This window comes from Jaculus jaculus, chromosome 7 (assembly GCF_020740685.1).
Source record: "Jaculus jaculus isolate mJacJac1 chromosome 7, mJacJac1.mat.Y.cur, whole genome shotgun sequence".
Lineage (NCBI taxonomy): Eukaryota > Metazoa > Chordata > Mammalia > Rodentia > Dipodidae > Jaculus > Jaculus jaculus.
In genome coordinates, this window is record NC_059108.1 from 106,469,258 (window position 1) to 106,613,436 (window position 144,179).

At 43.5% G+C, this 144,179-nt stretch overlaps 2 protein-coding genes across 3 annotated transcripts; one reads left to right on the forward strand and one right to left on the reverse strand.

Moving 5' to 3' along the window:
• Positions 1–4,216: 4,216 nt before the first annotated feature.
• Positions 4,217–15,624, forward strand: Rtraf (RNA transcription, translation and transport factor). The gene is made up of 8 exons (XM_004649182.3): positions 4,217–4,382; positions 5,316–5,440; positions 7,640–7,739; positions 10,596–10,682; positions 11,975–12,063; positions 12,903–12,971; positions 15,136–15,184; positions 15,296–15,624. The coding sequence occupies exons 1-8, from the start codon at positions 4,322–4,324 to the stop codon at positions 15,448–15,450; spliced, it is 735 nt and encodes a 244-aa protein (XP_004649239.1). The 5' UTR covers positions 4,217–4,321; the 3' UTR covers positions 15,451–15,624.
• Positions 15,625–15,718: 94 nt separating this feature from the next.
• Positions 15,719–98,217, reverse strand: Nid2 (nidogen 2). Of its 2 annotated transcripts, XM_045153862.1 has the most exons (21): positions 97,966–98,217; positions 97,041–97,349; positions 84,261–84,493; positions 76,655–77,382; positions 65,435–65,584; positions 64,420–64,665; positions 61,187–61,387; positions 59,621–59,851; positions 45,985–46,128; positions 41,687–41,815; positions 40,605–40,748; positions 32,896–33,015; positions 31,712–31,945; positions 28,001–28,222; positions 27,303–27,472; positions 24,490–24,619; positions 23,643–23,814; positions 20,051–20,208; positions 18,478–18,601; positions 16,597–16,709; positions 15,719–16,435 (listed from the first exon to the last, which is right to left on the reverse strand). In XM_045153862.1, the coding sequence occupies exons 1-21, from the start codon at positions 98,206–98,208 to the stop codon at positions 16,425–16,427; spliced, it is 4,212 nt and encodes a 1,403-aa protein (XP_045009797.1). In that variant the 5' UTR covers positions 98,209–98,217; the 3' UTR covers positions 15,719–16,424. The 2 variants fall into 2 exon arrangements, with proteins under 2 accessions (XP_045009797.1, XP_045009798.1); XM_045153863.1 differs by lacking the exon at positions 15,719–16,435 and having other exon boundaries at positions 16,589–16,709.
• Between the last annotated feature and the right edge of the window lie 45,962 nt (positions 98,218–144,179).

Genomic DNA, 144,179 nt, shown 5'->3' on the forward strand with positions numbered 1-144,179 from the left:
GTCCTTAGCAATGGGATTGTTCACAATTGTTAGATGCTACATTCAGGTTAGGCCAAAGGCTCCTTCAAATTCAGAAGAGAAAATAAAGACAGGGCTGGAGAAATGGCTTAGTGGTTAAGCACTTGCCTGTGAAGCATAAGGACCCTGGTTTGAGGCTCCATTCCCCAGGACCCATGTTAGCCAGATGCACAAGGGGGCGCACGTGTCTGGAGTCCGTTTGCAGTGGCTGGAGGCCCTGGTGCGCCCATTCTCCCTCTCTCTCTCTGTCTGTCTCTTTCTCTGTAACTCTCAAAGAGATAAACAAAAAACATGTCTTAAAATAAAGACAAATGGTACTTTTTGTTTTAGGTTAGCATACAAGTAATGGGCTCTTTTTCATACATGTATGCCATGATACTTTGTTCTCATTTGTTACCCTCCCCATGTCCTCTGTTCTGGCTAGTATTTTTTTTATTTGTGCATGCATATGTGTGATTTATGAGCGTGTGTGTGTGTTCATGTGTGGGAAGTAGGCACCACAGACCATGGTGTGCATGTGGAGTTCAGAGGGCAACCTCAAGGTGTTGGTCCTCTCCTTCCACCTTGTTTGAGATAGGGTCACTTGTTCTCTGCCACTGTGAGCACTGTACTATCTGGCCCCTGCCTTACATTGCTATAACACACGGGGTTACAGAAGCTTACACTACTGAGCTTGTGCTACTTTGCTCCTTTCTCACTGGCTTTCTGTAGTTTGGGAAATCTGAACGTCCATGCTCAGGCTTTTAACTGCTGAGCGTCTCCCTAGTCCTAGCTAATATTTTTACTATAAAACCTTGAATATATTTATAATTTGCTATACTTCCTTCCCCAAATTTACTTTATCCTATGCTCAAGTGTACTGGTTCCCTTTATTTTTTTTTAATTTATTTGAGAGAAATAAAAAAATTGAGAGGGAGAGAAGAAGGGAGAGAGGGAGGGAGAGAGGGAGGAAGAGAGAGAGACAGACAGACAGACAATGGGCACACCAGGGTCTCTAGCCACTGCAAATGAACTCCAGATGCATGTGCCACCTTGTGCATCTGGCTTGCACGGGTCCTGGGAGAATTGAACCTGAGTCCTTTGGTTTTGCAGGCAAGCACCTTAACCATTAAGCCATCTCTGCAGCTCTAGTGGTTCCCTTTAGCAAACTGTGTCTAAACCTTCCCCCAGCCCCTTCACCTTTGTAGCGAACAGAAAAATAATCTCAAATAGCTGATAGCTTGAATACTTGAAACCTAAATACTAGACAAAAAATAAACAACAGCTTTTTGTAACTAAAGGCTCAATTTCAGAAAACCAATGTTAAGAACTGTGTCTCCTTAAGAAATGTATTATCTTCAACTGCATGTAAATACTCTATTACTATTTTCTCTCTGCTAATAAGCTCATTTTTCTTCTTAATTTTTTGGCTATTTTTTCCTTAATTATTCACCTGATGTGAACCCTAGCATGTGATTATAGCTATATCTTTAGTCAAATTTTATTGGGAACAAAATGTTCTTTAACTGGTTTTCTTGATTCACTCTGTAAGCAACTTATTATACTAAGTGAGGTAACCTAGGCCCAGAAAGCCAAATATCACATGTTCTCTGTCATATGTGGATCCTAGCTACAAATGACTGGACTTCTGTGTGAGTAGAAAGAAAACTCTGTAGCATAGGCCAGTAAGCTAGAAATGGGATATAAAGGTAATAGAAAGGGAGGGAGGGGGGACTTAATAGGATGGTATTGTATATATGTAAGTAGAAGAACAGATTAACAGGGGTGAAAAGGCCTAAGTGAGGCTAGGGGAAGAGATTGAGTAAAGGAATGGTGGAGGGAGGGCTAATCAAAATCTAAAAGGATATAAATAAATCATATGGAAACCTACTTTTTTGGATAATGAAACACACAGGAGCCATAGACTGTTACTAGAAAATTTTCAGTGCCAGGGATGGGATACCTTCCAGTGAGTTGTTGGACAGGGAGGTCCCTGATGCCCCCAAAACATTACAGGCCATTGCTGGAGCCCTTGGTTTCCCACGGGGAATAGATGGCAAGACCCTATTGCTGAAAACTTCACATACTTGGCTGCAAGGTCACTGAGAAATCCTGCTGGAACTGAGCTGAAAACCTCCTCCATGTATATCAGCTGACAGAAAGCTGGAAAAAACCATTCTGCATGCAGTTCAATGGGAGAGAGAGAAATCACCAGTGAAGATACCCAACAGTGGACACTGCAAGACTTATATTTGGCCAGCCAGGCCAAATGAGTCGATGGGTACAATGGTAGCATGTCTGTTATGGGGGAAACCAACCACCCTCTAATTTTATTGGAGGCCCATTCCATGGAAGGGAATACATGCCTGATACTGAAAACCTACAACAGGGGTAGTCATGAGCCCTAGGGGTGTAAAGTCTGTTGCTGTCTATTGAAATGTATATTCTATGCTCACCAAACTATCCAGTAAGCACTTCTCTTAGTGTTCATATCCATATATTACTGCTACTCTCACTTTTGGTTACAGAACCTTCACTTTTCGGATGGCAGTGACCTGGATATCCATGACCTCACAGCACCTGACACTACCTACACAGGACCATCATAATAGGAGGAAAAGATGATGATATCAAAATAAAAGAGAGACTGATTGAGAGGGGGAGGGGATATGATGGAGAGTGGAGTTTCAAGGAAATTATCATGAGATATTGTTTACAATTATGGAAATTGTCAATAAAAAAAAGAGAAAATATAGATAGTTTCTTAGTGCCCCTTTATAACTGTATTCTGCTCTTGTGGTACACCTTGTACTTCTTATTATTCATTTATCACTTTAAAACTCTAGATTATAAGCATTTATTGGCATGTTTCTTATCATACTTAAGCTTCCTGAAATTAGAGACTACAGTGTCCTCATTTGTATGCCCCACAGATACTAACACTATTTAATTACACTCTGCTGGAATAAAATCAAACATATACAGTTGGCTTACCCCCAACAGCCTCAATAGTGCCCCTCAGCTTTCCATGAAAGGCCTTTCTTGATCAGCCCTGCCTTTGTCTTCAGACTCACCAGCTGTCACTCTCAGCCTCTGGGCCATATTGTTCATTTCTTGCCTTTGTACATCCTTTTCCCCCTTCCTCACCGCCCCCCCTCCAAAAAAACGAGGTAGCATTATGACTGCACAGTTAACTCCTCACCATCTTCAATCCACAGTTTATAGGTTCTCCTTTTTTTCATTTGCTTTTTTTGTTGTTGTTGTTGTTTTTTAGCCTGTCTTGCCCACCATTGTTCTCCACTGTCTGATAAATGCTTGTGGCTGGATAAGAAAGCATCTTAAATAAATAAAACTTGGTTATCTCTAGTAGACAATGCCAAGAAGAATTGCAGACAGGCATTAATGTGAGAGAATGGATTAGAGAAGACAAGACTGGCCGTAAGAAACCAATTAGGTAATTAGAGTCAGCAAATTTGAGCCAGGGCGTGGTGGTGCACACCTTTAATCCCAGCAGAGGTATGAGAATCGCTGAGTTTGAGGACGTCAGACTTTGAGTTTGAGGACTACAGAATGAATTCCAGGTATGCCTGGCCCATAGTGAGACCCTGCTTGGAAAAAAAAAAAAACAGAAAAAAGTGATTTGAGGGAGTGTCTGTGGGGGTCAAAAGGAGGTATATAGGCAAGAATGGGCTATTAGAGGCAACGCTGAGGGTTTGGGGAAGGAAATGCTGATTCCCAGTTTCTGACTTCACTAAGTGGTTGGTGACAACCCGGAACCATCAAACAGTAATTACAGTTGTACGTCCTCTGTGGATCACTCCCAACTCTCTTCACTGCAGGGACCTTGCTTTTCAGTGTTTGTATTTAGCAGTGTTAAGAGAGGCCCTATTGTGTGGGAGGAGCAATTAATAAACTAGTAAACTCAAAATATAAAATAGTAATTCTGTGATCCAATGAGAGGGACGCCCGACTGCAGAAAGCCTACGGACACTAGTTTCTTTTGCATGCAGTTTCAAGAAGGCTAGGAGGACAAGGGGAAACCGGCTTCCCACCTGCTTTCTGCCTATTGTACAAGTAGGAAGCTGACAATAAAGTTTATTTGAGCGTCGACGTGCAGCGACGTGGCCCCGCCTCCTCACCCGGGGCCGTGATTGGCGGGCCTTTGCCGGCAGCCGGCTCCGATTGGCGCCCGCGGCTGTCACTCCGGAGCGTCGGGAGCCAGCCCTCCCTCTCGCCGCGTCGCCGGTGCCCGTGCCGCCCGCTCCACCTCGCTTCTCCTCTCCCCACGGAGGCCCTGGGGGCCCCCGAGCGAGAAGCGGGGACCATGTTCCGACGCAAGCTGACTGCTCTCGACTACCACAACCCCACCGGCTTCAACTGCAAAGGTGAGGCGGCGGGCCGGGGCCGACCGACCTCGTGCTCCCTCCCTCCCTTCTCAGCGTCCGCACGCCGCCGTCCCCACCGGGACCCCGGGCGGCCTCTGCTCCGGGGGAGTCCCGGGCCCGTCGGCGGCCGCGCCCCACGGTCGCTCGGGCCGCCGCACGCCACTTTCTGCACTTGGCACAACTCCACGTAACCCCGGCCCTGCCCACGCTCCCCCCCGTCCTGCCATGTCCCCGGTATAAACTGGGCGACAGCTTGAGCGCTGCCCGGCTAGGGGCGGGTGACAGAGCTCAGGACGCGGGTTGCCTTCGGGACAGCGCCTCGGGAAATCCACCCGTGACCGTGGGCGGTACGTGCGTGCAGGAACGCGCTAACGAAGTTGTGTGAGGCGAGCAAAAAAAAATAATAATAATAAATAAATAAATAAAAAGCCCATAATAGCAGGCGAGCAGGGAGGTTGCTTTGTAAATAAAAAGGTACTTGGGATGTTCTAGCATTGCTTGCTTTTTTCTTTTCTTCGTTTTTAAGCAATGACACTGCTGCTCAGCATTGTCCAGCTGCTGCCCTTTTGTAGTTCTTGGCTACTGGTGGACTAGGAAGTTTGAAAGGGATCCCTAAGTACAAACATTAGCAGATAACACTCACAGTCCTGTGAAGAGTTCTGTAACTCTTTTTTGCAGCTGAAGGATCTGAGGAAGAGAAAGTGTAGGTGATTATCTCATGTTTACACAACCCATAAGTGCACCCACAATTTGAACTCAGATTGCAATTTGAATAGAATACCATTGATCAGTAGCTCCAGAGGCTGTACCTCTAACTGCTGCTTCTGTTGGCTCCATTCACTTGATGTGTGTGTTGGGGGGGGTGGTTAAAAATCACCATGAGATCACTAGTGCTTCTGTGTTACATATGATTTTTTGTTGTTGTTCTTGCAGATGAAACAGAATTTAGAAACTTTATTGTTTGGCTGGAAGACCAGAAAATCAGACACTACAAGATTGAAGACAGAGGTAATTTAAGAAACATCCATAGCAGTGACTGGCCCAAGTTTTTTGAAAAGGTAAGGAAGGAAGGAGTGAAGGAAAAGCACAGAGAATGTTTCTACAAACTGCATGAAGATGAGTTTTATATCTCTTTGTTATTGTTGATCTACTGCTGGTCAGTATTGTGAAGCTGACTTCAGGGAGGTACCTTTTCTCCTGTTTTTAAAGCCAGTTATATTCTTCCTACCAAAATTTTTAGTATTTAGGTAGAAATCATTTTGGTTTTTATTTCAGAAACATTGTGGTGTTCTTTAAAGAGTGGCATATGTTCTGTAAGTGAATAAAAGTTTATGTTCAGTTAGTGGTGAAAATCAGAATTGTCGCATTAGATAGAATAATGCAGCAGCATGCTGTTATATTAAAATACACTGTTAACATGTTTGAAAACTTAAGGCTATGTCATGTGTATGTTTATATTTAATCTACCAAGATGTCTTTGCTTATGATAGATGTAGTTCTAAAAAGGTATGTGTGTGTGTATTTTTGTGGCTAGACATAAGTCCCATTGGTTTAAATTTTTAGTAATTTGTATGGAACAGTTGTTTCCAAATTAGATTGAAATAATATTTTACAGTGTATTACTAAATTACACAGATTATTGGGGATTACTTTGATAAGTAAAGCAAAGTGATTGGGAATCTAACTTTCTTAGAATCAGTGATTTATGAATTCAAGGATTCTGTAAATTAGGCACTAGTGTTATGACCCTGGACAAGTTCCTTAAATGATCCCTTATTTTTTTTCTTTGGGGAAGCATCTCACTCTCGCCCAGGCTGACTTGAAGCTCACAGCAATCTTTCTGCTTTGTTTGTTTGTAATCAATAACCAGGAGCTATTTCATAGAGGTGGCTTTGTTGCTAATGAATGATATGCGTGTCTGCTTACAGAAGTGCTTGGCCCGTAATAGTGCTTCTTTGCTTCTTATTCCCTCTGCCTCTATTTCTGTTGTTTGTTTTGTTTTGTTTTTACACTTACAATATTACTACGACTTTGTACTTCTGTTCATTTTAAGTTCTGGTGGTCCATTCACTTGTAGAATATATACAGCACATGTATAAAGGGTATCTGAGAAATATAAAAACATTGTTTATATAAAACATCCAGAAGTGATACTAAAATAAAGATAAATGTAATTTAACTGGTTGGTCTCTTTGGCATGTCACTAGAAAATGAGTTGCTTACTAAGAATCAATTTGCAAATTATTCCTGAAATTTCCAAAAGGGCATGTTTGTTTCTGGAACTTGATTTTGTCTTCTAAGACATTTCATTTTAAGGATGTCACTCATTTGGACATCGATCTATCTATTTATCATCTTCAAGGGCTTAAAATACTTGCTTATAGCCTACTTTCATTTTACATGGGGTATTCATTATGATTTTGCATAATATGAAAACTAAAGCTAAGATAACTGATTTATTTGTATATACTACTTTTTAAAAAATTTTTTTGGTTTTTGAGGTAGGGCCTCACTCTAGTCCAGGGTGACCTGGAATTTACTACGTAGTCTCAGGGTGGCCTTGAACTAATGGTGATCCTCCTATCTTTGCCTTCTGAGTGCTAGGATTAAAGGTGTGCGCCACCATACCCGGCTAATATATCCTTCTTTTTTAAAATTGTTCTTTTAATTGTCATAGGGTTTTATTTAATTGTCCTTGACTCAAAGTTAAGATTCTAGTCCCAAATCTAAGTTGTACACCCCGTAGCAAATGCCATAGATCTCATTTGTCCTATCTGGGATCTGCAAAGATGAAATTTAAAAGGGGGGGGGGGTATTTGACTTTTTTGCTGAAAATGTTACATTTAAATGGTTTCTTTTGAATTATATAATTACATCAGAAGGTTAATAACAGCTGGGTATGAAGGCATAAACTTCATTCCAGCATTTGGGACACAGGGGTGGGAGAATTGCTGTGTGTTTGAGGCCAGCCTGGAACTATAGAGTAAGTTTCAGGTCAGCCTGGGCTACAGTGAGATCCTGCCTTTAACTACCCCCCCCCCAAAAAAAAGTTTAATAACAGGCAGATAATCCCAGCACTGGGGAGGTGGAGGCAAGAGGATCAGTAGTTCAAGGCCAGGCTGGGCTACATGAGACCCTATCTTAAAAAATAAAAAAATTAAAAAAATTATAAAGCCTCCTTGAAATCTTACCATTCTTTTGGTTCTGTGGTTTTATGAGAGTATAATGCAAGTATATTTTTTTTGTCCTCCTCACAGTATCTCAAAGATGTTAACTGTCCTTTCAAGATTCAGGATCGACAAGAAGCAATTGACTGGCTTCTTGGTTTAGCTGTTAGACTTGAATATGGAGATAATGGTATGTTTTGTGGAAAATGCTTTTTGTTGTTGTTACTATTTGTTTTTAAAGAAAGTAGAAAACAGGGATTGTGAAAGTTGGGGGAACTTTGTCACAGAAGCTGAAAGTGTTTATATTTGACTTTCATTAACATTTATATTTTTCTTTTAGAATTTATAAATTATGTTTTCTGAAAAAGGCTAATTGAATGCCTTCTTAACAAAAATAATATTACTTTGATTAATTTGCCATCTCCCACAACTTTGTAATTTGAGAATTGATGGGGATTTGGAGGATTGATGACAACAGTTCATAGGAGGCAAACATATGCCCAGTAACAATGTGTACTAATACACTGTAGGCCAAAACATGTATTATGTTTAATCCTATCACACATTCATCTATTGTTGGGAGCTTTTGACTATTATTACCAGCCATAAAAACAATTTTTCACTAAGCTTGTTTTTTTTCTCATTAGACCACCTTGGTATATAAAAATATATATATACCATTATGGGTCTGGAACATGACTTCCATCCTTTGCATTTGATGCGTTTTTGCTTTTATGGTCCTGTCATTTCTTTTTTAACCATTTGCTTCTAAAACCCTTTTGATATCTTCAGTTTCTCTTTTCCTCCCATCGCCACCATGTCTGCTCTGTCATCTGTTACCTACCATGCTATTGTCCCCTTTCAGCTTCTTGTCACGATAATTTCAGTGCCTCCAACCACTGAGCAATCTTCCCAGCCCTTACTGTAGTCTATCTTAAACTAGTGTCCTGTTATTATTGCCCTCTCTTCTCAGCGGCTAACTTTCTGAATTATTTAAAATGCTGCTGCTGCTTTCCAAAAAACAGCTCCCATTATGTCTTTTTAAAATGTATTGGTTTCCCTTTTCTACACAAGGAATTCCATTCCTTAGCCTGATGTTTTAGTCTGTATCTCCAAATCTAACTTCTACCCAACCTTTTAAGGTCCAGCTTGAAGGTCGCCAAACAGTACTTTTAATTTTAAACTTTCTCAAGTCATTTGGCATTTTCCTTTTTGCTTCTTTCTTACTGCCTCAGTAAATTGTAAGCTTTGTTTCCTGCAATATCTGCTTCCTATTGCTGCTAGAGCAGATAACCACAGACTCCATGACTGACAAGACCGCTGACTGTCTTCAGTGTCAGCCCCCGGGAATGAGGGAGGTGGTCTCAGCTGCTTCCTCTCCGTCCTCTAGAGGCTGCTGAGCTTGGACTCTGGCCCTTCCTTTACCCGCCACAGCAGAGCATCTTCCAGTCTGCCTCTCCTTCAGTTGTCTCATCTTTGTTTCATTTGTGTGACCCTCCTGCCTTCTTCCTGTCAGAACATGGGGTTATAATGGGCCCAACTGGGTAATTCAAGAGCATGTTCCCATCTCAGGATTCTCAATTTGAACCCAACTGCAAGTCCCTTTTGCTGTAAAGCAAGGCAAACAGCTTCTGGATATTGGGGTGTAGACATGGCTGTTGGGTGGACATGTTCTGTCTGCCACAGTGTGGGACATAATTTCTTGTACATAACAGGTCCTTATCAACCTCAGTAATTACTTGCCAAATACAGTTGCTCTCTCTTTTTAAAAATTTATTTATTTATTTTCGTTTTCTCAAGGTAGGGTTTCATTCTAGCCCAGGCTGACCTGGAATTCACTATTGTAGTCTTAGGTTGGCCTTGAACTCACAGCGACCCTCCTACTTCTGCCTCCCAATTTCTGATTGTTACTTATACTGATTTGGAGATATCAATCAGTTGATTTGTGCTGCTGTCCAGGCTTACATTGCAAAAATTTTAAGGAATACTCAAATTTGAGATGCTTCGTCTGTGTTTTTTTTTGTTTTTTTTTTAAACCTGTATTTGTATTCCTTGAGAAAACATGGAACTATAAACACTGTGATCTTGGCTGTGTTAATGCTTGGGAACTTTAAAGTTTTAATTTGTTTAAATCTTTCCTGTTCTAGAATGGTAGGAATTGTATGGGAGCTAATTTTTATAATAAAGTATTCACCTTACCAAAAGTGATTTTTCAGCTGTTCCCATATAAGTTTGTAGTCATATATCTGTTCATTTTTATTTCCCTTGCTTTTTCCATTTGTTCCATTCTTATAATTTCTCAACTTTTAGTGGCTGTGGCATTTACTACACACCCAGCAGCTGATTAAGTACATGTTTATTTCTCAGTAATAGCATGGTCATATGAAAATAGTTTGCCTGTCAACTATAGTGATTTTTATATTGAAAAAATAAGAAGATAAATAATATCAAAGCATTTAAAATATAAACTAAAGCAAAATTTGCTGAATCTTAAAATTCAGAATTGTAAGAATATTTGTGAAAATTGATGAAAGCAGTAATGCCGGTCATTATCAGCAGGAGGCGCTGATGTTCCTTTGAGAGTTTTACATTGTTCTTGCTGCCCTAACTTTTTAATTGCTTTAAATTTGTGGGAACAAATGTGAATTTTTATTTTATATGCCTTTTAATTATTTAAAGGCTTTTTAGTGGCTTGTAAATAACTAAAATAGCCAGGCGTGGTGGCGCACGTCTTTAATCCCAGTACTCAGTAGGCAGAGGTAGGAGGATCACCATGAGTTTGAGGCCACCCTGAGATTGTATAGTGAATTCCAGGTCAGCCTGGGCCAGAGTGAGACCCTACCTCGAAAAACCAAAACAACAACAAAAAAAAATAAGTTTATTCTACTTTTTATGATTTTAGATTTATATGAAGGCTATCAAAATACAAAAAGTTTTCATGTACTATTAGTTTTATAGTAAGTTTGATTTTGTTAATTTCATTAAATAACCAATCAGTGTTTTGCCAATTTAGTTTTACAAATTATATTTTTACCTGTTTTTATAGCTGAAAAATACAAGGACTTAGTACCTGATAATACAAAAAATACTGACAATGCAGCTAAAAATGCAGAGCCATTGATCAACTTGGATGGTGAGTCTCTAAATGAAGAGTTGTCTCAGTTTTCTGAATCTTTTTTTACTTTCTAAAATAAAGTCCAGTGTTAACTTGGTTTTGATAAATTAATGCTGTGTGTGGAAAACACTGGTGTTGGTGCTTTTTATTGTCAGTTATAGTGTGCTTTCTCCCTTCCCCCTTGCAATTAATACTGGAATGTTAAAATGCTGTTTATTTTTATTTTGTGGGTATATGTAAAAGCATGTGGGTGATATATGGTATATATGCACATGTGCACAAATGCATGTATGTGCATGCGGAGGCTAGAATATCGGGAGTCCTCTTATTGCTCATCTGTGTGTTTCTTCCGTTGAGGTGGGTGGGGGATGTCTCCACCATAACCCAGAGCTGCTGTCCCTCAGCAAGCCCCAGGGATTCTTCGTCTCCATCCTGATGCCCCCATAGCTGGCGTTACAGATGTGCCTGGCCATGCCTAGCTTTCGCATGGTTATGGGAAGTCAAACTTGGCAGTGTCCAGCTACACGAGAGGTCCTCATACTTAACGCAGCAAACACTCTTAGCCACTGAGCCATCTCCTCAGTCCTGTTTTTTTCTGTTTTAATTTACTCCAAGTAATTTGGGTTCTGATTTGTATTTTGCATTCCTGGATGCATAATGTAATTTTTTTTTTCTTTTTAAAATCTAGTGATGGTAAAATTTTCATTAAGTTCTACATCTTAAAGCGTGAAGATTCTAATTACCTAGATGTCACTATTTCTTCACTGGCTGAGTCATTGACTGGTTTGTGAGCTGTATGTATGAGTGAATAGGCTGCTTGGACACTTCAGAACCACTGTAGAGGAAAAGTTAGGAAAATTGTCCATGGAAGCCATGTGTATTAAATTTCATAGCTTTGGGAAGAAATGCTCCTTAAAGTACCCTAGCTGGGTGTTGTGGTGCTTGTCTTTAATCCCAGCACTCGGGAGGCAGAAATAGGATCACCGTGAGTTCGAGGCCACCCTGAGATTGCATAGTGAATTCAAGGTCAGCCTAGATGAGAGTGAAACCCTTCCTTGAAAAACAACAACAATAAAAAGCACCGTAAAAATGGGCCTTGTAGTTCTAGGACAAACTTGATTTAAATTAGGCATTTATAAGTCACTCAATCTGCCTGATAAAATGTATTAATTGGGAAACCATTTGTCTTACCTGTTTTCCTAATTGTTGACTGCTTTGTTTCTTCTCTTGTAAATTTATATGGTCACAAATATGTACTTGTGTTTGCAGAGGTACAAGATTTACACTTCTTCATTTTTACTCTTTTATAGTAAATAATCCTGATTTTAAGGCTGGTGTAATGGCTTTGGCTAACCTCCTTCAGATCCAGCGCCACGATGATTATCTGGTGATGCTTAAGGTAATCTTCATATGCTTGATTGTCACCAGAAAGATATACTTTCCTAAATATTACCTCATTTTATGAAAATTTATGGTTGAATGGATAATATAGTAAAGGAACGTAGGACCTGAAGCAGACAGCATGATTACGTATGTTTTAGATTATCTAATAACTAATATCAGAGTACTGTGTGCCTGCCACTATGCCAAGCCTTTGCAAAGATCATTTCACTCAACTTTCCAGTAGTCATAGAGGGAGATGCTAGCATATTACCCACCTGTTTAATTATTCATGGTCTTTGTGTTTGGATAGTAGGAAATGTCAAATTATTCATGATGAATTTAGCCAAAAAGCAAAAATAAATAAATAAATAAAAACCTCCGTGGGAAACAAAATGCTTCAATCTTCTGAGGCCCTCCCCTGCTTTCTAGATGGACCTCATAGTACATGCCCCCACATCAGGCAGTACAGCTGGCTAGCTGAAGGAGCCCTCTTAAATGAGAGGTGTTTAAAAACAAAAAAAAACCTCCAAAAAATTTATTACACGTTTTGGAGGTACATACACTAGCTATAAGCAAAAGCCCTAGCAATTCTTAGTCCTGGAAGATACATGTTTACCCTCTTTGGGTTAGGAGTCATTGCTACAGTATCTTAGATTTATCAGGTATCAAAACAAGTACTAAAACAAACACAAACCCCAAGAAACAAGATATCAAAACAAGCTGATAATTCAGTGAGAACACTTGCTTGCATGCATCAAGCCCAGTGTTCTCACCCCAGCACGGGAGTGATAGCATACAGGCTCAGTTTACTAGCTGCCTGGCAAAATAATAGCACTGTTTTTTTTTTTTTTTTAGGCAATTCGCATTTTGGTTCAAGAGCGTCTGACACAGGATGCAGTTGCTAAAGCAAATCAAACAAAAGAGGTATGTGTGCGCTTACCAGGTTCCAGGCTAGTTCCTAATGAACATTTCCTTTTGGTATTGCCTTGTCTTTAAATTTTGAATCTTAAGATTATTTTCTCAGCCTTAAGAAAGGATAGCCAACTTCAGTATGATTGCATTTGGTTTTTAAGCAGATTGAATGTATCCAGTCACTAGGGTTCACCTATCAGTGAACATGAACTTTGTCATGCTTTGTATCTTAAGAGACTATCAGTCATTAAGTCTGCAAACCACAGAACATGCCCAGGTGAATTGTATTTAAAGGTTTATATTGTGAATTATAGTGGGTTATTTTAATGCCTGGAAGAACATGGTAGAAAAGAAAGGGCATACCCTCTGCTACTAGTTTCCTATTTTGATCTAAATCTCATCCTTATTCTTTTGATTCTTCAGAATAATTTATCTCATTTTGGTCAGTACACCATGGCCTGCCCCTTAAAGAAGACTACTGGGATGTTTTTAACGATATCACCAATTCAAACACCCTGAAAGCCTCATTGGCCACGTGACCATGCATGCCCTCTCGGGAGTGGCAGCTGCAGTATCTGTAATGGCCCCTTGCTCTTGCACAGGTGTTGCAATAAATGCCCTGAGTACAACCACCACTGTGGACTCTGGTCCATCTTTTCTCCTTACCCCAAGCCCCCCACTGTCTGTTTATTTTTTGACCCCTTTAGCTGAATCAGGCAGTGCTACAGGGTTGCTAACACCAGAAAGTGCAGGCCCGTCTGAATGACACTCAGTTTTCTACTAAAGGTTCTTCCTGGCCTAACTGTATATGAATGGACTGCTGGAACCATCAGCTTATTTTACCCATACTATAAAACAGGCAGTACATTGTTCCAGCATAGTAAAATCCTTCATTCAGCAAAACTATGTCTGTGGTTTGGAAGGCAGTACAAATACAAGCACAGCCACATTTCTGCTCTGGTGTGCAAAATAGTATCTAGCTCCAATTTAGCTTTATTTGCAGCATTCCAAATTGTAACTTTAGTATCATCTTAAAAAGACACCATCCAGTCTAGGAAAATGGCTGGTCTGGATTTGATTCTCCAGTACCCATGTAAAGCCAGTACACAAAGTGGCACATGGCAGTTCATTTGCAATGGCAAGAGGTCTTCCTGGCACACCCATACTTTTGCTTCCTGCTCACAAATTTAAAAGACACCATCCTGTTTAAATGTTCTTAGAATTTAGTGTACTTTGTAGTCATTCATGAGTAGTATTTGAAGGATGTGGACCTTTTCAGGGGTAGCTGCTATTTGACGGTTTGTTAGAGACAAAAAGAAAACTCTAGCCTCTGGTACCAGACAGATAGGAGCCACTCAGTACAAGTGTACTCTTTATTTTGCTGTCTGAATTATCAGACCCTTCTGTTTCTCTTACTTAACTTACTTATTGGCTAACTATATGCAGACAGAGCCTACCTTAATTTCACTAAGACTAGGCAGGACTGGCTGGAGAAATGGCTCAGCAATTAAGGTGCTTGCCTGCAAAGTCTAACAACCCATGTTTGATTCCTCAGCACCCATGTAAAAGCCAAATGCAAAAGTCAAATGCACGATGTGGCGTATGCATCTAGAGTTTGTTTGCAGTAGCTAGAGGCCCTGGCGTGCCCATTTTCAGTCTCTTTCCGTGTGTGTGTGGGGGGGGTGTCTGTCTCTCTGTTTGCAAGAAACATTAGATGTAGGTGCTGCTGTGCCAAATTAACTTCCAGATAAACAACTAAAAGCTAAAATACATGTAACCTGGTAAACATGCTGATTGAAAAAAATACAATTATATATATTTATATGTTTGTATACTTCGTAAGGACAAATATGTTCAGAAGTACTTAAGGAAATATTCAAAGTAGTCCTATCTCATTTTCACTGTACAGCCCTCCTTAGCTGTCAACCCTCCTTCCATAAGCAGTTGCAATAAAGAATGATTTGCAGGCCTGGTTTACAAGATTGGACGGGCTTTGGAGTTTCTAGCATTTACAGGCTATTCTTTCCTAATGTATTGTAATAGGGAAAATATACTCACTGCAATGTACATTTAAACAAAGAATTCTTGGGTCCCTGACTATCTGCTTTTCACAACTTCAGATAAGAAAAACTTACTGACTAGATATAGTCTCATTTTTGCATTTCTTTTTTTAAAGGGCTTACCTGTTGCTTTAGACAAACATATTCTTGGTTTTGACACAGGAGGTAAGCTATTTTGTTTTAATTTATGCTCTTTTGAGACAGTTGGGATATTGTTGGGAGATGAGTGCTGTAAGTACAAGCATCAAGTACTAATGAGTGTTCTTCTATAAACAGATGCAGTTCTTAATGAAGCTGCTCAGATTCTGCGATTGCTGCATATAGAAGAGCTCAGAGAGCTGCAGACAAAAATTAATGAAGCCATAGTAGCTGTTCAGGCAATTATTGCTGATCCAAAGACAGATCACAGACTGGGCAAAGTTGGAAGATGAACATGTCAGAATTTCAACTTCTTACCTACTAAGCACTGTTAGGAACCATGTACACTGCTGGCATGTGTTTGGAAATCAAATGTCACATTTTCAGGGGAGGAATCCCAGAAAATTGACTATGTTCTAGAGATTTACCACCATTGCTTTTTTCTTTAATAAAGTTTGGAAAGTTCAGGGATGCTGTTTTGTATTTAAATTATGTATTATCTACGTGGTTAAGCCATATACAACCCCCAGCTTTGTTCTAAAGACAATACAGATCCTTAGGTCACAAGAAAACGTAAAAATAGTTTATTGAAGTTATGTATAAAATTTGAGAACTACATCTTTGGTGTTTGTAACTGTAATGCTGTCGGCAGGCACGTCTATAGAGGCACATGGGGGATTGGAAAGTATAGAGTGAATCATTCTAGCACCTTCTCATATAAATAGAAATGCACTGATGTAGAGGTAAAAACACATCTTAGAACTTCTGTTGGGAAGCATATAAATAAGTTGGATCTTTTCCATCAGTTCTGCATAGTCTCCAACTACATCAATGTCAAGGTCCTTAGGATTATAGTTTATATTGAATCACATGTCCTTTTAGTTTCTTGGCCAGGAAGAATCCATGGCAAAAATCAGATTTAGTCCAAAAAAAAAAAAAAATCAGATTTAGTTTCTTAAACTGATGAGTTCTTAGCTGAATGAACTTGGCCTATTAAGTAAGTGAATGTTTACAGAAAGTTGCTTCAATAAGCAACAATTAAAATTCCATTACTTTTTACCTGTGAGAACTTTTGATTTAAAAAATACAGTAGTAAAGATTGAGGTATAGACTTTTCACAAAATAGTCTTGTTGCACTAAAAATGCTCATCTTGTGTGTCCAGATCTTCGAATGGCCAGTTCCTTATTCACTTTCTTTGCCTTTGCAGTAAATGTTCTTAGGTCAAGATCTGATTGTAAACGTCAAGCCCTCCTGTACATTTCATTTTCATTTTCTTCCTGGAAGGAAAGAGGACAATGGTGAATATTCTGTAACTGAGTTGGAACAGCAGGTCTTTCAGCCAGGTAGACTCAAGGTAGTAAGGAGGGCAGTACTGGCACAGTTAGTACAGACAGTCCTCTACCTGCTAATCCACAGGAGCCTGGGCACGTTCACTTACCTGTTGGGCAGTAGGGGTAGACTGCAGTGATCCCATATAGGTGAGATCGCTGCTCTGGGAGATACTCGTCAATAAACTGGCCACTGTCTTTATTAACTGATATAACACCATCCCTGGTAACAAAGAGAGAAGTCATGTGTAGGCAGTCTACAGATTATAAAAGTTTCAGTAGAGAAAAGCCTAGCTGCCTTCAAGGATACATCTATTTTTTAATGTGGAGGGCAGAGAATAACCTTGAGTATCATATAGAGGGTCTCTCACTGGCTTGGAGCGCTTGCCAATTAGGCTACTCTGGCTGGCCACTAAGCCCCAGGGATCCATCTGTCTCTTCCCCGGTGCTGGGATTTACCACCAACGATGACATTTCTGTAGGAGCCAGTTCCTATTTTTAACTTCAGTCTTCATGCTTTCAAGGCAAGCATGCATATTAACAACTGAGCTATCTCCCCAGCTCCTAGAATGAATTGTTTAAAATATTCCTACCAAATGAGTTGACTCAAAAGTTTTGTCTAGCATCAGTGGTTCATCAGGTGTCCCCTATGTCAGTATCACCTGGAAACTTGTAGGAAATTCAAATTTGGGCTCCTCTTCCCCCCACCAGTCCTACTGAGTCAAAAGCTCTGGAATGGCACCCAGCAGTGCAAGTGTTTGGGTGATTCTGATACCACGTAGGCATCTGAGAGTCAACCCTGAGTGCATTTAAGATCACAAGAGGATCCATTTAAGCACTGGAGGCCAGGCGACATGGAGACCAATTAAAATTTTAAGAAGGAACTAGATGTGGTGGTGTACACCTTTAATTCCAACACTTGGGAGGCAGGATCGCTGTGAATTCAAGGCCACCCTGAGACTACATAGTGAATTCCAGGTCAGCCTGAACTAGAGTGAAACTCTGCCTCAAAAAACCATATATATAGGTGAAGGTAGGGTAAAGGACTTACATGTCCTTTTGTTCTGCTTAAAGAGTTCCCCAGATCCTTATCCTCATTTGAGAGCTACATAATATTTTAGTATCTCCAAGGTAGGTTAGTCAACAAGGCTATTAAAAAAAAAAAACAAAAAAAACCTATATTGGGGGCTGAAGAGATGGCTTAGCAGTTAAGGCATTTGCCTGTGAAGCCTAAGGACCAAGATCCATGTAAGCCAGATGCTCAAGGGGGTGCACACATCTAGAGTTAATTTACAGTGGCTAGAAGTGTTCTCTTAAAAAAAAAAAAAAAACTAAAAACAAGAGCTGGAGAGATGGCTTAGCGGTTAAGCACTTGCCTGTGAAGCCTAAGGACCCTGGTTCGAGGCTCGATTCCCTAGGACCCACGTTAGCCAGAGGCACAAGGGGGTGCACGCATCTGGAGTTCATTTGCAGTGGCTGAAGATCCTGGCGTGCTCATTCTCTCTCCCTCTCCCTCTCTGTTGCTCTCAAATAAATAAGTAAAAATAACAATAAAAAGCCCTAGACTAAATTTACCTTATAGTACCACTTTTGTGTACTCTTCAAAAAATAAATAAATGTGGCTTTTGTCAGATAATTTATTACCATATAGCTTTCCAATTTTTAAGCAACCTATTAAAAATACTTGGAAGTTATGGGTAAAGGGATAATTTCAAAAATAGCCCCAAAGGAATGGTATACACTAATACAACAGAAATGAACAGAGGACTTGATAGGTCAGCTAAGACTGTTGGCATTAAGCCTTAGGGATTGTCCTGTCTCTCTGGTGCTGGGATTCCAGGCAAGTACCATTGGCACTTGCCCATGGGTACTGGGAATGTAACTCAGGTCCTCATGCAACAGAACCCATGCAGTGCACTTAGGACTTCAGTAAAGCACAGTGCTTGTCAGAACCCTCTTCCTTTTAGACAAGGTCAGCATGCAGGGCTCACCTCCGCCAGTCTGTGTGGTAGAAATGATCTGCGTAACTGACGATGCTGAAGGGGTAGTTGAGGTGATTTTGGATGACACGCCGTCCAGTTCCATCAGGTAGTGTACACTCCAGTTTTTTTGTTCCTTTTAAAACATCCAAGGGGAAGGGGGAAATGAGATTCCTTCATGCAACTGCTTTTCTAAAGATGACAGTGACAAGATTCCTTCTCAAAGGAAGCTGGCAGAGTAGAGACTACAACATCCATTCCCATCACAGGCAGATTCATTACAACTGTGGAGTGCCCTCTTCTTTCACCAGTTCCCAGCTGGCTCAGTGGCATTCTAGTTATTTTTTTTCCTTCTTATTTAAATTAACAACTTCCATGATTACAAATGCATTCTAGTTTTTTAATGAGAGGATCAAACATGCATCCCCTTATGGAAGAAAGGACTGAATTTGTTCAAATCTGGAGCATTAGGAGCATTTTTATTATTTCAAGCCTTACTTATAACTGGTAAAATACAACATCTGTACAGCTACATTTTATTTGTAAAGCAGTGAATAACAAAGCAATCTTAACCAAAATCTCTTAAATATTTTAAATGATTTTATTTTCTGGGTATAAGAAGAAAAAGCAATGAAATGGTAATGTTTTCTAGTGTAAAGAGAGCAGAATTACAAAATTTTTTAAAAGCCAAAAATTTTAAGAAGTTTCAAGTTCCACATTTCTTAAGGAAAAGTTTAAAATTTGATATACTTAAAAATATAATATTTTGGGCAATCTGGTTGGAAAAACCACCCATCTTCATTGTAGTCCATTTATTAGATAAATTCAAGAACAATCATATTCTTGAGTGGAACTAGACTCATAGTGGATTTTAGTGATTGCAATAATGAAAAGCACATAATAGAAATAAGTGAACCTGGGCATTCACCCAAATTATTCCTGAAGGACACCATCTTGACACATTGTTTTCAAAGAACATCCTCAGCAGGACCTACTACTAAAGCAACACGTTTTTATAGAGATGAAGATACTGGCTCAATGGATGGAATAACCTCCATCTGAGTGTCAGTTCAACAGTGGCTAGTATTTCTTTAAACTTAAGAAAAAACAAACTACCAAGTGCTCATGTTTAGATCAAAGAGCCATACATATATATTGTCCAGTTCAGCCTCCTCTACAAAGAATCATGACAAAGTGGTCTTTAAAAATTTATAAATGAGACCTAAAAGACAGATGTGATTGGGTTCTTTATTTTTTGTTTATTTTGAGGTAGGTTCTCACTCTAGCCCAGGACGACCTGGAACTTACTCTATAGTTTCTTTCTTTTTTAAAATATTTATTTATGTATTTGAGAGAGAGAGAAAGGAGCCGAGAGTGGGCCTCCTTTGCAAACAAACTCCAGATACATGCACCCCTTGTGCACCTGGCTTATGTGGGTCCTAGAGAATGGAACCAGGATCCTTTGGATTTACAGGCAAACAACCACTAAGGTTTCTCTCCAGCCCCTGATTGGGTTTTTAGTAATATCTGTCACTGTGCTCACGGCACTAACAAGAGTGATCATTCCACATTTCATCAGTATTACCTGCATCGGCCCAGCAAAGGAGTTTGGAGAAGGGGTCAAAGGTTAACCCATTGGGTAATCCAATATCCTTATTGACCAGAATTCGTCTGTTTTCTCCATCTAAAGAAGATGTTTCAATTTTAGGAGCTTCTCTATTCCAGTCTGTCCAGTATAAGTTGCTGTGAATAAATGTATAAAGATTATAAAACAAGAGCTATGCAGGGGTTGGAGAAACAATGTTGCAGTACAAGCCCTTGGATTCGATCTCCAGCAACACACACACCAAAAAAGTAGCCGTGGGCTGGAGAGATGGCTCAGTGGTTAAGGCAATTGCCTGCAATGCCTAAGGACTCAGGTTCAATTCCCCAGTACCCATGTAAACCAGATGTACAAGGTAGCACATGTGTCTGGACTTCCTTTGCAGGGGATAGAGGCCCTGTCATGTCCATTCTCTATCTGATTCTCTCTCTCAAAAAACATATATATATATATATTTTAAAAAAAAAAAAAACCAGCCATGGCCAGCCACCCTTGATTTCCATCTCCTTATACTCGCAGCCTTAATGCTTAATCCCCTATGGCGTGGGCTAGACTTAGTGTCTTGCTTCTAGTGAACAAAGTATGTCAGTCATAGGGTACTGCTTCCATAATAGCTTTCAAAAAACCAGCTCCTGACATGAGTGCTCTTTGTTGCTCCTCCATGAAGCAAACTAGATTCTATGATTAAAACTACCCTTTAAAGAGAGCCATGTGTCCAGAAGCCAGCAAGGACACAAGGGCTGTCAAGAGTGCACATTGAGTGCAAAGAAAGGGACACTTCCTCAGCTAAGCCCTGAAATCACTGCAGTTGGCTTAGTACCTGGGGTGCAGCTTCTTCAGAGACTGCCACGCAAACTCATTTAAGCCTTACCCAGATTTATGACTCACAGACACTGTGATGTAATAAATGTCTGGTGCCTTAACCTCCCATGGTTTGGGGCCATATGTTATACAACAATATGTAAGTAATATACAGCCATGTTCTACTTTTGCCTGTGTTACAGGGATTTCTGACAACTCCAACTATATGGGTGAAGTTATTACTGTCAAAATTTTTATCAAAAATCCTTGCTTTAGGGCTGGATAGATGGCTTAGCAGTTAAGTGCTTGCCTGTGAAGCCTAAGGACCCCGGTTCGAGGCCCGATTCCCCAGGACCCACGTAAGCCAGATGTACAAGGTGATGCATGCACCTGGAGTTTGTTTGCAGTAGCTGGAGGCCCTTGTGAACCCATTCTCTCTGTCTCTGCCTCTTTCTCTCTCTGTCTGTCGCTCTCAAGTAAATAAATAAAAATAATAAAATCCTTGCTTAAAAAAAAAATATATATATATGTATCTCCTTGTTGAAATCTTGAATTGGCTCTTGGGCCTATAATAAAGAGATGCAATTGTTAGGGCTTAGCAATAAAAATGATGCAATTTGTAGACTTGGGCCAGGGATTTGCAGTAAATCATCAGGAAAATTCTGTGTGGCACTTGCTTAGGGGGAACCTCAGCTTCCTACACCAGGCCCACAGAGAGGGAGAGGGAGAAAAAGAGAGAGAGAGAGAGCACCTCAGACATTTTAGTAGCTTTGTTAAGTATGCAAAATATTCACTGAACAGATAATAGCTACAAAACGATCACATTAATTGGAAATACGGTATACATAAGGATGTGTGGCTATTTCTAAAGTCCAGCTTTGTTGGGTTGGTGAACTACCAAGTACCCCAACAAGGAGAGATCTTGAGTTTCCACTCTGTGCTGAGGCAGAGGCAGCCACAGGGCAGAGCATGCAGGTATGCATGCCTTGTCATTTATTACCTGTCCCTTTTGCCAGAATGACTCCAGATAATGCACAGAGTAAGTCTTGAACAACCTCACATAGACACATTTACCACAAATGATGCATAGAGTGTCTAATGAAACAAATATGTGAGTCAAGTGTATAGAAAGTCAGCAGCAAAAAAAAAGAAAAAAAGAAAAGAAAAAGAAAAAGAAAGTCAGCAATATCCCCCAAAATTCAACAACTGAGTCTTCAAGAGGCTGTGGAAGATTCAGCCTTATATTTGAAGTCCATGAGCAGGGCTAGAGAGCTGGCTCAACAGCTGAAGGCCCTTGTTTGCGAAGCCTGATGGCCTGGGTTTGAGTACCCAGTACCCAAGTAAAGCCAGATGCACTAAAGTGGCACATGCAGCTGGAATTTGTTTGCAGTGACAGAAGGCCCTAGCATACCCATTCATTCTTATTCCCGTCTCCCAAAAGAAAAGTCCATTATAAGTATTTTCTGCCTTGAGAAGAAATAAGGGTCCACTGTCATCTAAACTAATGGTTGTGGTCTAGATTTCATCTTGAAAGTATGTCCCTCGGCCGTAGGTCAGATGACCATGGCATCCTTGCATACCAGCAGGCAGCTTCTCCCACTATGGGTCAAGCACCAACGACTTATTGGGCCTATGGAAGGAGTCCTAAGAGGGTTAATTCCTGCGGCTGGAGCACTTACAAACAGATACACCTTTTCCCATGTGGAACCCAAAGCTCATAGCTACCTTGGAAGTTTTCCACTTAGTATTTCTGAGTCAAAGCCACTTTACTGAGAAGTAAAGCTAAGTTTTCTTTACAGACTTGAGCTTCTCTTCAATTTTACTTGCAGAAGCCACACTTCAATACAGTAAGTTACGCAAGAAAGATCCTCTGATCCCAGTGATGGAGTCCTGTATGTCCCAGCTCACAGCCTTAGCAATTGGCTCAATTCCCCAGGACCCATGTTAGCCAGATGCACAAGGGGGCGCACGCATCTGGAGTTAGTTTGCAGTGGCTGGAGGCCCAGGCATGACCATTCTCTCTTTCTCTGTCTCTTTCTCTCTGTGCCACTCTCAAATAAATAAATAAATAAAATTTAAAAAATGAAAGTGCTGGAGAGAAGGCTTAGTTGTAGAGGCACTTGCCTGCAAAGCCAAACAACCCAGGTTTGGTTCCCTAGAGCCCATGGAAGCCAGATGCACAAGGTGGCACATGTGTCTGGAGTGAGTTTGTAGTGGCTGGAGGCCCTGGCATACCCTTTCTTCCTCCCTCCCTTTCTTCCTTCTTTTCTCCCTCTTTCTCTCAAATAAATGAATAAAGACAAAGTATTTAAAAAAATAAATAAATAAAATAAATACAAACAGACCAGAGGAGTTGAATGCCCAGTGAGAATCTTGGCTACTCTCAGCATCCATGATGGAGAGAAATCCTGTTGTGCTTAACACTGGTTTCTGAAGATCTCACATAAGGCATCTACTCCATCCTGTGCACAGGTCATCTTCTGAGGCCCCCCAGGGTCCCCAGAGCATCCAATTCACTACTTACCTCATCACAGCCTCGCTCTTACTTGCTTGCCATCTCATTTCCTGCTGAACAGAATGTAAGCTCCTTGAAAGAACAGACCTTGTTTTTGCCTGCAAGAATGCTTGGCACCTAACAGGTCCTCAACTATTTGGCAAATGAGTTCATTTCAGTTTTAACACTCTTGTCTAGGCCCCCCCTCCATCATATATAAAATCTAGGGGTTCCAAATCAAGTTTACAGGTAACGGGAGGACTAGGAAAGGCAGCTGACCCTCGGATTGGATCCACAGTGATGGCACGGGGATTCACCAGATCTGTGTGGAAGAGGACCTTGCGCTCGGAGCCATCCAGGTTGGCCCTCTCTATCTTATCCAGGCCGCTGTCCGTCCAGTACATGGTTCTACGGAAGTGGTCGATGGCAAGTCCTTCCGGGCTTATCAGAGCTGGAAGTAAAGGCAGGGCTGGAGTGGAGACATCTCCCAAGTTTGAAGAGTTTACAATAGCAAATACATGAGCATCTTCAAGTTTCTCGACCCAGGCAGGCTACCAGAAGAGCCCATCTTTTATCTGGCTCCTATACGAACAGACCCTGCTACCCTGATGGTACCTGTCACCCATGGTGCTGTGTGCGGGCAGCCAGCATAAACTACCGCCACTTGCTCAGTTCTTACTGGGCCTTTTTTTTTGAGAGTGGCTCATCTCATCCTAAGAGTCATCTTTTGATTCCTTACACGTGAATGCGATTGTTTACAGAAGGGCCATGGAGGGGCAGGCCTTGAGGCTTAGTGGTCCAGTCTCCCCGATGGGAATTCAAAGCTCACTCTCTCTACATCTTCCCTGCTGCTGCTGTGACAAGATGTGATGCCCACTGTCTGCTCATGCCATGCTTTGCCCATCACGATGAAACTTCCTCTCAAAATTCTAAGCCAGAAATAAACCTTTTCCTTTCAGGTCAAGTGTTCTGTCCCAGCAACAAGAAAATTAGTGCTACCCATGTGCAGCTTGAGGAGTCGTGCAAAGAACTTAATCTCCCCTATTAGGGGAAGAACAGCAGGAACCAGGCAAATGACAGTAAAATACAATGAGATGCAGAGTGTCTGCTGGGTGCATCTGCTGACCTGAGGTGATGATGGTCTCGGGCTCGGCGCCTGCCTCCAAACTGGCACGGCTGATGGTTCGGCCAGCAACATCCGTCCAGTACACCATCCTCTCCTGGCAGTCGTAATCAATTCCCACAACTATGGAGCCCTTCAAGGACCAATCATACCATCAGATGAATCAGCGTGCTCTGGATCTCCCCCCTTCCTATCCTAATGCTTTCGCAGAGTTGCTCATCACAGCACTGGGACCATGCAGGCAATGGGGTGCAGTAGTTAGACCTCCCTCCTCCCGTATTGACTGCCCATCTGTGCCCACTTTTCCTCAAGCAGAATATGCCCCATGAGGATGCTTTAAAACTTAACGCCATAAATGCTTATCAAGTGTCCTAAATCAGTAATACAGTGAGGCCCCTCAAGTGCTATTATCATTGGCAGGGAAAACAGCAATTTCATGAGTACAAGCAGACCCTTCAGTGATTAGGTCAGTCTCAGCTAAGTAAGTCTGAATATTTAATGGGGCCAAGCCTGAATGCTTTCAAATGCTGCTAATGCTTTTTGAAAGAGCTTCTCTAAGTTTCCCAACATAGGCCAACAAAATTCCTCCCTCCTAGGCGAATAGCCTCCCCGACCTAAGGTGCACTGCTCATGCCTCTTAATACAAAGCAGGTCTTCTATAAATGAAAGCTGTCATTTGATGGATAAGAAACTGTGGTCACCCAACCTTTGGCAAGTGAGGTCTCTCTCCCACCCCTTCCTTAATGCTAAATGACAGTCTTTTTTTCCCCAAAATGCCAGATCTGTAATATTTTTTTTGCCTCAACTCCACACAGGACTTGCTTCATTCCATTCCCAACCCAGCACATGTGCAAGGCCAACAGCTAGAGGCCAGCTGGCTGGCTGTCCTGAGGTCACACCAGTTCTTGCTTTGCCTAACAAAGCCTCTTGGGGCTTGGGGTGACTTGTGCCTGAGGCAGTAGTCAGTTAAAGAAACTGTCCCAGGAAGAATCTGGCTCCTGCAGAAGAGCTGGCCATTTATATGGAGGACCTCAGGCCAACAAATATTTTAGTTGAAAATCAAAATAAAAAGCCATCTTTCTGAATTAGTGATTAAGGCACTTGCCTGTAAAGCCAAAGGACCCAGGTTCAATTCCCCAGGACCCACATTAGCCAGATGCACAAGGCGGCACACCTATCTGGATTTTGTATGCAGCAGCTGGATGCCCTGGAGCACCCATTCTCCCTCCCTCCCTCCCCCCCCCCTCCCCCTGCCTCTTTCCCTCTCTCTCAAATAAATAAATAAAAATAAAAATTTAAAAAGCCATCTTTCTAAGTTCACATTCATAGGGGCTTCAATGAATCCAGGGAATCATGAGATTCATAAGCCAAGTTTCTGAGCAAAACAGTCCCAGTTTAAGTATATTTCCCTAAAGTATGCATATAGTTTATGTTCCATTTCTCCTTCAGTTCCAACACAACCATCACCACCATGCCTGTTAGAGACATGTTCCGAAGCACAACATAGCCATCTGATGTGGCTAGAATAAAAGATGGTTGTCATGAGGAAGCACTTAGGAATAGTGTGCGAGAGTTTGCTGGAAACAACAACAAAAAGCCTTGAAGCTTAAAAAGGAGGAAAGAAGCCACATCTTTTTTTCTGAACACTGGCTCCTTTTAAACTTTTTTGGGGGAACCAAATATAGTTCATTAACAGAAGTAAATATAAGCATGAACGCTTCTCTATTCTTTCTCATGGATGAGCAGGTATCCTGAGTGTGAAGTCTAGAAATATCAGATGAGTTCCCCTCATAAGTGCCAATGACTATGGGGAATTCCTTCTCTTCTCCCCAGTTAATCCTTTCTTCCACTCAGGAAGCAGTGAACACACCCTCAGGGAATCTCCATCTACGCCTCCCCAAAAGCACTCACTAGCCCATGCCTTCATTTTGGAGGAGTCAGCAGGCAGAAAAACTGTCACTCAAAGTGACATAGGCAACATGGAGAGGCACAGTCGGAGCAGTCCTCAGCTGATTTCCACTTGGGGTTCTCTAGTGACCACAGAAACCACACTGTGGCTGCAATTTCCTGTCCTTTTGACTTCAGGATATCTGTGTCCTAGACAGAACAACCCCAGGAACTTGAATTAAGAAAGAACCTCTCAGCCAGGCATAGTGGTGGATGCCTTTAATCCCGCACACAGGATGATCTCTGTGTGTTCGAGGCCAGCCTGAGACTACATAGTAATTCCAGGTTAGCCTGAGCTAGAGCAAGACCCTACCTTGGGGGGGGGTAAAAAAAAAAGAGGGATAGGGAAGAGATGGCTTAGCAAAGCACTGGCCTGCAAGGCCAAGGACAGATTTGATTCCCAGGACCCTCATGAGCCAGATGCACAAGGTGGTACATGTATCTGGAGTTCATTCACAGGGGCTGGAGGCTCTGGTGTGCCCATTCTCTCTATCTGCCTCTTTCTCTCTCTCAAATAAATAAAACAAAAATAAAAATGCAAAGAAAGAACCTCTCAATTTTCCATAGCACCACCTGTAGATTGCCTCCATATCGTGACAACTCTGAAATTCTCTTGCCACATATATGAAACACCATGAAACCACAGGAGGGACTGGGGTAGGTGAGGCATGACTGCCAGCAACAGAGGAAAAGAGATGGCATCCCGGAGGATTGCCAAAGAGCAGCCTCTTGGCTTGTGGCATGATACACAGAGGGTCTAGGGAAAGCCACCAAGCACCACCCCTGTCTATGGACATGTCATCTCCATACTGACACACTCCCACCCCTTGCACACAGTCCCATGACCTGAAGAAGTCAGTCTACTTTACATGCAATGACAGCAGGGTCTTGGCAGCATCCTTCTGAAGCCTGGTGCCATTGAGGGGCAAGTGACCAATCTGCTGGCCCTGGGCATACAGCAGGAAGGTGCCCACAGATGGAGGGGTCACATCAGGCCGGGGAGTGGGCCGAACTGTGGGGGGAGCAACTGTGGGGATACCTGTCCATGGGAAAGAACAGAGGGAGTGGGGAGAGAAAAGAGGAAGCAAAGGCCAGAGAGAGGAAGAGAAAAGTTACTTTCACATACATGAGAACCTTCAAAACTATCAACAGATGAGTTCCAGATGTTCCTCAAAAGAAATTCTGATTTTTAAGGTTTGTTTTTTCAAAGATCAATTATGTAAATCCCCGCCAATTACTAGGGAGGAAGACAACAAAAATGCTTCCTGAGAGCAAAGCAGGGGGTGGTGAGAGGCTCCTTGTTTTTAAAGGGATGAAATCTCTTTGGAGCCCCAGGGTGCTGCAGTGTTGCAGTGAGCTCCAGCCATTCTAACAACAGAAACTGCTTGTGACAAAGTCGACATGCAATGCAAATTGGGACCTTGAGGGGACCAGATTTCACATCAACTCAGCATACTGACTTTGCTCAATGGACCTGGTGAGCCCTTAGCTTCCCCCTTCCCCACCCTGCCTACAGTGGGCAGCAACCCTCGATGCCACTGAGGCACGTGGATCTTCCAGTGCTTACAGGCAGGGATGGTGCCTGGCTGCGAGCGTGTACCCTGCAGCTCTCGGCCGTCTTTGTCCACACACCAGCAGAAGTCGCTCTTCCCGTGACACTGCAGGGGGATGAAGTGGCCCAGGTCATCACACTGGGGCACATACTGGTCATCCCTGGGTGCGCCACCATAGTGCTCCAGCAGGCTCTCCCTCCAGCGTTCGCACACCGTCCGAGGCCTCTGAGTGGGTTCTAAGCAGATGGGGAAACAAACCCTTGGATTGCCAGCCCAAGGCAGTACAGCTCCAGAGCCCCATACCGAACCTCCTGGCCTTCCACCTCCTCTTCCTCCTGCCCAGTAGTGAGGCCTCAGCCCAGCCCCTGGACACTGAGCCAGGGAAGCAAATGTGTTCTCAGCAAGTTCTCTGTGGGAATGTGGAGAAAAGATCACCCTGATGTACCCGTCTACCCAGGCCAAGTGGAACTTTCATCAAAGCCTGGCCACATCAGGAAAGAACCGGATGAGGCAACAGCCCCAGCAGAACTCAGCCTGGGCAAGGGACGGTCTTACTCAAGCCAGTGGAGACCCATGTGAACATCTGGCCTGTGCCCAGGGCACTTCTGCAGACAGAGCACTTGTGCGCTTTCACCTGGTACTCAGTGGCCCGTGCGACTTTTAAAACCAGCTATTATTTCCCACTTGCTTCAAGCTCTAGGATGTGTTGCTAAGATGGCCATCTTGGGCCTGGCCAGTGTATGTCATAGAAAGTGGAACTGAAAGTCAGGCAATGCCACGTGGCCCTCAGTATCACTAAAAAGTTCCACTAAGTAAAACATGGTATAATTACTGTGAACATAGCAGAAATGGTAGTAAGCAACTTAAAACTGACTCTCGGGCAACCCAATTTCTAGAACTCAACTAGCTTTGTTATTAAGATGAACTCAAAGCTGAACACTTCTTGCAGAATCTAGCTTTCTGACACAATGCTGTCTCCTTTGTTTCTAGCATACCCCCCACATGGTTGACACTATGATTAAAGTCCTGCTAGCTTCTGATGTAGAACAGTTCCCTCCCAGGCTATTATTGCCCCAGGGTTATAGAGGCTGTGCTCCAAACACATGGTTCCGCAGTGGTTACCGAAATCACCTTTCCACTGGGGCTGAATGACCATCCTTCTTAACTTCTGCAATGCAAAGTCTGCAGAATCATGCAGCCAAGTATGTCCTTGCCTAATAGAAATCCCAGGGTACAATAGCAAAAGCTGTGCTCCTGCTTCCCAAAACCTGCTCCTCTCCTCATCGTTTTAGTACCAGAAAACAGAGCCTACAATTTTTTCATTGCTCAGATACGAAGATCTTAACACCTCTTTCTCTCCTCATACTACATTGTCAGAAAAATTCTTCTCAGTTCTACCTTCAAAAACATTCACAGAGGACTGGGGAAATGGCTTAGTGGTTACGGCATTGGCCTGCGAAGTCTAAGGACCTGGGTTTGATTCCCCGGGACCCACGTAAGCCAGATGCACAAGGGGCACATGTATCTGGAGTTCGTATATAGTGGCTAGAGGCCCTGATGTGCCCATTCTCTCTTTCTGTCTCATGAATTAAAAAAAAAAAATTCACAGTATCTTCACTTCTCGCCACTTCCACCCCTGTGCCATCCTGGCTAAAGGCCATCAGCTCACTTTGGGATCGCAGCCCAACCTTCAGGCTGGCTTCATTGTTCCCAATGATGTCCTTCCTTTTCCCAAGCCAGGGTACATTCAGCCAGCAGCTGAAATGGTGCATGCCAGGCCATTCCCCCACTCAAACCTCTCCAGAGACATCAAAGAACAAAGCTGGGGACATCACACCATGGCTGCAGCGAGATTCTTCCTCGGCACAGGGGAAGCAAGTGACCCTCAGTGCATGAGAGCTCAGATCCCCAGGGAGTAAAACTCTCTGACTTGCTCACCCAAAAGTGGCTCTGGGGTGAGAAGGGCATGCAACTTCTTCAAATACTCACTATCCCTTTTACAGGTGGGTGTGGCAGGAAGCGGCCCACACACCTGCTCCACAGACCCAACTCCAAGGAGCCGCTCTTTGTTCAAGGGGCCACACAATACCGCGTGGTGCTATGTGAATATGTGGCAGTCAGCTTCAGGGAAATGGGCCTCCAACTGCTCACAAGTGGGCGGCCTGGTCATTTCCTACTATGTGGAACAACTTCATCCAACCGTGGACTTACTTCTCCCCTGCTTCTTATTGGCAGGGGTCTAAACATTCTGAAGTTTTGGGCACAGAGTGTGCTCAGGGGTACCCCCCTCCAGCTGACCCCATTATGCAGACGAGATGGTGACCAAGGCCAAACAGCACCAGGGGAGACATCTGGGCCGTGAGAAAGTTTGCACAAAATAATGTGTCCTTATTTTAGTCATTAACATCTCAGCCTGAATCATTGTCCCTAACACATGCTTGTCTTTATAAATTAAATAGAATTCTGAGCCGTCTTTCTAAGGCACAACCCAAGCCATCTGACTTTCAAATCCCAGCAGGAGCACAACCTAGACTTTAGAGAGAAGCTACAAAGGAAACAGGATTTCCTTGCACCTTTTTTTTGGATTGCAGAATCTTTTCCTAAAAAATAGACATGGAAAAAGGTTGGGTGTCACTGTGGATCAAAGCAAGTTTTACGTGGATGAATATTAGAACCATGAAAATCCTGGCCATATCAGTTAAAACTAGCTCTATTTCTTATACACATTAAAAGCTAAACTAGGGACTGGAGCAATGGCTCAGCAGTTAAAGGCGCTTGCTAGCAAAGCCTGACGGCCTGGGTTCAATTTCCCAGTAGCCATGTAAAGCCAGATACACAAAGTAGCATCCATATCTGGAGTTTGTTGCAGTGGCTGGAGGCCCTGGTTTGCCCATTTCCTCTCTCATTCTCTCCTTCTTTCCTTGCAAATAAAGAAATAAAAAATATTCTTTTTTAAAAAAGCTAGACTAGTACTTTTGGAATTCTCAATAAAAATACATCTTCGAATGTCAAGCTCCTGGTGGTAGGCATCATTCTGGCTACAGTAGTATCAAATTGTGCCCACCTCTAACCCAGCAAGAAGCATGGTGTAGGCATCAGCTGTGCGCACTTGCCACCCACGCTCCAACCCTGGTAAGGTGACAACAGACATGTTTGCTGCGAGCACTTCAGATCCTATGGACAGATTCCTGTACCTCTTTCTTATAAAGGTGGCTGTCACAAGAAAGATTCCTCATTGCCACCTGGTTAGGCTACAGAGGGTGTGGTCATTTGATTGAATTTGTTGGATCCACTTGCAAGTTCATACTTACTTTTTCTTACTGACATGAACACATCCCTCAGACTGAGAAGGTTACATAGGAAAGCTTTTAGACAAAACGCTAGTCTGGCAAGGTCCCCTAGCTCTCAGATGTCTCACCATGGGCCCTAGCCTGACCTAGGCATTCAGCTTCAAGTCTGTCATTCAACAAGATCTAAGCAGTTGGAACATAATGTGTAAAAGATCTCTATGTCACAAGTCCACATGTCCTTATGGCATAAACATGCACACAAATGTGTATGTATCATCCAAGGATTATTTGGAGGAAACAGACTATGAATGGATGGTGGCCGGCCAGCCCCAGTCTGCAGAGTCTAGACCAAGTTCTAAGCTACCCCATCACCAATGCTTCTGCTTCTTGACCCAGACCTCAAGTGGTGGAAGGTTCCTTTCTTGGGTGGCTGACCTGGTGGTGGTCCGCAGTGAGGTGGAGTGGAGCCAGGCGGAGTCTGGGTGCCAGGGACTTCTTGGCCATTAGGATCCACACACCAGCAGAAGCCGGTGTTGCCATGGCACTGCAGTGGCAGGAAGTTACCCTGGTCATCGCACTGGGGGACGTGGACCCGTGAGCCAGGGTAGGCATGCTGTGCCTGGGCATAGCGCTGCTGGCGTTCACAGGGCTTCAGTTCTGAGACAGAGTCTTCCAGAAGCAGGCAGAGGGAGACACAAAAGAGAAATAAGAGGCACTTCAACTCCTCTCCTCGGAGAGGTCACCATCATAGTGTCCTGGGCAGAGCATTTCTTCTATAATTGAAAGATACTGTGATAATGGGAAAGAGCAAGGCACTGAGATCTTAGAATTCTGGATTATTTTAGTTCTGCGCTATCTACCTAAATTGTCCAGTCTCTTCAGTTCATCCCAGAAATCCCTAGATAAATGTAAGTGCAAGGTGGTCCCTTCCTCAGCCCTCAGTGGCTTTTATTATTATCTGAGTCAAGTCAAGACCAACCCCTGGCATCAATCGGCCTGACATCCCAAGAGACTGAAGAGAACTCCGTCCATCCTGGAGACTGAGTTTAAGTTAGAGAAGTCCCAGGCCAATGGCAGTGACACTGCTCAGTGCTGGCTAAAATCCCTGGAAGCAGTTGCCACGGGTATTCACTACTGGCTCACTAGTGTGTGTGGCTCTTGCTTCATAAGCTTCTCCTCAGCTGGGCATGGTGGTGCACGCCTTTAATCCCAGCACTTGGGAGGCAGAGGTAGGAGGATCATTGTGAGTTTGAAGCAACCCTGAGACTACAATAGTGAATTCCAGGCCAGCCTGAGCTAGAGTAAGAACCTATTTTGAAAAACAAAAATAAAAAATTTAAAAGTTTAAAAACAAATATAAGCTTCTCCTCAGTGTTTCAACCAATCTCATCAAAACAGATCACTAGGGTGATTAACCAGAGCTGCTCCTTGTTAAGATGACTGATGGATCATACTCCAGGCCTCCGAGAAGTTCAAGTACCAACTAGCAGTAGGAGGCAGCAGGATGCAACGGAAGGGAAATCCAGAGCCTAAAAGCAGGCTCAGCCAAGGATGGCTGAGAGAGACAGTAGTAGGGAGGAGCTGGGAGGCCCTATGGCAAACTGCCCCTCCAAACTTACCAGGCGTGCACTGAAACCCGTCCCCATGATACCCAGCTTGGCAACGGCAGGAGAACGACCCAGGGGTGTTGTAACAAGTAGCTGCCGGGTGACACCTGTTTTCTGCACATTCATCAACATCTGCAGGGGTGAGGAATGGGGGGTGGGGGGGGAAACAAAGGAACAGCATGATTTCACAGCACACACCCTGTGTGGCTCCCTAGTGTTAGTACCCGTGGACCAACAAGATCGACTTCAGATCTTTGGATTAGAGCACAGAAATGCTAATAATATCTAAAAGGGAACTTAAATGTGAGTGAACAAAGGAGACTAAGAACTTGGTATAGAAATCAAAGGTGGGCAACTCTCAGAATCCCCTGACCTGTGCATCTTCATCCTCGGTGAATTCTAGGAAGTTATTACCTTTGAACTAACTGTTACGCTGTCCATCATTAACTTCCTTTCAGAACTACTAGAATCATGATAAATATAGGCAATGTTAGTTTTTTTCCTTTGGGTGTTTGGTACCAACTCCCTGAAACGTGCAGAAATGCCCACAGTGCTTTAAGGGAACCGAGAAACATCTTCCATCTTGGATAGTCAGTTTGCTGTCTAAAATCTCCAGTTATCCAGAACTTTACTTGGCTTTCCAGTCTTAGAAGTGGGTAAAGAAAAATATTATCAGTGTCCTTGAAACCACACACACAAAGAAAGCCTGGGTGTGTCAGGCGTATCAGGATAAACCATTCAGGTCTCTATGTGGTAGCCTGAGGATGTTCACAATGATACTTCTCAAAAATGTCAAAATTCTGACACCTTGAGCAAAAGATAATTTACCTTTTTTGTTTTTGTTGTTGTCGTTGACTGTTTTTTCGAGGTAGGGTCTCGCTCTAGTCCAGGCTGACCTAGAATTCACTATGGAGTCTCAAGCTGGCCTTGAACTCACAGCGATCCTCCTACCTCTGCCTCCCAAGTGCTGGGAATAAAGACGTGCGCCACCACAATTCTTTTCATTTTGCTTACTGAAATTGGTTGACAACATCAACTCAACCCACCTCATCTGCCCTCCAAAACAAGAAACTGTTGAGGATAGATTGTGGAAGCTAACACCCAGCGGATGAGGCAAGCTCTCAAAGAGGACAAGAAGTCTTACAGAGAAAGGGAAAATAAACAACAGGTACACACATCTGATGTGGGCTTGACTGAACATAAAACAAAGTGTTAGTCATACCCATAGGAACAACTTGAATTGTTTTTAATGTATGAATAGTGAAAAAACAAGTGCAATGGGATAATCATTGTAAAACCTAGAAGAATGAAAAAAAAATTGTATGCCTTGGTATAGCCCATGGCAGGGACACACCAGCTTGCAAAGCTGCTTATAAGCCAGGATTGGAGGTGAGCTGGGAACAGGGTGGCTCTGTACCCTACCTCCCCTGACAAAGATGGTTAGTCCCCGCCATCTTTCTTGGAACCACATTCTCCCGGAGCATTTCCTGTACCTGAGATGCTATCTGGCAGTCATGCTGTGCATGGCACACAGACATTCTATTCACTGCACAGCAATCTTATATAGCAAGTAGTTAGTGAGCAGCCTGCTTATCCTCTGCCTTTGGAGATCTGGTCCTTTGAGTCCAAACAACCCTGAATGCTCAATACAACCAAGTCTAATTCCACCCAGAGAAGTATACCTTTGGACTTACTGGTAGGTAACCTTCGTTTCCCCTCCTCAGTCAAGAAAGTAGTTGTAGGGCTGGAGAAATGGCTTAGTGGTTAAGGTATTTGCCTATGAAGCCTAAGGACCCAGGTTCAATTCCCCAGTACCCATGTAAGCCAGATGTACATGGTGGCACATGAGTCTGGAGTTTGTTTACAGTGGCTAGAGGCCCTGGCATGCCCATTCTCTCTATCTGCCCCCCCTCAAAAATAATAATAATTTTTAAAGTAGTTGTAAATGTGTTCACCTGATTAGATATAAACAAGGTTTTTAGTTAACAAGTTGGTTACTCAAGAACCATACTGTCATCTTTATCCTTGTGGCTCATTCTATCTCTTTGAAGGACCGTGCATCGTTTTTTTAGGTCTTGAAGTGGCTTTTAAACTGGCTGTAGAACTAAAGCTTTTAGAATTAACATCCAGCCAAGTGCAGGAAACCAAATCTATTGACAGAACATATGCTAAAACGCACTTCCAACAGCAACAGGAACCCCAAGCAATGACAGGAAGCAGGAATTCCTGAGACTAGGGCCTATTTCTGAACCCCAGGGAGCAGTTCCTCACTGCTATTTTTGAAATAAGAAAAGAGGGGATTCCCCAAAGTGAACAAGCCTCTGATACCATTAAAGCCCCAGCTCAGAAATTCTGACCAAATCTGAAACAGCCACGCTCTCCGTTGCTGCTGCATGCATACCGCGATCCCTGTGAGCAATGCTCAGTGGGGTTGGAGAAAACCCCTGAAGAGGCTTATAGTGGCCCACCTGAGACACCCCTGACCCCAAAACCTGGGGAAGGGGAAGGGCCCCACAACTGCAGTCTCTGATGACCTCTGTGATAGAAAAATGAGAGGCCATCCAGTGGCCCCAGAGCCTGAGCCAGATATGGCCTTTCGTTAGGAACACAAACACCAAGGGTCAGAGCTTCTTTTCAGGTGGCAATGACCTTGGGATGACTCAGAAGGCACCATAGTGCTGAGAAGTGACAGAGGGGTGCTCAGCACTGCAATATCTCTAGCACACCTTCTAAGGCCTTCAGGGTCCACTGCGGAAGAGGTGGCAGAAAGAATGTAAGAGCCAAAGGAAGGGTAGGACTCCTTACAACATGCTCTTCCAAGACACAAAATGGCCTGGATATCCATGACCTCACAGCACCTGACACTACCTACACAAGACCATCAAAATAGGAGGAAAAGATGATGATATCAAAATGAAAAAGATAGACTGATTGAGAGGGGGAGGGGATATGATGGAGAGTGGAGTTTCAAAGGGGAAAGTGGGAAGAGGGAGGAAATTACCATGGGATATTGTTTACAACCATGGAAGTTGTCAAAAAAAATCTGTCATAAAACAAAAAAGAACATTTCTCCATCTCACAGGATGTCAGACAGAAAATAGGGAAGGGTTTTCCACCCCTTGGCAGAGCAGGAGCTTTTCATATTATAATATCACTCTGGTGGAGATGCCACCTAAGTCCCTGGCAGGGATGTGTGGGGGCTGATGGAAGACTGAGGGCAGGACAGGAGCTCTAATGAGTGGCAGAGCCTCTTGCACACAGGCAAGGCAAGACTGCTCAGTACACTACAACCCGCTCCTCCACCATCTATTAAGCTGCTAGAGACTATCTGGGGCTCAGGAGATGGCTCAGTAGACAAAGCGTTTGTTGCACAAATGTCAGTACCTGAGTTCAGATCCCCAAGGTCCCCCAGAAGCCAGACAGTGTACTGTGAGGAACATCGATAATCCCAGTATACCTACAGCAAGAAGGGAAGCAGAGACAAGAGAATCGCCAGAAAACTCACAGGCCAGCAGCCTGGTGAGCATAGTGGTGATCCAGGAGTCCCGCCTCAAACAAGGTGGAAGTTGAGGACCGCCACCTGGCCTCCACGTACGAACTGTGGCATGTGCATGAACAAATAAAAGGCAGGGAGAGGGAAAAGGAAACTGTTTAGAAATGTGTTTAGAGCAGTTTGGAGCTCATGCACTAGTGTTTCAACATCCTTTTCTGTTCTGATTCTGGGCATAAGCAGCTGGAACCCCTTGGAAACAAACCCCATCACCAAATGATCCAACTATTCCAGCCTAATGTAATTGTCTGGCACCAATTAATCTCGGTCCCACTCAGGCTTTGCTCCACAGGCCCTTACTGGCTCTCTGCTTCTCACCTGTGCAGTCACATACACGTGCTCTGCTGGCAGTGCCTGTGTGGCATGTGGCATCCCCCCCCCTCGACCTGTAAGTGTAATAAATATCCTCCCAAGCCTTGTTCCCACCTCCTCCTACATCCACATCCATTACCCCTCACATACATCTAAATGCAAAAAAAAAATCATGAGAAGAATACCCATACCTCCACTCATCCCCCTCCTGAGTGATGATGTTAACCGGCCCTCTGTGCCCTGGCTCCCTCAATTCACACTTGCTCTCCCACAAGACAATCTGCTCTTCCACTTGCAAAGTCCACAGGAGATGGAGGGAAGGTGGAAAAGACTTAACTCTATTTGGATAAAAGTCTCCTGCAAGTGACTCAGAACAGACAGAATCCAGATCCAAGTGCAGCCTCTCCAGGGAGCCTGGTTCTTAACAAACCATGACAGAGAAAACCCCACACATCCTCTTATGGTAATTCTGGCAGAGTAAAAATGTGCACACTTCAAAAATGCCCACTTCCCACAACACAGATCCTCCATCAAGGATCCTTTGCTCAAAGACACGCACACTACCTTTAGATCTGAGCATACACACACGTATTACATGCTTATAGGTGAATTCTGTGCATTACTTTCACAATTAGCCTAGCCTACTTCATGTAGGGTCTTTAGGAAAGAGACTGTTCTCTATTCCAAAGAGAAGCTTGGAGGCCACCACACCCTACTGACTGTGGTTGTGATAGGGAGACTCTAAGATGGCCACCAATGACCCCTAACTCATGATATGCATAGTCTAGCCCATCCCCTTAGGAAGTTGCTTGTAACCGATACAGTAAAGCAACATTGTGGGAATGGCATCTTTGAGATGATGCCCTCCATCTGGCTTGCAGACTCATCTTACTGGCTCTTTCATAAAGCAAGCTATCGTGGTAGAGGCCCATGTGGCAGGCAACTAAAGGGCACAACAACTAGCAAGGAGCTGAGGCTCTCAGTCCAACAACTCCAATGTGTGTGCGTAACCAGAAAACGTTCCTTCCCTGGTGGGCCTTTCAGGTGACCTCTTGTCCTGGGCCTCACTAGGGGTCCAAGACAGAGGAACCAAGCCACACCTCAGATCCCTGATCCACAGAATACAGATGCAATTTGTTTTAACCCTACATAGCGGGGCCATTTGTTGTGCAGCAATTTGACAATACACTTGGGGGCTGGAGAGATGGCTTAAGGATTAAGGCACTGGCCTGCGAAGCCTAAGGACTCATGTTCGACCCTCCAGGTCCCACGTAAGCCAGATACACAAAGTGATGCAAGCATGCAAGTTTGCACATGCACACAGGGAACTCACTCAGCTCAAGTTCAAGTGCAGTGGCTGGAGGCCCTGGCAAGCCAATTCTCTCTCACAGTCTTTCTTGCTCTAGTTCTCTCTCTCTCACGTTAAAAAAAAAAAAAAAAAGCCAGTCCGTTGCACTTACCTAAAAAACAAAATGAAAATACACTTGGAGCTGGGTAAGGTGGTGTACACCTTTAATCCCAGCACTTGGGAAGCAGAGGCAGGAGGAGTGCCTTGAGTTCAAGGCCACCCTGAGACTACATTGTGAATTTCAGGTCATCCTGGACTAGAGTGAGACCCTACCTAAAGAAAAAAAAGGGGGGCTGGAGAGATGGCTTAGCGATTACGTGCTTGCCTGTGAAGCCTAAGGACCTCGGTTCGAGGCTCAATTCCCCAGGACCCACATAAGCCAGATACACAAGCAGGTGCATGTGTCTGGAGTTTATTTGCAGTGGCTGGAGGCCCTGGCATGCCCATTCTCTCTCTCTATCTGCCTCTTTGTCTGTTGCTCTCAAATAAATAAATAAAAATAAAACAAAGAAAAAAATACACCTGGCTTGGCAGGTGAGTTCTAGTGTGAATCCTGAAAGTAGAGGACCAGAGATAAAATAAGGACTATCACCAATGTCAGAAATAATTGACAGAGAAATAATAACCACAAGTGGAAATACTCTAAGACTTTAAACATGCACATGCAGCCAACTTCAGTCTTCGTACAATCCCAGAAATTATGTAAGTCTTGCAGAACAAGTGCAACCAAAAGGAGAGAAAATTATTCTAGAAGAGATTAAAGCAAGAAATATTCATCCTGAATTGCCATTCTGATGAGTAATATTCATTTCACACAGACTGGAATTAATTTTAGTTACTTGGCTTAAGAGCTAAGGAATTAACTACCTTAAAAGTACCCTCTCGGGCTGGAGAGATGGCTTAGAGGTTAAGCATTTGTCTCTGAAGCCTAAGGACCCCGGCTCAAGGCTCGATTCCCCAGTACCCATGTTAGCCAGATGCACAAGGGGGTGCATGCGTCTGGAGTTCGTTTGCATTGGCTGGAAGCCCTGGTGCGCCCATTCTCTCTTTTACTCTTTCTTTTTTTCTTTTTCTTTTCTTTTTTTTTTAATTTAATTTATTAGTTTTCTTTTCAGTAAATACAGGCAGTTTGGTACCATTATTTAGGCTCATCTGTGATCTACCCCCTCCCATTAGACCCTCCTTATTATTGAAAATGGGTCGTGCATTGTGGAGTTAGCCCCCAGTTATTAGTATGATAAATGTCTCTGAAAATCATGACCCAACATCTTTTACTCTTTCTATCTCCCTCTTTCTCTGTCTGTTACTCTCAAATAAATAAATAAAAATGAACAAGAAAAAAAATTTTTTTTAAAGTACCCTCTCTGCTGACCTGAGCAGCCTTACATTTAAATATAAAACTCAAGCTGGGCGTGTGTGATGTGCCTTCTCAGGAAGCAAAGGTGCCTGAGCTAGAGCAAGAGTCTACCTTGAAAAACCAAAAATATAAAAATAAAAAAATAAAACTCTGCAGACAGCATTTTTGCTCTTGTTGCATTCTTCTTTCTTACACCTGACCAAGGTCAAATTAAATGGAGTAAATTCTACAAAGGTTAAAAAGCATCACTCCCACTGATGGACCTGGGCACCTCTTATCCTCCTTACAGATGCGGGGGGGTGGGGTGGAGGAATACTGCCAATATAAACAGATGCTAATGCATAACTTATCTCCCAATATCTTCTCCAAGAAGTCTCTCCTCCATACTTCACACAGTGTTTTATAAAACCAGTATACTAGAATGCAAGGCGAACCATTCAAGCCTTGTCAGAAGCGTGAGGTTATTTCAAGATCAAGACCACATTTAACAGTATAAATGCTCATGAAACTAGATAGTTCGTTAATATAAATAAAGGTCATTCGGCAAAGCTACATGAACTTCTATGGGGTTTCTAAATCTACCCAGTGATACTTGTCAGTGACACACACAGTTATGGTAAAGTGAGACATCAATGATGAAAGGTAGGAAGCATTTGGAAATTGGGAAAGGGCCTATCTTGGGGTGACCAAGCTAAAGAGCAAGTGTTTTTCCATTCTTCGAATTGCTTTTGGCATCTGCCACCACATGCCTGGGCTCTGAGCTGATATGTGATAAAGCAGCCTAGCAACTCCTGGGAGCTTCATAGCCAATCTAACTGCATGGGCGCCCCACCCGCAGATGGCTGATGAACGATGAGGGGAAGAGAAACTTAGAAAGAATTGTATTGCGAGTCCATCCTACACTAACTCAGAGAATCAAAATGTCACAAGCTGGCACCAACACTCCAGGGACATCTCCAAGGATAACCGTAAGTGCTCACCAGTCCTGTGCCAGAGGATCAACTCTGGCCTTTCTTTCTGACCCTAAGGATGCCGTCTCTTTTTTGGCAATCCCAGGGCCATTTAAGTTGAAGGAGGGGGGCGGTCATGACTATGTGGAAATGCGCATCCAAAGGAATAATTCAGGGCCCCAAGGCTTACCCAAAGGTACCCACCGGAACACTGATGCCCAGTGCCAATGTAGCCTGGCAGACAGGCACAGCTGAAGGAGCTGCCTCCATGATGAATGCACCGGGCCGCCTCTACAGGAGCACAGGTGTGACTGCCATCCTCACAGGGGTTGGAAGCTGGAGCAATCACTGAAAAGAGAAGGAAGATGCTCAGGAACTCAAACCTGAAGCGGGCGAGTCTTTCCCCTCACAGCACTGCTCACAGACCTACAACATCTCTGGCTCATAAAAAAAAAAAAAAAAACAAGGTCTTAGGCTCTGTCCCACAACCAGAATCTCAATTTTAGCAAGATTCCACCCAGAGGGCTCACATGCATATTACAGTTGAGAAGAACTTGTGTGGCTTTGTACTTAAATATTAGGCATGGGGCTGGAGAGATGACTTAGTGGTTAAGACACTTGCCTGCAAAGCCTAATGACCCAAATTCAATTCCCCAGTACCCACGTAAAGCCAGATGCACAAGGTGGTGCATGTGGCTAGAGTTCATTTGCAGTGGCTAGAGGCCCTGATGCGCCCATTCTCTCTCTCTCTCTCTCTCAAATAAATAAAATATTAAAAAACATCTACTCTCACTGCTACTTTGTCCTCCTACTGGAAAGTGGGTATTTCTTCTACCATTGGCTAGATCCAACAATGGGGCGAGTTTGGAATTCTAGTTCTTTTGGATCCATTCTTTGGTCTGAAGTAGGTTTTAGAACCCTACAGAGGGTGTATTTACTGTGGTTGGGGCTCTCTGGCTCTTTACACGAGATGGGCACCTTACAACCTGAGTGTTCTCTCAGCTGAGGCGGCCAGGAATCCACCTGAGAAAATACTCCAGCATGCAACACAAAAGGTTTCTAAGTGAGGGAAAACCATGATCAGCACACCAACAGCACTGAACTGAACTGTTCCCGTGGATTCCTTCAATGCCTATCTTGTTTTCAAAAACAAACAAACAAAAAAAACCACAGAGCAGAGCTTTTGCACAGCAGTAGAGACATCAGTGGATGACAACACAGGATCCAGCCCCATTTTGGCTGGAGGAGGGTTTTTGTTTTGTTTTTGTTTTTTTTTTGACACTCACAGATGCAAGTGTGCTGGTCATCTGCAAACTCGTAGCCGCTGCGGCAATCACACCTGTAGCTTCCCAGCAAGTTGATACACATGGAGTTGGGGCCACAGCGATGGAAGCCAGTGGAGCATTCGTCTACATCTAAGAGGAAACACAACACAGAGTGGAAGGTCTGACAACTGTCTCCCCACTGTGAGGCTTCAATGAGACTGTGAATGGACTGAAACAGGAGAAGAACTTGGGACTTGGGACTTCTAAGCATCAGGTATGAACGCAAGTTGCAGATACTCTCAAGTTGCAGATTAAATACTTTCCAAGGGAAGTCATAGGAATACTATTTTTGAATAACAATTTTAGAAATTCTTCAAATGTTAGGGGGAAAAATCGAGGAACTGGAGAGATGGGTCAGCTATTAAAAGTGCCTGCTCGCAAAGCCTGACGGACCATGTTCAATTCCCCAGTACCCATGTAAACCTGGATGCACAAAGTGGCAGATGGATCTCTCTGGAGTTTGTCTGCGGTGGCAGGAGGCCCTTACATGCCTATTCTTATTCTCTCTGTCTCTCTCTCCAAATGAGTAAATAAAACATTAAAAAGTAAACTTAGAAAAAAAGAACATACTGAAACAATTTTGTTTTACCCCAGCAGAGATGAGAACCTTTATAGCATCAGATTCAGGTATGCAAAGGGAAGTCCTGATTGGTGTGTAGATTTGAAGAGTGAACCCCAGGGCCAGCCCACGTGGATGATTTTTTTTGGTATTGTATATATGTAAGTAGAAGAATAGATTAGTGGGGGTAAAAAGACCTAAGTGAGGTCAGGGAAAGAAACTGAATAAAGATGGCGGGAGGGCAAATCAAAATCTAAGAGGATATAAATAAACCATATAGAAACCTACTTTTTTGGACAATGGAACACTCAGGTGTCATAGATTGTTACTAGAAAATTTTCAGTGCCAGGGATGGGATACCTTCCAGTGAGTTGTTGGCCAGGGAGGTCCCTGATGCCCCCAAAACATTACAGGCCATTGCCGAGGCCTTTGGTTTCCTACCAGGAATAGATGGTAAGACCCTAGTGCTGAAGACTCCACATACTTGGGCTGCAAGGCCACTGAGAAATCCTGCTGGAACTGAGCTGAAAACCTCCTCCATGTAGACTAATTGACAGAAAGCTGGAAGAAGCCATTCTGCAGGCAGTTCAATGGGAGAGAGAGAAATCACCAGTGAAGATACTCAACAGTGGACACTGCAAGACTTACATTTGGCCAGCCAGGCCAAATGAGCCAATGGGTGCAATAGTGGCACATCTTCTACTAGCAAGCTGTTAGAGCTGATCAAAACCTACAGCAATGTAGCAGGATACAAAATAAATACACAGAAATCAGTAGCCTTCATATATGCTAACAACAAACACACAGAGGATGAAATCAGAGAATCACTCCCATTCACAATTGCATCAAAAAAAAATAAAATACCTTGGAATAAACCTAACCAGGGAAGTAAAGAATCTATACAATGAGAACTTTAAAACACTCAAGCGAGAAATTGCAGAAGACACTAGAAAGTGGAGAAACATCCCTTGTTCCTGGATTGGAAGAATCAGTATCGTGAAAATGGCAATCTTACCTAAAGCAATCTACACATTTAATGCAATCCCTATCAAAATTCCAAAGGCTTTCTTCATGGAAATAGAAAAAACAATCCAAAAATTCATTTGGAATCACAAAAAACCTCGAATATCTAAAATAGTACTGAGCAACAAAAAAGAGGCTGGTGGTATCACCATACCTGATTTTAACCTATACTACAGAGCCATAGTAACAAAAACAGCATGGTACTGGCACAAAAACAGACATGTAGATCAGTGGAACAGAATAGAGGACCCAGATGTAAGCCCAAGTAGCTATAGCCACCTGATATTTGATAAAAATGCCAAAAATACTCATTGGAGAAGAGACAGCCTCTTCAGCAAATGGTGTTTTGAAAACTGGATAAATATCTGCAGAAGGATGAAAATAGATTCTTCTCTCTCGCCATGCACAAGAATTAAGTCCAAATGGATTAAAGACCTTAACATCAGACCGGAAACTTTGAAACTGCTAGAGGAAAAAGTAGGGGAAACCCTTCAACATATTGGTCTTGGCAAAGACTTTCTGAATACAACCCCAATTGCTCAGGCAATAAAACCACAGATTAACCACTGGGACCTAATGAAATTACAAAGATTTTGCACCGCAAAGGACACAGTGAAAAAAGCAAAGAGGCAACCTACAGAATGGGAAAAAATCTTCGCCAGCTATATATCTGATAGAGGATTAATATCTAGGATATACAAAGAACTCAAAAAGTTAAATAATAAGGAATCAAACAAGCCAATCAAAAAATGGGCTATGGAGCTAAATAGAGAGTTCTCAAAGGAAGAAATACGAATGGCATATAAGCATCTAAAAAAATGTTCTACGTCACTAGTCATCAGGGAAATGCAGATTAAAACTACATTGAGATTCCATCTCACTCCTGTCAGATTGGCCACCATCATGAAAACAAATGATCATAAATGTTGGCGGGGATGTGGAAAAAAAGGAACCCTTCTGCACTGCTGGTGGGAATGCAATCTGGTCCAGCCATTGTGGAAAACAGTGTGGAGGTTCCTAAAACAGCTAGAGATTGATCTACCATATGACCCAGCTATAGCACTCCTAGGCATATATCCAAAGGACTCATCTCATTTCCTTAGAAGTACATGCTCAACCATGTTTATTGCTGCTCAATTTATATAATAGCTGGGAAATGGAACCAGCCTAGATGTCCCTCAACAGATGAGTGGATAATGAAGATGTGGTACATTTATACAATGGAGTTCTACTCAGCGGTAAAGAAAAATGAAGTTATGAAATTTGCAGAAAAATGGATGGACCTGGAAAGTATTATACTAAGTCAGGCAACCCAGGCCCAGAAAGCCAAGCGCCACATGTTCTCTCTCATATGTGGATCCTAGCTACAGATGACTGGGCTTCTGTGTGAGAATGAAAATACTTAGTAGCAGAGGCCAGTAAGTTGAAAAGGAGACATAAAGGGTGGAGAAAGGAAGGGAGGAGGATACTTAATAGGTTGATACTGTATATATGTAATTACAATGATTGTAATGGGGAGGTAATATGATGGAGAATGGAATTTCAAATGGGAAAGTGTGGGGGTGGGGAGGGAGGGAATTACCATAGGATATATTTTATAATCATGGAAAATGTTAATAAAAATGAAAAAAAAAATAGTGGCACATCTGTTATGGGGGAAACCCACCGCCCTCTAATTTGACTAGAGGCTTGCTCCATGGGAGGAAATACATCCTTGATACTAAAATCCTACAACAGGGGTACTCATGAGCCCTAGGAGTGTAACGTCTGCTGCTGCCTGGCTAAGTGTATATACTGTGCTCACCAAACTGCCCAGTATGCACTTCTCTTAATGTTTATACCCATTATATTAATGCTATACTCACTTTGTCTAGAGAACCTTCTCTTTTCAGATGGCAGTGACCTTGGGGTGCCTCAGAAGGCACCATGGTGCTGAGAAGAAGTGACAGAAGAGTGCTCAACACTGAAATATCTCAATCACACCTTCCATGGCTCAGGGTCCATTGTGAAAGAGGTTGTGGAAAGAATGTAATAGCCAAAGGAAAGGTAGGACTCCTTACAAAGTGCTCCTCCAGACATAAAATGGCCTGGATATCCATGACCTCACAGTGCCTGACACTACCTACACAAGGCCATCATAGTAGGAGGAAAAGATGATGACAACAAAATAAAAGAGAGACTGATTGAGATGGGGAGGGGATATGATGGAGAATGGAATTTCAAAGGGGAAAGTGGGAGGAGGGAGGGCATTACCATGGGATATTGTTTACAATCATGGAAGTTGTCAATAAAAAAAAAAATGAAGGAGAAAAACAATTTTAAATACAAAGCTATTTCTACTGTTACTTTTTTTGGAATACAATAGTTGAAAGAAACAAAAATGCTTGAAATTTAAGGAAAACCAGAAATGTTGTTTAGTGAATTTATGAGCTACTTAAAATAGACTCAAACCAAAAATATACAGGAATTGCAACAGATGGTATCTTTTTATAGCTCCAATCCCAAGGTCCACCTCTAAACTATCTTTTCAAGCCTAAACAGACTATATCTTGGTGCATCCAGATTCATGGCAGCTAAAGTGACTGGTGGAGAGCCCAAAGGCCACAGATGTGATACTAGAGAGAGCTAAGTATTAAAACAAGGGCCACAGAGAAGAAACAGAGAGCATATCTCTTACCCACACAACTCCGTCCGTCTCCCTGGTACCCGGGGGCACACTCACAGGTGTAGTCCACACCTGTCCCTGGATGGCACCGGGCTGTTGTGTCACACATGTGGCTCCCATCATAGCAAGGGTTCACCGGGGCAGGCTCTGAGTCAGCTGCATGGGTGGGAAGGAAAGAAAGACACAATGGGACAGCTGCTCTGTGACACACACAGAGACCTTGCTGCATTATTGTCACAAGGCTCAATTACCTGCGTCTAGACATGAGCCTTATGTTCAATTCCCAGCACCACCACAATGAAAACATTTTAAAAAAATCATTAGGGAGCCGGGTGTGGTGGCACATGCCTTTAATCCCAGCACTCGGGAGGCAGAGGTAGGAGGATCGCTGTGAGTTCAAGGCCACCCTGAGATTACAGTTAATTCCAGGTCAGCCTGGACCAGAGTGAGACCCTACCTCGAAAAACAAAAAAAAAAAAAAAAAAAAATCACTAGGGCTGGAGAGATTGCTCAGTGATTAAGGCGCTTGCCTTCAGAGCCTAAGGACCTGAGTTTGATTCCCCAGTGCACACACGGAGCCAGATGCACAAAGTGGCACATGCATCTGGAGTCCGTCTGCAGTGGCTGGAGGCCCTGTGGCATCCATTCTCTTCCTCTCTCCCTCTCCCCCTTCCTCCTTGCAAACAAATACACAAAATAAAATAAAGCATTGTAAGTGTTTCTGACCCAGTATCTCCTGAGGTTCTCAGGGTAATTTTAGGTGCTTGGCTGCTGTTCCCGTCATGCAGAATTGCAGGTAAGAGCAGTGAGTGAGAGACAAGGAAGAAACTACTTGCATCTACAAAGTCAGGAAGTGGTTCAGCAAGAACTCAGCCTTCACATTTCTGGCTTGGAATTTGGCAATCTCTCACTAAAATTCAGTTTTTAGGAGTTAAGTTCAATTTTTAAAATCGCTAGTTTGGGGGGCTAGAGAAATGGCTTAGTGGTTAAGGCACTTGCCTGGAAGGCCAGAGAACCTTGATTCCCCAGGACCCACATAAGCCAGATGTACAAGGTGGTACATGCAGCATCTGGAGTTTATTTGCAGTGGTTGGAGGCCCTGGTGCTCCCATTCTCTCTCTCTCTCTCTCTTTCTATCTCTTTCTTTCTCTTTGCCTCTTTCACTCTCTCAAATAAATAAATAAAAATTAAAAACTATAAAAAATTGCTTTTAAAAAAAAAGATTACTGGGCTGGAGAGATGGCTTAGCGGTTAAGCGCTTGCCTGTGAAGCCTAAGGACCCCGGTTCGAGGCTCGGTTCCCCAGGCCCCACGTTAGCCAGATGCACAAGGGGGCGCACGTGTCTGGAATTCGTTTGCAGAGGCTGGAAGCCCTGGCACGCCCATTCTCTCTCTCTCTCCCTCTGTTTTTCTCTCTGTGTCTGTCGCTCTCAAATAAATAAATAAAATTAAAAAAAAAAAACTAAAAAAAAAAAAAAGATTACTAAGACCAAACAAATAGAAATAGCTTTCCCAGTACTGACTTTTCAAGATTAACCTTGCAGTGGGATCCACTCACACACTAATTAGAGATAAATGTGAGACTCTGAAATTTTCCCCAAAGAACTTTACTTCTAGATATAATGTAACAGTTAATGCTCACCAAGCATTTCCTGACATGCATCTTCTAAGCAATCTACACACCATCCCGTTACATCTTCTCAATCACGGGAATACCAGACATACCCAATCTTTTGACATCTCAGTATGTCTCTGCAACTGTGTTGGTCTGCATTCATAGCTATCTGAGGACACACGAGCCTGCAGGCTGCAGGTTAGACATGCTTCAGACAGACTTATATCATATCATATTCACTTTTAGTACAGCACAGAGAAAGCCAAATAACTTGTCCAAGGTTCCACAGTCACAAGTAGATAGATCAAGGATAAGATCCAAAATGTAGCCTCATTCCAGGGACCATGCTGTCCACCAGGAGAATTTTATAAAGTTACCACAGGTAGAGACAGCAGGTGTGAAGAAAGTGCAAATGCCCAGATAGTGAATCCATTAACTTTGAGTACTTGATTACTTCTGATTTTTCAGGTGTAAAAACACAAATAAAATTGTTATATCTTTTTAAAAAAAAATTCTTATTTATTTGCAAGCAGAGATAGACAGAGAGAGAGAGAAGAAAGAGAGAGAGAGAGGGGAGAGAGAGAGAATTTTATGTATCTGCCTTTATGTGGCTACTGGGGAATCAAACCAGGACCACTAGGCTTTGCAGGTAAGTACCTTAACTGCTGAGCCATCTCTCCAGCCCTACGACTGTTATATCTTAACCACCCATAAAGGAGAAGGGAGGATAGTCTGGACATAGGTACCCTGCAGAAAGTGAAAAAAGTGGGCTGGAGAGATGGCTTAGCAGTTAAGCACATGCCTGTGAAGCCTAAGGACCCCGGTTCAAGGCTCGAGTCCCCAGGACCCACGTTAGCCAGATGCACAAGGGGGCGCATGCATCTGGAGCTCGTTTGCAATGGCTGGAGGCCCTGGCGCGCCCATTCTCTCTGCTTGTCTCTCTCTCTCTCTACCTGCCTCTTCCTCTCTCTGTCACTCTCAAATAAATAAAATTTAAAAAAAAAAATTTTAAAAAAAAGAAAGTGAAAAAAGCTTAACCTCCAAACTATAGACTGGCCCAGGCCCAGAATTGGGTTGCCCCCCCACCCACAGTGAGCCATTGGCCAGGGAGACCAATGAGGTCCCCAGAACAATGTAGGTCCATTGCCAGAACACTTGATTACCAGCCAGAGCTTAAGGTAAGACCCTGCTGCTGAAGACACCACTGACTGTGGTCACGGGCATCGGAACACCATGCTGGAACCAAGAGGGAAAGTAGCTCCCTCCTGGCTGGCCCCATAGTGCTAGAGAGCCCTGTGGGAGCCAGTGGAAGACAGCAGCCACCAACAGCTCGAATACGCAGGGGAACCTGCAGACGACAACGTCAACCAGCTGGTCAAGAAGCACATACTTACGTAATAGTGGCACACAGCCTCTGCGGATAACTACTTGCTCTGTAATTGTACATGAGGCCTGCTCAGCGGGAGAGAACTCATATCTGGTACTGGCAAACAAAGCAGAATCCCACGGTCAGGAAACTCGCAGACTTCAGAGAAAAGCCTCACTGCTTTCTGGAGAATTGTGAGCTTGTACACCAAAGTTCAAATAACTCTGCATATCCCCTTTAACCCAAAATGCTCTCACTCTTGGTTGGAGGATCTGTTTTATTTTACACAAGGCAGAGAAAACAGAGGAGAACCAAGATCCACCAATAAGACAAAAAGATAGCCGACTGCCCACCATGAGATATGCTACCTCTACCCACATACGCAAGGGCCCAAGAGAAACTGCAGAGGAAGCAGCAACATGAATACTGCTCTCACCATTAGCCTGACAACCAGCTCCAAGGTGATGGTGACAGACTTGGTAATCAATCAAATCCCATCAAAGCAAAAATCCAGAGGCTACAGAGATCTCAACACTGAATGAGACTGCCCACAGGCCTGCCATGGCTAGGGGAGCTCTGCGGAAGAGGGGGTGGAAAGACTGTAAGAGCCAAAGAGCGGGTAGGAATATCCTGAGATGGTCTCCCTACAACCACACAGGGACTGACTGAGGCCGTCATGGCCCCACAATGAATGCCATAAACCCACTGAGGAGGGCCTCCAGGGAAAAAGAGCAGGGGTGAGGGGATTTAAAAAGCATAACTTGTTATATATAAAGATAACCTGTAAGCCGGGCATAGTGGTGCATGCCTTTAATCCCAGCACTCCGGAGGCAGAGGTAGGAGGATCGCTGTGAGTTCAAGACCAGCCTGAGACTACACAGTGAATTCCAGGTCAGCCTGGACTAGAGTGAGACCCTACCTCGAAAAACCAAAAAGTAAAAAAAAGGTAACCTGTTATAATATATAAATTAATTTTTAAGAAGGAATAAATGGCAAAATAAAAAAAAAAAATCCTAAGATAGGTTCATCTAGGGCGACATTCTTCAATACAAATTGTGGATCCAAAAGCTCAATTTACTGAAAATGTTTTTTTTTCTACTTGTGTTAAATATGGCAGGGAATTAGCAGAAGTGGAAAAATAGGAATAGAATTGGGGAGCTAATTATCTAGTCTTTTCAATCTTAAGTTTCTCTTAATAAAAAAGAATAAAATGGAGGGCTGCAGAGGTGGCTCAGTGGTTAAGAATGCTTGCTTGCAAAGCTTGACAGCCTGGGCTTGATTCCCTAGTACCCACATAAAGCCCAACACAAAAAGGGCTGCAACAGCTAGAGAGATGGCTTAGCGGTTAAGCGCTTGCCTGTGAAGCCTAAGGACCCTGGTTCGAGGCTTGATTCCCCAGGACCCACGTGAGCCAGATGCACAACGGGGCAGACATGACTGGAGTTCGTTTGCAGTGGCTGGAGGCCCTGGTGCACCCATTCTCTCTCTCTCTGTCACTCTCAAATAAATTTTAAAAAATGAACAAAAATAATTTTTTTTAAAAAAGGCTGCAAGTGTCTGAAGTGTGTTTGCAGTAGCAAGGAGCCTTGGTGTGCCCATCCTCTAATTCATTCATTCTCATATTCATTTTCTTACTCTTTCTCTCCCTTTCTCTGTCTCTCTCTTTGCAGATAAATAAAAATATTTTTAAAAAAGAAAAAGAAAAAAAAAACCTGCTACATCTATCAGAATTGGTTTGTAGACACGAATACAGCATATTTGCAGGGAGATGGTCCCACTGGGGTTGCTACCAAAGGAATCTATACAGGCTACTATAACTTGGGCCTGTCTCATATACCTGTCCCAAGCCCTGTCCTGGTAGTCAGGTTAGTATACTCCAAAGTCCCACCAGCTCTCAACAGCTCTCACTATCCCAGAAGCCACAGCCATACTGTTAACACACCTTGATGGGACCACCTGCTCAACTTCCCAGCACCACCTCCTCCTGAATTCCCTGCCATCTCTGTCTGATCCATGCATATCTCCACACCAGCCCTATGTGGGTGAGACTTGACCCTAGTCTACACCCCAAGTGCTTACTGCTGTAGCCTATGCCAGCTCCTGAGTACCTGCTTGTCTTTGCTGCCCAAATGATAACTCCCCCAGGTGTTCTCTAATGGCCTGCTGTGAACTGAGATGCCTTGGCTGAGTCACCCCCACTTTCTGGTAAGGTCCTCATCCACTTTATAAGAAATGCCAGCATTTCTGCAGAGCATTCAGTATCTACCTGCACATTACTGCGTGAAGATAAGGGACATTTAGGTTGTGTCCTCTGTTTGCCTCAGCAACGTTGGCTGAGCTGACAGTATCTTTGTCCAAACAAAAGCCCAACAAATGTGCTTGCCCATTTCCGACTTGATGAAGTTAGGTCAGCAGAAGCCTGGCTCCCCAAGCCACGCACACATGCTTGGAAGGGCCTCCCGCTGGAGCTCGTGGCAGAAAGAAAGGCCGATGGTTGGGTGGTGTCACAAGAACAGACCGAGTTCCGGAGTCGGCCCCTAAGTGGCCGTGTCACTACGAAAAGGGTCCCACCCTCACCGAAGCCTCCCTGTGAGACAAGAACATGATTCTCCCGGGGGTTATTTTCTCCATGTCAGGAGAAGGTTCTGTCCAAAATGCCTGGAATACCTTGCCAAAAGAAAAAGTAATCTTTAAAACGTTTTAATTGACAAATACCAAGACTTAAGACTTTTTATTCACTACTTTCCGGCATGAAAACTGCATCACAGTGCATTCCAGAAAAGATTAGTGAGTTCACAAGGACATCAAGTGTTACTGCCTTGTTAGGCATTAAAAGCAAAAGAAAATTCAAGGCAGCTCAAGGTGACTTACAATATTGCATAGTGGGACTTAAATTGGCATGAGCATGTCCGTAATTACAGTAATTACATGATACTGATGTAAAAGGTGACTCAGTGGCAGGAGCAGTTATATAATTCAGAGTCCAGTGCAAAATGAAAACACAGAGCTCCTTGTTTAGAAGGTATTTTAAAATTTTAGAGATAAGATTGGGCTTCTGTGTGAGAAGGAAAATACTTAGTAGCAGAGGCCAGTAAGTTAAAAAGGAGACATACAGGGAAGAGAAAGGAAGGGAGGAGGGTACTTAATAGGTTTATATTGTATATATGTAAGTACAGTGATTGAGTTGGGGAGGTAATTATGATGGAGAATGGAATTTCAAAGGGGAAAGTGTTGAGGGGGGAGAGAGGGAATTACCATGGGTTTTTTTTTATAATCATGGAAAATGTTTATAAAAATTTTTTAAAAAATTTAGAGATAAAAATTAACAATTTCAGTGATACTGAAGCATTAAGCCAGGCAGGGAGCCCCTCTGCTTGCAGCTTCCGGTAACATTTTAACATATATTCCTGGGTTGCAGAGACGGCTCAGCGGCCAAAAGCACTTCCTTGCAAAGTCGGCTAGCCCAGGTTCAATTCCCCAGTACCCACATAAAACCCGATGCAAAAGGTGATGCCTGCATCTGGTGGCAACAGGACCTGGTGTGCCCCTACACACACGAACGCAAGCCTGCACACAAGTAGATATTCAAAACAAAACGAAAGAAGACATTCCCGAAACCACACCACGATTCTTTATACCCTGCTAGCTTTCCTCCTAGGGCCGCAGGAAAGGCAGGGCGCCACCTCCGCCATGCTGTGTTTCAGCATCTCAGAAATGGACTGACAGGCCCGGGGACTCGCTCACTCACTGAAACAGAGGCGAAGCAATCAAGCTGGGCAGACCGCTCAGCCCCGTCTGCCCAAAGTCTCTCCAGCTCCCCGAGGGTCCCTGGAGAACAGGGACAGGCAGCAGCCCTGGTTCTGTGACCGTGCAAATGACAGCCAACTCAGACTGGAAGCTCAACTGCAGGGGACGGACTGTGCCTGAGGGGACGGCAAGGGCTACAGCTCTGCCTGCTCACTGGGAAGGCAGGCGTCTCTGTGTCCGCAGCCCAGCAGGCCACCAGCCACCCCCAGTGCTGGGCTAGGCTGCTTCACGTGCGCCCCGCCAGGTGACAGCTGCGGGGGGCGGGGGGCGGGGGGTGCTATCACATGCTGCTGTGCACCGACGCGGGGAAGAGTGGTTGTTTCTGGCGCCTTTCTCTTTTGCTGCTTTTACTTTTCCACTTTTTTTTTTTTTTTTTTTTTTTTTGCTGATTCCGTTAAAATGCATGGTACTACAGTGGATGAAGTACGGGTTAAACACAAAGGGTTAAAACCCACATGGCCTCTTTGCAAGCTGGGCGTATAGCAAGAGGCTGTTGTGAAGCTGGAAAAACCATGTGTGGAGCATCAGGGCTGTGTGCAGGGTGTGGGCCAGGGTTCAAGTCCCAGCGCCCCCCTTAGCACCTGCCACTCCGTATTGCTCAACCTCTACATCTCCCTGAGTTTCATCATCTAGAATGGGATATGAGCAACATTCCCCCATTAAGTAAAGGTTGCGACGGGAATTCCCTGAGCTAATTCAGGGAAGGGTCTTAGAGCAGTGTTTGGCACCAGCATGCTGTTTATTAATTACGATTATTTGTTGGGTGGAAGGAAAGATCATAAAACTACTGATAAATTAGCAATGTGATCTTGCCAGTTTGATAGCTTGTACTAACCTTTTGTTATTCACACTGGGAATATGTCCAGGAAAAAACAGACCCCGAGATAAATCTTTTCCTTACATGATTCCAGAAGGACTCTATGGGAGTCTGGGGCCCCTCCTGGCTGTTCTCACAGATCCAAAGACTGCACTAGCTAACCGGCAAAACGACTCCAGGGGTGGAGTGTATTAAGCGTAGAGGGAGCTCACAAAGGCTACAGTTAATTCTATCCTTGAGAAATTTGCAGTAGGACTCTTCCCTTCAGATTTATACATTCCTCAAAAAAAAAAAAAAAAAATCAACTAACATTTTCGTGCACTGATTCACTTATTGCCATGCTTGGATACTCAAGTCCGAGGCCCTAATCCAATTTCTTATATCTAAAGCAACCAAACTAACAAAGTCCGGCTTCTCGTCTCAATTTACTTATGCCCCCGGGGGAAGGCTTCTTACCTTCCTCTCTTGTTGGCACAGCACTGGTGTGCCAACCATGGTGAGTCCACGGGGGACTTACAAGCCAGCTTGGCTTACTAGCAGGGCACAGATTCATTCAGACTCCTCCTAGGCCCTGATTCTGAGCTCACAGAAACTGAGTGACATTCTCTTTCGCCTTTCATGCCTCTTGCTCTATGGGAAAAGGTGATCTATTTTTTCTACATTTTTATTTTAATATTTTATTTATTTGAGAGAAAGAAGGAGACAGAGAGAAAAAGAGAGAGAGGATGGGCACACCAGGGCCCCTAGCCATTGCAAACAAACTCCAGACACATATGCCACCTTGGGCATCTGGCTTACATAGGTACTGGGAAAGAGAACCTGGGTCCTTATGCTTTGCAGGCAAGTGCCTTAATGGCTAAGCCATCTCTCCCACCTGACCTTTTAGTTTTAAGACTACAAATGCTACCTTGATTTCTTTTCTATAGACGGCTCATGACAAAGGACTCTTTAAGTCCTTCCATAGAGATGGGTGCTCATCCACAGTCTGTTCACAGTGGCTAAGGAATGGAACCTGCCTAAATGTCCATCAACACATGAACAGGATAAAGAAAATGCAGTGCCTAAGCACAATATAAATTTTTATTCAATGATAAAGAAAAATGTAATCATAACATCCGCAGGAAAATCAAGGAAACTGGAAATTATGTTAAGTGAAATATGACAAATACTGCATGTTTCCTCTTATATGCAGAGTCTACATTTTCTTTTTTTATTTTTTTTTTGTTGTTTATTTTTATTTATTTATTTATTTATTTATTTGAGAGCAACAGACAGAGAGAGAAAGAGACAGAGAGAGAGAGAAGTGGGTGCGCCAGGGCCTCAAGCAACTGGAAACGAACTCCAGACGCATGTGCCCCCTTGTGCATCTGGCTAATGTGGGTCCTGGAGAATTGAGCCTTGAATCAGGGTTCTTGGGCTTCACAGGCAAGCACTTAACCACTAAGCCATCTCTCCAGCCCCAGAGTCTACATTTTCATTGTTTCATGTATAGGGATGTGGGTACAAGTGATAAAACTAGAAAAGAGGCCATGAGAGGAGAAAAAGGTTGGGAGGGAGGAAGGAAGCAAGCAAGCAAGGGAGGGAAAGAAAACCCAGGGTGTTAAAACACATGTGATGCAAAAGGGGAATTGGGGCTCCTTGGGAAAGAAAGAGACAAGAGGGGAACCGAACAGGAGAGTGGAGTAGATGAGGCGAATTGACAAAGCATGTGTGAAGATGTCTGAAGGAAACCCACTAATTTAAAAAACAAATACAAGGGCTGGAGAGATGGCTTAGCAGTTTAAAGCACTTGCCCGCAAACCCTACAGGCCCACCATGTTCAACTCTCCACATCCCACATAAACCAGACGCACAATGCGATGCACGCACAAGGTCGCACATGCGCTCAAGGTGGCACACGTGTCTAGAGTTCAACAGCCTGTTGGGCTTGCCTCAAAATTTTTTTTAAAACCATTCGAAAATTATAATAATATACTTAAATTAAAAAAAAAAAAACATTAGGAAAGCTGGGCATGGTGGTGCAAGCCTTTAATCCCAGCACTTGTGAGGCAGAGGTAGGAGGATTCACCATGAGTTTGAGGCCACCCTGAGACGACATAGAGAATTCCTAGTCAGCCTGGGCTAGAGCAAGACCCTGCCTTACAAAACAAAACATGAGGGCTCACTCTGAATAATACAAATCCACAGGTTTTGATGATAGCACAGCAGCCTGTGTCCCCCATCACAGCCTGATCCACAACAGTTTCACAGCTTGAAAAGGTGCCTATTTCCCACTTACCTGTCCTCCTGACAATCATTCCTCTCCTTCCTGTCTCCACCGTTCTACCTGTTCCAGTGTGCTCACAGTCAGAATCCTACAGTAGGTAGCTGGTTACCCAGCAGTATGCATCTAAGGTTCTGTGATAACTGACAAGCACATTTCTATCTGCACAGGAGTGGTTCATGCTCCTTGAAATGCAAGAACCACTGAGTTGTCTCTACAATGGTTTCCTTCAATCAAAGTAATTCCTGTGTAATTCACCCACTTAAAGCGCACTAATGATATACCATATATTCAGAGCTGTACAGCCATCATTACAATCAATTACTAGAGCATTTCAACACTTTGAAAAGTTTGTGCCCTTGGGCTACTAACTTCCTATTCCTCAGTGTGGCCTGTCCCGTCCATGGACAATCACTAATTTACTTTCTGTCTCTGAACATTTGCCTGTTCTGGACGTGCTGGCCTCTTTCACTTAACATGGGGTTTCAAAGTTCATCTGTCTTGAGCATGTGTGTTCATTCCTTTTGCGGCTGAATAATATTTCATCGTGTAAGTGCTCATTAGCTTAGGTTACTTCCACCTTTGTTTGCTGTTATGACTAATGCTGCTGTGATAAAATGCCTGGCAGAAAGAACTTGAGAGGACAGATGTATTCTGGCTCATTTTCAACCCATAATCACTGGCTCTGTTGATGCTAGGCTGCAGGACGCAGAACACTGTGACAGGATGGAGGACAGGAAGCAGAAAGTAAGAATGAGAGAAAATGAGGGGTTTGGGACAAGATAGAACCCCCAAGGACGTGACCTTAGTGGTCTAGTTTCTCCAATTAAGACTCACTCCCAAAAGGTTCCATAACCTCCCAAAACAGCACCAACCATGAACCTGTGGAGGGTGTTTCATGCTCAAAAGTGTGACGCTGCTGTGAGCATCTGTGCACGTTAGTGTGAAGACATAAGCTTTCATTTCTGCTATGAGCAGAATCACTTCTCACGTGGGAATTTTAACTTTTTTAGAAGCCACTGTATTATCTTTCATAACAGCTGCACCATTTTACACTCAGGCCAGCAGGGACTGAGGGTTCCAATTTCACCACGTCCTCACCAACACTTTTTTTTTTAAATCCAACCATGTGAAGTAATATTGCATGTGGTTTTGATTTGTATTTCCCTTTGGCTAATGATGTTCAACATTTTTTTGAATGTGCTCATTAGATATTTGTGCATCTTTATTAAGAGACATGTTTTCCCAGATCCCTTGCCCATCTTTTAAATTAGATTTGTCTTATTATTGAATTGTGCCAGTACTTCATGTATTCTAGAACAAGCCTCTTATTAAATGTAATTTAAATATTTCTCCCTGTTTTGTGGGGTATAGTTTTATGTTATATTTTCCTATGATGAACAGGGTTGGTTTTATAAAATTTTTATGGTACCCATTATTTTTTGTATTACTTTGTATCAGAGAGAGCAAGGGAGCAAGAAAAAGAGAGAATTGGCACACCAGGGCCTCCAGTCATTGCAATTGAACTCCAGATGCATGCATCATCTTGTACATTTGTGTCACTGGCTTACGTGGGATCTGGAGAGTAGAACATGGGTCTTTAGGCTTTGTAGACAAACACCTTAACCACTAAGCCATCTCTCCAGTTCGATTTACTTATTTATTTATTTAAGAAAGAGAGAGAAAGAGACATACAGTGAGAGAATATGGGCATTGTACTTTCAGTGTCTGATCTAAGAAATCTTTGCCAAATTCAAGTTCATAACAATTTACACCCCTGTGTTTCTTCTAAAAGTTTTAGCTCTTTCATTAGGTCTGACTCACTCTGTATTTTTGTGCATGCTGGGAGTAGGGCTCCAGCTTCATTCTCTGGCAACAGCCAGCTGACCTGGCACCACCTGTTAAAATGACTTATTTCCCCATGTTTTGACAACTTTGTCTAAAAAAAGCAACTGATCAGGCTGGAGGGATGGCTTAGTGGTTAAGGTGTTTACCCAGGACCCATGTTAGCCAGATGCACAAGGAGGCACGCGTGTCTGAAGTTCATTTGCAGTGGCTAGAGGCCCTGACATGCCCATTCTCTCCTCCCTCTCTCTCTCTCTCTCTCTCTCTCTCTCTCTCTCTCTCTCTCTCTCTCTCTGTCAAATAAATAAATAAATAATTTTTTTTAAGCAACTGATCATAAACGTGAGCAGTATTCTGGATTCTCACTTCCGTTCCACTGATTGGTATGTCTATTCATATATCAGGATCACACTGTCATCATTACTCTATTTTGGAACTGAGAAGTATGAGGACTTCAACTTCATGTTTCTTTCTAAGATTATCTTGGAATCAGCTTGTCAATTTCTGCAAAAAAGCCAGCTGAGGTTCTGACAGGGATTCAGTTGAATGAAAGACAGATTTGGTAATTACTGCCATATTAACAATACTTTATCTTTCAATGGATGAAGCTGGAACAAATTCCTATTTTTTAGGCCTTTTTTCAAATATTACATTTCAGTGGAATTGGGTGTGAAGGTATTGTGAAGTTTATGATTAAATATGAAAGTTTCCAATTAAGGAAAAAAAAATTCCTAAGTATTTTATTTTATTTATTTATTTTTATTTATTTGAGAGCGACAGACACAGAGAGAAAGACAGATAGAGGAAGAGAGAGAGAATGGGCGTGCCAGGGCTTCCAGCCTCTGCAAACGAACTCCAGACGCATGCGCCCCCTTGTGCATCTGGCTAACGTGGGACCTGGGGAACCGAGCCTCGAACCGGGGTCCTTAGGCTTCACAGGCAAGCGCTTAACCGCTAAGCCATCTTTCCAGCCCAGTATTTTATTTTTTGAACTGAATTTTCCTCATTTCATTTTCAATTTATTTGTTATATTTTACATACTGATCTTATGTATAGTAACACTGCTGATTTATGAGTTCAAACAGTGATTAAGTAAATTCCTTAGATTTTTCTATATTAAAGATCGTGGGGCTGGAGAGATGATTTAGTGGTTAAGCGCTTGCCTGTGAAGCCTAAGGACCCAGGTTCGAGGCTCGATTCCCCAGGACCCACGTTAGCCAGATGCACAAGGGGGCACATGCATCAGGAGTTTGTTTGCAGTGGCTGGAGGCCCTGGCATGCCTATTCTCTCTCTCTCTCTCTATCTGCCTCTTTCTTTCTCTGTCGTTTTCAAATAAATAATTAAAAATAAACCCAAAAAAATTTAAATGTCACTTCCCTGGGGACATCTTCACTGCCACCTCCAGACTAGCCTCATCTGTTATGATGCTTGTCACCCTCCCTCCACACCTGGGCCCGCCTTGTTCACAGGTCTGCTTGACTAATACCTACAACTGGGTGACGCCACCAACCGGCCTCTTGCATTGTGCTCTATGTCCTAACCTTTGCAAGGGACAAGATGGTGCTCCAGAAGTTTCGTTTCTGCCTGTCTACACCTCAAGGACAGGAACCTTGTCTGATGCGTCCTCCTATCCAGCACTTACTACAGAGGCCTGACACTAACCAACTCTTACTAACCCCTGAAGTGCTCTGAGATTTCTCAAAAAGGACATAATTTTTGCCTAACAACAAAAATAACACACCTGGCCAGGCGTGGTGGTGCACGCCTTTAATCCCAGCATTCGGGAAGCAGAGGCAGGAGGATCGCCGAGAGTTCGAGGCCACCCTGAGATTACACAGTGAATTCCAGGTCAGCCTGAGCCAGAGTGAGACCCTACCTCGAAAAACCAAAAAAAAAAAAAAAAAAGAAAGAAAGAAAGAAAGAAAAAACACCTACCTTCAACAGGGCCAATCTGATTGGTCACGGCGAACCTAAGCACGCCTTCATCTTCACTGTACAAAGCGAAAACCCGGTCCACGGTCAGCTGCTGGGTGGTGGCAAGGGCGTGTGGCCGGGGGGCATGCCCGCACGCCTGGTAGGTGATGTTCTGGTGGACACTGTAAGACCACGACTGGTTGACTGCCCCAGAAGTGAGCGAGTACTCTCTGGAACTTGTGGAGGTCACAGCTGCAACAGACATTTTACAGGCAAACTGGTAAATTTTTTAAAAAGAAGATTGAAAACAGAGATGTTCCCATGTGGTGGGCTCTTCTGTACAGCTTTTTCATCTACAACTGCGGCTGTCATTAAATGCCAGGAACTAAATGCTACCCTGTTCCAACATGCTGGGTGCTACAGATAACCCCCTTGTTTATGCCTCACAACAGCCCAATGAGGTGGGCACTACATCTGTGTGAGAAGAGACCTATAGAACTTACATCAGTAGCCTACCATTCAGGCTGAACTCAAGGTGGTCTGACTGTACACCTCAAGATCCTAACCATATGCCACAGAGGTGACTGTCCCCAACACTCTGCACTCCAGTAAGTCACAAGGCTTCAGGAAAGGACAAGTGTTGCTCCTCCTGGGCTGGGACGAGTTATCTGGCCCTGGGCTGTTCTGGACATAGTCCAGATCTCTGTGGCACACTCTTTCCTCTGCATCTCTGGTGTAGCTTCCAACTCTCACATAGCAGAAGCTGAAGGGAGGCGAGGCAGAGCTCAAGCCACGCAGAATGACAACTGTGATCATGACAGTGTCCTCCACACAGCTAGCCTGGCACAGAACCTGTTGCACCTTACACAAATTTATCAAACATGTGAGGCTGTCAGAAAAGATACTTTTGTTCTCATGCTAAAGGTAAGAAAAAGCCTTTGAGATATTAAGGGATCTTTCCCACTGGACTTTCTTTCTTTACTTATTCTGGTTTTTCGAGGTAGGATCTCACTGTAGCCCAGGCTGACCTGGAATGCACTCTGTAGTCTCAGGCTGGCCTTGGAACTCACAGTGATTCTCCTACCTCTGCCTCCTGAGTGCTGGGATTAAAGGCATATGCCACCACACCCAGCTCTTCCCACTGGACTTTAAATCGCAAGTCTGGGATGTGAACTCTGTCTCCAAACCCTGAGTCAGTTTTACGATCCTGTGCAGGTCTTTCTGTGACTTGTAAATCAGACTGAACTCATCAGCTGAAACATGGTCACAGGACAAACATCAACTCTAATAATCAATAGACTCCATCCCCACAGGGAAGCATGGCTAATAACTTCATATAAATATGCCATCCCTACCACTCCCAAAATAACATTACTACTTGAAAGTAATGTGTAAGGATATTGAAGTTCTTGTATAACACCCAGTATTCTGCCTACCCTATACTACATATATTTCCTACAAACAAAATGACATTAAACTCATTTTATATGCCACACAGTTCTAGGACATTCCACATAACTACTCATTTAATCCCCATCACTGTGAGACAAGAACTGTGCAATTTTTTAGATGTAGGACCACACATACCTGAGTCTGAGTAATGATAAAGCTCTTTGTAGGGAGCGATGTGGGCTGTGAAATTTGCTGGAATGTGGGGCACCTGGCCTTCGATGTCAGTTTTAATGCTCAGATAGTTCTCCGGGTCAAGTCCCTCAGCAGTTTGAGTGATCCGAACCCTCTCCCCTCCTGGGTGGAACGTAACTTCCATGTCATGGATAAAGTTTGCACCTGCAGAGATCAACAAAATGTAGCACGGGGGGGGGGGGGGCTGTGGAGAGATGGCTTAGCGTTTAAGTGCATGCCTGTGAAGCCTAGGGACCCCGGTTTGCGGCTTGATTCCCCAGGACCCACGTTAGCCAGATGCACAAGGGGGCACACGCATCTGGAGTTCGTTTTCAGCGGCTGGAGGCCCTGGAGCGCCCATTCTCTCTCTATCTATCTGCCTCTTTCTCTCTCTGTCTGTCACTCTCAAATAAATAAAATAAACAAAAAAATTTTTTTTTAATGTAGCACAGGGATAAAAACAGACCTCGCTTCAATCACTACCAGTGCTGCCTGGGGCTCCGTGGAAGCACTTGTCTAGTATGCCAGAGACTGTGGAGTCAGATAAAGTACCAGAAAATACCTCCTCTTCCTTCCTCTTCTCCTCCTCCCAATTTCTACAGCTTTCAGAGATGGTGTCTAAGGAGATAATCTTATATCTGGATAGTCCTCTCAGTGTGGATTCTTTCTTTACTTTTACATTACTTTTACATTCCCCAAATTTTCAATGCAAGAGTCTCATTTCATGCAGCCTCCCCCTGCACTGTTTTTCTTCATAGGGCTCGTTAGAAAAGCAGAGTCAGGCCTGGAGATATAGCTCGGCAGTTAAAGCACTTGCCTACAAAGCCTAATGACCCAGTTTCAATTCTCCCGTACCCACATAAAGCCAGATGCACAAAGAGGTGCATGTATCTGGAGTTCATTTGCAGCAGCTGGGGGCCCTGGCATGCCCATTTTTTCTCTCTCTTTCTCCTTCTCTCTCTCTCTCTTCTGTTGGCAAATAAGTAAATAATTTTTTTCAAAAGAAAAGCAGAGTCACAACCCCATTCCTGGCACTGTGCTTTCCTGCGAGCCATCGAGGTGATTCATGTGCAAGTTCAATTTTGAAAAGCAGAGAACTTATGTTCACACAGGGAACTAACCCATAGCTGAACCTGGGTTGCTGCAGGACATAGAGCACCTTCCACATTTCCAGGGGTGACTGATCTTTTCACCTGAGAATCACCCATGCTAGCAATGACACTTCACAAATGCTTAGTATATGTAGCGTGTCAGAAATATGTTTAGGGCCATTTCAAGAATTGCTGGAAATTCTATTCTATCCCTAATCCCGGCCAAAACCCATGGAACACATTTTGTGAAATTCAAGTTAGCAATCTGTAAATTCCAACATCCTAACATAAATACAATCCAAAGATAAACTAACTTGATGCTTAACATGCTAAGGAATCATGGTGGGGAAATATTAAATCTGTTTTCTATAATTAAATCATATGTTTTTTGTTTGTTTGTTTTTTGAGGTAGGGTTTCACTATAGCTCAGGCTGACCTGGAATTCACTGTGTAGACTCAAGCTGGCCTCGAACTGTTGGTGATCCTGCTACCTCTGACTCCCCAGTGTTGGGATTAAAGGTGTGTGCCACCACACCAGGCTTAAATCCTGTTTTTTCTAAGAGAAGAAAGCTTTGTATATAAACAAAACTCACTGCAATTCATAACATACTAGTCTTGAATCTGAGCTATGTTGGTGTCGTGTTGTGCTGACGGCATGTCCAATATAAAGTGCTCTAGCCGGGCGTGGTGGCGCACGCCTTTAATCCCAGCACTTGGGAGGCAGAGGTAGGAGGATCACTGTGAGTTCGAGGCCACCCTGAGACTCCTTAGTGAATTCCAGGTCAGCCTGGGCTAGAGTGAAACCCTACCTCAAAAAACCAAAAAAATAAAAATGAAAAAAATAAAGTGCTCATGTTGTGCGTTCAGGACCAAGTCACGTGATACAAAATGCTTACACACTGCCAGGAACACTTCGGATTCATTACACTTGACTTGTATTTTTTTATATATTTATTATTTATTTATTTACTTATTTTTGGTTTTTTGAGGTAGGGTTTCACGCTAGTCCAGGCTGACCTGGAATTCACTATGTCGTCTCAGGGTGAACTCGAACTCACGGCGAACCTCCTACCTCTACCTCTCCAGTGCTGGGATTAAAGGCGTGCGCCACTACACCTGGCTTATGCTTGACTTTTAATTATTCTGGGGCCATTATGTTTTCCGAAATTTACTGCTGTAGCCAAAGTTTGAGTGACCCACATCTTCAGTTAAACAACCCTCTACAGAATGAAGACCCACCGTTTAAGAAGCTGTGACCTTACTATACATCAGAGATGTGCAGGTACAAGGGGAAAGGGGCCCCATTTGTATGAAGTAAAATTACCCGTGGGTACCCCATGAGTAACATTTTGCATCCCTACTTGTCGAATCTGTACACAGTAACTCAAAGGCTGATATATATGCTACAAAAAACTGAAGGATACAGATGTTCCAGATGGAGTCATCCTGCTTTTCAGAACAGTTGGGCAAACATTTACAAGCAATTACTATTTTTCAAAACAAAGCCAAAAAAAAAAAAAAAATCAGTTGGGTAAGACCAAACCATTCCCAACTAACTCTGGGCTGAAAACTACACATCTGGGCCCAAAAGAAGGCAATGCTACCAGTGCTGCCATATCCTCCTTCCCTGTATAAAAACTCCAAGTAGTTGAGCCGGACGTGGTGGCGCACGCCTTTAATCCCAGCACTCACGGAGGCAGAGGTAGGAGGATCACCATGGGTTAGAGGCCACCCTGAGGCTGCATAGCGAATTCCAGGTCAGCCTGAGGAAGAGTGAGACCCTACCTCAAAACAAAAACAAAAACAAACAGACAAAACTCCAGGTAGCCAGGTGTGCTGGTGGTTGCACACCTTTAATTCCAGCACTTGGCAGGCAGAGGTAGAACAAATGCTGTGAGTTTGAGGCCAGCCTGAGTTTACATAGTGAATTCCAAGTCAGCCAGGGCTAGAGCGAAACCCTACTTTGAAAAACAAAACAAAAATCCCTCCAAGCACTCCTGCCCCCAACCAAAAATAAATTAAATAACTAAGAAACGCAGGAACCATCCGAAGGAGCAACACAGTAAAGCAGTTCTATGGACCCCTCGGGGGCTACAGTCCACTCACCGGTGAGGCTGAAGCCGTTCTCGGAGCCTGGCTTTTCCAAAGCAAAGAGCCAGCCAAACAGGCCTCCGATTGGCATGAGGGGGAGAAGGGCCTGGGCTGCCGGCTGCGGGACGTGGCTGATGGCTGTGTAGGCTCTGCCATCATTGCCCACGATGTAAGCATGCAGGTCCACATTGGTGAAGTCAACAGGTATGTGACCCACCCGGAGGTGGCCACTCACTTTCCCATTGACTCGGTGAGGTGCTCCTGGGAGACAGAAAAATCACATCACCCTTGCCCATTGTCCAGACTGGAAATGGGTACACACACAATCTCACTAACAACTCCCAAAGCTTGCTCCTTCACAAGTCATTTCACATATTATTACTTTTGGTGGGTTTTTTTGTTTTGTTTTGTTTTGGTTTTTGGTTTTAAACAAGATCTCTCTATACCCAGTCTCCATGTACCCTGGGCATTACTATGTAGTCCAGGCTGGCCCTGAATGTTTCATCCTTCTGCCTCAGCCTCACTCCTGAGTGATGGATGAGGTTACAGGCAGGTGCCACTACATCTGCCTTGGCAAGTCACTTTAATGATTCTCTAGCCAACCAATCATTCATCTCTGAAGCAACCCTGTTGGTGACCTCATCTTCCATCCCCGCTCTTTCCCTGTCCCTTTGGCTCTAAGGAGATAGGAACAAGGAGAATTTCTTTTTTTTTTTTTTTGAATATATATATTTTTTATTGATCACTTCTATCCTTACAGACAAGAAACCATGGTATTTTCCTCCCCCCCTCTCCCTTCGCCCACTTTCCCCTTCATAATTGCTCAACAAGGAGAATTTCTAATAATTCTCAAGTTGGGAAACCACCCCAAATCTGCTTACTTCTCATTTATTGAGCACTTGCAATTTGCTAGTGCTTGGATTCAAGTAGCAGAGAGGTAAGGCCCACCAGGCAGAGCTTGCAGCAGCAGCAGGGCCCGGGCAAGCAGCGGGGACACACACAGAGCAGCCCCAGCCCATCAATCAATCACCTTCTGGCAGGCAGTGCTGCCCATTTCCGTAAAACCGAGACTGACAGTGACAGCAAAAGCCGGAGGCGTAGTCTGTGCAGAAGGCGTGCCGGGAGCACTGGCCGTGGTGGTGTGCACAGGTCTCCTTGTTGGCGGCATTGTATGTGAAGACTGCAGAGTCAAACAAACGTGCATTAGAAAGACTACGGGACTCCAGCATCGCTGCTGCCAAGTCTCGCTGTGGTCAGCACTTGCTCCATGAAATCAGTCTGGATTGTAATAAACAAATAGGTTTTGATGCTTAAGAGAATGGAATAACATTCAACCCAGGGGAATTAGCTTGCTTTATCTTCTGGCAAGAAGCACGGCTGACTGCTGCCAACTGGATCTTACTGAAGCTCTGGGGAGTTATGACGCGGCTGCTCCGTGGCCTGGGTGCATGCAGTACAGGAAAGGCAAGCCCGTATGTACACGTTAGTCAGGGTGAACGTCACGGGATCACCATTTTTGTGGCTCAAACACGGCCACATGCCAGTCATCTCAGGCAGCCCAAACATAAGTGTAATGAATGACCTGAGAGGAAGGCAAACAGGAGGGGCTATAATTGGGGTCTGTGTCTAATGATTCTCTTCTTTTACATAACTGTGAACTTAAGAAGGTAAACAAAGGGCTGGAGGGATGGCTTAGCGGTTAAGGCATTTGCCTGCAAAGCCAAAGGACCCAGGTTTGATTCCCCAGGACCCACGTTAGCCAGTTGCACACAAGGGCACACACATCTGGAGTTCATTTGTAGTGGCTGGAGGCCCTGACACACTCCTTCTCTCTCTCCCTCCCTCCCTCTCTCTCTCTCTCCCTTTCTCTGTCAAACAAATAAATAAATATTTTAAAAATATATTTTAAAAAGAAGGTAAGTAAAAACAGTTCTATAGCTAATTTCACTAGCCTGCATTCCCAGGATTTAATTTTTCAGAGACAGAGAAGCCTTAAGCAATGTACACGTGGGGCTGGAGAGAGACTGGAGCATGAGGATTGCAATGTAGCTCCCACCACCCCAGCTGTGGTGGCCCACGTGTCATTCCAACATCCCAGGGGATGGATCCCCAGAGCAGGCTGGCTAGCTGGACTAGCTGGATCACTCTGAGAAACCCTGTGCAAGAAGGTAGACAGTGATTCAGGAAGATGACCCTACATCAAGTTCTAACCTCCACTCTCACATATACAAACACATATGCACAAACACTACACACCTGCAAAAAAGAAAAAAAAAGAAATGCACATATACCTGTCTTAAGGTGTGGGGCATGGGGGGGAGGAGACAGAAGCAAGGACTCAAGCTATAAGATGCCCCACATTCTCACAGGCTTGGCCATGATAGCCAAGCACGAACGTGACTGCACGAGAGAACCTGTGCTGCGGTGACAGGCTTTCTTGAAAGCCATGATGGACCAGAGCCTGCTTGATGCTCCAGGCACTGTTGCTCTTATCCTCAAACACACACACACACACACACACACACATTCTCTCTCTCTCTTTTGCTCACTTGCTCTTGCTCTCTCCCCCCATTTACAAAAGAGAGCAATTTTTGTGCAAAAGGTGCTATAAAATAAATGGCCAAAGTCATGGAATATGGCTGAGGGGGACCACAGATGGGCAGGACAGTGCACCAATCCCAAGCGTGGCCACCAGGGGGCAGAGTGGCTGTGCATGCCTCTGCCTCCCAGCCCCCCACGAGCTGGACTGGCCAGGACACTACAGGAGAACCTGATAAAGCAGGAATGGCATGGAATTCTAGTGAGACACTGGTGCTGGCATGGAAGCCCAGCTCCTAAGGACAAAGGACACCCTAACTGTTAGAAAAAAACAAGTTATGGTGGTGTTCCAGGTCTAGGTTTGTACATGAGGAAACAAGACAGGAAGGAAGAAATCAAAAGATCAATATTTATGGAGTATTCCAGGCAAGAACAAAAAACAAATGAATGTTAAAAGATCTAACTCCATATATGTAACAATACACCCAGCATCAAGACTTGCAAATAAAAGTATAACGAAGTTAATATTTAAATAGAGCTTGACAAGTGCCAGACACTCTGCTACCAGCTTCATTTGCCTTGGGGGTAACAGGCACTGCTTTAATCCCTTTTACCAATAGATAGACCAAGGCAAAGAGGATTAAAGTGACTCACCAGAAGCCACATAGGTAGCAAGCAGTAAAGGTGGGCCTAAGCCCAGGAAGTCTGGTTCCTGAAACCTTACTACCCCCTAGTGGGATCCAACTAAGGCTAAGAATGGGGTCAGGTAATCAGGGTTAAATCTGCACAGGCTCCCCACAAGTAAGAAGAGATAGACTTTATAATTCAAGTTAATGGTATTAGAGCAAAGATTTTCGGGGAGGGGGGTATTTACTACAGCCTGCTGAAAATAAAGCCTAGGGAAGTTGTGAGCGTAGAAGGAGCATTCATTTTTGGGCTGGACATGAGTGATGTTTACATATCTTTGGGAAAGTAGCAAGTTGAGGGGTTGGCAGATCAGAGAACCTTGATTCCAGTGGAAAATCTAATGAGGAACATTAAGATGACTCGGTATAACGCCTTGATGACTTAGCTGAGAAATTCCAGTTCCATAAAAATAGAAAATTAGGCAGAATTCAAGGTTGTTTAAAAAAAAAAAAAAAAAACAGGAAAGTGACAGGCATAACTTATCCTGGTCTTTTGTTTATTTTTAAATAGGAAAGTGACAAAGGTCATTATAGGAAAAGAAACAAATAGATCATTATCTTATAAAAGTTTCTTTGGAGAAAACCAGATGTCAAGATTTCATCGTTTTAGGAACTGGGGACTTCCCCCCCCCCCCAGGATTTCTTTTTTTCCTTCTTTTTGGTGCTGGAAATGGAACCTATGGTCTTGGGTGGTAAGCATACACTTTGCCACCAAGTTACCCTCTTTAGCTCTACAAAAAAACAACTTAAGTAAAAAGAGATGAGATCACACTGGCAACTTGGGCTCATGAGTCCACACAAGGAGAGGCTGCAGAAGGTTCCAAGATCTGAGGCACAAGCTCTGGCATTAGTGGGCTCTGAAGCCACGAGCACCCCTGCTTCTACTCCTCATCTGAGAAGTCCTCCGGGCACAGCCAGAAATCAATTTTCCTCACTGTGCTTCTGGCTGCCAAGTACTCTGATGCACATTGAGAGAGATGCTTTCAGTAAAAATAAATCCAGGACTAGAGAGACGGCTTAGCTAAGGTTGCTTGTGAAGCCTAAGGACGCAGGTTCGATTCCCCAGTACCCACATAAGCCAGATGCACAAGAGGGTGCATGCACTGGATGCTATGGCATGCCCGTTCTTTCTCTGTCTCTCTCAAAATGGAATAACAAAAATAAATTTAAAAATAAAACCAAGTTCTATACGCTCTTCTGCCTGCAAGATTAATTGTGCTATATTTCATATTCCCTCTATTTCTGTTATTCTGTGCAGACTTGTTGACCCAGTTCCTCCTCTTAAGATTGGACTGAAATAGAGAAGAGACTGCACAGCAGGAGAGCTAGGTTGACTTAACAAAAAAAAAAAAAAAAAACAGGTAAAGAGAGGCATACCAACCAAGCCAGCAACTTACCTATGCAACTGTGTAGAGCTACAAATCAATGGCAAATCAGACTATTTTCTGCATGATGATGACAATGATTATGAAAGGCTCCTTTACAAAGGCTCCTAGAAGAATTTAACTATGATAGGCTAACTAGTTATTGGTAAACTAACCTGAGAGTCTTTTCAGTTTTTTGTTTGTTTGTTTGTTTTCATTTTTCGAGGTAGTGTCTCACTCTAGCCCGGCAGACTTGCAGTTCACTCTGTAGTCTCAGGGTGTCCTTGAACTCACGGCAATCCTCCTACTTCTGCCTCCCAAGTGCTGGATTAATGGCGTGCGCCATCATGCCTAACTTTTAAACTTTTTTTTTCCTCTTAAACTTTTTTTTTTCGTTTGGCTTTTCGAGGTAGGGTCTTACTGAAAACCATTTTTATGGAGAGACAGCCGTACTATAGAAAGATTCACACCCTTTATAATGGCTGCACCCAAAGTTTTGCACAACTACCACTTAAAATGGAAGCCTGTCAAGTGAAAGGTAAACACCTCTCACAATTGTCTTTCATTCATTCAAGAACTGTACAAATGTTTATTTACTAAGCACTACTAGCTTAGAAATCAGGGCCGGGCTGGAGAGATGGCTTAGCGGTTAAGCGCTTGCCTGTGAAGCCTAAGGACCCCGGTTCAATTCGAGGCTCGGTTCCCCAGGTCCCACGTTAGCCAGATGCACAAGGGGGCGCACGCGTCTGGAGTTCGTTTGCAGAGGCTGGAAGCCCTGGCGCGCCCATTCTCTCTCTCTCCCTCTATCTGTCTTTCTCTCTGTGTCTGTTGCTCTCAAATAAATAAATAAATAAAAATTATAAAAAAAAAAAAAAAAAAAGAAATCAGGGCCAAAGCTGGAACCTAGGGACAAACAATGTCATTCTGAAGCCCACACTCTGCTAGGAGAGTCACTAAGCAAGCATGGCAGATGTGTTAAGAACTGTGTGATAAGAAAGCAAGACGGGCTAGAAGGTGGGGGTGGGGCAGGAGCACACCGTTCCTTCACGTGGCCCAGGCCTGGGAGAAGAGGACCTCTGAGCTGAGGTCTAAAAGGAGCGAGCTCAGGACAAGAGGCGGCAATGGACGGGAAGGAAGGGCACAGGGGACAAGCGGTCTGAGATTCTGTCCTTCTCAGAAAGGATTTGGGCTTCGACCTGGATGAGGTGGGAAGTCACTAGAGCATTCTGAACCGAGTGACAAGTTCAAGTACATCCAGAAGTGCTACCGGAGGAGGAGGCTTAAAGGCTGGATCCTCAGGGTTGGCTGATGGATTGGACGTGGTGTTGAGAACGGGGATTCCAGGAAGACATTCCAGTCTCGGTGGAAGGATAGATCGAGACAGGTTTGCAGGTGATCAGAAATTCTTGACAGCTGGTATGGGAGTCAGAGAAACTCGCCTGAGCCTTGACAGAAACGCTCACCCTCAACATGGCACTGTCTATACACCCTCCACAGGGAGAGCAGCGTTCCTCTCCAGTGAAGCTCGGATCACTGCACTTGGAATGCCTGAGATGCCTCATGCAAAGCGAAGTCTGAGGCTCACTTTTACTTACCACTTCCTTTCCAACTCTACGTGAATGGTGAAGGCCACGAACCTGGGCTTGAACCCTCAAGCCACAGCCAGTCAAATGCTACACAGCAGAGCTTACTGGCATGTTGGGCATGGCAGTCGGACAGAGGCTGCAGAGCTCAATTTGTCAAGTTGTCTGCTGAAGTTGGGTAGGTGGTGCTACAGGAACTATAATATAGCAGGTTCTTTTTAAATCTCACTTTTTTCCCATTTAGTAATTTACTTAAAAATTTTTTTATATGCCCTAATAGAAAGAAAAATGGTCTGGGATATAAAGGAAAAAAAAAATCCAGGTACTGCCAAAGTTCTTGAGATTTATCTTAATTGGGAGTTTTAACAAATAATGGCAACTTCTCCTCTGTACTTGTCAGACTCATTCTTGACTCTCCACTTTTCCAGAAATACATAAAAGCACTTGTCTTCAGCCCTTGGCTGTCCCGCCCTTTTCCCAGAGGGCAGCCACAGGAGGCGAACGGGCTCCAGAGTGTGGACCAAGCTCGCTGTCACCTGAGGACACAGGGCGTCCAGCACCCACTGCCCCACACCAGCTTGAGAGATTTTTGCTTTTAACGACTTTTACAGCTAGCTACCTCAAGAACAAGAACCAACATTTTCACTGTAAGACATATTTTTTTTTTCCTAAGTCTCCTGACCTCCCGGAATGATGGACAAGATTAAAAAAAAAAAAAAAAAAACCCAATATTCCACTTTATAGTGATAAGCAGTGGTGTGCTTTCCCCGCCAGGCTCCATGGTTATTTCTGACACATGTGTGTGGTGAGTAGTGATGTTGGTGACAATCTGGCCAGTACCCTGGGGACAGCAGTTTATGCTGCTATTTTGACACTCACAGTCCCTCCCACCTCTTGGAGAAGGAACAAAGTCTCACCCAGGAACCTCCACACACAAGTGTTTTCACAGGCATCGGAGCCTCTGTTACGGACTGAGCAAGGGGCAGATTCCTGTGAGCGTGAGGCTGGTGTTCCTGCAGCCCTGGACTGGGTGAAGAGCCCGCTGGAGCTCCGCCCGGTGGCGGTGGGTGTCATCCAGCGAACAGCATGCTGCTACAGCCCGAGGGCTGGAGAGAGTCCTGGCACAGGAATCCTGCCTAGACACTAGGCTCTCCCAGGATGACGGACTCTCAAGTAGAAAGAACAGGATCTCTGAGGGGGCATGAACACAGAAGTTTCTGGAAACCAGGTGCCATCCTCCTTTCTAATACACTGTGTAGACTTAAATTAAGCATCTTAGAAGAGCATCATAGCAGGTTTATGGCTTAGTGGTTAAGCGCTTGCCTGTGAAGCCTAAGGACCCCGGTTCGAGGCTTCATTCCCCAAGACCCACATTAGCCAGATGCACAAGGGGGCGCACACGTCTGTGCCCATTCTCTCTATATGCCTCTTTCTTTCTCTGTCACTCTCAAATAAATAAATAAAAATAATAAACAAAAAAAATTTTTAAAGAACACACCAAAGATCTCTATTAGTCAACCTTGTTCCTGCTACTCACAACACAGGCAGTCCCTGGTCCCTGCCAAATAAACCCTCTGACAACTCCCTCTCATCCTTCCCTCCAGATTCCCCTCTTTCTACACTCCGTTTCCTCTTCTGTATCTCAGCATTGAACACACCTCTGTCCAGAATGCTCTCACATTTGCCTCCTATCTTCCCTCAGACTCAGATCCAAAGGTCTGACTCCAGTGCCCTCCTTTACTGGGGCTTCCTCAATGACCACCGCAGACATAGACCAATGCCCCTGGCTAAGGTATTTGACAGCTCCCTGTGGCCTAACTCTGAGCCGTGCCTACCTCTTTCTAGGCAAGTCACTATGTAATTCCAGCCTTCAGTTTCTACCTCTGCAAGACAGGAAGGTTAACAGCATCTACCTCAGAGGCAATCCTCAGTACTAACTGAGATAATGTCACTTACAGGGAAGTTCCTGCTTAGAGGGCCGTAGACAATACACATCTGGGTTAACTTCCCCTGGTGTCTGGCTCAGAGAACAGTACAGAGCAGCTGCTTGGGTATAAGTTCTTGGCTTGACAACAAACTACTTGGAGCTCCCTGGAAAAACAACTTCACTTCAGTGACAGGATGCTTTCACACCCACTGCAATGCTGGCTCTGTGATCAATGGTTAAAGCCAGAACCTAAGTGTGCCTGGTGCAGACATAATCTCAAAGGAATCTAGATATCTGAATTGTAAGTCTGTAAAGCAGGGCATAGTGGCTCATGCCTTTAATTGCGGCACTCAGAAGGCTGAGGTAGGAGGACTGCAATGAGTTTAAGGCTAGTCTAGGCTACAAAGTGAGCTCCAGATCAGCTTGAACCAGAGGGAGACCCTGTTTCAAAAACATGAGTCTGAACAGGGTGTGGTGGCACACGCCTTTAATCCCAGTACTCGGGAGGCAGAGGTAGGAGGATTGTCATGAGTTTGAGGCCAGCCTGAGACTATACAGTGAATTCCAGGCTAGCCTGGGCTAGAGTGAGACCCTACAATATTTTTCTGGGATTTAACAAAATCTTAATTTCTTTGTTTAGCAACTGAATCCTATAAGCTTAAGAGGGAAGTAACAATTTACTGAGTATGGTGTTTTGCCTGCCCAGTTTTAATGCTCCTAACTTTATAACTGCCTAATGAGGTCTTTATATCGTCACCTTACAGCTGAGGGAAACAACAAAGATCAAAGAATAAAGAATGTCTTTCATCAAACCACAGGGTAGAGCTGGAATGAGGCTCAAGCTTACCTATCACCCAACACACATCCCTTCTACTCTATGGCTGGCACCTGGTACGTAACGTTCTGGGTCTCAGTGGCCCCTCATCCCACCAGCTCCCCAGAGTCCACATTACCTGCTAGCCTCTGAGGCTCAAGGTTTATTTGAGAACATAATTTATTGCTAAAGAGAGAGAAAAAAAGGGGGGGACACTGAAGAGATTGCCCTATGGTTAAGATACCTGCTTGCAAAGCCAAAGGACCCAGGTTTAATTCCCCAGGACCCACATAAACCAGATGCACAAGGTGGCACATGCGTCTGACATTCATCTGCAGCACCTAGAGACCCCGGCGTGCCCATTCTCTCTCTCTTTTTTCTATCTACCTACCTACCTATCTGTTTCTCTCTTTGAAGTAAATAAATAAAAAAATAAAAGTAACAGAAAAGGGGCTGGAGAGATGGCTTAGCGGTTAAGCACTTGCCTGTGAAGCCTAAGGACCCCGGTTCGAGGCTCGGTTCCCCAGGTCCCACGTTAGCCAGATGCACAAGGGGGCGCACGCGTCTGGAGTTCGTTTGCAGAGGCTGGAAGCCCTGGCGCGCCCATTCTCTCTCTCTCCCTCTATCTGTCTTTCTCTCTGTGTCTGTCTCTCTCAAATAAATAAATAAATAATTTTTAAAAAAATTTAAAAAAGTAACAAAAAAAAAAAAAAGCCGGGCGTGGTGGCACACACCTTTAATCCCAGCACTCGGGAGGCAGAGGTAGGAGGATCGTCGTGAGTTTGAGGCCGCCCTGAGACCCCACAGTGAATTCCAGGTCAGCCTGGGCTAGAGTGAGACCCTGCCTCGAAAAACCAAAAATAAATAAATAAATAAAAATAAAACATTCTTTAATTTTTTTAAAAAAGTACCAACATGCTTCTACAGGCACATAGCTCCCAAAGTCCCATCTTTAAAGTGAGGCTAGGTAAAGTTTCCAAGACATAAAGAACTTCTAGGTAAACTTCCCCTCCCCTAAATGTCCCAGTGTATTAACCAGCTTTTTCATATGCATTTTACAATTTCCAAGATGCAGGTGTAGGCTGCATTCAGCACAATCCATACCCCACAAGGGTCAAACAGCTGCCTTTACCTCACCATGGCCAGTTCCTCAAACCCAACAGTGACTGCAGCCATTTCAACCTCTCACAGCTCAAAGCAGGAAGTCTTGACTTACAAAGATGAAGCAGTGGATCTAGGTTTTTTAGTATGTCCAAACTCATGCCAGGCTAGCAATTCATAACTTACCAATGAAAGGCCATTCAGAAATGCTTCTAAACCTCAAAGCCCCTTGAGATATGGCTTTAGATACAGAGAACTCACACACAGAAATTTCTGCAGCTCGTTAGAAGTGTCTGAAGAGGGCTGGAAAGATGGCGTAGCACTTAAGGCACTTGCCTGCAAAGCCGAAGGACCCAGATTCGATTCTCTAGGACCCGTATAAGCCAGATGCACAAGGTGGCACATGCGTCTGGAGTTCATTTGCAGTAGCTAGAGGCCCAGGAGCACCCATTCTATCTCTCCTTATCTGCTTCTTTCCCTTCCCTCTCTCTTTCTCAAATAAATAACTAAAAAATTAAGTAAAACCTTCTGAAAAAATCCACATCCTCAACTTTACAGGTGTAAGACAGCTCATCTGACCTCTATCAGGAGGAAAGTGGTCAGAGGCAAAACCTTTTATGGAATCTCTACTTTTTTTCCCACCTTCTCTGTTTTCCATCTCTACTGCTCTTAGTTCTCTCCCCATCTTCCAACCCATTCTGATGTTTTCTTTCTTTTTTAATATTTCATTTTTATTTGAAAGAGAGAAGGAGAGAGAAAGAAGCAGATAGAGAATGGGCACATCAGGGCCTCCAGCCTCTGCAAATGACCTCTAGATGCATGTGCCTCTTGTGTATCTGGCTTATATGGGTCCTGGGGAGTTGAACATGGGTCCTTTGGCTTTGCAGGCAAATGCCTTAACTACTAAGCCATCTCTCCAGCCCCATTCCAATGTGTTAAATCTCCTAAAGTTAGTAACAGTAGCCAACATATTTTAAAGAACTAACTAGTATCAACATAGCATATATATTCACTTCATCCTGGCAATACATTTATGTGTGAGAAATCAGATGCATGAATTGACTCAAGACAGCCAAAATCCAAACTTCAAACTGACACCAATGTGCTTCCTCTAATTATTACTCAATAACACATGTTTCACAAAAGAATTTCTTCTATCCTGAAATAAATATTTCTCTAAGCAAAAGCCTGTAAAGAAAAAAAAAAATATTCTTCAAAAGGCCCTCTTTGCTAGATCAGTATGCACAATGGGGATGGAAAACTGAAGAGATGAGAGAAACGGGAGAAAGGTGTCACCTGTGACCTCTTCAGAGGTCAGATGAAAGATGGGCACAGACCCTGGAACAAATGCAATGAACCTATGGTCAGTTTCCCATTCCATCTGTGTTGAGGAAGTGCTGTCCCCTCTGGGCATTTCCCGCCTCGCCGGCAGCTCCCGTCAGTGAGTCATGAAATGAGGACATGGCTCCAGGGAGGTGAATACCACAGCTGCAGGGCCATGAACCAGAAATGACAACAGACACAGGTGTGCGATCCTTTTCTTTCCCCATGGGTTCTCCTCACCCACACACCCTAAGTGTATCTCTAAGCCGGGGGAGCACAGGGATTGTCCTGTAGGTGAACCTGGCACGTTCATCTGGGCCCACACAACTCACCACTCAAAGCTAAACAGTTGAGCGTCCATCTCTCCACTGCACATAAAGCTTCAAAATGTTTCACCTTCGCTGAACTTGCAAATTAAAATATTTCTTTGCACTTGGGAGCGTAGCTGGCACAAGCAGCCCCGTCCTTCCCCCGCTCACTTCATGAGGCCTGATTTTTAGAACATATTATTAATGGTCAAGAGACTCCAACCAGAATCTGCCTGCCAAGATTTCCTTGGCAAGAGACATTTATCTTCCTAAATACAGGGAGTAAAAATCAGTTCCAATCTTCTTACTAAACTTTTACTTACTCAATGAGAGAAAAATCACAACTTTATGTGTTTCTGTTTCTCTTTTTTGTTTTTTGGTTGTTTTTTTTGTTTGCTTTTTGTTTTTTGAGATAAGTACACAGTCCATAACCCAAGATGGCCTAAGATTCACTGTGGACCAGGCCAGGGCTAGCTTTGTAATCAGGCAATCCTCCTGCCTCAGCCTCCCAAGTGGTGGGATTACAGGAATGTGTCAACATGCCTGGTTGAGCAACTCTACGTTTTCTAACGGAAATCTCAGTACCCAGTTTCCCAACACACTTACCCTGCGCATTGGAACTGATGTGGTCCTCCACTCCCACCACATACCTCCCGCCACTCGGCGAAGGCACGTGACCAGACACTGGGTAACTGGGAGCAAAGGTTTCCCCCTGAGGGGAAGGGGCAGGAATATCTGGTTTTGAAGGCACTGCCCCTCCATCGGGGAAAGGCTGGATGCTCCTATTTTCAGGGGACGGTGGTGGGTCTTCCCGGGCTGGAGCCTGTGAGTCTCTTCCTGCCTCTGGAAGAAGTGGGCTTCTGGGTCCTGTCAGGTGCCAAGACTCCTCTCGGCCATTTAAATCTGGGGCCTCTACCTCCTCTGGAGATGCCCTCTGTTTGGTTTGGGGGTCCAAGGCAGCTAATTTTGTTTCAGGATAGGATGGCCAGTCACTGGGTACTGGATGTGGCAGAGGAGAGGGTGTCCCACCTTCCACAGGGACAGGATCAGCCTTCGAATGGAAGGACACATCAATTCTGCCTTGGCCATCCAAGGCCTCCTCTGGTTCACCCGGCAAGTATTCAACTTCCTCCTCATTCTCATCGTAGTAATCCAAATTGTCCTCTGTATAGTCACTTTCCAGGGCTGCAGCCTGGCTGAGGGGATGTTCCAGAGGAGCCGATGAGCGGGCTGTGGAAAGGTCTCCTCCGACTGTTGCTGGCCTGATGTTGTCCAGGGGAGACCTGCTGCCGATATGAAAAGCCCAGGCTCCAGGAATCCCCAGGTTGCTCAGTCTAAGTAGAGAGGAAACAGCCAATTGTAGCAAACATGTCCATGCACCCTCCTGCCTACAGAGTGGGCAATTTATTTTGAAACTGAAAGACTATAAAGATCAAATTCAGGGCTGGAGAGCTGGCTTAGCAGTTAAGGCACTTGCCTGCAAAGCCAAAAGACCCAGGAGTAATTCTCCAGTACCCACATAAGCCAGATGCACAAGGTGGCACATGCATCTGGAGTTCATTTGCAGCAGCTAGAGGCCCTGATACGCCCAGTTTCTCTTTTTTTTTTTTTTCCCTCTCCCTTTCTCTCTCTAGCTTGCTCTTTCAAATAAATAAAAATAACAAAAAAATCAAATTCAGGATTTTCATTGGTGTATGCCAATAAGCAATAGCAGACTTGCTAGGTAACAGTACTATATTGGAATTTTTGATATAAACTACCTTTTGCTTAACATTATGTTGGGAATGCCAGACCATCAAATTATAAATCTGCTTTATAATCCAAATCTGAATCCAAATGCCTTATCTAAAATCTCTCTAGTCTAAAACAAACAGGGGATATAGAAATATTTTATCCTTCTTTTACTTGTCTATAAACTTGTAACACATTCAAGGAAACGTAGGCTTAAAATTCTTCACCAAACACTTAAATAATGACTAGTATGTATGTTCTTGGGTCTTATGCCAGCCCATGACAAGTACTTAAATCCTTCACTGAATTCTCTAATTAAGAATAGTAATGATGCCCAATTTTACTGAGGGAAAAACTAATTAATAGGTTTAGAGAAGTTAATTAATCTTCTTAGGATCATTTAACTATATATTGGCAAGGCCAAGACCTGAGTTCAGGGCTAACACCAAGGCCCACACTCTAAATATCTAAATTATATAAGGTTGGAAAGCCAATACTGGATAGTCTATTAGCATCTGATTTATCATCCCAACAAAAAGTTATGGATTTATTAATGATCAAGAACAATAAATCAGGGGCTGGAGAGAAGGCTTAGTTGTTAAGGCACTTGCCTGCAAAGCCAAAAGGACCTCGGTTTGATTCCCCAGGACCCACATAAGCCAGATGTACAAGGGGGTGCATGCATCTGGAGTTTGTTTGCAGTGGCTGGAAGCCCTGGCACGCCCATTCTCTCTCTCTCTTTCTCTCTGTCCCTCTTGCTCTCTCTCAAATAAATAAATGATGAATCAGGGGCTGGTGAGTGGTCAAAAGTACTTTCTTATAAAGCTTAATGGCCCAGACTCAATTCCCTAGTACCCATGTAAAGCCAGACACACAAAGTAGCACATGCATCTAGAGCTCATTTGCAGTAGGAGGCCCTGGCAACCCATGTTTGTTCACTCTCTCTTTCTCTCTCAAATAAATAAATAAATACATAATATTTTTAAATACCAAAAACAAAAATAAATTAATTCAAAAAAGAATGATGAATCAATATATAATTTTTAAATGCTTAACTCTAAAAAAACACTTTGAGCAAATGTAAAACAAAGGGGAAAATAATATAGCTTAATAAAAATGAAAAGAGGAGTAAGTGAAATCTTTCTAGAAATGTCTGGAAACAGATACTCATTTCTTCCAGTAGAGAAGAATGTGGATTCCAATCTGACTTTCAAATATCCTATTAATCCTTTTGATTTTTTCTAAGACAGGGCTTCACCATATAGCCCAAGCTGGACTGGAACTTGAGATCCTCCTGTTTCTACTCTTACAGTGCTAGGATGATACCAACCATGTCTAGCCCCATTTATAGATTATTTTAGCACCAAAAAATGCTAAATACTAGCCGGGCATTATGATGTATGCCTCTAACCCCAGCACTTGCGAGGCAGAGGTAGGTAGATCGCTGTGAGTTCAAGGCCACCCTGAGACTACATAGTGAATTCTAGGTCAGCCTTGGCTAGAGAGAGACCCTACCTTGAAAAACCAAAAAAATAAAAAAAAAAAAACCTAAATACTGAAGATAGCAGCTACACATAAGATCTCTAAATACAAGAGAAAGCTTGAGCTAATCCAGGTGTGGAAAGCTGCAACACTCCAGTGTATATATGCCTCTGGTTTTTGTACAAAATGTCATGTTTGAATTCTCCCATGCTATGGAATTTCCTCAAAAGGCAACATCAAGGAGTAAGAGTGACTGGCTAATAAGATAATTTAAAAAATGCATTCAATTGTATTGAACAAAAGCCCTTTGCTATTTTGGGTGTGCAATTCAGCATATGCATCTAGATTTCTACAGCAACAGTATTTTTCAATAAATCTGAGATTCTCTTCATCTCTATGATCCCATCTTCCCACATCCTCCAGCTCCACTGGTGTGTGTGTGTGTGTGTGTGTGTGTGTGTGTGTGTGTGTACATGCACATGCAAATGGGTGCATGCACACTATTGCTGCTACAGTTCATTTAGGAAAGAAAAAGCATAAAAAGCAGGATTGCTATCCCTTGCGCAATATGCTAAATTCACTTGATATGGCTGTTTGAAATAGTGTCTCACAGAATATCTGATTTTTGTTGTTTCTGTATTAAAAGAATTTTTACATTGGCAGGGCTTGGAGATGGCTTAGCAGGTAAGGCATTTGCCTATAAAGCCAAAGAACCTCAGTTTGATTCCCCAGGACCCACGTAAGCCAGATGCACAAGGTGGTGCATGTATCTGGAGTATGTTTACAGTGGCTGGAGGCCCTGGCTTGCCCTCTCTCAAATAAATAAATTAATTAAATTAAAGAGAAAAAAAGAAATAGTGTCTCATGTAGCCCAGGCTGGCCTCAAGTTGACCAAGGATGAACCCTCAACTTCTGATCCTCCTGCTTCTACTTCCCAAGTACTGGATGGCTTGGGCCACCATGCCACAATTGTATAAAGTGAGGGACTGAACCCAGGACTTTCAGGCATGATAGGGAAGAACTACTTTACCAAGTGAGCTACCCCCACTCCCTGCCCTCCCTTGGTATGTGTCCAGGAATTTTGGTGTTTTTTTTCTTTTCTTTTTTTGCAGCAAGCATATATGGAAAACTGAACAAAACAGGAGAAAATCCTAGAGGTTTGAGGATATGGAGTTTATGATCACATAAGATGTGGTACAGCTGCTAAGCTCTGAATTTAGAAGGATAGCCCATAAAAGCTTCAAAGAGTAGGAAGATACAAATCCTGGAAGATAAAAGCTAAGTAAAATAGTCTTCTAATGAAATATGAATTATTATGCTGGCTTTTGTCACTGTGCCTGACGGGAAATTAGCCAACCTGAGTTTATCCTAAACTCCCAGGTCATTTGAAAAGCCTAGTTATAAAAAGAACTAAGTTTATTTCCTAGAAAGACAAAGGCACTACAACATGGGACGGCAAGGCCTTCCCACCTGGGACGTTAGGAGACTAGGTGAGAAAGTTACAGTAAATGCCCAGCACGGGCCCTGTGCGGGACACCGACTCGGTCTCTATTGGAAAAGCATAAACCCTCCAAATGCAAGTGTGCACACTCATGTTTAAATGTGCAGAAGAGCATGTGAGCATGTGCGTTATTTAGTGCATTATCTTTGAGTTTACATGAGACAAGTTCGAGGAAAGGAAAGATTCCATGGCTAGGAAAACACTCTTCAGAGTGAACTGGGATGATGATTGTGACTTGCTTGAATTCTGAAACATGTACAGTGTTCACCAATAACACGTTGTTATAATGGTGATTGTGTAGGATGTAATGTTTAAACCCTTCAAAGGATAACACTGACAGGTACCTAACTGAAAGATGACCAGAAGATGGTGATACATTTTGGTTTTAAAAAAACATTTTTAAAATTTTTTTTTGTTCATTTTTATTTATTTATTTGAGAGTGACAGACAGAGAGAGAAAGAGGCAGAGAGAGAGAGAGAGAGAGAATGGGCGTGCCAGGGTCTCCAGCCACTGCAAATGAACACCAGACGTGTGCACCCCCCTTGTGCATCTGGCTAACATGGGTCCTGGGGAATTGAGCCTCAAACCAGGGTCCTAAGGCTTCACAGGCAAGCACTTAACTGCTAAGCCATCTCTCCAGCCCCTAAAAAACCTTTTTTTTGTTTTTGGTTTTTTGAGGTGGGGTCTCACTCTAGCCCAGGCTGACCTGGAATTCACTATGGAGTCTCAGGGTAGCCTCAAACTCAAGGCAATCCTCCTACCTCTGCCTCCCAAATGCTGGGATTAAAAGCATGTGCTACCACACCCAGCTAAAAAACCTTTTTTAAGTGGCTTAGCAGTTAAGGCACTTGCCTGTGAAGCCTAAGGACTCATGTTTGACTCTCCAGGTCCCATGTAAGCCAGATGCAGTGATGCAAGTGTGCAAGGTCACATGTGCTCACAAGGGGGCACACACATCTGGAGTTCGATTGCAGTGGCTGGAGCCTCTGGCACGCCAATTTTCTCTCTCTCTATCTCTCTCTCTCTCTCTCTCTCTCTCTCACACACACACACACACACACACACACACACACACAAGCATTAAAAAAAGACAGTCTGTTACACACACACACACACACACACACACACACACACACACAAGCATTTAAAAAAGACAGTCTGTTGGACTTGCCTCAAAAAAGAAAGGAAAAGGAAAAGGAAAAGGAAAAGGAAAAGGAAAAGGAAAAGGAAAAGGAAAAGGAAAAGGAAAAGGAAAAGGAAAAGGAAAAGGAAAAGGAAAAGGAAAAGGAGAGGAGAGGAGAGGAGAGGAGAGGAGAGGAGAGGAGAGGAGAGGAGAGGAGAGGAAAGGAAAGGAAAGGAAAGGAAAGGAAAGGAAAGGAAAGGAAAGGAAAAGAAAAACTTGGGCTGGAGAGATGGTTAAGGCATTTGCCTGCAAAGCCAAAGGATCCCTGTTCAATTCTTTAGGAGCCACATGCACAAGGGGGTGCATGCATCTGGAGTTCGTTTACTGTGGCTGGAGGCCCTGGCGTGCCCATTCTCTTCCTCCCCCTCCCGCCCCCACCCCCCCCGCCAACCTCTTTCTCTCTCTCAAATAAATAAACTATATTTTAAAAAAGAAAAAAAGAAAAGAAAAACTTTTGCATGCCAGGCATGGTGGTACACACCTTTAATCCCAGCACTTGGGAGGCAAAGGTAGGAGGATCACTATGAGTTCAAGGCCACCCTGAGACCATAGTGAATTCCAGATCAGCCTGGGCTAGCACAAAACCCTACTTTGGAAAAAAATATATTTTTTGCATGTTCATTAAATTCTGGAAGGATAGTTTACACTGATTAACAGATTATCACTTGAAGTATTAGTGCCCATGGGTAATTTTCACTATGTAGGTTATTCTGCATTGTTTGAACCTTGTTTTTTTTTTTTATATTAAGCAAAAATTATGTCATTTTGGCCCCACTTTCTTCTGCTCTTCTCTAGCAATTCTGAGATCTCTAAAGAGATATTAAACAAAAAATGAAGGAAGGACTGGAGTGGGTAAATGGAAGCGTTAGTGTGTGTGCGCGTGTGCATGCATACAAGTATGTCTCACGTGTGTGAGGGCCTTTACCAGTCTGTCAAGGAGATACAACTGGTTTTCCTCATAGACTTTTTGGCCCCTACTACCTCCTGTACCTTGTAGAGATGTCAGCACTTATCCTATTGCTCTGCTGTTGTTGGTCTACCTTACAGAAGACAAGCTGTTGGAGTGGAGGGCCCAGCAATGCTTACTACCTAAGGCATAGAGAATCTGGGAGCTTCTGAGTAGAGGAGAGAGGAGGGGAGAGAAAGCAAGGAGCTACATTTGCTCTAGAGTCACGTAGCAGGTTAGATGAAGCTCTGAGGATACTTGACATAGTCACAGAATGGGAAAGGAAACAAGGACTGCGTATAAAACAGATCAGTGGTTCAGCACTGCAGACCCGTGGTTCAGCACTGCAGACCCGTGCTTCATCTGAGGCTTGGCCACTCAACGCTGCAATCGAGGAAACCTTTCTTAACTTCCCTAAGGTCCTTGGTAAAACTGAGAACACTGTAGTGCTTGTCTCCTATGATTCTGGTGAGTTTTAATTCAGGGAGCATGTGGTGTTCAGCACAATACTTAGGAAATAAGCTCTCAACAGATGTCAGCTCTAAGCAACCATATCTGGCTGTACTGTCCACACTTTGGTCACAAAGCAGAGTACATGATATGCAAAAGGGTAAGGTGCTCCTATAAATCAGTAGTGACTTGTTGAACTGAGAAGTTAAAGGAGGCCAGGAAATAACTAATGCAATCTGGACCAGTATTTGGGAAAGCAAAGAATAGAACAAACTCACATGGGGTTAACAATTCTCATTCTAGCACTACCTGGACTGTCACAATATCTTATCATACTAGCAGAGAAAGAAGCCACTACTGGACCTAAGAAATGGGGTTGATCCTGGCAATGCCATGGAAAACCCATCAGCGTGATTTCAGGTAACAAAGCCACAGAGAAATGCCAAGACTTCTAAAAGTCTACCATCTGTTTGTTTGGGGTTTTTTTTTTTTTTCCAAATTATGTTACTTTTAATTTAATCTTTAACAGTACCTGTTTGAAAGACTGCATCACAATGTCTCCTGAGAAATGATTAACCTGAAAGCCTTCATCAAGGCAACTATATTACTGGATATTCTTATGTGTTTCCAAGAGCAATGTTTTTCATAGCAAGCTTCAGTGATTCTGCAAACACACACACACACTACTTTTTTGGTGTCTGTCAATACCTAGTGGGGCAGGAAAAAATGAAGGATTTTTTTATATCTTAGAGAACCTGATCCTCCTAGAATTCAACTTGGTTTCTAGTGTTAACCTTATCTTACACCTTTCTTAGAAGCTATCAAACTATTTTTTAATGGTCTTTGGCCACTTGAGATTGGGTCCCTCCTAAAGTCCTTACATTCAAACAGCACAGGGCTTACACGTGTGCTACTTACTGGTAGAGGTTTTTCACAGACTGTTCGGTGCTAGTCAAGCTGAAATGCAGTGCTTCTCTCTTCGGGTCTTCAGCTTCCCCACGACAAAAGCCTACCCGAGCTGGAAGCTGGAGCTGGACGTTGTAAGACTCTTTGGGGCGGGTTCCAAAGAACTGAAGGCCATTGGTAGGATACAGAAAGAGCGCGTAGCTATCAGATTCGTCAGATACCAGAACTGCCTGGAAAGTGTTCAGCTGTGAAAGAAAAAAAGAACTAGGCTGGAGAGATGGCTTAGTGGTTAAGCGCTTGCCTGTGAAGCCTAAGGACCCCGGTTCGAGGCTCGGTTCCCCAGGTCCCACGTTAGCCAGATGCACAAGGGGGCGCACGTGTCTGGAGTTCGTTTGCAGAGGCTGGAAACCCTGGCGCGCCCATTCTCTCTCTCTCTCTCCCTCTATCTGTCTTTCTCTCTGTGTCTGTCGCTCTCAAATAAAATAAATAAATAATTTTAAAAAAAAGATTAAAAAAAAAAAAAAAGAACTGGAAATATCTTTAAACAAACCAAGGAAGTAAAAAACTATATGCAGATAAGGTACCAAAGTACACTTCCCAAAATTTCTTGGTTGGTTTTAAGCATAATCTCCTTTGAATTTCTTCTTCAAATTATAAGTAAAATTTTTTAAGAAATACTTGTCATTGTTATAAACCTCTTCTATCAATTTAGACCAATAATTGGAATATTCCTAGGTTGATTAAAAAATAAAAACTAGGGCTGGAGAGATGGCTTAGTGGTTAAGCGCTTGCCTGTGAAGCCTAAGGACCCCAGTTCGAGGCTCAGTTCCCCAGGTCCCATGTTAGCCAGATGCACAAGGGGGCGCACGCGTCTGGAGTTCGTTTGCAGAGGCTGGAAGCCCTGGCGCGCCCATTCTCTCTCTCCCTCTATCTGTCTTTCTCTCTGTGTCTGTTGCTCTCAAATAAATAAATAAAAATTTTTTTAAAAAAAATAAATAAATAAAATAAAAACTAAAATTTTAAGGTTTCAAACTTCTATCCAAACCCATCTCAGAGAAAGAGCAAGAAACCAAATTAATTTATCCATTACTCCCATAGTCCCAGGCCTAGTTTATAACCTTGGCACTCAGTGTCTAGATCATTCATTCATTTGTTTATTTTTTATTTTGCCTTATTTTTTGAGGTAGGGTCTCACAGTAGCTCAGGCTGACCTGGAATTCACTATACAGTCTCAGGGCGGCCTTGAACTCACGGTGATCCTCCTACCTCTGCCTCCCAAGTGCTGGGAGGATTAAAGGCGCATGCCACCATGCCCGGCTCATCTGTTTATTAAATGCACATTGCGGGCAGGCACTGGCTGCTGTTCACATCTCTCACAGCTGAACTCTTTCCTCTTCTATCCTTCCTTTCACATCAATGCAAGGTCTCCTCACTTCACATGAGGAAAGAGACCCAGCGGCTAGAAGATGTGCTCAGGGTCAGGTAGCGGCTCCGACAGTCCGCACTAGTTGGTCATCTAGACTACACCAAACATGGCGCTCAAGGGTGTGATCTGACTCCATGTCCCCGCCCAGTCTCCATGTTCTGCCACATCTTGATCAGACTATTTCATATACCCCCTTCACACCGTGTGCTTCGCCACTTCCACGCTGTGTCCTCAGTTCTCTGCGCTGGAACCCCCCCAACCTTCAAGCGCTGCCCCTCTGAGGTACACTGTGGTTTCTGCAGTCATTTCTGTTCTCCAGCTCTCATGCCACTTTGGTGGGTGTCTCTAGACAGCACTCACCCCAATGTGAATGGAGCCCTCCACTCACCTGTGTATTATTTGTATATTACTTCAAACAGCTGTGTGTCTACTAAGCGGGAGACGTTATGCTTGGTGCTGGAGATGCAAAGGAGCTAAAGTGTACAGCAGCGACTGTGCCCCGGAGAGCACAAGGTTTGCAGTTTGTTTGCAAGAAGAAAACAACCTTAGGCTGGAATTTGGGGACAGTTATTAGGAAAGGTGGTGGAGGCCACAGGGAGTGTGTGCTCAAGACCTCAGGGTGGGGGTGGGGGTGGGGAGGCAGGCGGCACGCTGGCGGCCGGCGAATGTTGATCAACACTGCAGGAGCCAAAGCGGACCAGAAGAGACCTGGAGCCTGAATTAGCCACTAACTCAACAGCCAGGATCGCCCTTTGATGTTCGATTTCCTCTGCTTTCAAGAGGGCATTTCTTGTCTTTCCCTTGATCCAGTTTGTGGCCCGTCTTCCTTCAGATGATCTCTTACGGAGTGCTTGATTATCTTTAAAAGATGCTTTATTTGGGATTCTTGAGTCTGCCTCTCTCGCTGAGTCACTGACTTAATAGGGATTTGGGGAGAGTTTAAAAAATATTACTTGCAAGCCAGGCACAGTGGCGCACCCCTTTAATCCCAGCACTTGGGAGGCAGAGGTAGGAGGATCGATGTAAGTTTGAGGCCACCCTGAGACTACCAAGTGAGTAAATTCCAGGTCAGCCTGGGCTAGAGGGAGACCCTACCTTGAAAAAAAAAATACTAGCTTTATAAATGTGACTCTTGAAATACCATTTACTGATAAGTATCATTACCTACCCATTTTGCTAGGCTGACTTGGAATTCACTATGTAATCTCAGGGTGGCCTTGAACTCACGGAGACCCTCCTACCTCTGCCTCCTGAGTGTTGTAATTGAAGGTGTATGCCACCACACCCAGTCTCTTCTACCTTTTTGAAACATGAATTTTACCTTTTCAGTGTTGAATTAATTCCCAAGTACAGTTTTGAAATTTTTGCTGACAGAACAATGAACGGCGTGTAACCATTTCAGGAAAACCAGGTCTAGGCCACCTTTCTGGAAGTTTTCTAATAGGACAAAGTCCTCTTGCTTTGCCTTTAAAAGGAATTATTTTCATTTATTCAGTTCACAAAGTATCAGACTGGACACCTAGGACATTTGCAATTATTATTCCTGCTAACTGTTTCCTCAGCAAAGCTTGACTCCTCCACAAAACAACTAGGAAGGCTTACCTTTCCCCCAAACAAACAAAAGCTGTTCCACCTCATGCATATGCTTGATACATATATCATCATCCACCGATGTGGGTCCAGTTACTCCAGAGTTTTATTTCAGTCAGAATAAATGAAGTTCGGCTAAGCAAAGAAAAGTCACCAGGGAAAAGAAGAATCCTATCTTTAACAGCTTCCAGCACAGATGACCCACAATCAACAAAGATACTGGAGAAATCTGGTTCTAAGTTCAGAGAAATTCTGTAAGATAAGATGTTTGTCTACATTTGGAGGTGGTGAGGAGGCAGGCATGGGGAGAAGTAAACAGAGCTACGAAGGAACGGTCTGGCCTTCACTATGGGGTCTGGCCCTTTATTCATTCTTTGTCAGCCAGCCAGATTCGTGTCAACTAAAATTTGTTCAATTTTTTTATGCTACCCTTGAGACAAGCATTCATTACATGTGGCAAGTGTTTAATTTCCTTGTCTCCACTGAAATAGGCAAATATCAGAGGAGAAAAAAATTGACCTCGTTCTAGTATAATTTATGATCCCAAAGTACACTCCAAAAGAATTTGACTGTTTAAAACCATCCACACATGAAAAGATCACTTGTACAAAATTCTGCATGGAATTGCTAAGAGGCCACTTCACACCATCATGAAGGGCCCCTCCTCCCAGACACTTCTTGATGAGGTTCTCACATTCCCAGATACAAGCTCTGCAAGAGGAGGGCACAGCTGGCAGCTGTGAAGGGCTCCAAAGGGAAACCCTCAGATGGCCTGCCAAACCCTTCAGAAGGGTCACTGGTTCCCAGCGTCACCAGAATCCCAGAGAGGAAAGAGGGGCCTTCACTGGGAGAGGAGCAGAGCTAAGAGGGTAAGGCCATCCTGTTATCAGAGAGAAAAGCCAGACGCCTCCACAAAAACCACGCAGGGGACAGCTTCTCCTTTCCACGTACAGGACATCACAGCTCTGTGTTGGTGGGCTTCTCAGAGCTTGGCTGATGGAAATGAGCATACCCTTAATTTTTGTAATTCATTTCATTAATAAAAGTCATCTGGCAAAAAAAAAAAAAAAAAGAGATCAGATGCTGCTATGTCTCTCCACCAGGGATTTGCCTCTCCAGGCTTACCAAAATGAGGACAAACATTAAGATATAAGACAACTCCTTTGGGGGCATAAAGTTCTCCTCCTCATCTTCCTGGGCACACATGCTCTCTAGAGTTGCAGGACCACTGATTTCTGGCCTCCAGTGGTTGGTGTGAGCAGCAACCTCCACTCATTCATGTAATTCTCTATGTCCCATTCCTGCAGGCACTGCCTCATGCACAAGGCCCCTTCATCTCTGCACCAAATCCTACAGATCCTGCCAGAAATCCCATGAGAAATGCTCAATACTATCACATCACCAATATTATGGTTGTTTTTTTTTTCCTGAGTCCCCAGCAAAATTTCAGCATTTGAAACCCATTTCCATATATGTCTTAGTCACTACGTCTTTAAAGCTGTATTTCAGACTCAGGGTAAAATCTATCAGATAAACTGTAGACCTCCGGCCGCTCATCACAGCTCCACAGGCTGAAAAACTCGAACAAGATCCTTGTTTCTTGGTCAGTGACTATCAACTTTGTTTTTAATTATTTATTTTTATTTATTTACTTGAGAGCAACAGAGAGATAAAGAGGCAGAGAGAGAGAGAGAGAGAGAGAGAGAGAGGGAGGATGGGCGCTCCAGGGCCTCCAGCCACTGCAGATGAACTCCAGATGTGTGCGCCCCTTGTGCATCTGGCTAACGTGGGTCCTGGGGAGTCGAGCCTCAAACCGGGATCCTTAGGCTTCACAGGCAAGCGCATAACTGCTAAGCCATCTCTCCAGCCCGATTATCATCTTTTATAGCAAGTCAACAACACATAGCATCTTCACATGAAGGCCTCCACTGCGCAACCTTCACTCATCTCTTTGTCACTGCCTTATGACCCCTTTCTTCATCCACCTCTAAGGCCATCCACGACTTCCCCCAAGACATATCCTAGCTCAGAACATGCTCTCCTGACAACTCATTCTCTCCAACCACTCATTTGTTTCTAAATTCCAGGCCAACAAAAACATTCCATACATTGCAAAGATCTATGTAACCCAGTACTCTTTAACTCCCGTGCCTAAAATAACAGCACTGAAAACACACAGAACAACAAGAGTAGATATTAGCCCTCATGTCTTCCACCAATACCTTTGTGAAAGATCATGACTCTTGGCTCTGGACCTGCCTCAAGAAAACTTAGATTGATTGAGTCGATAAACATGTTTTATTTGTTCACATTTTTTAATGCAGGTACACCTTGATGTTCCCGCAATATCAGGTACAACATCCTGTCACACCCAAGAGGAAAATCCACATATGAAAAGAAGATCAACAGAAGAGGTTTTACATGGTAATAATGCCATTCCTCTGGTATCTTCGAGTTTCCAGTAACTGTGTAATGTAAGGTTAATACACCAAGATTTAAGAAATCCATGGAAAAACTCACAATCCTTCAAGCAAAAGAGATTAATGTTTGCCAAAATCGACCTCCAAAAAAAATGCAAGAACTCAGGGCTAGAGAGATGGCTTAGCAGTTAAGGTGCTTGCTTGCAAAGCCAAAGGACCTCGGTCCAATTCCCCAGTACCCACATAAGCCAGGTGCACAAGGTGACACATGAATCTGGAGTTCCTTTGCAGTGGCTGAAAGTCCTGATGTGCCTTTTTTTTTTTTTTTTCTCAATCTCTTTCTTTCCCTCTCTCAAATAAATAAATAAAAATATTTTTTTTAAAAAAATGCAAGAACTCAGCCGGGCATGGTGGTACATGCCTTTAATCCCAGCACTCGGGAGGCAGAGGTAAGAGGATTGCCATGAGTTCGAGGCCACCATGAGACAGGTCAGCCTGGGCTAGAGTGAGACCCTACCTCGAAAAACTAAAAAAAAAAAAGAAAAATGCAAGAATTCAAGTCCCAGGGTTCTTTCAAGTACTTGGAAGAACCTTCAACATAGGTAACTGAAAAAACCACTCTCAGCCCGGCGTGGCTAATCCCAGCACTTGGGAGGCAGAGGTAGAAGGATCATCATGAGTTTGAGGTCACCCTGAAACTACATAGTGAACTCAAGGTCAGCCTGGCTAAAGTGAGACCCTACCTCGAAAAATGAAAAAAAAAAAAACTACTCTCTGTCCAGAGTCCTCATTTCTCTTCTACACAAAGCAAATTCTGGAGCCAATTCAGCATCCAGCAATGTCTCAAGAAGGATTTTGAGTAGCAACATTAAAAAGGCACAGTTTACAAACCTTTCCTCACCCCAACTCCCCTTCAGAAAAAGTAAAGACTGAAAAAAAAAGATTCAGGGGCTCAGGGGCTGGAGATGGCTTAGTGGTTAAAGCACTTCGCCTGTGAAGCCTAAGGACCCAGGTTCGATTCTCGAGTACCCATGCAAGCCAACACACAAGGTGGTGCATGTGTCTGGAGTTTGTTTGCAGGGATTTGAGGCCCTGGCATGCCCATTCTTCTTCTTTCTGCCTACCTATTTCTCTCTCTCAAATAAAAAAAGTTAAATTACAAAAAAAAAAAAAAAAAAAAAAAGAGCGCTTACATAAATGACTTCTCTCCCAGCATCCTTCCAAGAGAGAGAAGCACTCTAAGTATGCTGCTGATGAAACCAAGGAAGTCATTCACAAGCCAAGGTGGGAGAACTTGGTGGCTGAGTACCTGCACGCATGACACCTCTAGGGGCTATGTGAAAGTATCGTCTCAGTTTAATTCTCAGAATGATCCTATAAGGTAGATACCATTATCTCATTTTACAGGACAGAAACCTGAGAGTGAGGGCTGCAGAGATGGATGAGCGATTAAGCCGCTTGCATACAAAACCCAAGGACCCAGGTTTGATTCCCCAGATGCACGAAGTGGTGCATACATCTGAGTTCATTTGCAATGGCTGGAGGTACTGGTGTGCCCATTCTCTCTCTCTCTGTCTCTCTTTCAAATAAATAAATAAAAATAAAACATACATATGTTATATATATTTATATTTACATAAATATATATAAAGTTTCATATATATATAAAACTAAGATTGAGGCTGTGTCTCTACTTTTAAGGTCACTTAAACATTTCAAAACCATTTGATTTACTGGGCTGAGGAGACGGTTCTGTGGGCAAGTGCATTTACCATGCAAACCTGAGAGCCCAAGAAGGGCTGATTCACCCTGAGTTTGATTTCTCAACACTCACACAGACGGCTGAGTATGGCCATGCATGTCTATAACCCTGGTGTTATGAGACATTCAGACCAGGAAAATAGCTGGGGCTCACTGGTCAGCCAGTCTGACCAAAAATGGCAGCTCTGAGTCTAGTGAGGGACTCCATCTCAAGGAGACACATGGATGAGTAATAGAGGTGGACACCCAGTGTTCTCTGGCCTCCTGCACACCTGTGTACACGGGACACACATCCACACACAAGTGCACACAGCACACAGACCACACCATGCATACTACACATGCAAAGAAAAAATGCTGCAAAATGTATTTATCTTGTCTTATTTCACAGCCACACTAAAAGTTTGACAAAAGAAGAATTACTGGGCCTGGGGGTATGGTTCATCAGTACAGCACTTGCCTAGCATGCATGAGAACCTGTGTTTGAATTCACAGCACGGCACTCTAAGTATGCTGCTGATGAAACCAAGGAAGTCATTCACAAGCTAAACTCATTGATGCTGTGGCTTTCGTTTCAATTAAGCCCTGATAAAACTGGGGTCCGAAAGCTCCAGCATGGTCAGGACCACAGGCCTCTATGCTAGCATCTTTCTAAGCCTTCTGAGTCAGTTCTGCCTTTTCTGTTCATCAGTAAGACACGAAGCTGAATTCTCTTCGGAGCATTGGAATACTAAGCTGTAAGTGATATTGGCATCAAAAGCAGCTTTCACAGTATGTTTCATTCCAAGTTCATGCTTCCTTTGACTGCAGTATGGCTCCAAGAACTGTCCTGCTACTAAAAGCACAAAAGATAATAAAACTCAAACCATATTTATTGGAAGACCTTAAAAAGTAGTTTTGTTCTAACTACTTACATTACCCACGCCAAGAAAATGGATCTTGAATGAAAAGTCTGGGTATAAGAAAAAACAAACTGAAAGTCAAGACATCTCCTTTTGCCTCACTTAAGAGCAGAATTCTGGAAGCCACTCTGTCTTCTACTTGCCATTGTCTGTGAAATAAAAACGATTCTTGCACTTATTTTGGAGGAAATGTGGTGAGAAGACAGTATGAAAATTCTTACATGAATGTACGAACATGGCTTGAATAAACAACACACTTAATAACCATCTAGGGCTGGGGAGATGGCTTGCTGAAAGCATGTCAACCTGGATTCAATTCCCCATTATCCACATAAGGCCAGACAAACAAAGTGCCACATGCATCTAGAGTTCGTTTGCAATGGCACGAGGCCCTGGTAGACCCAGACTCTCTTTCTCTCTCTTTCTCTTTTTATCTCTCTCTCTCTCAATCTCTCCCTCTCTGAGTTTCTTCCCCCCACTCAAATAAATTAATGAAACATTTTTACAAATAGCTGCCTAAATAGTCTATGCTTTAGAACCTTCCATTCTCAGTATCGTCAGAAAGAAAACTCTTGGGCTGGGGAGATAGCTCAGTGGATAAAGTGCTTGTTAACATGAGCACCTGAGTTAAGATCCCCAGAACTCATATAAAAAGCCACATTCTGGACTGGAGAGATGTCTTAGCAGTTAAGGTACCTGCCAGCAAAGCCAAAGGACCAGGTTCAATTCCCCAATACCCACATAAAGCCAGATGCACAAACTAAGGCATGTGCCTAGAGTTCATTTGCAGTGACTACAGGCCCTGGTGTGCCAATTCTCTCTCCCTCTCTTTGCTCCTCTCTCTCTGTCTCAAATAAATAAGCAAGGGCTGGAGAGATGGCTTAGCAGTTAAAGCGCTTGCCTACAAGGCCAAAGGACCTTGGTTTGATTCTCCAGTACCCACATAAGCCAGATGCGCAAGGTGGCACATGCATCTGAAGTTGGTTTGCAGTGGCTGGAAGCCCTGGCGCCTGCGCGCTCTCTCTCTCTCTCTCTCTCTCTCTCTCTCTCTCTCTCTCTCTCTCTGCCTCCCTTTCTCAAATAAATAAATAAAATTTTAAAAATAAGCAAAATAATTTTTTTTAAAAAAGAAGCCAGACTGGATGGCAAGCATCTGTAATTACAGCATACATACCTGGGGTGAGAAGGGAATGAGATGGAGAATCACCAGGAAGCTGGTGAGCCAGCTAACCTGGTGGTCAAGGCAGGGAACAGTGAAAGACTATGCTTCAAAGTGGAAAGCAAGGACTGAACTGACACCAGATGTCTTGTCACCTTCACATGCACCATGTCACGCATGGGCCTGCACTCAAACACATGAAGACACACACATAATAATACCATAGAGAGAGCTCAGGGGCTCAGCATGCATGAAACCCTGGCTCAATCCCTATCATGATATAAAGTTGGTTATGGTGGCACACACCAGTAACCCAGCACTTGGGAGGTAGAAGCAAGAGGGTCAAAAGTAAAAGCCAGGTGTGGTGGCGCACACCTTTAATCCCAGCATTCAGAAGGCAGAGGTAGGAGGATCGCTGAGAGTTCGAGGCCACCCTGAGACTACATAGTGAATTCCAGGTCAGCCTGAGATAAAGCAAGACCCTACCTCGAAAAAAAAAAAGAATCTAAAGTTTCAAGGTCATCCTTGGCTATATATCAAAGTTGAGGCCTGCCTGAGCTACATAAGACCCTGTCTCAAAGAGAGAGAGAGAGAGCTTTCAAAAACCTATCAGGAGGGGCTGGAGAGAGATACCTCAGTGGTCAAGAAGCTTACCTGCAAAAGCTAGTGACTCAGGTTTGATTGCCCAGTATTCATGTAAAGCCAAATGCACAAAGTGGTGCATGCATCTGGAGTTCGTATGAGGAAGCTAGAGGCCCTGGCACATCAATCTTCTCCCTCCGCCCCCCTCTCTGCTTGCAAATAAATACTTTGTTGTTGTTGTTAAACTACCAATTCCCTACTTAAAATCTTTTAAAGTCTGCCCACCAATAAGGAATCAAATCCACACTCCTCTCCTCATAGGCACCCCCCTTCTTCTTTAGGATTATATATATACACCACTTGCCACATCCCCAACACATTAAACTCCACACACATGGGTGACATCTGCTGTCTTCTGCCTCCAATGTTCTACTCAACTTTCTCATCACAATCTCCCCAGATGGAGAACCAGAAACAGGAAGGGTTAGGGTCAGGCTCCTTAAGTCCAGAACCTACTACACTTAGCATACCAAAAAGCTATAGTGACCCTTGCAAATAGGACTTGCAGGGTAAAAGCATGTACTTTCAGTGTCTGTTCCAGTAGTGCCAAAGAAATCATATAAAAATGATTTGTTGGAGAATAAATCTCAACTATGCTTAAATATAAATCATTTACATATATGTATGTATATGACCATGTCACACACACAAGTTTGTTTCCTTAAAGGCTATAAGAAAATATAATGAAACATGACAGTGGAATTAGGAATACTTATTTTTTTTTTTTCGTTTTTTAAAAATTTATTTGCAAGCAGAAAGAGACAGAGAGAGAAAGAGAATGGGCACGCTAGGGCCTCTAGCTGTTGCAAATGCACTCCAGATGCATGCGTCGCTTTGTGCATCTGACTTTACATGGGTACTGAGGAACTGAACTCGGGTCGTTGGGCTTTGCAGGCAAGCACCTTAACTGCTGAGCCATCTCTCCAGCCCTCTTCTTCCTTTTCTCTAGGCTTCAGTCACACTTGGCTTCACTATTATTTCTCAGCCATGTGCCAGGCTCACTGCCACCTCTAGACTTTCATTCTTGCTGTTCACTCTGCCTGAAATCCTCTTTGTATGGCTATTCATAAGACTCATTCCCTAGCCTCTTCCAGCTCAAATCTCACCTTCTCCGGGAGCCACCCTATGTGAAACAACTCTCCCTTTGCTGTGCTTTTACATGGCTTCTTTCCCCCACCCACTCCTTTCCCTCCTATTTTATTTTTTATGATATGTTTATAACACTTGGTTTTAGAGAGCTGTATTTAAAAATATATCAATAAAAATGATTAAATGCATGAGAATGAATGAGTCAAAACAGTCAGGCCTGCCTTACTAGTGTTTGCATCTACTCCAGCCCTGTAGCTGGCCCAGTGCCCTGCACACCAAGGGTGCTCAATTTGTATTTGAATTGAGGGTATTCATTTGAATTATAATTGAGATGTTAAACATATGCAGTTATTCAATTTTTAAAAAGCCAGAGGGGGCTGGAGAGATGGCTTAGAGGTTAAGGGGCTTGCCTGCAAAGCCAAAGGACCCAGGTTTGACTCCCCAGGACCCATGTAAGCCAGATGCACAAAGTGGCACATGCATCTGGAGCTGTTTGCAGCAGCTGGAGGCCCTGGAGTGCCCACTGTCTCCCTCCCTCCCTCTCTGTTTCTCTCTCTTATCTGCCCCTCTCTAAATAAAAATAAATAAATGCATTTTTTAAGTAGGTATTACTTGGTCAAAAACAATAGTAAGAAACCAGAACTTCCGGTGATCTTTATTTCTAGAACTTCTTCGCTCAGTGCAGGTTTTAGGAAATAGGCCTCTAATTCTCAGCAAGGTCACACAAGACTTGAAGGAATCAGTGGCAGTGCCCTCTTTACCTCTGCAGGAGGGTTAGTGCTATCTGCGTATAGTTGAGAACCCCTTGGATGAATAAATAGGGTTTTGCTCTTAGACTGTAATATTTTATGGTCAGGTGATATTTCACAGAAGGAAATCTTTTCTTACTCCTGGTCTGCTACAGTGTGCCATTTACCAAACTACCCTGGCGCCACCCTACTATGTCCATTTGGAGTATGCTGTTTCCAAGACCAAAGCCTAGAGTCATTGCTGCTGCACTTTCTCCAGCGAGAGTCTCCTGTAAACCAAGGATCATGTAAGCTGGAACCTCCAGAGCAACTTGGCAAAAGTTGTAAAGAATTTTATTAGAAAGTACATGCTGTCTGCACTTCCTGGGATGTCAACTAGGGACATGTGCGAGTGTCTCCATGGTACAAGTTAGAATAATGAAAACAGAAGTAGTTTTAATGACCGCTGGGAATACCGATTGGAGTAAATTGTCACAAATGCACTGGATGGAATATTACACAATCATTATCAATGTGGTAGAAATATATTTATCGACATCGAGACATACTAAAGAGTATACTATTCAGTGAAAAAAAAAAAACAAGTTATACAAGGGTATGTGCAGTGTGAACCCATTATTAGAACCATGATGAATGCATAAGAACTCTGGAAAATGTACTTAGTGAAAGTGTTTAACAGTGGGAGGCAAACTACTGATTGTTCCTCTTAATTTTCCTGAAGTTTCCAATTTTTCCTCCAATGATCATAACAGGTGAAGCATTTGTTTATATAGAAGTGATTCTAGAAAAAAAAAAATGCCTTAGATTCCTACGGTCATTGGCCTCAACATTCCCCTGAGCAGTTTTCCTTGCTAAATCCACCAAAACGGATCGAGCCTCCGAAAACACTGGAAGACAATGGACTTCACTTCCAAGCTGCTTCAGCTGTAATGTCCCCAAAGGCAACAGCGGGGTTCTCCTCAAGAGTAGACTCAAAAGAAACTCCTGGGTTCCCGCTGGAAACCCAAAGTCATCCCTCAGTGGGCTCTGAGCCTGGAGACTGTGGCTCACTTACCTCCGCAGAGGGCGCAGCCCCGCGCCGGAGCTCCTCATAGGCGCCCACGTGCTCCCAGGTGGCCAGGAAGGCGTGGGTGGGCGCGAAGCTGGACGCCGAGCGCGGGAAGCCGGCGCGCACGTAGCGAGCGGCCAGGCTCAGCACGGCCGGGGAGGTGTCCTCCCGGTACAGCACCCGGCCCCGGCCCCGGCTCGTGTCGATATCAGCCAGGAAAGGCGCGATGGCTGGAAAGTCAGTGGGAAAATCATCGTCCACATATTGGGTCTCCCTGGGGAAGTCCTGGGTGGAGATGATGCCGTTGGTGCCCACCTGCAAGATGAGGACCCAAAAAAAAAAAAAAAAAGGTGATAATCGCTCACCAAGGGCAGCCAGCCTGTCCTGCAGGGAGGAAAGAGGACGAACTTCCACTCAAGCAGCCTCTCCTTCCTCACTTCCTCACTGGTCAGGAGTCCACGTTCTCAGGTCGGTGACCGTCCAGCTCCCACCCTCCTCTACAGCGCGCTGCGATCTTCGGATGTGGGCGCCCTCGACCCGTGCATCGTCTCACTACTACACCCCACGAGAGGGGGAACTGGCAAAACCCTCCAGATCACGGGGTGCACACCCCATCCCAGCTCTGCAGCCTTGGCACAATTTTCTCAGAGTCCTCATTGCAAAAACCCACGGGGCGCCCCCTTCTTTTCTGCCTGGGATGCATGGGTTCTGGCTCTCCCCTAGAAGTCATTCTCCCTCCACAGCACGAGTCACGCAGACTGCGAAGCCGCGTCCCCTAGGGGGACACGGACAGCAGAGCGTGGGGTGATTTCCTCCATTCTGAAGGCAGAACTTCGGTGACACGGACACTAACTAATTACATGGACCCCCTGGGAAGAAACCATGAGACGTGGGCCGAGCGAGGGGCGCACCGGAGGCAAACAGCACTTACGTAGAGGTTGCTGAACTGGGCATCGTAGAAGCGCAGGGGAACGGCCAGCTTCACCGCGGCCGAGCTTTCGTCGTCGCCCTCCGGCAGCAGCCGGTCACCCAGCAACTCCCCATAAGGGAAGAGCTCGGCCGGGCGCAGCGCCCCGGCCCGCGGTAGCAGCAGCAGCAGCAGCAGCAGCAGCAGCAGCAGCAGCCTCAACAGCAGCCACGGCCGCCCGGCGGTCCGCTCCCCCGGCATGGGCATGCTCGCTCAGCCCGTGCGCGGCCCTCCGCGCTGCGCGTCCCCTGCCCGCCCCGGCTCGGCCCTCCACTGGCTCGCGGCTCTCCAACCTGGACCCCGCAGGACCCGGGTGGGGCGGGACCTAAGGTCCGCCCGGCGCTCTGACTGGCTGCGACCCCGTGGACCAGGGACCAATCAACGGCTCTGAGAAAGTTCGCCAGCGGCCACCACATCTGGTTCTCGTTAAATTCTCTAAGGCAGCGGGCGTTCGCGGGAGCGGCCGGGCTGGCGAGGTAAAGCCGCTAAATCGGGGCTAGTTTGGGGCTCCTCCTCCTCTTCCTCCTCCTCTGCTCCTTGGGACTCCCGGGCTCTCCCGCGCCCTCCCTAGGGAGCAGCCTCGCTGCATGGAGGTGACCTCTGCGCGCAGAAGGGACCCTCCGGCTGCGCGTGCAGCTCTGGGCTGGAGCGACGTGCCCGCGCCGGGCTGGCCGGGAGAGAGTGGGTGATGGGGACACACACCGGGACGTTTGTGCCCTTCGCTGATGTCCCAGGCGCCCCTGCCCCTTGAGTGCAAGCCTTCCGGCAGAAACTCAAAGGGGCATTGTCGCAGCCTCCGGGTCGCCCCGCCACACGCGAAGACTCCCTACCGCGAAGCATGCATTTGTGTATGAAGGCTGAGTACTAGGTTCCGTCCCCATCCTCTCGCCAGGCCGCTGGGGAGGACTGGGCCACCACCATCGGAAAGGCCCGCCCGAGCTATTCACCCTCCCCGGGGAGTGCCGCCCCTGGGGAAACCTTGAATGTGCGCACTCGGCCCCGCTAGCCGTGTAGGGTGATGCATCCGGGTTTGGGTACCAAGTCTGAAATGGGCCAGGCGCCTGGGTGGGAGGACCGTGTGTTTCTCTTGCAGCCCTCTGTAACCTGAGCTGCTGCTCTGCGGGACTGGTAACGGCCCAACCTGGACAGCGGGTGTGGGGGGAACCCCTCCACCGTAAACATCCCCTCTGCACCGCCCCAGGAGCCGGACGAGATTTTATTACCATTTCATTATCAAGAGCTAGAAATTTCCCACATAGTCTGTTTTCTCTCAGCACACCCCCCCCCCCCAAGCATTAGAAGCAAAGGTATTTTACAAGCAGGAAAAAGAAAACAAACAAACACTTGGAAGTACCTAAAGGGACCCGCTCATAAGAAAGATTTCTCTGGAGGTGTTTATTCCAGCCATACAAAGCTTTATGGACCCACAGGACTAAACACTAAAAAGCTTAAAAGACACATAACGGTACGAGTCAACACAAAATGGAAAATTGTCCCAAAGTGGTTAACCTCTTCAGCCTATAGAGGTGTATGTTTGCTGTTAAAAAAAAAGTATTTATGGCCAGATTCACGCCTTTAATCCCAGCACTAGGGAGGTAGAGGTAATCGCTAAGAGTTCGAGGCCACCCTGAGACTGCCTGGGCTAGAGCTTGAGATCTTACCTTAAAAATCAAAAAAAAAAAAAAAAAAAAAAAAAAAGGAAAGGAAAATGTATTTATACTGGCACATATTTTCTCCCTTTTTTTCTGCAGACCAAATGACAATGACATGAGGTGACTTGACTTGTCCAAGGTCACCTTAAATTACTCCCTGTAAATTCCTTCACTGGCCCCTTAATCTCTCAATTCAGCATAATAATAGCTAATTTTGGTTGGTGGTCTAAGCAGGCTGCCTCCCAAGATGGCCTTGCCAGTAGTGATTTCCTTCTATTCACTCCCTTGTATAAGCCCTGCCCCTGGAGTGGGAGCTGGCCAGTGACTTGTTAACCAACCAGCAGCTAGTAATAGTAGTGAGTGCTTCAGTGGCTAGGCCACTTAAGACTGTGCCTTGTCTTGCCAGCAGACTCTCAGTTGACTTGGAGGAAGCCAGTTTCTGTGTTGGGAGGGTACACTCAGCAAAGATCTATGGGAGCCTCAGACCGCCAGCCTGTAAATGAGCTTGGATGCAGCGGAGTCAGAAGATGAAACCCTGGCCATGGCTGACCCTGATCGCAGCCTTATGGGAGGCTCTGAATAAGGACTTGGCTAAACCCTGATTCCTGACTCACAGAAACTCTAAAAATTAACAAAATGTATGTCGTTATAAGCCACTATTCTAAAAAAGTACTGTTGCTTATTGATTTGAGAGAGAAAGAGGCAGAGAGTAAGTTCAGGCATTGTAAACAAACTCCAGAAACATGCACCACTTTGTGCATCAGGCTTTATGTAAGTACTGGGAAATCAAACCCAGGCCATTAGACTTTGCAAGAAAGTGCCTTTAAATGTTGAACCATCTCTCCAGCCCCTAAGCCACTACTTTTGTTTGTTTGTTTGGTTGGTTGGTTTTCGAGGTAGTGTCTCCCTCTACTCCAGGCTGACCTGGAATTCACTATGTAGTTTCAGGAACTCACAGAGATCCTCCTACCTCTACGTTTAAGAACAACTTGTTATGCAGCAATAGATAATGGAAACAGCTAGACCCTGTGTTAAGAAAACCAAAGCTTGAAGAGTCAAAAAGAACCCGAAACCTCAGCTATTGCCACATAACCAGCCGATGTGTGCCAGAGCGAAGATTTGAGTCCAGTTGTATCTAATCTCTAAACATCTACACTTTTTTGGAAGACTTTTTTGTTTTGTTTTGTTTTGTTTTTTCAAGGTAGGGTCTCACTCTGGTCCAGGCTGACCTAACTGTGTGGTCTCAGGATGGCTTTGAACTCAGGGCGATCTTCCTACCTCTGCCTCCCGAGTGCTGGGATTAAAGGCATGCGCCACCATGGCCAGGCTTGGAAGACTTTTTTTTGTTAATTTTTTAAAAAATTTATTTGGGAGAGACACAGCAGAAAGAGGAAGATAGAGAGAAGAGAGGATGGGTGCACCAGATTCCAGCCACTGCAGATGAACTCCAAATGCATGCATGTGGCTTACGTGGATACTGGGAATTCAGACTGAGGTCCTTAGGCTTCACAGGCATGTGCTTAACAGCTAAACCATCTTTCCAGCTCCCCCCCCCACCCCGCCGTCTATTCTTAATCTTTAAATTATATTGCTGCAATGTTATTGTACTCTGCGAAGTAGCTCTAGCTTGCCTCTCTAGCTTCATCTCTTGTCATAGCCACCCCTCAGCACTCAAATGCCATATCCTATTTTATGATGTTGAACATCTTCACCAAGGCCCTTTATTTACAAATGAGGTTCCCCTGTTGTTCTTTAAATAATAGCCACTCATCCTTCAAGAGGTGGATCAGTCCTCTCCCCAGCAGGAAGCTTTCCTGAAGCCGCAGTCTGGGTTAGAACCCCCTGCTTGCCCTCGTGCCCTGTGCCTAATGATCATCGCTCCATGATACCATGACATACACCCAATCTCACACCTCCACGTGCCCCACTTACCCCCAGCAAGTGTGTCTTGCTCGGTGCCAGCCACGATGCCTGTTCGTCTCATTAGAAATTTAAGACGTGTTGGTTGAGTGAGTGAAGGCTAAAATGCCAGCCTGGGAGCAGCAAAACCCAGCATTCTTTCCCCTCCACCACCTGTCCTGCTAATCTGATCTGGTTTGTAATCCTCTTTTCCAAGCTGCCTAGCAACTCTCCTACCACCATTCTGTAGTTCTTACCATTCTTTCATTCATTTATCCATCAGTAATTCCTACAAATTTACCACGACAAGCACAAATCTGCAAGGAAAAAAAAAAAAAAAAGACCCGCATGTCCTGACCCTTGACCTCCAAGACACATAACCGGATTTGAGACACAAAGCATAAACACCAGTCTACAAGGTAGCATGTATTTAACCACAAAGCAAGAAAAAGATGTCCCTGGTTTTTTTGGGGTTTTTTTTAGAATTTTTTTTTAAATTTTATTTATTTATATATTTGAGAGCGACAGACACAGAAAGAAAGACAGATAGAGGGAGAGAGAGAATGGGCGCACCAGGGCTTCCAGCCTCTGCAAACGAACTCCAGACGCGGGTGCCCCCTTGTGCATCTGGCTAACGTGGGACCTGGGGAACCGAGCCTCGAACCGGGGTCCTTAGGCTTCACAGGCGAGCGCTTAACCGCTAAGCCATCTCTCCAGCCCCGTCCCTGGTTTTGAATCTGATGCTGTCTTAGTACAAAGAAGAGGATCCCTTAGAGAAAGGGTTGAAATGAGCAGTCTTGTATCCCTTTCTACACAAAGTGACTGGATTCTTAAATTATGAGTCTTTGGACAGCTGTGGTTAGCACACATTTTCTTGATGTGTGATTGTGTGATTCTCTTAATGTTATTTTTAAGAGACTCTATGTCACTTTGTGTCTTGGGGGAGGAAAAACTCTGTCATAGCTACTTGACTAGTCCAAGAGAATAGTAAAGAAATATTTCTCCTAAACCCACAGCTCCTTTCACAGGAGTAGAATTTCCATGTCCTGCTGGGCTGACTAAAGAGGCCTCTTCCCAGCTGAAGTTGTAGAAGAATTCTGTAAGAAGTTTTTAGCAGTCTTGAGTTGGGCACTCACAGTAGACTGAACATTGCTTGGAAGAATTACCTCAATATGGGCTGGAGAGATGGCTTAGTGTTTGAGGTGCTTGCTGGCAAAGCCAAAGGACGCAGGTTCGATTCCCCAGTGCCCATGTAAAAACAGATGCACAATGTGGCATATATGTTGAGTTCATTTGCAGTGGCTAGAGGCCCTGGTGCACCCACTCATTCTCTCATAAATAAATAATTTTTTGAAATTATCTCAATACAAGACTTTCCATCTCAAGCTAGGGGTGGTACCAGATGCCTCCTCAATAAACTTCAAAAGACTTGCCAGAGTTCTATTTTTTGATGGCTATATTTCTGTTATGAATACCAAGACTTCAAGAGTGATGGCATTTCCTGTTATTTTAATCAGGGGAGTGAAAGCACATTTGCTGCATGGTATAGCAGATAGATGGAGGTATTCAAGAGCACCTTCTATGTATAGCACCAATGGCATGTGTACATGTTTGTGTTGGAGGTGGGCTTAGCAGAAAATATCCCAGTTCTTGTTGTGCACAAGGATTCTTTGCATAACTTCACTCTCCATTAAATTCCACGGTGGGTGTGCTAGCATGTGGGAAAAATAGAGTTGGGTAAATTAGTATGTCTTCACAGATGCAGTCTTAAATCAAATTAGGTTAGGCCCAAGAAATACCCTTGAGTGAGAAAGTATTTGAACTAAAATGCTCAGTATGTAAAGACTCCAAGCCTTCTAATCTCTTGATATGATTACTGAAGATATAATTTTGCCATAATATTAAATATGGGGGTTGTTGTGGCAGACACTATTGGATGCTTATTAAATAGCCATCGTCTTATTAGTGCTTGGCCACAAAAACCTCATATTGTTCAGGTACGGGGTGCAGTGAGTTTAGGAATGGTGAGTCCTCCCTCCATTGTGCTTGATGAACTAAACTTGGCCAAAGACAATCATGACTAATTACCACCCCAGTGGCATACATTCTTGGATGTCTAAAACTGTGGGTAGTATGAAACCCTATAGGTACTAAAATTTTTCTCATGACAACATTTATAAATTAAATGTAGTAAGAAATTTACAACAATAACAAATAGAACAGCTATAAGAATGTGCTTTAGTAATTTTTTTAAAAATACCTATGAATTCTTTATTTCTGGAATTCTTGAGGATTTTTTGGGTTGCAGTTGACCATGAGTAGCTGAAACCATAAAATCCAGAACCACTGATATGGGAAGACTTCCTGCACGCCTTTTCCTCTTCCTGTGATAATTGCCTATCTCTCCAACCCTTCTTGCTCTGTTGACCCCTTTCTCTGCCCCTAAATTCATCCCACTCTTAATTTAAAAAAAAAAAAAATTCCCTCCACTTCCTTATTACCTTAGTTTTATTTCACTTGCCTTTGAGAACCTCCACTGGGAAGGAATTTAAACTCACTGCCTGCCCTCCTTTATTTGCTGTCCAAAAGATCTTTCCAACTCCTCCAATAAGCTGCTCAGGCCAAGACCCACAGTGAAATCATATGATCACATCCTACAGAAATGTTCCAGTCTTAATTTTATTGGAGCTTTTTGATGTTTCTGCTTCTATTGAACCTTCATTTCTAAAAACCTTCTACTCCATTGACTTTTCTGGCCATTTCTTTATAGTCTCCAACAAGGTTCTCATCCTGGACTTGCAGTATCTAAAAGTATGACAGTGTGGTGACCTACTGCTCCTTCCTTTGCATATCATCATTGGCCTGATTTTTTAATGACCTTGCCTCCCAACATAGTCTAATGACCCTCAACTATATCCCAGCCCCAGTCTTCCCTTGACTTTTGAATTGATGTCCAACATCTTGATGAGCTTCTCCTAAAATGCCACCTGACACCCACATCAAAAAGACTAACATTACAGCCGGGTGTGGTGGTGCATGCCTTTAATCCCAGCATTTGGGAGGCAAAGAGAGGTGGATGGCCATGAGTTTGAGGCTACCCTGAGGCTACATGGTGAACTCAAGGTCAGCCTAGGCTAGGCTAGAGTAAGACCCCACTTTGAAAACCCAAAATAAATAAATAAATAAATAGAAATTTAAAAAAAAGAAAAAGCCACATCTACTACTCAGAATTTCTGTGCTCTCGATGTCCTATAATGTGATAGCCACTCCTTTGTTAACCTTAGCCTATCATAGGTCCTTGTCCTCTTTAACCTCTTAGTTTGTATGGAACCAGTGGAAGGTTAGCTTGGCCACAGCTGATTCCCAACCTCCCAGGCCCATGCCTGTTACATAACATATAGTATTCTCCTTCTCATCACTGGGACAAAACACCCGACAAGAAGCAACTTATGGATGGAGAGGATTTATTTTACCTTACAGTTTTCTCGGGAAAGTTTTACTCTGGCAGGAAAAGCATGACTGCACAGATAGCCATGTGTCACATCAGCTGGGGGGAAGCAGCAAGAGTGAGCTAGCTCTATGTAGTGGAGCTAGACTGATAAAACTTGCTCTCAGCAACACGCCTCCTTCAGCAAGGCTCCACCTTCCAAAGGCTTCAGAAGTTTCCCAAACTGCCACCAGATAGGGACCAAGTATTCAAAATACATGAGGTTATGAGGGACATTTTACATTCAAACCACCAAAGAATGGAAATTTTTGCTTTCTTAGCTTCTCTTGCACCCTGAGTGAAATGACCATCTGGGATAATCCTGACCTGACTTAAAAATATGCTGAAAGCACTGATTTCTGGAATGGCTCTACATTGATATAATGTAAAAATAGTTGACTCTTTCCCCTCTCTGATGGCCTTAAACATCAATGCAGTGTCTTCAGTTCAGCCAGCCATCTTCTGATGATGAGATGGTCACCATGAGGACAAAGCTTGCAAACTCAGAACACAGAGAGTGAATGAATAGCCAATCCAGCTAGTGACTGCCCATCAATAACCCCTTTGTTATATGAGAAAACAAGCCACTGTTGGCTTAAGCTGCTCCGACAAGCAGCAGTTCTGTATCATAACCTATAGAGCCTTCCCCTAAATCCTCTCTACATCATCTCACATCCTTGTCTGACATGCTTGGGTAGAATGCTGTTACCTTTAGAGTAAGCAAGCTGATGATGCCCATTAGGCCCAGGAAGGGCTGTGGGGTTTGGCTTCTGTCTCTCATCTCCTATGCTATTTTTCTTTATATCTTTGGAATACTGAGATGTTTCTAGTTCCACATCCACAGAGAAGCTTGGCCCTGGTGTGCCTCTGTGGATACTGCCCTTACCTGGCATGCCATCCCTACCTTCATATGAATTCTCATTCCTTCTGGTATCCACTGCACACATCACATCACTCGGGCAGTCTCCCTCCATCCCACTTGTACTGACAGCCTCCCCTTTGTGGATGTCTAATGCCTGAGCACCCCTGCCTTAGGCCCTCATCTAAAATATTCAAGTGGTTAGCTATCACTGTCACTTCCACTGGTTACAGGGCCTCAAGTGTAGTTTTTATGTCCTCATTTTTTTTCTTGTGTCCTCTAAGCTACACAGTATCTCTACTTCAAATTGTTTTTTATTCCAAGTGCAGGGCAAGAGGAATGCCTTACAAATGTATCCCTGATGGTCCTGCATGGACACCAGAATATGGACCAACTCATGCGGACAGGATGATATCCCTTCATTCTATGTCTCAAGGACCTAGTACTTGTGTCTATGTCGAGAGGACATAGTACGTGTTACCCAGGACTGTTCAGTAAGCCCCTGGTGATTTGCAGAGGAAAAGAATGTTGTAAAGAAATCTTTCATAACTCCCACACTTTTTCCTTAATCCACTCCCTGATTCCCCACATATTTGTCACATTCTGGATTGTGGCTGGGAAAATAGGGGATAAAAGGTTCGACTTTTATGTTAACAGATGTGATATTTTCACTGCTAATTATATTTGAAGATGTTGTTGGTCAGGGCATTATTTTCCTCTACAAAGAATAGAACAGAAAGGCCAATATTGTTCTCTCCTCTGTTGCAATATCCACTAAGAGCAGACCGAGGCTGAGCCCCATAAGTTATCACTTAATTATATAACACCAGTATTGTCTTCATCACCAGACCCAGACGGTGACTTCCTCAGGGGTTCTACTTTTCACTACCTTTAAGTCTTCCATAGCTCCCTAACACAGTGTTAAATAATTAAGGGCTGGTCAATTTCGGGTGAGCTGAGTGATGGCCTGAGAGTGACATCAGTGTGTGCAGTCTCCACTGGGCAGTGACGGCAGCCATGTTTCCAGCAACTGTTGTCCTTGGCTCCCTCTGTGCTTCTTTCCTAGATAGGCTGTACTTCTCACCAAATCCAGTCACCTCATTTCTGTTGCATGTGACCTGTTGGCCCCTAGCACTTCCTCTAGAAGTTGATGCATGAGTCAGAACAATGCTCACAAAGCCAAAAGTAACAATGGCAAGCCTTAGTCGAACCTTCAGTAATGTACCAATGAACCCAGCCAGCAAGGGCAACCAGAACTGAAATCCAGGCAATCAGACTCTGGGACCCAAGTTTTTAACCATCTAAGACTAGAGCCAGTGCTCTGAGAGATCGGTGCTTGGGCATTGGCTCTTATTCCATATCATATCATAACATTCATAAACTTGGGCTCTCTTCGCTGGACATTGAATTGAGAATTGAGTCCAAGAATTCCTGTGACTTTCTGAAGCCCCAGCAGCTAGTAGTAGCTGAGCAAGGATCTGGATGGCCCCAAGGAGCCGCGATACATCTAAGCATAGGTATGCTGGGCTGGAGAGATGGGACGGTGATTAAGACACTTGCCTGCAAATCCAAAGGACCCAGGTTTGATTCCCTGGTACCCACAAAAAGCCAGATGCACTAGATGGTTGTGATAGTTAAGGTGTTGTCAACTTGATCTGTTTAGTAATCCACAGGTTGCTTCTAGGAAGGCTCAACTAAAGGAAGAAGTCTTTCCCCCAGGGTGAGCCCTTCCCCCAGAGTGGGCAGCCCACTCAGAGGGGGACGTGATATAAGGAAGCTCTGGGTAAAAAGAGTTCCTTCCTTCCTTCCTCCCTTCCACTTGGCTGCCGGAGCTGCTCGCTACCTTCCAGCGTGGATTGAAGACCAGTGCGGACTGAAGACCAACATCAACTGAAGACCCGCGTGGATCGAAACCCAGAGGCTCATCAGGAAGCCACCAGGCTTCCCCGCACCATCTGCAGTGCCGGGTTGGAACTGCTGAGGCTTCTAGACACAAGGACTGAGCAGCTACCAGGTTTGGTGATTCTTGGGCCTGCAACTGCTATTGGACTACTGTAAGCTTATCCAATAAATCCCCTTTTTAAATAATTCATTCTAGCAGTTCTGTTCCTCTAGAGAACCCTGACTAATACAATGGTGTATGTGTCTGGAGTTCCTTTGCAGTGGCTAGAGGCCCTGGCATACTCATTTTCTCTCTCTCTCTCTCTCTCTCTCTCTCTCTCTCTCTCTCTCTCTCTCTCTCTCTCTCACACACACACACACACACACACACACACACAGTGCCTCTCTCTTTCTCCCTGCCTCTCCCTTTCTCTCTCTCTCAAATAAATAAATAAAATATTTTTAAAACACAGGTATGCTTCATCAATCTGGCAGCAGGAATCTAGTCCATAAACCAGAATGACTGCAGAATCCAAGATGCTCAGAATTCTTCTAAGTATGAACAGACACTACACCAAAAATAAATGAAGAAAAGAGAATGTAGTCTCCATGAGCTCCCCAGTCCTTCACTCCATTGGTACAGGTAGATTCCCTAGCCGTGAATATCCAACACACTTCATGATTCTTCTGTTGAAATACTATTGCCTCGATCAGCCTTGGCAGGAGCAAGCTTTCATATCCTCAGTAATGGGAAGGGGGTGATTTCCAAAGGTTCTCTTTTTTTTCTAACCTTGTGTTACAGTCAGGGTCACATTGCTGGTAGAAATCACCCAACCAAGAGCAGCTTGTGAGAAAAAGAGGTTTATTTTGGCTTATAGGATCAAGGGGGAAGCTCCACAATGGCAGAGAAAACGATGGCATGAGCAGAGGGTGGACATCACCCCCTGGCCAACATAAGGTGGACCATAGCAACAGGAGAGTGTGCCAAACACTAGCAAGGGGCAGCTGGCTATAATATCCATAAGCCTGCCCCCAACAGTACACTACCTCCAGGAAGTGTTATTTCCCAAATCTCCACCAGCTAGGAGCCTAACATTCAGGACACCTAAGTTTATGGGGGACACCTGAATCAAACCACCACGCCTTGGTTATATAATCTGAAGGTGAACTTCCCACTGCTGGTGTACAGTGGAAAGAGGCCTCCTCTGTGTTGGTAGCGTGAGCACACCACCCATCTCACAAACAGCTTCGTCTCAACACAAGCATTCCATCAGGGTCACCTGGGGGAATGCCTTATGTCCCAAATAATCATACCTCAATTCAAATCCATCAGAACTCCTGGGTCAGGACTCAGGCCAGTGAGTTTGAAATGCCACAGATGACTTAAAGCATAGCCAAGGCTGAGAACCGCTGCTCCATAGCCAACTGAGAAAGAGGATTCCTTTGGTCAAAGCACTGATTTGTTGACTCCAACTTTCATTATTTTTCAGGATAAAATTGTCTCTCTTAAAGCTTCCGATAGGAAGCAGTAAGATTTAAACCAGTTCTAAACAGTCTAAAAAGATTCAACTTATTTTCATGAAAGAAAATAGGATCTTACTGTCGCTGTGGCCCACTTCTTTGGGTAAATAGAATAGTCTCTGGTCTAGACTTAGTTCTGGAGGAGAAGAATTAAAAAAATAAGCTCCTAAATTTTCCAAATAATATGTTGACCGTGTTAGTGTACATCCATGGCCTGTGACACTGCTTCTAATAGACTCACTGAACACTGCCAAATACCAGGCAGTGGATTAGGAAAGCAAAAATCTCACCAGTGGCCATAGTTTCTAAACATATGTCCTTTGAGACACAGTCTAAGGGACATGTTATTTCTCTCTATTCCATCTCGATATTAAGTTATATCATCAGAAAATAGTGTACTTGGAAAGTACTATTTCTATCACCTCCACAAAAGATACTTTGATTGAGACCGACTTTGTTGTTTTCAATGTTTAATTTTTATTTACTTATTAGAGACAGAGAGAGGGAGAAAGAGCATGAGAGAGAATGAGAATGAGCACATAAGAGCCTCTAGCCACTGCAACGAACTCCAGATGCATGTGCTACCACGTGCATCTGGCTTACATGGGACCTGGAGAATCGAACCTGGGTCCTTAGGCTTTGCAAACATGCACCTTAACTGCTAAGCCATCTCTCCAGCCCCGTGTTTTCAATTTTTATAGTATGTATTCATGAGGAAAAATAACGTGGAAGACCTATCTTTTTGTAAAGTTATAGTCAAAGATCTTATTTATTACTTTAATGCATTTTATCATATAAAGTACTTATAAAAGTATATTTCCTAAAAATGAATAGAAGCACTACATGGGCAGACAGTCAATCAGTATGCCTTAGGTGTTCAGAAACTGTTTAACTCCACATAAATCACCTGGTGCCACCACAAAACCCAAGGGTTTAATATAGTACTAACTTCATTTTGTAAAAGCCTTAAAATTAAATATAAGTTCTTAAAATCCATTGTGTTGCATACTGAACATGTTGCTTTGGCACCAGCCCATTTCTTCTTTTGCTATCCAGAGCACCAACATGTTCACCGATGAACAATTACTTGACAAGTGCCACGGATCATTTACTGAGACATGGATCTTGTCTATTTTACTCACTGAGGTATTCCCAGTCCCTAGCACAATACCTGACACATGAAAATTTTTCAGTAACTGTTACTGAATGAAAGAAGCACGTTGATTTACCACTTCCTGCAAAGCCTCCTGCCTCTTTCCCAGTCTCCCTGCCATCAATGCTTGGAGTCCTCGCCACCTCTCATGTCATTGTCTATCACATTCCAATTTATCACCTCTTAGTCCTCACGGCCCAGTCTATGAGAGATCACATGTTATTAATTAAGCATTCTACAGTATGCCACTTCCTGCTGCAGGGGGCCTCTTGACCTAGAGTTCAAGATGAGCGTTTGATATCATTCTCATGTCTGTTTCCAATAATAACTGCACAGGCGGAGAGAAGAGCAGCAGGAGCAGAGGCCAGGCCATGACAGCTATGCAGAAAGAACAGGGAGAAAGGTCAGCACAGGGACAAAAGGCCAGCGCTGCTTTGGGGTATGGGAATCTGAGGGGCTCGTGTACATGAGCGCACGTGAAAATGGTAAAGCCCCAGAGATGGAGACATTTTGTCAGTAATAAGATGTTCATGAAGATAAGCCCCACCCCCCAAGTCAACTTTGAAAATAAGTGACAGTAGTTGATGTAATTTACACTGTAGGATTTTGTTTGTGGGCACATTCTGAACCTAAGTTATATTGAACTAAACCCTGAATTTGATGCTAAATGTGGTACCTTACACATCCGACCATGGCTCCCTTCCATCTTCTCTCCCTTCCATCCAGTGCCTACGTAGTTCTGGAGTGATCACTGGATACTATCTGTTGTAGTGAGGATAGCAACAATCATAGTACTGTGTAACATTTTTCAAATGTTACATAATACAGGCATGGGTGCATTATTTCATCTGATCCTCCCAGCAGTTTTTTTAATTTTAAGATATTTTATTTACTTATTTGAAGGAAAGAGAGATAGAGAGGGGAGAATGAGTACACTAGGGCCTCTAGCCACTGAGAATTCCAGACGTGTGTTTCACTCTGTGCATCTGGCTTATGTAGGTACTGGAGAATTGAGCCTGAGTCTTTTGACTCCGCAGGTAAGAGCCTTAACCATTAAGCCATATATATCTCCAGTCCCCAGCAACTCTTGAAGAGAACGTTCTTGCCCCATTTTCCACATATGAACTGAGTTCATAGAGGAAACATAGCTGAGTTAAAGAACTGTTATAAGGTGAGGTTGGGATGGAAGCACAGTAGGGTGACTGAAAACTAGTCCATGCCCTGTGGACTAGGAACACCACTTATATCTTTCTAAGTTTCCACTTATTTATCTATTTGTTGAGATAGGGTGTCATGTAGCTCAGGCTGGCCTCAACTTTCTTATGTAGCTGAAGATTTACCTTGTACTCATGATTCTCCTGTGCCCACCTACAAGTTGCTAGGATTATGAGTCCATACCACTGTGCCATGTTTGTGTAGTGCTGGTGATTGAACCCATGGCTTTGTGCAAGCTACACAAGCACTCTCCACCTGAGCTACATCCCCAGCCCTAAACTTCCCTTCATGGTTTATCTCACCTTGCCACTTCTTGAACTGTTATGCTGTACATTGACAGATGCATTGATCAGTTTAATGATTCAGGAAGAATCCAGTATACATCCTTTAGCTTCACTCTGTAATTATCTGATTTGAATTAATATACCTTTCTTCCTTTAAAAAAAATTATTTTATCTTTATTTACTTATTTGAAAAATAGAGAAAGAGAGAAACATATGTAGAGAGTATAGGTGCATCAGTACCTCCAGCCACTGTAAATGAACTCCAGACACATGCACCACCTTGTGCATCTGGCTTATGTGGGTCCTAGAGAATTGATCCTAGGTCCTTTGGCTTTGCAGGCAAATGCCTTAACTGCTAAGCTATCTCTCTAGCCCCTTTCTTCCTTTTTCATAGACTCCTAGCCTTTTAGAGCTGAAAGGGGGCTAAGAAATCCTCTAACTCATTTTAGAGTAATAAAATTCTGATTGAGAAAGATCCAGTCATTCATTAGTCATCACAGCTTTGCTGAAAATTGCTGTGGAGGCCTGGTGTGGTGGTGCACAATTTTAATCCCAGCACTCAGAAGGCAGAGGTAGGAGAACTGCAGTGATTTCAAGGCCACCCTGATACTACCCAGTGAATTCCAGGTAAGCCTGGGCTAGAGAGAGACCCTACCTCAAAAAAAAAAAAAAAAAAAAAAAAAAAGAGTTGCTTCTTTGAAAGGATAAACAAAATTGATAAACCTTTAGCAAATCTGACCAAAAGAAAGAGAGAAGAGGCACAAATCAATAAAATGGGAGATGAAAAAGGCACCATCACAACAGATACCAGAGAAATATAAAAAAATTATAGTGACCATACTATAAGAACATATCCTCCATATTTGAAAATCTAAAATAAATTGATGATTTCCTTGATTTATATGACCTACCTAAATTAAATCAAGATAAGATTAACCACTTAAATAGACCTATAACAAGTATGAAGATCCAAGCAGTTATCAAAAATCTCCTAACTAAAAAACGTCTAGACCCAAATGGATTCACTGGTAAATTTTATCAGACCTCATGGAAGAACTAACACCAATGCTTATTAAACTTTTCCATAAAATAGAAAAAGAAGGAATCCTACTAAACTCCTTCTACAAAGCCAGCATCACCCTGATACCAAAACTAGACAAAGATAAAACAAAACAAGAAAATTACAGACCAATCTTGCTCATGAACATAGATGCAAAAATTCTCAACAAAATATTGGGAAACAGAATACAAGAATATATAAGAAAGATCATTCATCCCAACCAAGTAGGCTTTATCCCAGAGATGCAGGGATGGTTCAATATATGCAAATCGATAAATGTAATACATTATATAAATGGACTGATGGACAAAAATCACATAATCATCTCATTAGATGCAGCAAAAGCATTCAACAAAATCCAACATCCCTTCATGATGAAAGTCCTACAGAGACTGTGTGGTGCTTTGATTCAGGTGTCCCCTAGAAACTTAGGTGTTCTGAATGCTAGGTTCCCAGCTGATGGAGATCTGGGAATTAACACCTGCTGGAGGCCTTGTATTATTGGGGACGGTCTTATGGGTATTATAGCCAGTTTCCCCATGCCAGTGTTTGGTGCACTCTCCTGTTGCTATTGTCCATCTTATGTGGTCAGTGGGTGATGTCCATCCTTTGCTCACATCATTTTTCCTGCCATCATGGAGCATCCCCTTGAGCCTGTTAGTCAAAATAAACCTCTTTTTTCCCACAAGCTGCTCTTGGCTGGGTAATTTCTACCAGCAATGTGAACCTGACTGCAATAGTAAAGTGGTACTGAGGAGTGGGATTACTGCTAGACACCTGGCTGTGTGGCTTTGGCATTTTGGAGCTGATTTTCAAGAGGAATGTGGGACTTGAAACCTTGGCCTAAGAGATGCCTTGCAGTGCTGTAAGTACAGCTTGATGGACTATTCTGGTCAGAGTTGAAAGACCTGAGTGCAGTAAGAACTATGGACTGTGAGGTTTGGCTTATGAGGGTGAGAAAGAGCTTTGCCTGAACAGGGCTAGCAGTTTGTGTAAGAAGCTTGCTCTTATTATGCCCATGTCCTGAGAAGTTGTGCAGGGTTGCTTTGTGTAGAAATGAACCAGTGTGAGCAGAGGGATATGGCACAGAAAGATATCTTTAGGCCAAAACTGCTGCCTGTTTGCAGCAACTAAGAGATTACAACCTTTGAAATTGGGCCAGCTGAACTGCACTGGGGCAAACAGGAAGAATGTAGATATTTTTGAAGGGATCTGAGTGCTTAAGGAGTGTCCTGTTCTTCAAACTCTGCTTTATTCCCCACTGGATTGACAAACTGGCATCCTACCTGGTACTGTGGAGTATAAGAAATGCAGGAAAGAGAGGGTCATTGAGTTTGCACCATGGTCTTGTGTTTTGGAAATGGCCATGGGCAGTGTGAAACAGGTTTGCTGGATTCCTGCATGGAGACCCCATGGGGACATAAGGATGAACTATGGGTTTCAGTGGAGACCCAGTGGAGATGCCAGGACCTTGAGATGGCTGCTAAGGAAAGTTGCCAGCCCCGATGAAATTTTCCAGGACTGTGAGTAGCCTAGCTGGAGGGGTGGAATTGGAATGCCAGAGACTTGTTGCTGGTTAGAGTTATCAGACTGAGAGATTTGTCATTAACTAGAGTTGTTGGACTTGGAGTTACAGAGTTTGTTTAAATTGTATATTGCTTGAGTATTTCTTTGCTATGCCCAATGGCATAATTTGCAGTGTGAATGTTTATTCTGTGCCATTATGGATTTTTTGGTATTATGGCTCAGTTAAAAGACCTTGTACTGTAGGAATGTATGAACATCATTGGAATTGAAAAAAAAATACAAGAACTTTTAAAGTTGGACTGAGTGCATTGCATTTTACATCATGTATAGTTATTAGTTTATGGGGACCAGGACAGAATGTGGTGGTTTGATTCAGGTGTTCTCCATAAACTTAAGTGGTCTGAATGCTAAGTTCCCAGCTGATGGAGATTGGGGAATTAATGCCTGCTGGAGAGAGTGTATTGTTGGGGGTGGGCTTATGGATGTTACAGCCAGTTTCCCCATGCCAGTGTTTGGCACACTCTCCTGTTGCTATTGTCCACCTTATGTTGGCCAGGAGGTGATGTCCACTCTTTGCTCATGTCATCATTTTCCCTGCTGTCGTAGATCTTCCCCTGTGCCACTTAGTCAAAACAAACATCTTTTTTTCCACAAGCTGCTCTTGGTTGGGTGATTTCTACCAGCAATGTGAACCTGACTGCAACAGACTGGGAATAGAAGGAACATATTTCAACATAATAAAGGCTGTCTATGACAAGCCTACACCGAACATAATACTAAATGGAGAAAGACTTGAAGCTTTTCCACTAAAATCAGGAACAAGACAGGGGTGTCCACTGTCCTTGCTTTTATTTAATATAGTACTGGAAGTCTTAGCCATAGAAATAAGGCAAGAGACACACATAAAATGGATACAAATTGGGAAGGAAGAGATCAAGTTAAATTATTTGCAGATGACATGATTCTATACATAAAGGACCCTAAAGGCTACCAGCAAACTGCTAGACCTGATAAACACCTATAGCCATGTGGCAGGATACAAAGTAAACACACAGAAATCAGTATCCTTCCTATATGCTAACAACAAACACACAGAGGATGAAATCAGATAATCACTCCCATTCACAACTGGATCAAAAAAATATTAAAGTACCTTAAATAAACCTAACCAAGGAAGTGAAGGATCTATCTCTTACCATGAAAACTTTAAAACACTGAAGCAAGAAATTGCAGAAGACACTAGGATATGGAAAGACATCTCTTGTTCTTGGATACAAAGAAACAATATTATGAAAATGGCAATCTTACCAAAAGCAATCTACACATTTACTGCAATCCCCATCAAAATTCCAATTGCATTCTTGATGAAAATAGAAAAAACAATCCAAAAACTGATTTGGAAGCACAAAAATCCTCATGTATATAAAACAATTTGAGCAACAAAAATAAGGCTGGTGGTATCACCATAGCTGATTTTAACCTATACTACAGAGCAATAGTAACAAAAACAGCATGGTACTAGCAAAAAAGCAGGTATGTAGATCAATGGAACAGAATAGAGGACCCAGATGTAAGTCTGGGTAGGTACAGCCACCTGATCTTTGACAAAAATGCCAAAAATACTTACTGGAGAAAAGACAGCCTCTTCAGCAAATGGTGCTGGGAAAACTGGATACCTATCTATAGAAGGATGAAAATAGATCCTTATCTCTCTCCATGCACAATAATTAAGTGTAAATGTATCAAAGACCTTAATATCATACCTGAAACTCCGAAATTGCTAGAGGAAAAAGTAGGGAAACCCTTCAACATATTCATATTGGCAAGGACTTTCTGAATATAACCCCAATTGCTCAGGCAATAAAACCACAAATCAAGGGGTAAGCCCTCATGAAATTACAAAGATTTTGTTTGGGAAAAGACACTGTGAATAGAGCAAAGAGACAACCTACAGAATGGGAGAAAATCTTTGCCCACTATACACTTTTTTTTATTTTTTTTTTAATTTTTATCAGTATTTTCCATGATTATAAAAAAATATCCCATGGTAATTCCCTCCCCCCCCACACTTTCCCCTTTGAAATTCCATTCTCCATCATATTACCTCCCCATCCACTATACATTTGATAGAGGGTTTACATCTAGGACATACAAAGAACTAAAAAAATTAAATAATAAGAAATCAAATAGCCAATTAAAAAAATGAACTGCGGAACTAAATAGAGAGTTCTCAAAAGAAGAAACACAGATGGCATATAAACATCTAAAAAAAAGTTCTACATCCCTAGTCATCAGGGAAATGCAGATTAAAACTATGTTGAGATTCCATCTAACTCCTGTCAGATTGGCTACCATCATGAAAACAAATGACCATAAATGCTGGCAAGGATGCGGAAAAAGCGGAACCCTTTTACACTGTTGGTAGGAATGCAATCTGGTCCAGCCATTGTGGAAATCACTGTGGAGGTATCTGAGACAGCTAAAAATATATTTACCATATGTCCAGCTATAGCACTCTTAGGCATATATCCTAAGGACTCTTCTCACTTTCTTAGAGATACTTGCTCAACCATGTTTATTGCCACTCTATTCACAATAGCTGGGAAATGGAACCAGCCTGTACATCCCTCAACTGATGAGTGGATAATGAAGGTGTGGCACATTTACACAATGGAGTTCTACTCAGGAGTAAAGAAAAATGAAATTATTAAACTTGCAGGAAAATGGGTGGATCTGGAAAGGATTATACTAAATGAGGTAACCCAGCCCAGAAAGCCAAACCTCACATGTTCTCTCTCATATGTGGAGCCTAGCTACAGATGACTGGACTTCTGTGTGAGTAGGAAGAAAACTCAGTAGCAGAGGCAAGTAAGATAGAAAGGAGATATAAAGGGAATAGAAAAGGAGGGAGAGGGTACTTAATAGGATGGTATTGTACATATGTAAGTAGAAGAATAGATTAATGGGGGTGAAAAGGCCTAAGTGAGGCCAGGGAAGAGATTGAGTAAGGTAAAGGTACAGGAGGGCTAATCAAAATCTAAGAGGATATAAATGAGTCATATGGAAGCCTACTTTTTTGGACAATGGAACACACAGGAGAGCCATAGATTGTTACTAGAAAATTTTCAGTGCCAGTGATGGGATACCTTCCAGTGAGTTGTGGGTCAGGGAGGCCTGTGATGTCCCCAAAACATTACAGGCCATTGATGAGGCCCTTGGTTCCCACCAGGAATAGATGGTAAGACCATATTGCTGAAGACTCCACATACTTGGGCTGCAAAATCACTGAGAAACTCTGCTGAAGCTGAGCTGAAAACCTCCTCCATGTAGACCAGCTGACAGAAGGCTGTATAAAAACATGCTGCATGCAGTTCAATGGGAGAAAGAGAAATTCACCAGTGAAGATACCCAACAGCAGACACTGCAAGCCTTATATTTGGCTAGCCAGGCCAAATGAGCCAATGGGTGCAATAGTGGCACACCTGTTATAGGGGAAACTGACCGCTCTCCAATTTGACTGGAGACCTGCTCCATGGGAGAGAATACAACCCTGATACTGAATACCTAAAACAGGGGTAGTCATGAGCCCTAGGGGGTGTAACATCTGCTGGTGTCTGGCTAAATGTATAGTCTATTCATTCATCCAACTGCCCAATAAGCACTTTTCTTAATGTTCATACCCATATATTAATGCTACTCTCACTTTTAGTTAGAGAACCTTCTCTTTGACTTTGGGAAGACTCAGAAGACACCATGGTACTGAGAAGAAGTGACAGAGGAGTGCTCAGCACTGAAATATCTCAATAACACCTTCCATGGCTCAGGGTCCATTGCAGAAGAGGTGGCAGAAATAGTGTAAGAGCCAAAGGAAGGGTAGGACTCCTTACAACATGCTCCTCCAGACACAAAATGGCCTGGATTTCCATAACCTCACAGTGCCTGACACTACCTGCACAAGACCATCATAATAGGAGGGAAAGATCATGACATCAAAATAAAAGATTCACTGAGAAGGGGAAGGGATATGATGTAGAGTGGAGTTTCAAAGGGGAAGGTGGGGGGAGGGAGGGAATTATCATGGGATATTGTTTACAATTATGGAAGTTATCAATAAAAACAACAACAACAACAACAAGTACTATTGAGTTTAACATTCTTAAGAGCTAGGAACAGAGGAACAGAACCAGGTCTTCAAATGTCCATGCCAGCGATCAGGGAGCTAAAGTTCCAGTCTTTTCTGTCTTGCTTGAAGTCAGGGATGACCAAGCAAGGAAAGAAAGAGTGGTCATGATGCCTCTTTTTTCAAGATTTCTGGCTATTAGCTTTTCAAAGATGATGCATTAAGAAGGCTTCATAGACACCAAGCTGTGGGAGCATTAACCCAGTAGTTGGGATTGAAAAGATCTCACATTAGCAGCTACTTGAAGCACTTGTCAGCCATAGCAACCATGAACAACATCCAGGAATCAGAAAGCTAGCTTCCAGCTGCTCTTCTTTGGAAGGACAGAAGAATAAAAGGATAGGAGGTGCTTGGGAGACTGCAGTTCCATTAGCTTTGATCCTGGGCGTGCTGCTTGTGAAGTGTTCACCTCAGTACAAAAATCTGGCCCTTATAACCATTGCTTAGGTTCTCATTCGAAACACTCATTCCCACAGCAGACTGTTTCTCCCCTTACGTCTACAGATCCAATCTGTCAGACCTGAATGATTAATAAGCCATGTGATCAGGACATATCTGGAAAATACACGTGATTGAAGAAAAGATAGCCTTCTAGCCTCAAGCTCGGATTCTGTGTTCTTTTATACAGGTGTTTTTTTTTGTTGTTGTTGTTTAATTTATTTTTGTTGTTGTTGTTTGTTTTTCAAGGTAGAGTTTCACCCTAGCCCAGGCTGACCTGGAATTCACTATGTAGTCTCAGGCTGGCCTCTAACCCAGGCCTCCACTTCTCAAGTATTGGCATTAAAGGCCTGTGCCACCATGCCTGGCTTATTTATTTATTTGTTTTTGTTTTTTCGAGGTAGGATTTCACCCTAGCCCAGGCTGACCTGGAATTCACTATGTAGTCTCACAGTGGTCTCGAACTCACTGGGAACCTCCTACCTCTGCCTCTCTAAAGGTGTGTACTATCACATCCAGCTTTTTGAAACATGTTTTTGCTTTTCCCTTGTTGCTCCTCCACACTACACACCGACTCAAAAGAAAAACAGAACTGGAAACAGTGCTTTAACTTTGCCACATGCTGTGCTAACTGCTGAGATTATTCTTGGCTGCCCATCGAAGCGTCCCAGTTTACATTTTAAGCTGGAACAGATACACCGTGCTGGATCCAGAAAGCTGTCAGAGCAGTGACACCTTGCTCTGGCCTGGAAGGGCCTTGTTACTCAGAGTTTTGCCAGATGGAAGCAGGAAAAACTGAGGGATTTCGAGCAAGCATGGTTACACAATTTGATTAGTATCTGGCTAATGGATGGGTGGCGTGAGGTAACCTTCAGGAGTGAAAAAGGAGCTGGCTTGAGGGCTTGGCCAGACACAATCCACAGTTCTCAGGCTGCACTCAGGTATAAAGACCCCCACTTCATCCACTCTCCAGCTCCACGGAGCTCCCAGCTACAGTGCTGAATTCTCAGGTTTGTCTCAAATAGTGAGACTATTACAGTTCATTCATATTTGGCAACCAATCGCAATTTTCAAAAATCTTTTTTATTTTATTTTATTTTATTTTATTTTATTTTATTTTATTTTATTTATTTATTTGAGGGAGGGAAGGAGGGAGAGGAAAGGGGAAGAATGGGTGCATCAGGGCCTACAGCCACTGCAAACGAACTCCAGCTGCATGCACCACTATGTACATCCAGCTTATGTGGGTTCATGGGAGTTGAACCTAGGTCCTTAGGCTTCGCAGACAAGTGCCTTTACCACTAAGCCATCACTGCAGCCCCAAGTGTAATCTTGATGCAGTAGCATTGCCAGAAAAGCTGTTTCTCTGAATGCTACCCAGAAAGTTACAGGATGGATCAGAGCTAGGGATATAGCATCATTGGTAGAGTGCTTTCCTAGCATTCATGAGGCCCTGGGTTCAAACCTCAGCCCTGGAAAACCCCAGAAACAAATTGCGAAGAGAATTAAACACACACACACACACACACACACACACACACACACACACACACACACACATTATGGACTAGAGAGATGGCTTAGCAGTTAAGGAGCTTGCCTGCAAAACCAAAGGACCCAGGTTCAATTCCCATGAACCCACATAAGCTGGATGTATATAGTGGTGCATGCAGCTGGAGTTCGTTTGCAGTGGCTGGAGGTCCTGGTGCGCCCACTCTCTCTCTCTGTAACTATTTTTCTCCCCCTCTCTCTCAAATAAGTAAAATAAGTTTAAAAAATAAAATAAAACATTAGGGGGTGGGGAGATGGGTGGCTCAGTGGTTAAACACACTTGTTTGCAAAGCCTGCAGGCCTGGGATCAATTCCCTGGCCACCTATGTAAATTCAGATCCCTTCCCCTGCCACCCAGAAAAAGTGGTGCAAGTGTCTGGCATCCCATTTTCAGTGGTAAGAGGCTCTGTCACACCCATGCACACATACATACACACATATACTTTTAAAAAAATTAAGCCAGGTGTGGTGGCACACGTCTTTAATCCCAGCACTCAGAAGGCTGAGGTAGGAGGATCACTGTGAGTTCAAGGCCAGCCTGAGACAAACTCCAGTTCATCCTGGGCTAGAGCAAGCCCCTACCTTGAAAAACTAAAAAAACAATAAAATAAAATAAAAATTGAAATATTAATTGGGCATTTTTCAGTATCTTGCAGGCAGGAACTGCTGCCAGATGGCGATGCTTGGGAACAGATCAGCTACAAATGGTCATCTGTCATTTTTCATGTGAAAAGAAGTGTTTCTTTTCCTTCTTCTAGGAGTGGAATTGCTGAGTCATCTACTGTGTTCAATCTGCCTCCTTAGTGCAGTACATAGCCGGTCAGCCTCATAAGTATGTTTAACTTATATTTTTAAAACTGACCAAAATGCTGAGTGGCTAGTCTATGTTACATCCTCACCAGCAATGTACAAAAGAGTGGTTTCTCTGTATCCTCTCCAGCATTTTGGTGGTGTCACTCTTTTTGCTTTTCTTTTTGCTATGATGATGAGTATAAAGTAGCATCCCATATGGTTTTCTAAATTTAATATTTATTAATTGATGTTGAGACTCTTTGCATGATTATTTCTTATCTCTATCCAGATATTTAAACAGTACTTATTTCAAATGTAACATATGCTTGTGATAAACATATATATATATTTATATATATATATAAATATAAAATAGTGTTTTGGCTGAGCATGGTGGTGCACATCTTTAATCCCAGCACTCTGGAGGCAGAGGTAGGTAGGAGGATTCATGTGAGTTTGATGCCAGCCTGAGACTACAAAATGAATTCCAGGTCAGCCTGGGCTAGAGTGGGACCCTACCTCGAATAAAGAACAACAACAACAAAAAGTTTTGTGGCCAGGTGTGGTGATGCACGTCTTTAATCCCAGAATTTGGGAGGCAGAGGCACGAGGATTGCTGTGAGTTCAAGGTCAGCCTAGGACTACAGCGTGAGTTCTAGGTCAGCCTGAGCTAGAGTGAGACCCTACCTCAAATGTGGAGAGAGAGAGAATATGGGCACACCAGGACCTCTAACCACTGCGAACAAACTCAAGATGCATGCACCACCTTGTATATCCAGGTTTATGTGGGTACTGGGGAATCAAACCTGGGTCCTTTGGCTTTACCTACAAATGCCTTAGCCACTAAGCCACCTCTCCAGCCCCCAGCACATGTCTTTAATCCCCATACTCAGGAAGCTGAGAAAGGAGGATCAACGAGGAGACCCGATCACAAAAAGTAACAATGATAATTATATGTTCTAAAAATATTTTCTATCTATTACAAGTTTCCTATAAACATTTTAGTTTCTAGTTGTAGTAACTATTAACAGAGTCTTTCATATTTTATATGCTAAAATATACTGCTTATATATTTATGTAAAGTGACAATATTTTATATAAACAAATTAACTTTCTTATCATTTCACAATAAACTTATGTAGCTTTGTGTATTTGTGTGTGTGATACATATGAGTGTATTTGCGTATGTATTTATGCATGTTTGTATGTGTGTACACGTATATGTGCATATGTGTAGAGGCCAGAGGTTGACATTGCATGCCTTCCTTGATTTTGATTTCTCTCTCTCTCTCTTTTTGGTTTTTGATTGTTGAGGTAGGGTTTTGCTCCAGCCAAAGCTAACCTGGAATTCACTATGTAGTCTCAGGCTGGCCTCAAACTCAGGGCAATCCTACCTCTGCCTCCCAAGTGCTGGGATTAAAGGCGTGCACCACCATACCCAGGTTTTAATAAATTTAAGTGGGGTTTCAGTGAAGTATGCTCTATTCAACTGTCTATTGCATATGTTCTAGTAAAACATAAATTTACTCGGTTTTTGTTGTTGTTTTGTTTTGTTTGTTTGTTTCTTCTTCTTTTTTTTTTTTTTTTTTGGTTTTTTGAGGTAGGGTCTCATTCTAGCTCAGTCTGACCTGTAATTTACTATGTAGTTTCAGGGTGCCTTGAACTCATGGCAATCCTCCTACCTCTGCCTCCCTAGTGCTGGTATTAAAGGCATGTGCCGCCACACCTGGCTCAAATTTACTAGGCTTAAGTCTAAAAGTTACATTTTACTTGGGAGGTAGAGGCAGGAGGATCACCATGAGTTTGAGGCCAGTTTGGGACTATAGAGTAAGTTTCCAGGTCAGCCTGGGCTAAAATGAGACCCTACTTTGAAAAAAAAAAAATCTTTCTTTTTGGCTTTTCGTGGTAGGGTTTACTCTAGCCAAGGCTGACCTGGAACTTACTATGTAGTCTCAGGGTGGCCTTGAACTTACAGTAATCCACCTACCTCTGCCTCCCAAGTGCCACGATCAAAGGCGTGCACCACCACGTTCAGCCTATATTTCTAGTGTACTCTATTGAAAGTTTGAAGTTGCAAAAACTTTTATCATTATTATACATTGCACATTTCCAAGCTTTGCATGGAAAATTATGTTGCACCAGTTATTTTGGGGAGATGTGACCAGTTGAATTGTGTACAAATAGGAGACAAGTTCCAGTTAATTTCATGTTCGTGTCTTAAGAAGCTTGGCGTCTGGGTAGCTGCGGTATCTTTAGGACAAGTGAGGCTACCACGAAGTGTACGGCACTGTTACTGTTCCCAGGTCTTCCCATAGCGAACAGACTGCGTCTGGTATGCACTTTCATTGCTTTCATCTGAAGGCAATTCCTTTGGCACCAACCACTCCTACTAACTCCTACATACTCTCAGGGAAGGTAAAGTCCCATCACTCCCCTCATTTGGATTTATGTCTCGTGACTTAACCTTAGACCCCCATGCTTGCTTAACTCTAAAGAGATAAAGGGAAAATACTGACAGTATGATTGCTGGAAAGATGATTCTTTTGGGCTTTTTAGCCATACACAGAGTACTTAGTCCTAGAAAGCTACACAGAAGTAGGAATGAAAGAGACCTTAGAGGGTATTTCCTCTCTCTCTCTCTCTCTTTCTCTCTCTCTTTCTCTCGCCCTCTCTTGTCTCAAGGGTATTTAATCTTTTGGTTGTCTAAGCAAATCTCTTGCAGCTGTTCAGTCCTCTGTTTGTGCCAAGGACCCTTTGTTTATACTAACTGCACCCAAAGAATTCTTACACAAGTTGTACTACTTAAAGCGCTTTTGCAAGTCCCAGACTGTATCACATCCACCGGGAAACAGAACCATACTTCTCTCTCTCAGCATGCCTTCTGGTCAAGGCGGATGTAGAGGATTGGATTCCTTAAACAATGAAAACCGAACAGTGCCTGGGATTTCCATGTATCAATGTGGGAAAGAAAAACAAAACAAAACAAAACTTCATAGGCCTGTGACTGGATTGCCCACCAAGTCCATGCAATGTCAGTTTAGGTGACAACACAAAAAAGGGGTTGGGGCAATATTTGTATGAATTTACTTTGTCTATTATAACCTTTGTTTGTTTGTTTGCTTTTTGAGGTAGGGTTTTGCTCTGGCCCAGGCTGACCTTGAACTCATGGTGATCCTCCTACCTCTGCCTCCCGAGTGCTGGGATTAAAAGCAAGCGCCACCACATCCAGCTTTGTCGATTATAATCTTAAAATCAACAAGAACCATAAAGTCTTAAGAAGCAGAATAAAACAACTAGATCAAGTTCTGCTGAAGAAGACATGCTAGGTATTCATTTATAAGTTCACAACTCCTCAGTGGGAAGTAATTGTTTTGAACATTTTCTACTTTTCTGTTTTAAAAAGTTTTTTAAAAAATATTTTATTCATTTATTTATTTGAGAAAGAGAAAGAGAGAGAGAGAATGGGCACGCCAGGGCTCCCAGCCACTGCAAATGAATTCCAGATGTACACACCCCTTTACGCGTCTGGCTTACATGGTCCTGGAGAGTCAAACCGGGATCCTTTGGCTTTGCAGGCAAATGCCTTAACCACTTAGCCATCTCTCCAGCCCCTTAAAAAGTTTTTTTTAAATTAGCATACAAAGAATTAGGATTCATTATGGCACTTCCAAACTGGTTTTTTTTGTTTGTTTGTTTTTGTTTTTGTTTTCAAGGTATAGTCTTGTTCTAGCCCAGGTTGACCTGGTATTCATATTGTAGTCTCAAGGTGGCCTTGAACTCATGGCAGTCCTCCTACCTCTGCCTCCTGAATGTTGGGATTAAAGGTGTGCACCACTATGCCTGGCTTCAAACATTTTAAAAAAATTTTCGTTATTAATTTTTTTATTTACAACTTCCATCATCATAAACATTACCCCATGCTAATTCCCTCTGTCCCCCCCCCACTTTCCCCTTTGAAACTCCACTTTCCATCATATCCCCTCCCCCACTCAATCATTCTCTCTCTCTTTTTTTTAATAGCAAGAATGTTTATTTATTTATTTATGAGAGATAGAGACAGAGAGGCAGATAGAGAAAGAGAGAGAATGGGCACACCAGGCTTCTAGCCACTCCAGACGCATGTGCCATCTTGTGCATCTAGCTTTATGTGAGCATGGGGGAATTGAACCAAGGTCCTTCAGCTTTGCAGGCAAAAGCCTTAACGGCTAAGCCATCTCTCCAATCTCCCCCCACTTTTTTTTGAAACATGGTCTCAACTCATAGTCCTTCTGGCCTATTTTCCTGAATACCGGGACTACAGGTATGCACCACTGTACTCTGCTATTTTAGACAAGCTTTTTAACACCCCCCCCCCCGTGTGTGTGTGAGTGTGTGTGTGTGTGTGTGTGTGTGTGTGTGTAGGTCAGAGGTCGATGTCAGGTGTCTTCATCAGTAGCTTTCCCTTTTGTTGGGTTTTGAGACAGGGTCTCTCACTGAATCTGGAGTTCACCAGTTTGGCTAATGCTGGGATTACAGGCATGTGCTTCAGTGGCGGGCTTTTATGTGGGTGCTGGGGGTCCAAACTCAGCTCCTCATGCTTGTGTAGCAAGCACTTTATTGACTGAGCCATCTCCCCATCCCCTACACATGGTTTCAAAAGCCATTGAAGATTTTGTTTAAAATATACTTACATCTTTGTAGACCATTAAGCCTCATGTTTCACAGTAAATTAAGTTTTAGAGATGAAAGAGAGTTGGAAGGAGTGAAAGGGCACATCCAGGATGGTGTGATCTACCTAGGGACTGAGGGTGCACTCAAATCCAGGCGCTGTCTCCCCACACTCTTCCCACACATGCTTTACCCAGAATTCCAGATTGAAAATAAAGTACACATAGAGGCTAGGGAATGAATATATGCAAATGCAAAGAACAAACTGTGACCTGTACAAAGAATGCCATCTAACAGCTGTTGCAACTGTGTAACCCAGGTTCCAAAAGTTCCAAAATAACAGAGAAGTTAAGCTATGGTGTGCTGGCAACAGCTAATGTCATCAAGAGTGCACTTACTTTCCTTCTTTCTTTCTTTCTTTCTTTCTTTCTTTCTTTCTTTCTTTCTTTCTTTCTTTCTTTCTTTCTTTTTTTTTTCATTTTTCCCAAATCTGATCAGCTCAGTCAGTCAAATTAGTAGCTTGAGCTCAACCATGGTGGGAATATTTACATCACAGGAAGCCACAAACACTATCAAGCAGATCCTCCTTGCCAACTAGAGTCCTGAATGTTAAACATTGCACAGAACATTACGGATCAGGCTTGAAGTCAAACCTCTAGGCTTGTCCCTTACCCCAACACTCACCAGTGAGCAGTAGACCTCAGTTACTACACTTAGGGGTCATGAATGTGGGGGCCACAAGAACAAACAATGAGGACTGGAGAGATGGCTTACAGTTAAGCGCTTGCCTGTGAAGCCTAAGGACCCCAATTCGAGGCTCGATTGCCCAGGACCCACGTTGGCCAAGTGCACAAGGGGGTGAATGTGTCTGCAGTTCGTTTGCAGTGGCTGGAGGCCCTGACACGCCCATTCTCTCTCTCCATCTGTGTCTTTCTCTCTCTGTCACTTTCAAATAAATAAATAAAAATGAACAAAAATTTTTTTTAAAAAGAACAAATGATGAAAGTAAAAGGTCTCTGAATGCACGATCACCAAAAGTTATTTCAAAATCAAACATGAGGGATGGCCAGATGCCTGTGAAACCTAAGGAACTAGGTTTGATTCCCCAGAATCCCATGTAAGCCAGATGCACATGGTGGCACATGTGTCTGGAGTTCGTTTGCAGCAGCTAGAGTCCCTGGCCTGTCCATTCTCTCTCTCTCAAATAAATAAATAAATTTTCACTACAGGCACACTTTGCACATGCTATCACACTACAGTATGCCAACAAACCCTGCCAGAAACATCTCACTCAGATTTGAGACTATGTTATGAACTGCAGTGTTTTAGCAATACAAACTTTTCTGCTATTTTAGAAACTTATGACTTAATTACTGATAACAAAGGATATTGGATTTGGATATTTTCCTACTATCATTCCTCACCATTAAGTATCAAGCTAGTATATATTTTGGATTGTTTTGTGCTTGAATGTTTGACTTGAAAATTGCTGTTTCAGTTGCTCACTTGAGTCTCATTTAAAAAAAAAAAAGTCACTTCCTGAATTTTGGCTTGGGATTAGGACAGAATTTCCAAAAATTTCTGAAATGTCCCTAAATTTATGTGACCAACATTCTCAACATAAGAGTATAAACTCAAAATATCAATCAATTCTAAGGGAACATGTTCAAAATGCTCTATATTCTGCAGTCTAGATTTAGTGATTTCTATAAAATGTCTTTAGTATGCAAGTTTCAATCTTTAATAAATGTTAAAATTATGTATATATCCAGGATTTTCTTTTCCCAGATAGGGTCTCACTTCAGCCCAGTGACCTGGAATTCACTCAGTAGTCTCAGGGTGGTCTTGAACTCATGGTGATCCTACTTCTGCCTCCTGAGTGCTGGGATTAAAGGCATGCACCACTAGGACTGGCTAAGGATTTGCTTTTAAATGAATTTCTTCTTTTAATTTTTTAAAAATATTTTTATTTTATTTATTTGCTTGAGAAAGAGAGGAAGATGAGGAGGAGGAGTTGAGAGAGAGAGAGAAAATGGGCATGCCAGGCCAGGGCCTCCAGCCACTGCACACAAACTCCAGATGCATGTGCCCCTTGTGCATCTGGCTTATGTGGGTCCTGGAGAGTCAAACAGGGATCCTTTGGTTTTGCTGGTAAATGCCTTAACCACTAAGCCATCTCTCCAGCCCTTAAGTCAATTTCTTTATGATTTATTATCAGTAAATGCTTGATTTGTATATGTATTTCATATGCCTATATATATAGGGTCACATAAAAATTTCTTGGGAGAAAAGGATTGTAAGTGGAAAAAGTTTAAGAAGCCCTGCCTTGGGAAAAGGAAAGAAGAAGAGGAAAAGGAGAACAAAAGATGTTATGAAGTCTTACAGAAACTTACTTCTTTGTTAGTTAACTTAAAAACATAATCTTTTATTATTATTTTTTGAGGTAGGGTCTCACTCTAGCCCTAGGCTGACCTGGAACTCACTATTTAGTCTCAGGGTGGCTTTGAACTCTTGGCGATCCTCCCACCTCTGCCTCCTGCGTGCTGGGATTAAGGGCGTGCACCAGGCATGCCCGGCTCAGCCAGGCATGGTGGTTTACGCCTTTAATCCCAGCACTCAAGAGGCAGAGGTAGAAGGATTGCTGTGAGTTTGAGGCCAGCCTGGGCAAGAGCGAGATCCTAACATTTTTATTTAAGAGAGAGAGAAAGACAGAGAGAGAGAGAGAGAGAGAGAGAGAGAGAGAGGAGCAGGATGTTGTGGCACATGCCTGGAGTGCCAGAACTCAGGAGGCTAAGGTAGGAGGATTGCCATGCGTTCAAGGCCAGATTGGGGCTTTGTGGGCTAGAGTGAGAGCCTACTTTAAAAAAAGAAAAAAAAAAAGAGAGAGAGAGAGAGAGAGAGAGAGAGAGTATTTGGACAGAAGTACCCTGTTGAGGTGGAGATAGCTTAATGCTAAAGCCATAAATTATTTCAGCTAAATCTCAATGCTAGGGATGGATCATCCCACCCTCATTCTAGTGAGTTGTTGCTCATGGAAGTCCATGAGACCTGCAAAACAATGACCTTATTGCCAGGACTTTCAGTTGCCCACCAGAACTAGATGGGCAGACCCTATTGCTGAAGAGACCATGCGCTGCAGTCGCAGGGCACTGAGAAAGCAAGCTGGAGCTGGGCCGAAACGTCTGCCCTGACGGCACACCACCATAGTGCTGGACGATCTTACATAAGCTGCTTGTGGAGAAAGTTCATCATTCATCATTAGTTAGCAGTGGATCTTGCATGCTACACAGTCAACCATGCAGGCAGGATGTAACCACGAGTGTAAAAGTAGCCCCTAAGTTATGGAAGAACGCTGAGCAGGAGGGAATTAACACCTATTAAGGCCTATGGCTTGGAAGGAAATAAGCCCTAGAAGGAAACTACCACTGTTCTTTAGCAAATAAATACGTTTAGCACATCAATTGACTTCTAACGTGTATGTTTATACCTATTGATTAAAGCTATTCTCACTTTTGGTTATAAAAGCTTCTTTTTAGAGCTGGAGAGATGGCTTAGCAGTTAAGGTGCTTGCCTGCGAAGCTTAAGGACCTATGCTCATCTCTCCAGGTCCCACGTAAGCCAGGCACACAAAGTGATGCAAATGCACAAGGTTGTACATGCACACGAGGTGGCACATTGTCTGGAGTTCAATTGCAGTGCTGGAGGCCCTGGCACTCCAATTCTCTCTCTCTCTCTCTCTCTCTTTCTCTCTTGTTCTTTCACTTAAAAAAAAAAAAGCCAGTCTGTTGGGCTTGCCTCAAAAAAAAAATGAGGGTCTGGAGAGATAGTTCAACTAACTGTTAAAGGTGCTTGCTTGCAAAGCCTGACAGTCCAGGTTCGATTCCCCAAATAGATTTATACTTGGATAAGAGACTATTAAAAGCCAACCATCACCTGAAAGGTTGATGGTTGAGGCAGGCAGGCCATCTTGGGTTTCATATCAAGCCCAGTCTCAAAAACAAACAGAAACAAAACAGAAAAAGGAAAAAAGATGGACATGATGGCTCATGCCTCTAATCTCAGCTCTCAGATGCAGACAAGATGAGAAGTTTGAAGTCAGCCTGGTCTACACAACAAGTTCTAAGCCAGCCAGGGCTACATGGTGAGATCTGGTCTCAAAAGACCAGAAAAGAAGGTGGGATCATGGGATTATTAAAAAGAGATAAGGTATATAAAACAGAATGTCATTATTACTGCTATTGTTAAAAGCCTGATGATGTAAATTTCAGCTGGATCTTATATATTCGACTTTTTTTGAGCAACACTTAGTAAGATATGAATACAATGTTAGAATGAATTTGTCAGCCTAGATTGGGAATGAATTTGTTTTGTGGTGAAAATATAAATTCTATTCAAGTATTTTTTTTTCTTGTTGCTATTTGAGAAACTATTTAAACAAATTCAAACATCTAAACAAAGATAGTTTAAAAGCCAAAAATCCAAGTGCTCTGAGTCTCCTCTGAGCATTTTCAACAATGTTGGGCCCAGAGCCAGAACATGTTACAAACGGTCTGAACCCTCACCACCCTCTCTCAACAGCCGTCCTCCCTCAGAGCAAAGTATTTGATACAGTGCCATCTTCCTCTTGAGGCTTTCATCCTTTTTGGTTAAAAATAAAAGTAGCTAAGACCTTGCAATATGTCCAAGTGTACAGATCCCAGAGAAGAAACATTCACATGGGAAATTTTGTAGTTTAAGAGATGTAGGGGACCAGGGCCTGCGGGCTCCTTCCCCCATGACAGGAAGAGCCCAGGGATCTGAGCAGCTGACTTCCTGTCCAGTCTCAAGCTAACCTTGTCTTGAAGAGAGCAAAGGGCTAACCCCCTGACTGAGCCCTTGCCCCTTGCAGAAGCCCAAGATCAGCTAACTGGGCAGTTGGGGGCAGGGACATCCAGTCACTTCATTGTTCCAAGCACAAGCACACGAGATGGAAAACATGATTTCTAGGCATTGGTGGGGCCCCAGATACCACACCCCTTCAGCTGGGGAAGGAAGGAGGCAGAAAGGAAACAGCTGAAACACCCTTCCGAGGTGGGCAACTTTCAGCGCTTCCTCTTTGTGACTACCATCTGCCTTTTTTTTTGCTGGAGGGGCTGATGCCAAGAGCAAGTGATGCACGCTGTGCACCCATCCCAGGCCAGGGTACAAAGCCAGAACTCTGTATGTACAGTGTTCCTGGCCCACCCATAGCATGAGCTATACCATTGCTGACCCGTTGCTGAGGAAGCTAAAATGTGAGCCAAAGGGACCTTAGAATTTCACTTTGTTTCCACTGACAAGACTCCCAGGAATCCTTTTTCTGAGATTCCATAGTGTGTCTCAAGTGCAGATATTTTTGTTGTTGTTGTTGTTTGTTTCTTTGTTTTTTGTTTTTCGAGGTAGGGTCTCACTCAAGCTCAGGCTGACCTGGAATTCACTATGTAGTCTCAGGGTGGCCACGAACTCATGGCCATTCTCCTATCTCTGCCTCCCATGGGATTAAAGGGATGCGCCACCACGCTCAGCCTGAGCACAAATATTTTTAAACTTCCTTTCAAGTGCAATTTTCCTCAGTGCACACAGTGAGTGCAACTTTTCACCTACAAGTTCTTAGATTCAAGCCACCCTCTGTAACTGAGAATTCTGCATCCTCTGGCTAACCTTGAACCACATTCACACAAAGCAAAGCCCCCACCCTTCCACTTTCCATCAATGCCAACCGCATGGATTGAGAACCAAAATACATATTCTCTATAGAAAGGATATGGCTTTACAACAATGTACTAGGAGTGGCCTCTATAAACATGGATCCTGCTCATAAAAATTTTACAAGAAAGAATGGTTTAAGAGTGAATCATAGCCAGGAGTTGTAGCTCACTTCTGTGATCCCAGATCTTGAGAGACTGAGGTAGGAGAATGCCTGGAATTTGAGGCCAGCCTGGACTAGTGAGAAACCCTGTCTCAAAACAACAAAGTGACTCTTAATAAAAATAATCTTTGACATAAAAATTTAACATCCAATCTGATTATATCGATAATTTTTCACACACACACACACACACACATATATATATATATATATACATATATAAATTTTTTGTTTGTTCTAGGACACAAGAAGCTAAATATTCTGGCAGGTGCCCACCAGCCTCCGATATCTGCCAATATCAAAATTGTACTTTTCTGATCAATAGATGCGGGAGAGGAGGAAGCAGCCATAGCATGCCAGCCTTACTTACTGGACAGACAGCTGACATGAACCAAGGGCAGTTTCGAATCTCCTGCACAATGATAGATTATGACATTTGGCAAGCTCCACTCTTGCAACTGAACTTTGGATGAGCTATGGCCTACTGATAGCTGAACACTATAATATTTAGCAAGAGCTTGGAGTGGAGAGCTATTTGGGCTTCGAATGAAAGTCAGGTTCAAGTCCTTTGGCAATCTGTGGAGCCAAGTGTAAGAGTATGACCTTACTCAAGTGAAAGAAGCTGACAGCATGGTTGCTGTAATGGATGGCTACCTGACCTCTGCACAGCATATGTGCTTATCATATATGCTTGGGAAATGTGTCTGGGTCTACTGTAAGGCAAAGATATGTGAACATCCACAATGCCAAAGTTCTGTGGTGCACAACAGATCATTTCAAGTTGGAAGTTTAAAGGACTGTAATATAAATTTCCCACCCAGAGAAATTTTTTATTTTTTGGTTTTTGAGGTAGGGTCTCACCCTAGCTCAGGCTGACCTGAAATTCACTATGTAGTCTCAGGGCGGCCTTGAACTCACAGCAATCCTCCTACCTCTGCCTCTCGAGTGCTGGGATTAAAGGTGTGAGTGACCATGCTCAGCCATTAAGAGAAATTCTATTTACGATTCCTCTAAAACTTCAGACCTTAACCAGTGTATCATTTTTTAATAGTTTTTCATTTACTTATTTTGTTTATTTTAATTATTTGAGAGCAACAGAGAGAAAGAGGCAGAGAGAGAGAGAGAGAGAGAGAGAGAGAGAGAGAATGGGCACACCAGGCCTTCTAGCCACTGCAAACAAACTCCAGATGCATGTGCCCCCTTGTGCATCTGGCTAACGTGGGTTCTGGGGAATCGAGCCTCGAACCGGGGCCCTTAGACTTCACAGGCAAGTGCTTAACCACTAAGCCATCTCTCCAGCCCCAGTGTATCATTTTTATGAGCTCGCCATATAAATTCATTGTAGATTGTATTCCAAAGTAAGCTACCTGATACCCGAGATCGCATTACAGAGACCCTGACTCAGTTGACATACACCATAAAGGATGGATTATGTGGAATGACAGGTACACAGCTTGGGGATCTGTAGCAGCAAGCAAAGCAGGAGAATGTGTTAGGAGAGTATATACCTCCTTGGGGCTGGGAGACGGCTAAGTGGGTAAAGTGCTTGCTGTGCAAACATAAGGACCTGAGCTCAGATCCCCAACACCCGCATAAGATGCTAGATGTGGTGGTGAATGCCTAATTTCCAGACCTAAGGAGACAGAGACAGGAAAATTCCTGGCTAGGGCTTGCTGGCCAACTAGTCCAGCTCACTAAGTGGAGCTGGCTCAAAAAATAAGATGAAGTAGTGAGTCCTTTAAAATATTTTTTAAATTCATTTTTATTTATTTATTTGGGAGAGAAAGAGGCGGATAGAAAGAGAGAGAGAGAGAGAATGGGTGTGTCAGGGCTTCTAGCCACTGCAAACTAATTCCAGATGCATGTGCATTCTTGTGCATCTGGCTAACGTGGGTCCTGGGGAATCGAGCCTCGAACTGGGGTTCTTAGGCCTCACAGGCAAGCGTTTAACCGCTAAGCCATCTCTCCAGCCCCAGTGTGTGCTTTTAATCCCAGCACTTGGGAGGCCAAGGTAGGAGGATCTCTATGAATCTAAGGCCAGCCTGAGATTACATAGTGGATTCCAAGTCGGCCTGGGCTAAAGCAAGACCCTTCCTTGAAAAACCAATGAAAAAAAAAAAATAAATAAGATGGAGCACAAATGAGGAATACACCTGACATCCATCTTTGGTCTTCACATGCACATGCACTTGCCCATACACATATGAACACACATACATACATGCATGCACACTACACACAAAACATATTGAGAGAGAGTGTGTGTCTGTGTGTGTGTGAGAGAGAGAGAGACAGAGAGAGAGAGAGAGAGACAGAGACAGAGAGACAGAGAGACAGAGAGGCAGAGAGAGAACATTTTGAAGGGAGGAAGGAGGCCAGACCAGAGAAAAAGCTTAGAAGCTTAAGGACAGCAGTGTCAAAGGGTTGGGGCTTTTATGTCACAGAAGATGGGCTTTTTGTGTGTGGTGTCTGTTACATGTAGTTTAGAACAAGCCACAGACCATCTTCAGACACTCCGGCGGGCCTCTGGGAATATATCAACTGGACTTGTTCTTTCGCCTGTAGTTTTCCCCTGGACCTTTTGAACAGTCTTTATTTAAATCCTATTGTTGAAAGCCCCAAAAGCCAATTTTTTAAAAAAATTTTTATTAGCATTTTCCATAATTATAAAAAAATATCCCATGTTAATTCCCTCCCCCCCAAAAAAGCCAAATTTGATTGTTAATTTTGACTATTTGGAGTTCCATTGCCTCTTTTTACAGTGCAGCTACCTTCCAATGTCTGGAGCACATTGATGAAATATACTAGCAATATCCAACCTTCGGGAAAAAGTTAATTTTTTTTAAACCAAAGGCAGAATAAAATCTGGCATCTGTGTCTTCACATTGAATGTTTCCTTTCCTTGGGGTTACCTGCTTACCTTGTACATCAGCATGTTAAAGCACATGGGTGAGTCGTCACAATCTTTGGATTCCAGAAACATCAGAGAGTAAGGACTGCCCCCAGGTGACAGCGATTATCCATGAGCACAAAGCTTTATTCCAGAGCTGGAGCAGTCACTGGAGAACAAGTTCTCAAACAATAGAGACGTCTTTGGACCATCTTGAAGAGCCAGAGTTGAGACCGTGATCAACCAGATAGCGCGCTGACCAAGACCGCACAGTTACACACACTTCGTTCTTTGGTCTTAATCTTTTTTTCTATTTAAATTAAGAAATCTACTTGTGGCTTCAGACCTCTCTATTTACTTCCCCTAACATGGCTCTGTTTCTTTAATTGCCTGTTGGGACTGGTTGTCAAGCTTACCTGTGAGGGATGACAGAGCCAGGAATTTTTTCCTAAAACTCCAGTGTCACTATGATGAACTAAAATGAATTTGGGCTAATTAAACAATGTTAATCTATGTGAGCACTCACTTATAAGCCAATTTGTAGCACTAAAACAATATAAAGACATAAACACATATTTACAATAGGTATATACACAGTCACACATAAAGGTAGATTTTAAACTAAAGATTTGTGGCTTTTTTTGTTTTGTTTGTCAAGATAGGGTCTCCCTCTAGCCCAGGCTGACCTGGAATTCACTGTGTAGCCTGTAGTCTCAGGGTAGCCTTGCACTCACAGTGATCCTCCTACCTGTGCCTCCCAAGGGCTGGTGCTGGGATAAAAGGTGTTACCTCCATGCCCAGCTTTTTTATTTTACATTTTTTATTGATCTATTTTATTTATTCATTTGAGACAGAGAGAGAGAGAGTGGGCACACCAGGACCTCCAATCACTGCAAATGAACTCCAGAAGCATGTTCCACCTTGTGCATCAGGCTAACTGGGACCCGGAGAATCGAACCTGAGTCCTTAGACTTCGCAGCCAGGCACCTTAGTGGCTAAGCTGTCTTTCCAGCCTTTATTTATTTATTTTTTTTTATTTTATGACTTTCATTTAGATCTGTCATTTGCCAGTTTTAAAATGAGACTATTGGTCTGATTATTCCATAGCATCAAGCCATCCTTAACCCTAAATCTGCACTTGCAAAGCCATGTTTCTTAATAAGAACAAGGCAGAAAAACTTAGCTCTGAAAGAGCCTATAGCTCTTAAAGGCTCTTGCTTGCAAAGCCTGCCAGCCTGGGTTCAAATCCCCAGTACCCAGGTAAAGCCAGATGTGCAAAGTGGCACATGTGTCTGGAACATGTTTACAGAGGCAAGAGGCCTGGTTTACCCATTCTTCTCCCTCCTCTCCTCTCCTCTCCTCTCCTCTCCTCTCCTCTCCTCTCCTCTCCTCTCCTCTCCTCTCCTCTCCTCTCCTCTCCTCTCCTCTCCTCTCCTCTCCCCTCCCCTCCCCTCCCCTCCCCTCCCCTCCCCTCCCCTCCCCTCCCCTCCCCTCCCCTCCCCTCCCCTCCCCTCCCCTCCCTTCCCTTCCCTTCCCTTCCCTTCTCTTCTCTTCTCTTCTCTTCTCTTCTCTTCTCTTCTCTTCTCTTCTCTCACCTCACAAATAAATAAACAATTTTAAAATTTTATTTATTTATTTGAGAGAGGGAGAGAGAAAGAGAGAGGAAGAGACAAATAGATCAAAAATGGCCACATCAAGGCCTCCAACAACCGCAAATGAATGCCAGATGCATGTGCCACTTTGTACGCCTGGTTTACGTGGGTCTTGGAAAAATCAAACCTGGGTCCTTAGGCTTCACAGAAAAGTGCCTAACCATTATGCCATCTCTCCAACCACTAAATAAGCTATTTTTAAAATTAACTATTTTTATTTTTAAATAAACATTTTTATTTTTAAAGCTAAGTAGATTCCCGATAAAAATTTTAAAAAGTCAACACTTGAAGCATAAACCAGGTGTGGTGGCACATACCTTTAATTCCAGCACTCAGGAGGCAGAGGTAGGAGTATCATTGTGTTTTCGAGGCCATCCTGGAACTACAGAGTGAGTTCCAGGTCAGCCTGAGCTAGAATGAAACCCTACCTTGAAAAAAAAAACCTGAAAATAAAACAAAGCAAAGCATGAAGCATAAAGCCTGTCCTACAGACTTAAGGCAACATTTTTCATTGATTAAGAAGAAAACACTAGGGAAAACCAACCAAATTAATCCTAAATTTCTAAAGGCTTCAACTAGCCTGTTGAGAAATAGGGCAGATTTTATCTCTTTTCCTTGAATAACATCTCTAATCTTATCAAAATTAACATGACCCCCCCCCGCACAATCTAGTTCCACTCTCAAGCTTCCCGACACATATATAATTTCTTTGCAAGCAGAGAGAGATAGAAGAGAGAATGGACACACCAGGGCCACTGCAAACAGGCTCCAGATGCATCTGCCACTCTGTGCACATGCTTTACATTGATACTGTGGATTTGAACCCAGGTTGTTAGGCTTTGCAGGCAAACGTCATAATTGCTGGGCCATCTCCCCAGCCCCAAGCTTCCTGACTTCTACAGACACTCACTCCAACTGAAACACACAAATCTAAAAAAATCTTTAAAAAAGAATCAAAGCTGGGATCCAGATATGAGAGAGTATTCAACAGATTCCATGATACAGGTTTTCACCGCTGTGAGGAGGCTCTCTGCCTTCACCCTGTGTCATTAGTCCCTGTTGGGGTGTTGCATTCCAAGCAGTGGATTCCTGATCAAGGAGGGTCCACATTCTAGGTAGACTGTCAAGGGGATTTGGGGCAGATTTCATCTGCATGTCTTCCAGCTTCCTTCCGGACCCTCTGGTTCTCTCCAGAGGTACAGGAGTAGTCAGAATGAAGTTCAGGTCTGAAAGTTACTGCGTCTTCAAAAATGATTATAGTGTCTCCTTTGCATTACTGAAGGGCATTGATTGAAAAAAAATGAGAAGTGGATTCCAAGTGCCCCCAAGTGTCCAGGCCCTTCTCTCAGGAGAGGGAGCACTGTAGGCTTAGGATGGATGGATGATAGGAAACTCCACTCCTTGTGTGCCCAGCAGTGCTTGGTTTTTCCTTCCTTGGTAACTTGGAGTATAAAAGAGCTTATGAGGGTGGTGTGAAGCTCTGTAAACTGGGAGATGCTATTTCATCCCCATTGTCCACTGTTTCCCCTTTAAGAGATGGTTTAGATACAAATAGAGGTCATTGAGGCTACCAGGAGCCCTGATCTTCCCTTGTGTGGCCCCTTGTTCTGGTACAGAACCATTAAAGAGAGAGCATAAGACAACTGAAACCCTTTTCCTTATTGATAAAAGAGGGCCCGCTTTGAAGATGGTGTTATGGGTTAGGCTTCCATCCTTTAGCCACACTTTCCATCACACAGCTTCCACTGGGACCAGACAGTGCCTAAGTAAAGCATTAGCTTTTTTCCCCCCCTTTAGGATCAAGCTAATTCCTCTTTTTTTAAAAAAAATATTTATACATGTGTATATGCATACAATGTCAATCTCTTTTTGTAATTTATTTGTGAAAGAGAAAAAGAGAGAGTATGTGCACAATATGAGTCTCTCACTCTCTTTTTAAAATTTATTTGAGACAGACAGAGAGAGAATGGGCACACCAGGGCCTCCAGCCATTGCAAGTGAACTCCAGATGCATGTATCACCTTGTGCAGCTGGCTTAAGTGGGTACCGGGGAATCGAACCTGGGTCCTTAGGCTTCACAAGCAAGCACCTTAACTGCTAAGCCATCTCTCCAGCCCCTAAATTCTTGATTATAAGGTAATGTTACTGAAGTCATGACCACAATCTGTGGGCAATATTGGCCAGAAACAGCAAGGTTGTTCCACAACCAACAAAGTAATTTCAAAATAGCTCAGAGACTTAACTTGGGTTTCTTTAACACAGTGAGGGCAATACCGCTTCACAGCAACATTTCTTTCTGTATTCATTAGAGGAGGGCACACTGGGGAGTGAACGTGCTCAATCTACAACTGAGCTGCACCTCAGCCCACAACTATGGAGTCATTACCTTATTAATTATTATTATTAGTGCATATGCGTGTGTAGCTGTGTGCATACCATTATGTGCTTGTGGAGGTCAGAGTTTAACCTCAGGGCATTAGTTATTGCCTTCCAATTTGAGACAGGGTTTTCTCTTGTTTCCAGCCAGGCAAGCCAGACTAATGGGCCTATATGCTTCTGAGTTCTCTTGGCTCTGCTCCTCTCTCCATGGATGCATATGGATTACAGATGCATGTGTCACTGTGCATCTGGCTTCACGTGGGGGCTGGGCATCTGAATCTCACTCAGCATGTTGTGCAGAACAAGTGCTTTTAACCAATGAGTCATCTTCCAAACTCTATAAATTCATCATCCTGATTGTAGTGATAGTTTCATGCATGCTTATAACATATCAAAACTTACCCAGTTAAAGTGCTTGCCTGCGAAGTCTAAAGACCCATGTTCATCTCTCCAGATCCCATGTAAGCCAGACACACAAAGGTGAGGCAAGCTCAAGGTTGCACATGCCCACTAGGTGGCACAAGCATCTGGAGTTCTACTGCAGTGGCTGACGCTCTGGAACACCAATTCTCTGTGTCTCTTACTCTTTCTAAAATAAAAATAATAAAACCTGCCCAAGAATATGCCATATATATATATATGTATATGTATACATATATGTAGCTTATCTTATGTCAATTTAATTTATATCATATTTGTTCTTCCTCATAGTTCCTATGGGAGGTCTTAATTCTTAAACCACCCAGAAATCTCCTGACTTATGCTAGCCTATTATGGTGGTTTGAATAGATGGCCCCCAATATATTCATATATTCAGTTCTTTATTGTTTGTAGTTTGCATCTGCAGCCACCTGGCTGGAGGCAGTGTCACTGGGTGGATCTTAAGGTGTGGTGGTGGGTTTCAGATTTCAATCTAAAGATATGCAAAGTGTGCCTAGCTGGAGTTCCTGAAGTGTGCTGTGCCTTTTGGCTTTAGGCTTGTGCTTCTCTCTCTCTCTCTCTGTGTTTGGTCCTGTGAAGGCAGGCCAGCTTCTTCTGCCATTTATGGAACTTCCCCTGGATCTATAAGCTTCAATAAATATCCCTTCCTCCATAACTGTGCCTGGTCTGGAAGTTCATCTCAGCGAACCTGAATCTGTCTGCTATACCTACCTAACCATTGTCCTTCACCACAGTCATGGTACCAACAGGGAAGAGAGAGGGTTAGAGGCAGGAGAGGAGAGAAAGGGAGAGCGAGGGGAAAAAGAAGAGAGGAATTATGGAGGTTAAGAAGATACACAGCTGCTGCATCTACGCTGAAGCCCTGGGAAGGCATGTGATTCTGTTCAAGTCTAAAGGCCAGAGAAACAGAAGTGCTGCCCAAGGGCAGAGGAAGCTCAACAGAGAGACCCTCCTGTCTTTTCTTCTCTCTCCCTCTCTTGTTTTTTTGTTTGTTTGTTTGTTTTGCTTTTCGAGGTAGGGTCTCTCTCTGGCCTAGGCTGACCTGGAATTCACTATATAGTTTCAGGGTGGCCTTGAACTCATGACTATCCTACTATCTCTGCCTTCTGAGTGCGGGATTAAAGGCATGTGCCACCATGCCTGGCTCCTCCTGTCTTTTCATTCTATCCCATCCCTCAGTGATTTGGATGAGGTTGTTCACACCAGTGAGGACATCTTCTTCACTCATCTACTAATGTGTATGTATTCCATAAACACACACACACACACACACACACACACTGTAATAATGCTTTGCCAGTTATCTAGGCATCCCTTAGCCCAGTCAGGCCAACATGTAAAGAACAGCCATGGTATTCCAGCCTCTTTTATATCAATTCTTCATCACAAAACCTCAGAGGAACTACTCTACCAACTTCAGGACCTTGTTTAGAGTACAAAAGATGACAAACTATTCACTCAGAGAAAAACCGTCTTTGAGGAGAGGGGTGAAAGCAGGGAAAAGAGGCCACAGGGCTTCTTTCTTCTTTTCTTTTTCCCCAGCCCTCACAAAGCAATGTCCTATGACTAAATGTGCTGTGGGGACAATCCCAACCATGCACAGTGTGGATCTGGCCCATTCTCATGCTTGGCGTTTTCTTAAGAATGTAGGTATTCATGGATATTGATATGGAAATGATATTAGTAAGCTTTTTATTGTCACCATGAAATGCCTAAGGCAATTGAGTAAGAAAGCAGAAAAAAGGTTTGTTTTGGTTTAAGATTATGGAGGTTCCAATCTAAGATCTCACTACTGAGTGTCCCCCTTCCTTGAGCTTCCTGGCAGGTAACAGTCTTTCACCTTATGAGCCAGGAAGCAAAGCCAGGAAAAAGGAAGAGGAGAGGGCCAGTGTCCCACAATCTTCTCAAGGTTATGGCTCCCAATGTCTCCCACAAGACCCCACTCCTAAAGAACCAGAACACCTTCCCAAAGTGTCACTCTGGGAACCAAATCTTTAATACATTGTCCTTTGGAGAACATGAAACATTCAGGCTATCCAGAAACCAGGTTCAATTTGGCCATCTCTTGAAAGTTTTTATTTTGATTTATTTATATACATATACATATACATATATATATATATATATATATATATATATATATATATATATATATAATTTATTTGCAAGCAGAGAGAGAGAAATAATGGGTGTTCCAGGACCTCCAGCCTCTCTCTACAAGTGAGCTCCAGCACCACTTTGTGCATCTGGCTTTATGTGGGTACTGAGGAATTGAATCCAGGCTGTTAGGCTTTGCAGACCTGCGCCTTAATAGCTGAGCCATCTCTCCAGGCCCTGTTTCATTTCATTTCCAATGTAACACCATCCACTTAGTGAGCACACATTCAGTCTGTTATTCCTGACAGCACAACTTGGATCACTTATTTAGGTGTATTAGATCCTGTTTCAAAGCTTCAAGGCCACCTATTCTCTTGTCCTAACTAACAGAATAAAGCTTGGTCTCCGCTCATATCTGCAATGGTGATTGAACTCTAGCACGCAGCTAAAATGCAACACTTGAGACCCACTGTCCCGTAGCGTTGCTCACTCACCTCTCCATTACCAAATCATCGACCTTTTCCCAGCTTGGATGTCTATATTCAAGGAAAAATCCCTACAACTAGCTGATATTTTAAACTAAAGTGATCCCCAAATAATCTTTCTTACTTACTTTCTTTTTTTTTTTTCAAGGCAGAGTCTCGCTCTAGCCCAGGCTGACCTAGAATTAACTCTGTAGTCTCAGGGTGGTCTCAAACTCATGGCAATCCTCCTACTTTTGCCTGAGATTAAAGGCACCATGTCTGGCCTGAATAATATTTCTTTCTTTCTTTGTTTCTTTTACCACAAACAGATTGTTTATTGAGAGGTACAGCAAGGGGCAGCAGCCTTCCCACAAGATGAAGGCTAAAGCATTGAGTTAGGCTGGGGCTTAAATTTATAAGGAGGATCCTAAGGCAAACAGACTGAATTAGATGCAGGTCCAAGGGAAGTAGATAAGGCATCAAAGTTATTTACTCAGAATAGGCTTTTTAGCAGAATAGTCTAGGGAGGACTGGATGTCTGTTTTTTATGGCCTTCTTATCTTAAAATTAGTTATTAACTACTGAATAATATTTCTTAAGCACTATGAAGGAGATACACAGCAATGCTTTTTAAGGGCATTTTATTTTCCTTATACACATTCATGCCTCATGGCTCTTCTAAACCAACATCTTGGGCTGGGGATGTGTCTCCATTGGCAGAGTGCTTGTTCAGTTCCCAGCAAAGCTGGGCATGGTGGTACATACCTGTAACCACAGCACTTAGAAGGTAGAGCAGGAGGATCATTTCAAGGTTATTGTTGGCTATGGTGTGAGTTCAAGGCCAACCTGGGCTTCATGAGACCATCTCAATGAAACAAAAATAAACAAATCAAAAAATCAAATCAACATCTCCTCTGACTCTTCTTTTAAATTTTTTTTGGTTTCTTTCTTTCTTTCTTTGAGAGCAACAGACAGAGAGAGAAAGAGAGAGAGAGAGAGAGAATGGGTGCACCAGGGCCTCTAGCCACGGCAAATAAACTCCAGCCACGTGGGCCCCCTTGTGCATCTGGATAACATAGGTCCTGGGGAATCGAGCCTCGAACGGAGGTCCTTAGGCTTCATAGGCAAGTGCTTAACCACTAAGCCATCTCTCCAGCCCTTCTCTGACTTTTCTAACACCAATCTCACTTCACACATATCTTGGCCTCTTATTTCTCTCCTTTTCCTCTCAATCAGTAATCATCAAAATCCAGAAGAGGCAAAAAGAAAGGAAGAAAGATGATTTTTTGCAGAAGTGGCTCCAGATGGCAAAAGTGGAGAAAGAAAGGGAGTGAGCAAAGTCAAAAATCTAGTAAGGAGTGGAAAGGTGGGAAAAGCTGGTGACTGATAAATTAACACATTTGCTTTGCTCTGTCCCAAATCCCTGCAGGATGGGACAGGAGAGTTTAGCATCTGTTACATCACTGGGTCCTCCTTCTGAGAATACAGGAAAAAGTATCAGGTTCAGTATCATCCAATCTGTGTACTTGCTGGATGGCTGATTCTCATTCATGGGTCTTGGGAATCCTAGTGGTCTTATATGTGTGTAAGTCATCCAGGAGTCCAAGGCCAAATTCCCACCATCACTCTGGTAACACACAATATAGTATCTAAAGTATGCAAACCTGCATGCTACATCACATCTGGATTTCATATTTCCTATGCTTATTTTTCTTGCCTACCAATTCCCACATCTGTTTGAAGCACGTATAATTTTATAAGTGGCTTCAGCTCCATTCCAGATGAGGTGGTGTATGAAATGAATGGGTGGATAGAGACATGGTTACACCTCTCCTTCTGGTTTTATTTTTGGCAATTTCAAATGTGCATAATAAATTTTGATCTTTTTCACCCCTATTACTCTCTCATTTCCCCCTTGCTCCCTCATTAAAACCCTTCTTCTTCTCAGGGAATTCCCTTCCTATTTCTATACCTTGGCGTTTTGTGACCTACTGAGTTAAATTAGGGTTGCTTACATGGGTGGGAGGTAATTTACTGGAGTATGGGCCAATTACCAGTAGCTATACAACTGAGGAACATACTATCCCCTCCTCCAGCAGCCAGGAACTATCAGTAGCCACTCTTGGAGGAGCGGGGTCTTATGTGCCCCTCCTCCACCCATAGTGAAATGTTGTCAGGTTTAATCTTATGCAGGAAATTCCAGCTGCTACGGGTTTGTGAAG

Bases quoted from the DNA above. Each gene is read 5' to 3' on its own strand.
- Rtraf (XM_004649182.3), top strand. From the start codon at position 4,322: ATGTTCCGACGCAAGCTGACTGCTCTCGACTACCACAACCCCACCGGC. The intron at 12,972-15,135 runs GTATGTGTGCGC...CTTTTTTTAAAG, and splicing joins AAGCAAATCAAACAAAAGAG to GGCTTACCTGTTGCTTTAGA. The intron at 15,185-15,295 runs GTAAGCTATTTT...TTCTATAAACAG, and splicing joins TCTTGGTTTTGACACAGGAG to ATGCAGTTCTTAATGAAGCT.
- Nid2 (XM_045153862.1), bottom strand. From the start codon at position 98,208: ATGCCCATGCCGGGGGAGCGGACCGCCGGGCGGCCGTGGCTGCTGTTG. The intron at 77,383-84,260 runs GTAAGTAGCACA...CTCTCTACTTAG, and splicing joins TCTGTGAAAAACCTCTACCA to ACTGAGCAACCTGGGGATTC. The intron at 59,852-61,186 runs GTATGTGTGGTC...TGTCTGTTGCAG, and splicing joins TTATCATTACTCAGACTCAG to CTGTGACCTCCACAAGTTCC.